Source organism: Episyrphus balteatus, chromosome 3 (assembly GCF_945859705.1).
Source record: "Episyrphus balteatus chromosome 3, idEpiBalt1.1, whole genome shotgun sequence".
Lineage (NCBI taxonomy): Eukaryota > Metazoa > Arthropoda > Insecta > Diptera > Syrphidae > Episyrphus > Episyrphus balteatus.
In genome coordinates, this window is record NC_079136.1 from 50,948,976 (window position 1) to 51,072,425 (window position 123,450).

The 123,450-nt window shown below is 30.1% G+C and overlaps 4 protein-coding genes across 5 annotated transcripts; 2 read left to right on the forward strand and 2 right to left on the reverse strand.

Annotated features, from left to right (window-relative positions):
- Window positions 1–26,853: 26,853 nt before the first annotated feature.
- LOC129916722 (casein kinase II subunit alpha) lies at window positions 26,854–39,493 on the reverse strand. Its single transcript, XM_055996829.1, has 2 exons — window positions 39,108–39,493; window positions 26,854–28,779 (listed from the first exon to the last, which is right to left on the reverse strand). Exon 2 carries the CDS (start codon window positions 28,500–28,502, stop codon window positions 27,471–27,473), a length of 1,032 nt encoding a protein of 343 aa, XP_055852804.1. The 5' UTR covers window positions 28,503–28,779; window positions 39,108–39,493; the 3' UTR covers window positions 26,854–27,470.
- A 6,653-nt stretch (window positions 39,494–46,146) lies between these two features.
- On the reverse strand, window positions 46,147–52,090 carry LOC129914990 (uncharacterized). Its single transcript, XM_055994445.1, has 7 exons — window positions 51,723–52,090; window positions 48,718–48,910; window positions 48,530–48,641; window positions 48,269–48,468; window positions 48,068–48,208; window positions 46,437–46,591; window positions 46,147–46,378 (listed from the first exon to the last, which is right to left on the reverse strand). Exons 1-7 carry the CDS (start codon window positions 52,088–52,090, stop codon window positions 46,147–46,149), a joined length of 1,401 nt encoding a protein of 466 aa, XP_055850420.1.
- An 8,838-nt stretch (window positions 52,091–60,928) lies between these two features.
- On the forward strand, window positions 60,929–65,555 carry LOC129914991 (homeobox protein engrailed-1a). The gene is made up of 3 exons (XM_055994446.1): window positions 60,929–61,178; window positions 64,823–65,065; window positions 65,125–65,555. The coding sequence occupies exons 1-3, from the start codon at window positions 60,929–60,931 to the stop codon at window positions 65,553–65,555; spliced, it is 924 nt and encodes a 307-aa protein (XP_055850421.1).
- Window positions 65,556–66,601: 1,046 nt separating this feature from the next.
- Window positions 66,602–119,836, forward strand: LOC129916702 (synaptic vesicle glycoprotein 2C-like). 2 transcript variants are annotated; one of them, XM_055996809.1, is made up of 11 exons: window positions 66,602–66,716; window positions 106,217–106,931; window positions 109,130–109,251; window positions 113,586–113,685; window positions 113,748–113,886; window positions 113,949–114,139; window positions 114,207–114,326; window positions 114,387–114,538; window positions 114,601–114,760; window positions 119,058–119,185; window positions 119,248–119,836. In XM_055996809.1, the coding sequence occupies exons 2-11, from the start codon at window positions 106,489–106,491 to the stop codon at window positions 119,301–119,303; spliced, it is 1,611 nt and encodes a 536-aa protein (XP_055852784.1). In that variant the 5' UTR covers window positions 66,602–66,716; window positions 106,217–106,488; the 3' UTR covers window positions 119,304–119,836. The 2 variants fall into 2 exon arrangements, with proteins under 2 accessions (XP_055852784.1, XP_055852783.1); XM_055996808.1 differs by lacking the exon at window positions 66,602–66,716 and adding an exon at window positions 91,771–92,360.
- The last annotated feature ends 3,614 nt before the right edge of the window (window positions 119,837–123,450 follow it).

Consider the following 123,450-nt stretch of genomic DNA (forward strand, 5'->3'; position numbering starts at 1 on the left):
GTGTTTGTTCCATTTTATGTGGTCTAGTTTTCTCTGTGGAAGAATAGAAGATGGTCCTTGAGCCAAATGTGTGGTAAAACTAAACAGTTTCATTAAACTCTTTAGCTGCTTTGTCTATTTCAGACGAAGAATCCTTTGACAGAACCGAAAACCCTTCTAGTATGTTTTCATGGATTGTAAATTTTTCTCCGAGGCCCATTACATAGAAAACGAGGAAAAGATTGAAAACAGCAACACGAAAATATTCTTTTTTGTTCTTTGAACCGAAGGGTTCGAATGATTCTTTTGTCGCTTCCCTATTCTCTTATGTTTAACGCCTATGTCAAGGACTTCAGCTATTTTTTCGAAAATGAGTCGTCTTCTGCCCGTTTAATTTTTAGTTGATCCCTTCAATTTTTTGCAAGCTCAATAGCTTAGACCAAGTCTAAACTCACTCTTTGAAACACCGACTTAATGGCAACGAGAGTTGGTAAACCATATTTATAACCTTTAAGCTAATCAAGAACTTAAAATCCATAGCGTTTTTTTTTCAGAGTGATTTTCTTCAACTTATTTATTCATGACTGGTTATACTGTACAATTTATCGATTCCAATGGGGGGGGGGGATATATCCCCCTGATCCCCCCCTATCTAAGCCACTGCTGTCTACTAGATTTTTGAACCCTACAATCAAAATATTGATCGACCACTTATATACATTAAAGGTCAAAAAATGTAACATCAACTGTTTTAAATAATAGGCCAGTGACAGATTTTTTTTAACAGTTTAAATTTTTTCATTAGAAAAAAAAAATGTTACCCATACGCCATAGTGACAACAGCAGGAAAATAAAACTCAAACAAAAATGTATTAATTCTATATTATCTTTGTAAATGAAAAACTTATGTTCACGATTTTGCTATTAAAAATCAAGTAATAAAAATCCAGTTTCTTTATGAATGATAGTGAATATCTACTGATTAAACTTAAATGGGTAAGCCAAAGATCTTCCTTGATCTATAAATCAAAAAAAAAAAAAAAAACATTCATGGAATACAGTACCTATCACATTTATAGTATTGTTATCCAATAGAAAATCCTTACTCCTACTACTCCGAATTCCCCTAGCAGAAGAAAGGATATTTTAATTACTCCATACTTCCAATAACTAACGACTTGTATTGTCAAATGTTTTTTAAGCAAGAAACTTCGAAACTATACGAATTATGTGAAAATATAATTTCTTAATTTATATAATGTTAATGATGGCAACCCTGATAAGTGTCACTTTTCGAAGGGACACTCTACTCTGCTTTTGGGTGTTGAAGGCTTGAGTGCTTTTGGAGGTCAGAATCTCACAAAAATATATAAGATCCATTTAAAAAAAAGAGCAAATCGCTTATAAAAATGCTAAAAAAAGGTATCGAGCCTTTTTGTCATTTTTGTCCCATCATCATTCTCATGATTGTCGTTCGTAGTCTGCCATTTTTTTGTGTTCATGTAACAAAGGATACCCAAAGTCTAAGGTTAAATCGTTTTAGATTAGCAAAAGGTATCATTTGATGGTCTCTGGATTTCACACGAAACAAAAAAAAAAAAAAAAAACACCAAAACCAAATTAAAAAAAGCTGCAACTTATGTTTAATTGTCATATCAATTGTCAGAGAATATAAGTGGTTTTAGTCTATTTCAAGAGCGCTTTGAGTCAAAGAAACTCAAAAAACCTAGTTCACAAAAGAGACTACCTCCTATATTATTATGATTGTTGAAGAAGGATGGTACAAGTATATATAAAATAATGTAGGTCAGGAGTTTTGTTTCTTTTGGGTTCCTTTGTTTCTTTCGTTTTCCTTGTTCAGAGAAGCTTTGATAAGTGCTCGGTTGGGTGGGAGTTTTATAAGCAGCCTAATGAAGAGACCTTTAGGTACATTTTAAATGCAATCAAATGCTTTTGATTAGTGCGATTGTTAAGTGCCCTCGATACAAAAGGGTTTTTTTTTTGCTTTTTGCCTAGAAGCGAGCTTAACGCATTTTAATATGGGATAGTGATTCAGTTTGCAGAGATTTTTCAAACCAACCCACTAACCAAGGACATGGCAAAATTGTGTTATTCGTAGATTAAAGTGCTTGCTTGAGTGATGATTTAATGAAAATTGCATTAAAATAAATGGAAAGGATATACCGAACGGGGTAATTCATTGATGAAATAAACTGTTTAAGTGAGTTGTGGGCAGAGCTTCTCACAATCGGTTTTGAAATTCAATCAAGTCTTCATGATTGCCTTTAATTAATGGAAATATTATCGCATCAATTATGGGAAATTTATGAATAACGATAATTATTATCTGTTATGTTTAAATAAATTCTTTGGTATTTTTGAACATAGTATACCTTCCCGTAAGAATGTATTAAGCGACGTTTTTAAAATTGTTCTGGAAACGAAAAAAAACGTCTCATTTATTTATTTATACGTGTATTTTATTGGAAGGAACAGATTTCGAAAGGGATTTTTAGAATACAAAACTTGACATCATTACAAAAACGAAATTTTAACCAGATAAGAAGTTTTAGTCGCTTAGTACATTTTTGCGGTCAAGACATTGGCGCTTGATACAATGTTAAATGGCGCTTAAAACATTGACATGGTCACAAAAAATAGAATCTTGAAAAAAAATTTTAATTTTTTCTGACAAACAATAAAATAAATATGGGAAGAAAACAGTAGCCTACTTCACAGAAAAGTAGAAAAATATCAAAGAATGGTTATCTTTGATTTTAATTTTTTTTTTATGAAGTAGACTTCTGTTTTTTGGAGTGGAGTTATAAGCGACAAAAATGGATCAAGTTCAAGTTGGACTAGTGTGCTAAGCGACAATTTCGGTTAAACTAAGAGACATCTAACAAAATTTTAGGATGAACGTTCTGGTGCTTACGACAGTAATATTTTTAAGTATGTCGCTAACAACATTTTTCGAGTGGGAAAACTTGGCGGTTGCTACAATTTTATTTTCTCCATAACTTCTTTTCCATACATGATAGGTCATAAATACCGAAAGATGTGGGGAAAACCGAATCGAAAGTCCATTTTACTCGATCACGTCAGGTTAGCTTGATACAATACATCAAAAAGTTTTGACATACCTACACCCTGAAAAGAAAATCTATTTTGAAATTATAAAGACAACCTGGCGTGATGGGTTGAAATGGACTTCAGATTCAATTTAAAAACATATATTTAACAAAGTCACTTTCCCATATTAGTTTTTTTTTTTTTTTTTTTTTGTGTTTGGCTGCTTTTTTTTTAACAGAAATTCTCTATGTATGTACCTAGTTTAATAAAATCAAAAACAATTAATTTTAAAGGTATGCATTTGAAAATTTTAGAAAATGGAGCATTTCGTCGGTTTAAACGGAAATAATTTAAAAAAAAAAAACTTATTTAACCAAAAATTTTAGGTTTTACAGCAACAAAATTTTATATTCCAACAATACACCTTTATGCTCATTTTTCGTAGCGTTTTTTCTTCAATTTTGATACCGACCTTACTGAACACAATACACGACTGGGTCACACGTATTTGCTGTTGCTCTTACGGAAAAAGTTGCTTTAAAACTGAAGCCTTTTATGCAAAAATTCTTCAAAGAATATTTTTTTTATTTATAATTTTATGAAAAGTTAAAAAAAAACCTTAAAAAATAATACATTTTTTGTAATTACAAGATGTCGTATAGTTACCCCTTCTATGTACCTATGTGTAGCAAAAAAATTTTAAAACATATATTATTTTGCAATAGAACTTTTTTTTTATCCAAAACTATTTTTTTTAATTTTTTTCTTAATATATTGACTTAAAAAAAGACATTTGTACTAAAATTTTCGTTAGAATTGGTTAGTTCTTTTATGCGAAAGTCAGAAATCAAGAAAACGGTTCTATTGTACAATGAATAACGTTTCAAAAAATATTTTTTATTTCAGAAGAAGGACCTTATTTTCCACCGTACACACATTACATACCTATATTTTTTTCAATCAAAATCGAATTTCCACGCTCCAGCTCGAGATTAATACAGACAGAATTGCGAGGCTCATTTTTTTAACATTCTCCATCATCATAATTTCATGTTTGATTAATAACTCGAGTTCGATTTTTCCTTACGAATCCTAGAAGTAAAAAAAGTTGAGCTGTGACCAATAAAAACAAATATTTATGGCAATATTTCATATATTTATTTGTATAGATTTATACAATATCTTTGTGAAACTTCAAACATTATGTTAATTAACAAACTAAAAAAAGTATTGCAAAAAATAATACTTAAATATTTATACCTATAAAAATATTATAGAATTTCATAGTTTATTGAAATAGAGAAAAATTGTGTTAGGCTTTGTTATTGGGTTATGTTGGGTCATTGAGTTTTTTAAAATGCAGAAAAACCAAGACCAAAATCAAAGGCTCACCGAAGAGTGAGAAACTTGTAACTACAGTGAATTTATTTTTTTATTTCAAACTCTTCACATAAATGTAAAAAAAAATTACATAGATTTTCATAACACCAACAGTAAAATTTATTGATTATTTAAACTGGACAACGAAAAATATGTCAACTTCATAATTTTTTTAAAAATAGACGGGATACTTTCTACGTTCAGGGGTGGGACAAATAGAAGCAATATTGAGGTAGGGTATTTGCTGAATCTCTTTTTTTGTCACGGGTGGGACACATGTGAATTATTGCTCTGGAAGGTTCAAATTTTTACATAAAAATATGACATTATTTTACTGGTTTACATTTTTTAAAACAATCTGAGAGTAAGTAACTGGTTTTCAGTTTAGTAACAAAATTAATGGATTAAAATAATCAAGTGTTATATGATTGTTATATGTAGGAATTATGTATGATATAGGTATGTATGGGAATTTCGGCACAACTTCGCGTGGCTTTCTTTTCCATTTCATGGTTTGTACTTTAAAAGTTATCAAGCGAATAAACCAGGGTAACTAATAAAAAATACGACAGACGAGACGTCCTTCGCCCTGTATATGCACTGGCCTATGGCATCTTATTAGGTATGTTTGCCATCTGTCCAGGCTTTTATGTCTCTCAAAAACTGCTAAGCAAAAAAATGTAGTACAAGCTGATATACAAACCTATTTAAAAATGTTCGTTGAATAGTACAGGTCAACTATTTGAGGCTCTACGATGAAGCAAAAACCCTACAAATTGAGAAATTTCTCTTCTAATCCGGTTTCTAAAAGATTTCTCCAGAGTCTAGAAAACCATCCCAATCCACTGATATGTAAAATAATCAGAAGACCATCACACCCCAGCTCGCAATAGCAAATAACTAAGGATCTACACGATAAACTCTTGAAAAATAACAATCGAATTATGATCTATGATATCCCCGTGATTTTTCAGGTGCGGACGTTTCCTGAGAGAAGCTGAACTTTCCAATGCAAAAACCTTTGTGAAAAAAGACTAGGCTAGAAATGCTTTTAAATCAATTTATTATTGTTATTTAAAATATAATGTTGTTAATTGATGAAACAAAGTTGTTGTATTTTTCAATTTGATAGGTCTTACTTTCCTGGTGGGGGAGAAGCCCAACAAAGGCACTTGAAAAGAGCTATTGTCAATTTTCAGAGCAAATCAATATTAAAATAACATTATTAAAAAATTTATTTTTGTTTTTATGTATGATAGGGCATGCCCTCTCCGCTTAGATACGAATAGCAGGAATTAGATTTGCTGCCCTTGTTGTACTTGGCACGGGTGTAGTCTGCTGGGAGATAACTGAAGCAATTGTAGAGCCTACAATTTGAACTTGACCTTGAACTTGAGCACCAACTTGAACTGCATTCAGAGCCTTAACAGCATCTAGATAGGAGATCCTAAGTACCCTAAGGATACCTACGAAGGTAGCTTTAATAGTATCACGAATAACTTTAATTGCCTCTGCTGTTTTATCTGCTTGAGAATTGATTGCCACAGCTTTCAAATTGTCACGGCATCTAATAGCAATAATTTGTGCAACTCTACGAATAATTACGACTAGCTTTTGAAGTTCTGGTTTAGCGCCATCTTTTGTAAGTTTCAAGGCTTCAACCAAAGCCTGAGACACTGCATTTCCTGCGTTCTTGAGGGATGTTCTAGATTCAGCAAGAGCTTTTTGTAGTGTTTCCTTTGCTACAGCAGGTTGGTCCTTTTCTAATTTTTCGGCAGCTTCAAATCCTCTCGATGCAATCTGCCTACCTTGAATGACCAATATAATGGCATTGTTATAACCAACTCGAAGAACAACTTCTGCACTAGTATCGGCATTAGCTTGTTGAACAACAACAACTAAACCCAAAACCAAAGCAGCGATATAAGTCGAGGAATGCATATTTCAAACGAGAATGGAAACAACTTCAAACTGATTAAGATGTGAACTGATGAATATTCCCAAATTGGTACTTCTTTTTATAGTCGAAAAACCTATTTGGTTTTTAGCCCAAATTTATCTTTTTCTTTACCTAACTTTATTGTTCTAAATCTAAAATCAACACACATGGACGCACTTTGCAAATAATCAGTGTGGCATGCAGCAGTTTTTATCAAACTTCAAACAAATTATAAAATTCAAATGGCTTCGTACTAAACTTAAGGTTTTATCAAATTTGTTTGTAACACTTTTGTGTGATTTTTTTTTTATTGAAGACAATTTAACTAAATTTAAAAATAGAACATTTTTGAATAGGTACAGAATTTTAACCGCAGTAAAATAATTTTTTGTAGAGTAAAGCTACCGAAAAATTTGAGGACATATATTCATAATACTTGAACTGCCACCATAGCTATGTAACATACACATACATATATCGAAAAGGGCTTAACTACGTAGAGGAGTTTTAGTTTAGAAAAGATGGGTTACTCAAGCTCGGAGTATTCAAAAATATTTATGATCTACTTAATGACTCTACAATGTACGTATCACAATGAAATGAAACTCATTTTTCGGGGTCTGAGATTGCTTAATAGGGTGTGTTACTTTTGATGGTCGCAAAAGAGTGCTCTAATTTTTAACCCTTTCGAACCCAAGCTATGAAAATTAATATTAAAAAATGTTTTTTTTTCAGTATAATCGTGTCAAAAACATCACAACTAAGAAATATGAATAGCAAAAAGTTATTTTTCAAAATAATAAATAGAAAAACTAATGTGTTACTCTCATGTTACATGTAAGTAACATGCACTGCCTGATAACCCAAAAAAAAGTCGGACAACTGAGAAAATAACCTTTCATGGAACAATAATGTATGCTACTTCTTCTAAGCCAAAAAACAAAACACTTTCTGGATTAACATTTTTTATATCTTTGTTTTTTCAAAACTATGACCATATATATAAAAAAAAAATTTAAATAAAAAAAAAATAAAAAATAATGTGAATTTCAGTCCCTTTTTCGATAAAAAAAAATGAAAGATATGATATTTAACTAAGTTTTTGTAATAATCCAGTAACTAGGCATTATTGTCGTGCAATTAAGCCATCGAAACCTAAAAAAATATTTAATGGAATGGGGCCCTTGGGCACACAAGAATTTGGGGCCCTTTTGGAAACTAAAATAAGTTGGCTAAAAGGCAATGGCTGGTTAAAAAAGGGTGCCAATATATAGTTCCATATAAAGAATGTAACTAGTGGCAGGGGGGTGCCAATTATACATACATTGGGTTTGGGGCATCAATCTATGTTACTGCAAATAATTGTACTCTTTATATACTGCCAATAATTATACCCCGTCGTATCCGTTATAAGTTTCAGTTTGAAAAATTAAAAAAAAGAGCTCAAACGGATTGATAGACTTGCTTAAAACTCGATACCTACAGACGATTTGTACGTGATTTCAAAGAGCAACTTTTTTTTTTTTTTGTTATTTTAATGTCTCCTTTTTATCTCCAATTTTCTCAAAAATGGCTAACGATTTTGCTTTGAAAAAAAAATAAAATGCACGACTGGGTCGCACGAACTTGCTCTTAGAGTTAAAGTTGCTTAAATTGTTAAGACTTTTTATATAGAAATTTGGAAAAAAAATAAAATTCGTTTTTTAAAAAAATTAAATAAAATCTGAAATCAAATTGCCCTCCAAAACAAGTATGCAGTTTTGATTGATATATTAACATGCATTTTTAGAAAAAAAAAATTTCAAAATCGTTAGAGCCGTTTTTTAAAAAACTAATTTTTTATAAATAATTTTTTAGAAAAAAAGTTCTAAAATAAAATTGGTATGCCATTTTGTAGAAATCTTTAATCAACATCTAAAAACAAAATTTCAAAAAAATTCAATGTCCCGTTTTCGAAAATTTGATTTTTCAAAAAAAAAATTTTCAAAATTTTTTTAAAAATCCAAAAATTATTTTTTTCAAAATTTTATTTAATTATATATTTTATTAAATTATATAAATGCTTTTTCACAAAAAGTTTCGTTGAAATCGAATAAGCGGTTTCGGAGATAATCCGATTTGAAAAAAACGGTTCTATGGCAGGTACCGTTAATAATGATTTTCCAAAAAAAAATTTTTCATTAAAAGGTAGACCTTAACTTAAAACTAACGTTTGAATTTTTTAAACAAAATCGTTGGAGCCGTTTTCGAGATATTTCAATTTTACTAAAATCGGTATATGACAAGTACCGTTAATTTTGGTCCAAAAAAATTAATTCCAAAAACCCCTCTGGAGAGTCGCCAAATAACGCTACATACCAAGTTTGACATTAATCGGTCCATCCGTTTAGGCTGTAGGTCCTTATACAGACAGACAGACAGACAGACAGACAGACAGACGGACTTCCGGGACCCACTTTTTTGGCATTCTCTACCATCGTAATGTCATGGAAAAATGTTATCTCAACTTTTTTTTTTGTACGAATGCATAACTTGATATATAGTACCTATATCGCAAGTAAAAAACTTGTAATGCTGCAGATAAGGCCGCACTTTTTGAATAAGAAAAATATTTTTTTGGACCCTTATTAACCTACTAATCATAGAAACGATTTCTTAATGTAAACTACTCAACCGATTTCAATGAAAACGGTTTATACTGATTTTAAAATTAAGAAATCTTTTATTTTTGGATTTTTAAAAAAAGTTAAACTTTTTTTTTTGAAAATCAATTTTTTTCAAAAAAAATTAGGATACTCCTCTATTGTTCTCATAGGTCATAGCCTAAAATAAGCTTTCAGTGGGAAAAAAGATATTTTTCTTGTTTTTTTTGAAAATATTATTGTCTTATTTTTTGAAAAATTGAATTTGGGTTTGTTCGTTTGGATTTAAAATTTTGTCCGCATAAACGCCACATAATTTGATTTCATTTTGAAAACATATATTTTCCGTATAGGTGTAGAAAAAACTTTTTTTAATTGTTTGGTTGCCATAAAATAACGACAAAAATATTTTGCGAAATTTGTGACAGAAATTTTCGTTCCTTTGGGCAAAAAAAAATCACGATCATCACCAAAAATTTTACATGTTTTCGTCAATAACTTTTAATAGAGAAACTTTACAAAAAAAAATGATTTAATAAAAAAATTTCAGAATACGTTCTTCTACAAAACAAGACAAAAAAATCCATGCTACGAAAAACAGAAGCCGAGAAAATCGCAAAAACGCATTTTTCAAAATGGCGGCCAAACCACACGTTTTTGAGACAAAAAAAAAATATATATTTTTATGTTCGTCTTAATGCTCCTCTTTATATTAAATATCAAATTCAAATCCTTTCCAAAAATTCTCACATGACCCATTTTCAGCTCCCGTAGGAGCTTATTGAACATAGTACTGCATACTTTATTTTTTTATTTTTTTTTTTTTTCAATATATCCCCAAAATATGGATTTAGAGACAAAAAACGGTTGTTGGAAATTGACCAATCTAAAATGTTTTCAAAGACTGAAGTTAAAAAAAAAAAACGTTTATTATCCCTAAACTCGTATTGCGGAGGTTAATATAAAAAACAAAATATGCAGTCTTTCTATTTTTAATAAGCCCTACAAAACCTGGTATGTAGATCCTTAGAATTTTTTTTTCAATAGCTTTGTGTGGATACAAGACAAAAATATAAAAATATTTTTAAGGTTTCAGATCAAAGATAATTTTATGACAGAATCTAAAAGGATTGAGTTTTTTTTAAATCAAACAATAAATTAGTGTCTATATTTATAAAAATGATAAGTAGAGTCAGTAAAAAAAAAAGTTTTATTGCAACTGAAAAATATTTGCATTCAATAAGAAATTTATATTGCAAATAAAAATATTTTGGTTTAAAAAAACATTATTGCAAGTAAAAAATTGTCTGAATTGAAAAAAAAAATCAATGCAATATGGTGTGCATTAAATATTTTTTTTTTTAATATTCGTCGAATTTCTTACAATTCTGACTATTTGACAATACATTCGCTATTTCAACTATAATATTGAACCTAATAGGCCAAAGTATAAATAGTCAAAATTTTAATAAATTCGACGAATATTAAAAAATATCTAATGCACACATTTTGGATTAAATTTATTTTTCAATGCAGAAAATTTTTATTTGCAGTACCAAATATTTTTTAATGTAAAATATTTTTATTTGCAATAAAAGTTTTGTTTTCAATGCAAATATTTTCCAATTGCAATAAAATTTTTTTTCATGAAAAATATTTTTAGTTGCAGTCAATATATTTTTTTATGCAAAAACTTTTTTCAATGCTTTTTTCAGTTGCAGCAAATATTTTTTTTAATTACTTTTTTTTTATTTTTTTTTTTTTAATTTCAAATGCATTTTTTTAAATTGATAAGCCATTTGACACACCCTATTGCATAAGGTGCTTCAAGCTTAAATTAAAAGGCCTTTAAATTGTTGAAATATCAGAAAAACTGAAATTTTTCGCTAAAATTTAATATAGTAAGACTCACTATACTTCTACAGTGATTACTGAGCTTGTTCTTTGAAGTGAAGTGTAAAAGTTGCAAATGATAATTGTGACATTCCTGTTTCAAATGGGAGTATGTAATTTGGTGAATTTATTTTTCAAACTGTTATATACAATACAATATAAATTTATATTTTACTAGTACTATAGTTAATAGTTTACAATTTTTCTAACAGAAAAATAAAGCAAGCAAAGTGAGGTTATCTAAATTTACTTTTTGAAAAACAAAAAAAATGTTACACATACACCACCGAATCCCCTTAAAATTTTTTTTTAATTTTTGTTCTGCTTTTTGCGAAAACCATAATTCAACTAAAGTAAATTAAAAAGACTGACTGTAAAATATTACGTGATGAATTTTATCATCCATAACCAAACTCTTGTTTCAGTCAAAGTAAGTTGTCAAGAAAAGAGAAAACGGTGGTTTCATCTAATTTGTAAAACACATATTTGAATTCTTGTTGAGTGTAGGTAGCCCAGACATAATTAGTCTGAAGCTAATAAAGATAAATCTTTTAAAAGTTTAATTTTTATGCATATGTATCTTTTTGCCCTTGACATGATTTTCAGTTTCCATTTAAAAATCATTATTCGCTGATTTTTTTTCTTGCATAAGAAATATTTTTCCATAGCCACGTTTATACGACTGTCAAGTGTAATCACGTGTGTTGTTAACAACAAAATTCATCTCTGACGATGGCTAACCCCTTCGCCATCTCCTCTATTACAATAACATATATGTACCTCTCTACCTTTCTAGACATACATATACTTACGAAGAGGAGGCCATCAATCCTTTTTCTGCATGTGAACACACATCCTATATGAGAGCGTGATTGAAACGTACAAACTCACTATCTGCCAGCCGTGCAACTGAATGTTACACATTTTTATGGGAAACGCGGGCCAGAGTTCCGCATTAAACCACATACATGGATTGGCTTGCCAGCTAACTACCTACCTACTGAGTAGCTTTTTTCCGCTCAAAATGCTTGCATGATTTTCCTGCAGATTGCTCATCTCTAAAGCAATGCAATCCCAAGCACGTATCTCTGACGGGACGTCGCACATTTTATTAAGTTCCTCTTTTATTTTTTTATCCTGATGATGGTTGGCGTTTCTTTCACCAACGCAAAGCAACGCTCCAGCTTCAGCTCTTCTGCCACTATATGCCATTCAACTATTCTTTGCGCTTCTTTTGTATTTTTAATCTAGCCATAGTACAGGGTGTATTATTATTCATTATTTTTAGTTGCTGGTTGATATGCAGGAATGTATTGAACGGAATACATTTTTGAGCTATTAAAATGGCATATTTGTTTTTTTAGTATACTCCCAAAAATCAGCCTCTGTAAAAAGCCTAGCTTCATCAATTGCGAAGCGGTTTTAACTCAAATATACAAATATATACAGGTTGTCCGGTTGAGAATGTATAAGCCTGAAATGAATAATAGCTACACTTATGACTGTTCTAAGAACAAATAGAAAAAAGTTCTATCGAAACCAGATTATAAAATATTTGCATTTTTTCATTCAGTATATTTTCAATTTCAACAACTAAAGTTTTCGTGATCCACAACCACGAGTGAATGAATTTTATCAATTTCTTTTTTATAATTTTCTACAGTAGCTAATATTACATATACTACATATACATAATTAAGGGTAATTCCATGAAAAAGTGGACACGTATTTTGAACAAACTATGCAGACTTTTCTTACTTTTTCCAATAGCAAATAACTATTTACTAACGGCAACTCCTTTTGCAAGTTGCAAGAATAAATTCTTTGTTATATTCGCTTATGGCTTGAAATTAAATTCAAGGATTATAAATTATCTTAATGCATTTTTAAAGCATAAGCTAGTCAACTACAGTAGAAAAATGTTTAAATTAATTATGAAAGTAATATAGTTATGCTTAATTCATAGACAGTATTTTCGTATCAATTTATATTAAATTGACAAAAATGAATTTATTTATGTATTAGAAATTTTTGGAAATGTAACGTAAGTTACCATGGAATTGCTCATAAGAATTTAAAAGTTTTCATAGCTGTTATGAGTACTGAGCTTTTTAGCCTTATAACGAATTCAATAGTCTAGTATTTTTAAATCGCGACTTTATATTGTTTCCAGGGGATAATGAAGTTGAGTTTTTCAATAATAAGACCGAATTTTCACTATATCCTTAACATTTTTTTAATTTTGTAAAAAATGTTATTGTTCTTTGCTTTTATAATGGCAACCTAATAAAATTATTGAGACTAAGCTCAAACAAATTGATGCAGAAAAGACAATGTGTAATCAAACCAAAAAAAAACAAACTTTTCTCAATTTGATTAAGCTATATTTTACGATGTGGACTTGGAATCCACAACTATTTCTGCATCATATGCAATAATTGTTTCTGGTTGTACCCTTTAATACTAATTCAAACATATTCAGACTGTACTAAAGCAATGAATATTAACTGAACAAACTAAAGCGCACTATTCCTGAACCCCTGTCAATAATATCTGGTAGGTACATCCTCAATGTGAAAAGTCTACAAGACCCTTGTAGACCATTTGATATGTTAATTTTTTTTTTATTTTGACTACCATATACAAATTTTATAAAAAGGTCAACTAGTTTCATTACCCGCAATTTATTTTAAGAATGTTACACATACGCCACAGTGACCGTTTATATATAAACTATTCAAAATTGATTCAAAATTTAATACTTTTGTAACAGGAAAGAAAACCAGTTGGGATAGGTATTGAAAACTGATTTTTTTTCTTTTTTGATAAAAAGAACTCTTAAAGTGTTTGAAAATTAAAGCCAAGTATTCTATCTTAAATGCTATTTTGAGGGCTACAGCGATTAAGTATAACAATTTTTACAATCATTACGTATGGTAATAAATAAAAAAATCACTTTAAGGTTTTAGTGACAGTGGCATTTCATTAAATTCTATGAAAACTTCTATGGAAAAAATTGGACAATTCCGGTATTGAAAAATGATTTAACTGCAAACTATTTAAGACAATTTCTACCGGAAACAACAGGCACATTATTGAATCGATCAGGTTTATTAATCTATACAATCATTTAGAATAACTGGTAAGTGAAGTGCCTGCACTCAGTATTAACCTGCATTCAAAAGGTTACAAAATAAATTTGAGATTGGTTGTTAAAATTGCAAAATACCCTGTACAATACCTTTTGCATCAGCCTGTTGGTTACATATTAAAATGAAAAATTTATCTCCACTCGCTCCAAAGATTAGACATAACAAAAACTAAAAATTATAAAAATAAAACAAAAAAAAAAACAAAACTCAAGGAAGCACCTATAAACCTACCTACGTAACGTATGCGGAAAGTGGCATGTTAGATGCTGCGTACTTAAGGTTGGATTTTTTTTTTCCATTAGTTAAAACTTATTATATCGTTCGTTTCATTAAAAGCCGCACTGGAGTGTACCCCAACGCTCGTGTATGAAATAATTATTATTGTAAGGGATGCGCCGTATAATATTGTGGCGCGGTCCTTTTTGGGGTGATATGATGTTACCCCATAACACAAAAAGGACTCTGGAGGGTGTTGCACTAACTAAAAATCTACTAAAATAAAAAAAGAACTCTGCATTAAGTTAAATCACGTAACTAGGGCAAACAACTTAATTTTTGATGCTGCAAATGAAGAGATGGGATTTTTTTTTCTTCCGCACTCCGCTACGCTACGCCAGCGTTTCATATTTACTTTCTGGTATAAAATTTATATGAAAGTTTTTTTGTAGGTACTAATTTTTAATTTTACTTTTTTTTCTACAGAACGGGCTGTGTTTGTTGGTTAACCATGGAATGGAACTAGAAGCTGCTGGGTGTCCATAAGAGCGGAACCATTATGCTGTTTTGTTTTTAATGGACTAATAATTGTGGAAACATATTTCAAGTCCTTGGGCTTGCATTAGGATGGTTTGTTATTGAGGGCGCGAAGTTCCTGAAAATATGGTAAAGAATCAGAGGGTGTAGGTTGTTCTCTAGGTTGATTCAATTTTTTAATCACTTTTTATTTTTTACCCCAAAGGTTTGTTTGTTAGTCGTGGACACTAACAAGTTTAATTCAATTTCAGATTACGGAAGTTTAAAATCACGAATAATAATAATTTTTCATTTCCCTAAGCTTGTTGTTTAATTTATTTCCACTTAATTGGAAAAAGAAAAAAAGAAAACTTTACGTGGATTCATCCAACATGCAAGGCGGAGCAGAATTCATCATGATGATTGGAGTGGAGATGACGGTATTTTTTTTTTTTTTTCAATTTATTTTCTTATTTGAGCAAAAAATAAAAATAAAAAAAGAAAAACTTTTTTTTTGTGGGATTAATATCTTCTGAGTTGAATGGAAGACTTAAGCCTCTTAACGTTTATTAAATACCTAAAGGGAAGTTGTTTCATGTGAGCGATAGTGTTAATAAATAATAATCCACACAGGATTAAATGTGAAACGGTTCAATGGGCATTTTTTAAAGGGGATGATATTTTTTTTTCGATTGTTCGAATATTACATGATATTGATTGGAGATTTCAGAATTAAACTTTCGTTGAATATAAAAGAGAGAAACTTTACTATGATATTACACATGGATTGCGACAAGTAGGAATTGGTTTAATGATAGTATTGAAGAAATGGTTTTATGTCATTATCTTATGAAAATAAGAAATGTTAAAATTATTTAAAAATGAACAAAATTAATAATAAATAGCGATGGATAGCATACAAAAAGAAAATAAAACAACCATAATTTTTCTATGTCTAATGAACTAGTAATTACTAGTTTTTTCAAGACACAAAATTTACAGATAAAATTAATTCTCTCCTTGAGCTTCTTCTTTATTACTCGTTAATATACTGAAAACCATTCAGTTCTATGTCTTTCATTTTTGATAAAATTAAACAATTAAAAATAATTATCTAAAACAAAGCTGATAAAAAAGCAGTTTTTCTATTTTTCAATTTAATGAATGTACTTATTCTTTAATTTTGTTTACAATAAAGGAGAGTGGGCATTTTGGCCCATTGGTGTAACACATTGAGACATACATCAAATGAAAGGTCTCGATGAGTGTACTATTTTTTTTGTATGGGCACAAGTCTGTATCTCGTGCAGGGAAAGCGCAGTGATGCCTTTTATGTCTAAAAATGTATGTAATAAAATTCAGAAAAGTATACATTTTGACTAGACGCTCGATTAACTTGGTTCAAAAAAATTACATAACTGTTTGGGAGATCAATTGGGCTATTCCATCACCAGTTTTCACCCATGACTTAATGCATTTTTCGGTTTTTAAAACACTTTTGTATGGGACGTGGCTCATACAAGTTTAGTTTAGAATTTTGTTTCTCATAATATACGTCAGATTTTCTTGAAAATGTTATATGACTTATGTATGTAAAAAAAAGCTGTTAGGGTCAAAATACTAAAAAGTTGTCCCTTTGGACAGTGAATTTTGAAAAAAAAAAATATGGACATTTTTATCAATAGGTATATTTTAGTTGAGATAGAATGGTTATACTTTAATCTATTATAAAATAAATGATATTTCTATATTTATGACAGTTTAAACAGAAAGTGATCAAAACCAAACAACTGCGTTACTTAACTGCAAATTTCATTTTTATTTGTAAAATCATATATGTAGGTAATTAAGCTCTCTGATATTCCTATTTGAAACTATAGGAACAACGTAAGTCTCCTATGAATTTAAATCACAGAAAAATTAATTTCAATTAAATATTCTTAATAGTTTATTACCAAAAATCAGCTTTAAAACTTTAAATACCACTGCGTTACCAAGATAAACCACAATGTTACTTTGATTTGTAAACAATTCGATCCAAAGGAGAATGGGCATTTTGGACGTTGAGCGGCCATCAATTAAATTAGTATCAAATGAAAGAATTATAACCTAGGAAAAACATTTACTATGGACGTTTCTAAACGAATGCAAGATAATGCAGTATTAGTATTGTTAATGCATTGTTCAATGTATGAAGGACAAATTGATTCATATTTTAATTTTTAACATAAAATATGATGCTTTGTCATTTTCCCTGAGTCTGAAGACATTAATCTTGAAAATACAACTCATAATATAATATTTTTAAGATAAACACTTCAAGATTTTGTTCGACAGTATTCAAACAATTCAAACTAACAAAAAATTGAGCAACGAAACTCTCAAAATTGGCTTGAAATTGTTGTTTTAAAATGTTTATAGTTTGGGTTCTAGTGGTTGGATATTCAAGATAAAGGTCTTCAGACTCAGGGAAAATGACAGAGTATCATATTTTGCACTTAAAATACACAATTTAGTTATAACATTGAGACAATCTACATAAAGTGTTAAATGCAAAAATGCATTTTATCCGTTGTTGAAGTACGTCACAAGGATAAAACTTCTGCACAATATTTGTAAACCTTAATTACATCAAAAAATAACAAATTCATTCCTGGCCGCGTAACGTCCACGTTCCATACAAACTTGCCCATTCTCCTTTGTAAAAGTAAATAATGTTAATTTTATTTTAAGTCAAAATAGTTTATCTACTAATTTGTACTTTTTCTTCAAGAAAAATGAAATTCAAAAAGAGGGACATTTTTTTAGGCACTAAATAGTATTTTGGCCTGTTATATCTTTTAAAAAGGCGTGTTTTTTTTTCTTTTTTAACATCCAATCCATTTTCCCTCCACAAATTGTTCCAAAAAGCTTTTTTTTTAATATTTTAGCGCCTCTTTGGCCTAAACTAAACTCTACTAACATTCTATTCTTATTTTTTGATTCAGCTGAATACATTTATAAATATACTAAATTATTTAAACACTGAGCCGCATATTTCAATATGATACTTGATACTTCCAAGACGTGAGCCTTGGTAAAATATATAATACATATATGACAGAAATGAGAAAGATAAGTGATATACATACATAATATCTGTTAATAATGAGGTACGTACCAGTGGCGTATCCAGAAAAAATTTTGGAGGGGGCTGGAAAATTTTTCAAAAATTTTTTAGAGGGTAAATGTGCGAAAAAATTTTCATTTTTTTTATTAATCTTTGATCGAGAGTTAAACGCTGTGCTGCGGTACTGAAATTGGTATACCTAGTTGCATTATAGTGCTCTCGACAGATTAGTACAACTGTTCCCTCCTTTCACATTCAGAGCACCTAGTGTTTTTTCAAAGTTCTTGTGTCCCAAACATTTTACACAAACAGCAAGGAGTTGAGTCATCCTTAAAAAAAAACTCTTTATTTCTTTCGAACTTTGTCATATGCTGAATCCAAAACTGTTTACAGATTAATTTATATCACGTCAAGAGTTTTTGGGCTATGCTTATCAATATTTTCGTTATATACGACCATGTTCCGCAATTCGAACGAAAGTAAATTCAAATCACTTTTCAATTTCACGTGAAATGAAATATCAATATTCTTCATTTTGATCGGTTTCGAAAACTTCGAAATTGCTTCTAACTGTCAAAGTGAAATTACTGCAATTCATTGGAAAAGGCCCCCAAATTCACGAACAGAAACATAGTGAATTGAATTCTAAATTGAATTGAAAATCTAAATGAGTGAAAAAATGCGGAACACCTATTTCACTTTCGGCAAGTGAATACGCAAAAAGTGAAATGCAGAACGTGAAAGTCACAAAAAATAATTTTAAATGAAATTCTTTTTGATGTTTAATCCGAAATATATATGCTTTTTCGTAATATGTTGCTCTTTAATCCAAATCGGAAGCGCAATACTGCAATTTTCTTAAAGAAACCTGTTGACCACTTAGATTTTGAGATATCAAAAATTTCTATTTCCAATATCTTTGAGAAAAATATTATTAAAAAAAATAGTAAATATTTGATCAAATACTGCGTTTTGAGATTGCATAAGAAGTTTTGCAAAAATTGTGATGTAATTGGAAGTCAAAATACTAAAAAAAATTATCTGAAAACCGAAAAAAAAAATTATCACAATCCTCATCGTCAGCTAAGGCTCTTACTCAAACAAACCCAAACAGCCATTTCAGAATTTGGAGGGGGCTCGAGCATCTGTGCTGCCTCTAAGTCTCTAAGATTTACGAACAAGTTTCTGTTAATCATGTACATTATGATGAACTCAGCTAAATAAAAATGATCTTGAAGGCTTTGGGGGGGCTTGAGCCCCCTGAGCCCCCCCCCCTCAATACGCCACTGGTACGTACTTAGCGACGGAATATACAATTTTCTCTGTTATTTTTTTTTTTTTTAATTTTGATTCAAAATTTTAACAAACAAACTTTAACAAATTAATTTTTTTTATTGAAAATCGAAACTGGGGACAAAAATGTAGTACCTAAATTCAGTTTGGGCCCAAATTGTCTTTACCTACTACCTACTAGTTTTGTTTATTTAATTTTAAAAGCGAATTTTAAATTTTTTTCAAATAAGCTACCTTTAAAAAATATTAAAACTTAAATTTAACAACTTGCTTCGACATGTTTGGAACACTGATTGGTAACTCTTAAAATTCCTTCGTAAACTTTTTTTACTCAAATCTTCATTTAGTTCCTTTTGATAATTTTTTAGCTCACTTTTTCTAGAATATTATTCTCTTCCTGCTGCTGCATTTAAACTTATTTTCACCCCTTTTTAATATCCAAACCAATCATTAACCAAAAGCTCACCTGTCGGAACTGTTATTATCGCTTGTTCCACCAAATACTTACCCAATCCTTATAGTCCAGTGCATTTATAATTTGACCCAGTAGTTTTTACCACCCCCAAATTTGCTCATTCGATAGAACATTGGCTGAATATCATTACCCTGATTTTTCGCACTCGCGAAATTCACCTTTCGGCCGCCATCTTGGATTCTAGTTTTTGTTGAATATCTCGATTTCTATTTATCCTACATAAAAGTTGTATATACAATAAACGTAGGCAATTAAATTTCGCGTCTTTTATGTTAAAAATATTCTGAATACTAAAACAGTTACAAGCCAAAAAAGTAAAAAAAAAAAAACAACAAAAAAAATTGCAGGTCCTGAATTTTCTCTTGTAACATAAATCTATAAAATACTCACTAATCATTAAAAATTCAATATTTGGTAAAAAAAAATTAAGAAAAAAGTAAAGATAAAAAACACAAACAAAAAGGAGCATTTTTTAACAAAAAAGAGGTTTAATAACTTTTGTATTTATAGCGGTACAAAAAAAGTTTAAAAGCAGAGTTGTAGAGAATTTCAAGGTAAATAATCTTCTCTCGGAAGGTTTTTTCATAATTTTGATAAAAAGTGCTCAAAATTGTCATTTTTTTCGTCTTGTTTTACTTTTTTGGATTGTATCTTTTTTAATATTCAGAATATCGAAAAAGAGTTCTTAACATAAATGACGCGAAATGTAATTGCCTACGTTTTTTGTATAAACAACTTTTATGTAGGATAAATGGAAATCGAGATATTCAACAAAAACTAGGATCCAAGATATTCAGCCAATGCTCTATCAAATGAGCAAAAAAAATTTGGGGGTAGTGCAAACTAGAGTTGGGCACTTTAGTTCATTTGAGTGATCGATCACTTTAGTTCAAATCACGCTACTGAACTAGTTCTGAACTAGTTCATTTTAGTTCAATTTATTTTAATCACTCTGGTTTTGTTAGAATTAAAAACCAAAATTAGTTTGTACAAACTGTATCCAAATTTATGTAAAATTGACGCATTCTACATAATTAAACAAATACAACCTAAAAATATTCTTAATTTCGTTCATATACTTGTCGAGCTTTCTGGTTCCTGACGAAAGTCTAGAAGAAGTACGTTTTGCTTTCATTAAATCGAAATCATAGTAATGCAAGGACCAAGATGCTACTTGTTTTTTTGTTCTTGCTCAGAAATAAGAGTAAGTGGTGCTTGAAGAAGAAACGCAGATAGATACTGGCGCAAGCGACCTTTTGTTTTACCGACATCTAAATCTTGAGGAAGAGCAGAAGAACTGATTTCGCTCAACAAAGAATTGGATGCAATTTAATATGCCTTTTGGTTTCTGCACCCCTTCTTTAAACGTCTGTCGGGTTAAAAGGGGCTGTCGTTATAAGAGAAGGAGACAAGGACCAAATTTGAAAATTCCCTTTACAGATGGGACTTCCTTTCACCCAAAAAATATATAAAAAAAAGGTTAATGTAAGATGAGCGCAAGCTGTTTGTTATGTCATATTACGACTGCTTTAGGTTGCTGTTTAGTTTGTTGAAACAAATCTTTTTCGCTATTCGCGAACTAAATTGAACTAAGTAAGTGAACTAAGTTCACTAGTTCACCAAGATGAACTAGTTCATTGAACTAGTTCGTTCGCGAACTACACAAGCCTAGTGCAAACTGCTGGGTCTCCCATATATGAACATTATAAATGCACTGGACTATTATTTATATCTTCTTTTCCAATTCCTAATACTTACAAAACTTTTTTACTTTCGATCTCTTCTTATGTATGCATGATTGCATAACTAAATATGTACTTACTTTTATAGTAATCTTATAGCACAGGAGAACACAATGAAGAGTGAGGTAAAGGTTATTACATTTCGCCTCCTAGCTCCTAACTAAATTACACCGCATTCTTTATAATAAAAGTCTAAAAACAAAAGTACGAATACACCGTAGTGAACCGAAAAATTCGAAAATAAACTTGGTTTTATTGACATACAGTGCTGCTAAAAACATTCCGGATTTTTTTGTGATTTTCATCAATTGAAATGTTATAATACAAAACTGGTACAAAATATTGTTTTAATATTTTTTCTAGGTCGTTAATATATTAGTTAAGCAATTTCAACAGAAAAAAATGATCTTTAATACATACAAAAAATTTAAAAATTTTAAAATGAAGTAAAGTCAGAATTTCAGCTGTGAAAAACTAACCGGATTTTTTAAAGTTAATTTTCAAAGTTAATATTTTGCTCAGTAACCTTTCTTTTTGAAGACTGCTTGGCACCAACGAGACTTGGACTAGGCCGAATAAAATAAAATAGAACTAGGAATATGCTCCCAGTCATTTTTCAAAGCTACAAGTACGTTAGTTGCTGAAATCTGCTTTTTCTTTTCCACCCGTCACTTAAAGATGGCCCACAAATTTTTAATCGGGTTCAAGTCGGCTAATTTTTACGGCTATTCTAAGCAAGGAGTATTGTCTGCCCCTAACTTCTGTTTAATGGGCTTTTAAGAATTTTTGGCATCATAACTTGCAGAAAGAGGCGACGTAAAGGCATTTATTTCTCCTTTAATGGAGCCATTATCGACTCCAACATCTCTCTATTTTGGAAATGATCCATAATTCCCTTGATTTTGTGAAACGGGCTAGAGCCTGCAGCTGAAAAACCCAAACCATCACTGATCCTCTGCTGTGCTTCACGATAGGGAGCATATTTTTTTGGTTTCAAACATGTCCATGTTTGAACCATTTCATAATCGGAATAAAACAAGCTAAATTTGCTTTTATCACTGAAAAGCATATTTTTGCGTTTTGTTATCGAGCAACTCAGATGTTTTTTTGAAAATACAACCATGATGAAGTATTTTTATTTTCAAATTTAAAGTGTTCCTTAAGATCCTTTCATTGCCTACCTTTTTAGACAATGCTTAGTATAAAGAAATGGTCTTTTTCCTAACCGAAAGACATAAAGACCAAATCTCTCAAATCCTTTCTAACTGTACTTGATGTTGAAAGCAGATTAAGCTCCGCACAAATCGTTTTAGAAGCCGCAAAAGGATTTTTTATCAAAAAACTCTGTATTCGCCTATCAGTTTTTAGGGATATTTTGTGATGGCATCCACCCAATTGATCTACTTCAACTAATTTTTCGCTTTTTTACTTTTTGATGATATCAAACTCACTTGACGTTTCAATTTTTAACATCCCAAAGGGATAATATTTTGTTTTATTTCGGCTTGAAAATGTTCTACAACTCAATAACGAATTTGATGACTATAATGCGTTTTTTTCCGTTATTCCATTAAATAATTTATACAATTCACAAAGCTAACAACTTTGTTTGTCACTGCAAACAAAAATTGTATTGAAATGACGCTTAAAACCGTTACCTAAACAACGGGAATCGAAATCCTTGAAAAATCCGGTTAGTTTTTCACAGCTGAAATTCTGACTCTACTTCATTTTAAAATTTTTTGTATGTATTAAAGATCCTTTTTTTCTGTTGAAATTGCTTAACTAATATATTAACGACCTAGAAAAAATATTAAAACAATATTTTATACCAGTTTTGTGTTATAACATTTCAATTGATGAAAATCACAAAAAAATCCGGAATGTTTTTAGCAGCACTGTACATATTTTGAATGGAATGTTTCTTCACTATAGATAATTCAGGTACGTACCCTTCTGCTGATGCTGGAGAGAACTATAGGAAGTGGTATATGTTTAAGTTGGTTTTATAGGTAGTTTCTTCAGTTTTTTTAATTAGCTTGCCAAATTTTAATATTACGGGTATTCAAAAGATTCTGTAAAAGGAATTTCGTTGAAATCAGTTGAGTAACTACTACAAGAACGTAGGAAAATGAACAAGAACCATTAATAAGATTTCAAAAATACTTTTTTCACTTCAAATATTTTATTCAAGATCATTAGAGCCATTTTTATGAAAAGTAGGTTTGTAGGAATGCTGGTGCGGTAATATACTATTAAAAAACTAGTGTGGCACGTATGTTAAGTCTGACATACGTGCCACACTAGTTTAGTTTTAGTTTTCTAATCTCAATACTACGACATGAGCATTTGCCAAATCTTTCGAATTTGTACTTCATAATAACGACCATAAACGTAAAATACATTCAATAAGATTTGTTACAGAAATTGATGTTTAATTCAAATTTTTTACCAACTTAACTCATTTCTTACAGCTGTATGACAGACAAAAGAAATTTAGGTTAATTTTTAAGTAAACGAACTCTTCTATGTAATAATTATTAAAAATTTAAATGCGTTTACCATTCTGCCACATACATTAATGTAAGCATTCAAATTTTCAATCACCCTTATCGTGAGTTTCACGTGAACAAGATTCCACTTGTTCACGTGAAAAATTGAATTTCTCTTTTCCCTAATTTGTGAGTTCCGGGCCAAAAGTTGTTCACGTTCGAATGTCTCCCAGTATTTTGAGGTAATTTGCGAGGTATTCTTCAAAAACGTCGAACAAATAAAAAGACCCGACGAGACAAAAAACTGAAAACCCTCAAAACATTCATTTCCTCTCTCAACTAACCATATAATTATAAATTTTCATTTATATTTAGATTTAAAAATTCCTCCAAACTCCTACTAAGAGTGAGTTAAGAACGCTTATGACAAAATCAAACTAAAAAAACTTCGAAAAGTTTTTTTTTGATTGACAAATTAGGTTAAATTTTTTTTTGACTGTCAAATCAAGCAAAAAACTGAAAACCGGTTTTTGTACTAACAACCGCCATCCCTAGCGGAAAATGTAAATTCCCTTCGGGCGAAACTCATGATAGCTTTTAAAATTCCGGGCGAACAAATATATTCCGGACGGAAAACATTCCACGTGAAACTCGCGATAGGGCTGAATATGTACCTTTCTTTTATGCACAAGAGAAATCACTGTGCAATATTCAAAGTTTCTTCGATAACGGGAAATCCTCAAGTTTTATCATTAACCAGCTATATTTAAAAACCTATAGCTTTTTTGAGATTAAGACTTGTTTCTTGTGAATAAATATATATAGAGTTTTAAAGCTCCTCGCAAACTAGAATGAGCACTACGGTGTCTCTTGATTTACCAGAAAATAAGTCTTAATTAGTAAGGAATTATCTTATAAAACGAAATACATACCTACGAAAAGACGAACATTATTTACTAACACCTATAAATATTTAAACAGAAATCGAAATGGATAAATCTAAAATATTTTGTATTTTTTTTAGTTTTTTTTATCATATTTTTCTTTTTATTTATTACACTATTTTTTTCTTGTTTATTTATTATCATCATCATAATATCTTTGCATACATTATATATGTATGTATAAATATATTTATGTATAGATATACATACATACATACAAAAATAATATTTAAAAAAAAAATCTTTTAAATTGGTTTATTTTGTTTTTGCTTATTTCTTTTATTGTTATTTATTAAATATTATTATTTTCCTATACGCAAAATGTGTACGATCTTCTTTTATACTTTGCATTTAGTTAATTGTTTATAATAATAATTGCCAACTTGTCTCTTCTTTTAATTTGTTTAAAAAAAAATAAAAAATAATAATAATAAATTTTTTAAATAATATGTATTTTTTTTTTTTGTTTTTTTTTTTTTTTTATTTATCATTACCTCAAAGGATGTGTCTAAACTTTGTTCAATCTTACTCATAAATGTATCATAAATCTTTATTTAATTTTTTTTTTAATTCTATTTCTATTTAAAAAATTGTTTTTTTTTTTTAATCTGTTCGTTATTCTTATTTTGTTAATATATTTATATGTATATATTTTTGTTTGTTTTATAAAACAGGGAACATTTGTTTGTTTTTTTTTTTCGTTTATTTTTTTTTTCTATGAAGAATTAAAATAAAAAATAAAGCATTTAATATGTTTTGAATGAAAAATATACCGTGTTTCATTCAATTTATAAAACCAATAACCATCTCCCTAATTCTCCTCTTTTTTATTTTTTTCGGAACTCTATTTGTCACTTATAAACTTTTTGAATATGATCCCGTTCTTAGAAAAAAAGCGACAAATAGGATCACACCCAAAAGTATACTACAAAAAAAGAGAAAAATTAAAAATCAAAAAAATAATGTAAATATGATTTAAAGTTAACATTTAAACTTAAGGAAATAAAAAAAAATATATATCTAAAATATGTATAGGTTGATATAAACAAGAAAAAAAAAGTTCACAATTTACTTTTTTTGTTTGTTTAATTTTATTTAAATGTATATAATTATTATCCTTTATATATATAGTTTAACAATTTATTTTTATTACAATGTTCTGTGTGTCCTTTTTTTTATTAAAATTCAGTTTTTTTCTTCTTTTCTCATTTTAATTAAATTTAGGGTCTTTTCGTTTTGTTGTTGGTTGGTTGGTTAAATTTTCTCAATTTAAAAAAAAAAATCCACTTTAGTTTGTTTTTAAAGATTTTTTATTCGTTTTTTTTTTTTAGTTTTCTTTTTTATTAATTATAATAACTGTTATAATTATAATAATAATATTAATAATGATGGGTCTCATATTTTTCTTTTTTGTTTATGTTTGTTTCTTATTTTCAATTGAATATGCTTGGTTTTTTTTTTTTTTTTTTAATTGTATATTGTTTTTTTGTTTTAACAATTGAAAAAGAAAGAATACAAATAATTAGAACTTAATTACAATAATTTTGTGATAGAAAAAAAATAAGGATGTGGATTTCTTCTCGGGGGCTGATGTGGAAGGTTTTCAAAGTTAAACAAAAAACAAAACAAAAAAATAAAAATGAGACGAGGCCAGAGTTCGATGAAAAGAAAACAATTTATAATAATTATTAATGATGTACCTATGTTTTTTTTTTTTGTTTCTCTCCCAATATATTTTGTTTTGTTGTTGTTGTTAAAAAATGACGTAATAAAGAAAATAAAAATATTTCTTAGAAAAAGTAAAAAATATATATACTTCTCTCTGTTAAATATTTATTATTCAGTTTTTGTTTTTCTTCTTTTCATTTGGACAAGAAAAAAGAAATAAATCTCAAGAAAATTATGGATTTTGTGAAAACAAAATAAACAACGAGAAAAAAGAACAAGAGAGAGAGAGAGAGAGAGAAAGAAAGAGAGAGAGAGGAAAATTGAGTCCTAATGGGAAAAACTAGAGGAGAAAATGTACAAATTTATTGTTTCTAGTTTTTATTTCTGTTGGTTTTTTTTTTTTAATTTTAATTTTATTTTTGTTTCTTATTAAAACTTTCAAATTTTAAGTTTTGTTTTTTTATTTTTGTTTCTTTGCCGTAAATAATAGTATTTATATATTTTATGTGTTTTTTTGTTTATTTTTTGTTTTCAATTTCCTTCGAAGCAGATTTTTGAAAAATTGAGAATGGATTCTTGTGGTGGAAGAGAGAAAGAAAGTAAGAGAGAGAGAGAGAGAGAGCAACTATTTTAGCTGTTGTTGTTGTTGTTTTTATTGAGATGTTGGTTGGTTGTGGTGGTAATAATGTGTGCTTTTTTGTTTAATTTTGTATTATATATTTGCGGTTGACTAACTGCTTTTTATAGCACTTATCAAACTTTCATCCATCATAGTTTCCCCCTCCTCCTCCTCCTCCTTATCAGCTGGTGGTGTTGTTGTTTGTTGTTTTTCTGGTTGTTCTAATACAACTGCTTCCTCATCTTTTTCTTCTTCTTCGTTTTTAATAATTATTGATTCCTCACCAACTACTACGACACTCTTCTGTTGTTGTTCCCCATCTTTTTTTTCTGATCTCTCCTATTGTTGGCTACTCGCTTTCGATGATGAATTATGCAAAGTCATTTGTCCATTTATAATTGGCAAAAAGTATGGATGTGCCATAGCTTCGCGAGCTGTCAGCCGCTCAACATGATCATAGCGCAGCAATTTATCGAGAAAATCCAAAGCTTCGGGCGATACCAAATGCTGATTGTCCGAATGCACAAATCGCTCCCATCGCTTGCGCGAATGCCTCTGCAATATATCGTGGAATCGCGGATCCAGCTCGATATTATATTTATCTAAATAGGCATACAGTTCTTCGGTGCCCAGCACCCTAGCTATACGCACTAGCTGATCATAATTATCGTGTCCATGGAAGAATGGCTCCTTACGGAATATCATCGATGCCAGCATACAGCCCAACGACCACATGTCCAGCGAATAGTCGTACATCTGATAATCCACCAATAGCTCTGGGCCTTTGAAATAACGTGAAGCCACACGGACATTGTACTCTTGTCCGGGATGATAGAATTCCGCCAAACCCCAATCGATTAGACGCAATTTGCGATTCTCATGATCAATCATAACATTGTGAGGCTTAACATCGCGATGCATAATGCCCATGCTGTGACAATAATCCAGCGCCTTGAGCAGCTCAAAGAGATAGTAACGTATCTCATAGTCGGTCAGAGTCTGGTACAGTTGCTTAAAGTCTGTATTGTTGACATGTTCAAAGATCAGAGCTGGCGTACGGGAGACGGGATCCTTGACAACGGCCAATAGAGTAATGATATTGGTGCCGCCACGTAAATTCTCTAGAATTTTAATTTCACGCTTGATTTTCTTCTTTTTGACAGGCTTGAGAATTTTCACGACGCATTTCTCGCTGTTTGTTATGTTAATTGCTTCGAAGACTTCACTGTATTTGCCACGTCCCAGTTTACGGACCAATTGATAGTCGTCCTGGTTGGCCCAGTCAACGACATAATTCTCATAGTCCCAGTATTCGTCCGGTTTGTGTGCATTTACGTCAGTGTAAACGCGTGCAGCGCTCGGTAATGTCATCGTTTCTAGTGAATCGAGACTGGTGCTTCGGCGGCGGTTGCGGTTGTTTCTGTTACTTAATGGGAGGAGGTTGTTTATGGTGGTGGTATTTGGTTGTTGGTTGGTGGTGCGACGCGCAGTGCTACTGGCAGTCAAAACACGTTTTTTTCTAGAGTTCGTGATGGAGCCGACGCCAAATTCTCCGTTACTATGTTGTGTAGTACTTAACTCGCTGTCTTCTCCACTGCTTTCAGATGCGTAGGCAAGCCAACCGTAATCGTGTTTCTTGTAAAAATCTCTGAAAATAAAACAAAAAGCTAAATTTAGTAACACAACTCAGCAGTATGTCGAATATTGTTTCGAAAATGAAGGGAAAAAACAATGCGAGACCTCATACAATCGTATGGAGGTTGCAATATTTCCATTCTGTTAGTGCTTGGTGTGCATTTTTCCAGTCAATGGATAAACAAATCGATGCTAATTGTTTTTTCTTTGTTTCATTAAGTCTGGCTTTTTTTTAAATCTTTGTGAGGGAGAATTTGTGTAATTTTCTTCTTCTTTTTTTTTTATTTTGTTATTTTACGATTTTGACCTGGAAGCAATCTGAGTGTAAGAGTTTGTTTTAACGTTGACAACACAACAATTAAGGCAAAGATAGCAACTATTAACGACGACAACGAAGTTGGACGATGATGACGATATGGAAGAAAAATGTAAACATTTGTTACTTGTGTTGCGGCGACGATGAAAAAATATTATATTGATCAATATTTTGGTTCTAAAATTATATTTTGTGTGCGAGTTGAAGCTACTTATTGTTAGACACACAGAAGATAGTGTAGAGAAGATACAAAACAACTAAATAAAATTAGCAAAGCAACAAAAGTAGAGGGATGAACAAAGTTTTTTTTTTTTTTGTGTGCAAACACGCGAGTTTCCTTTGCCTTAAATATAGTCATATTATAGTCATGTAGTGGATTATAATGCTTAAATGAACAACGCAGTTCACAATGGGAAAAAAAGCTTCCTGTTTAAATATCTCAGGCAAAAGTGATTGTCAGTTTTATTATGTTGGTTGGCTTCTTTTAAAAAAAAGAAGAGTCACTGAGGTGAACTTATGGATAATGAACTGACTGAATTTATTGCAACCTTGATAATGCACAAGGTTTCCATTTTCATTGTTTGCTATATGACAGAAGAAAGAAAAATCATTTCATTTAAAACCTAAATACTTTATAAATTCTACTTGCACTGATTATTATTTTTTTTTTTGTCTGCATTCTTTTCGATTATGCAGAAATAAAACAAGAAAATATCAATTTTTCGTTGCCAAGGTTCATGTTGGAAACCATGTTAACAAGTTCACATTCATTTTCGGCACATCATAATTTCTACTAACACATTTTTATTTATAATAAACCCGCACTTCAATTGATTAAGAATACCCTTAAAATATTATAAAAACACAGTGCGAGCGTTTGAGTAAGAAAAAAGAGAGGATTGACTTGGAGACACCGATGTACAGTGCTGCTAAAAACATTCCGGATTTTTTTTTGTCATTTTTATCAATGGAAATTTTATAACTCAAAAGTGGAACCAAATATTGTTTTAATATTTTTTCTATGTCGTTTATATATCAGTTACGCAATTTCAACAAAAAATAATGATCTTTAATACATAACGGAAAAATATTCTTTTCAGTGATAAAGGCAATTTTTACTTGTGTTATTCCGAGTGTAAAACATTCACATGTTTGAAACCAAAAAAATATACTCCCTACCATGAACACAGCGGAGGATCAGCGATGGTTTGGGTTTTGTTTTTTCAACTGCAGGCTCTGGCCGTACACCAAATCAACGGAATAATGGATCATTTAAAGAATAGAGAGATGTTGGAGTCGATAATGACTCCATAAAAGCAGAAAGAAACGTCTTTACATTGGCTCTTCCTGCTATTTATGATGCCAAAAATTCTTAAAAGCTCGTAAAACAGTAGTTTGGGGCAGACAATACTCCTGGCTTAGAAAAGCAGTAACAATTATTTGACTTGAACCCGATTGAAAATTTGTGGGCTATCTTTAAGTGACGAGCAGTGAAAAGAAAGCACACCTCAGAAACTAACGTACTTGTGGCTTTGAAAAATGACTGCGTGCATATTCCTGTCTATTTTATTTAATTTGGCCGACTCCATGTCTCGTTGGTGCCGAGCAGTCTTCAAAAACAAAGGTTACTGAACAAAATATTAATTTTGAACACTAACATTAAAAAATCCGGTTAGTTTTTCACAGCCGAAATTCTGCCTCTCATTAATTTTTCAATTTTTAAAATTTTTGTATGTATTAAAGATCATTATTTTCTGTTGGAATTCCTTAACTGATATATTTACGACCTAGAAAAAATATTAAAACTATATTTGGTTCCAGTTTAAGGTTTTAAAATTTCAATTGATGAAAATGACAAAAAAATCCGGAATGTTTCTAGCAGCACTGTATGTATAATCTATATTATATACTTCTGTAAATTGTAAAAGAAACGGGATCTGAGTCAAACAAGGAAACGTGGACAGTACAATTTTATTGGTGATAAACTGATAACTGAAGAAACGAAAGAAAACCAACCTGTGGTACAAATATGTAGAAGTGGTACAAAAATATAGATTTACGAAGATCCGAGGAAGCATACATTAATGTTAGAAGTATTGTCTCCCAAAAAATAAACCGATTCAGCTATCATGTTCATGAGATTTCTGTCAAAAAACTATATCATACGTTCCGGTACTTCCGCAAACTAAAAAGAAATATAGGCCTAAAAACTCCTAATTCAAACAAATGCAAGAACACCTGCCTCTGAAATCGAACAGTACAAAACCGGGAGGCGAATAAATAGTGTGAAAAAGTTACGTGTAAGATTTATATTGGTAACGTTGCTGCGTAACATTTTGCACAGTAAACAAAAACAACTCTCAAAACGGAAAAAGAAAAATTCGAGTTAAAGAACTGAAAATAAAAATTGTACATTTATTGTTAAAAAGCAAATTAGCTATCCTTCGTTGATGTTCTTTATTGCATTTTGATTTGTTGAATACTTTAATTTCATGAATTACTTTATAAATACATACTATTCGATGTTAAGTAGGTATACCTGGAGGTAACTTATATTTCATAGTCTAAATTTTCTTTATGAAGACACTGTCACCACAGCTGATAGCCTTCAGTTAGACCATGTTTGGTCCGTTGTGATACCACATCATGGATATCACAAGAAATTTTAAAACAAAACTACAGACAAATTTAAAAGCAAGTGAAAAACATTCAGAATTTAATCAAAGGCATCACTCTTCCTTAGGCCTCGCCTCCATTAGAAATATTTATTTCAGACAATATGTCAGGTATAATTTCTGAAATTCATATTTCTTTACCTAACATACAAAAGTAATTTTTGTCCAGTGTAATTGGGATGCCATCAAACGTTAAATTTTATTTCTCTATTTAATTCTTCCCAGATGACAAGAAATTAAGCACACTTCTAAGATTTTAGGTTAATCATAGTAAAAGGAGACCAAAATGTTTTTCAAAAATTAAAGCAAAAGGGGAAACAAAAAGGGGTTTCCCCATTTTAGAGGAAACCTTTAGGTTAAGTAAGATACTTAGTAGGTACCTAATTAACAAACTAATCACATTAAATTGCAATGAGTTTAAAAAATTGAAATAAATGGGGATTTTCCCGATTGAGAGCAAAAGTTCATGTTAAACAGACTTTTGGCCATCAAGCGCAATTTAAACCATTCGATAAAAAGAAAACATCGAGATACAGAAGTTCAACGAAATTCATGAAAATAAAGTTGAAAACTCAAACAAATTTGAGTAATTCAAAAATTCGACTTAAGGTAGTTCGAGTTACGGATGTTCGAACTATGGAAGTTCGATTGTACTTGAACATAATGCCCACCACAGCTCGATGTAATAAACATCAAACTTTTTGATCATTTTTGTTTAGCAGTTGTTGTCGTATGTTTTCAATAAAGTGAATAATGATAATTCATTTAAGCTTCAAATGCGTCATTAGTGTGTAAGATTATAAAAGTGAGTTAAAAAAAAAAAATTACTCATTACGCACATAGGAGTAAATGCCTGTAAAAAACGGAATTTTTCAGTGCCCAGCAGTGCACAGTGGACCGATCCATATACATATGCTAGACGTAAAAAATTCTTTCTCTCGGTTTAATATTTTTATTTGACACAAAATGTAATTTAAACACGACAGTTTGTAATAAAAACAATTTTCTACATCTTTATTTATTTCACGCGAAATCAGTCATTTCTCAAACTAGCTGATTTCCACTTTTTGTCAAAACTTGCAGAAAAAAGCTTATTTTATTTTTACCGACTTCCAAAAAGGAGGAGGTATTCAATTCGTCTGTATTTTTTTTTTTTTTTTTTTATGTTTGTTACCGCATAACTTTGGACTGAGTGAACCAATTTTGATAATTCTTTTTGTATTGGAAAGCTGGTGGCTGCAGTGTGGTCCCATTTTAATTTCGTTCACTTTAAGCCATAGGAACTATTTTAAAAACCATAAAAACCATGATCCATGGAAGTCGGTTTTGTTTTTTGCTAAAAATGATTATTAATCTGCTTGCAGATGTCGATATTTTCTTCTGAAATACTATATTTATCCAGAACATATTCAAAAATTTTAACTTTCCGGTTCTTCTTTTGATTCGAACGCCAAACGCCATAAAATTCCATACGTGAAATTCCAAATTCTAGTAGGATTCAAACCAAAAAAAAAAGGCGTTGCAAATTAGTGCGAAAGAAAAAAAACATATATTCTTTAACTAGACATGACACACTTTTCAAAAACATATAATTTTTAACGACACGTTGACATACTCATATTTAGATTGTATAAAACAAAAAACCATTTTTAACATTTTTCCCCACAAAATAAGTGATTCACTGAGAGTTCATTTCCAAGACAAGTAAACGGGACACAAGATATCAAACATGTAAAAATATTAGAGAACAAACCGACTAATACACCTGCCATTTGTTTTAACGTAATTCTCTTTCGATTCAAAAATATAAAAAAAATTTCATTTACTTTAAATTTCAAAAATTTTATTCAAGAAATATAACGAATTGAAAGTTTGAAGTGACAGAACTTGTTATTTAACTAACCAAATGTCAAGTGGATTGAAGTTCTAAGATCAGCTGGGTATTCTTATTGTTTACAACCGCATGAACAACGGTGAGTCGCAGTTGACTTTTTCACCACTGTGCAGTGGTTTGATTTTTATCGGAAACAAAATTCATAGTTTTTTTTTTGGAAAAATAAAAAAAAGGTTTTTTTTTGACAAAATATTTACTTACGTTGGGAACTCATGTTTTAACAGAAATAAAATTGCTTTATAAATCACCCTAAAATTATAGCCTCAAAATCATTATTAACCCTCCGTTGTCACCTGTAGGTCAATTAGACCCATAATTTTGATTGAAAATTCGATTTAAAAGGAAAAAATATTTTTACCATTTTTTTTTTGACATACATAATGTAGCTACATTTACTTTTAAGGAATCACTAAATTTCAATATTTTATTGAAATTTCGTGATTGCTTAAAAAGTCGCATATTTGTAGCACTAAAGGCCACCTATGAAAAAAAATATCAAAGAACTTTAGTTAACACAATAATAAATGCTAATTTTATTTATTTAAAATAAATTCATATCATGTTAACTTGCAAAAAAATAATGTTAAACTTTTGTAAATCTCAAACACACTAGTATCACCTTTTTGCTTAGTAAGAGAATACCTTGGTTCTTTAAAGAAGTACAAAAAAAGACGATTTTAAAATGAACGGTGGGTAAGTGTTTTTTAAAGTGTTACTAACTGTACGTACTATAAATTATAAACATTCCAACCAATAATGAAATTCGAGTATATATAGTATATGGTATTTGGAACCTGTTGTTTCTATTATATGATTTTTGAATGTATTTCGGTAAGGGCAAACTCATTTGGTTCTGCACCTTTTTTTGTGCTAATCCAAACACTATCCATCCAACTTGAAAGTACTTGGTGATAGGGTGTTGGTGGTAATTATTAAGGACCAGAAAAGAAAATCTCAACAAAAACATAATATTTAAAAATGAAGCCAAGTTCTTATAATTTGGAGACTCTTGCCAAAAATTTACTGAGATATAGACGATATCAATTTCTATGATTTTGTTTTCAATTTATGTTTGTCAATTTTCCATTTAAAGATCATGTTTTAAAACTTGCCAAGAAAAAAATTCAAAATATAATCTATTAAAATTTAAAACCAAATCTCAGAACTTGTAGCCTCCTCCTTTCTTGTGTGCGTGATTTAAGTCCATTTTTAAAAGTTTGTGTTTTTGTTGAGATTTTACAGCTTTTTTTTGTCATAGAGTTGGCAATATGAGTGGATACTCACACATCTTTTATAAAAGATCTCAAGTATTTGTTGCTTTTTAAGTCAGTTGCGTTATTATGAAATTTCACGGTTTTACGATGATTAGGTTCCTTGAAGTATTTTACATATTTCAAATTAAGTGAGTAGAAAATCTAACATTATAAAATATGTTCTTTGTATAAATTACCATTTTACAAAGTTACAAAATCTACGATAGTCGAAGTGATCTTTATTGTTTTATAATAATTCAGGGAAAAATTTAATATTTAACCATTATCGGAACTGCAGTTTGAAATAATTCAATGAAAATGGGCAGTTAGAAAGTCTTCTAAAAGGAAAATCTCAAATTTTCGATTATTTCTTTTCTATGCCTCACAAATCAGATATGTAGATCTGCAAAATTTCCAAAATATTGATGATCTGTCAGCGAGTGTGAGTCAGTTTCGGTTTTTCTGATTTTTGAAACCTTAAGCCTTAACTACATTGGCTCAAAAAGTGAAAAAGTACTAAAGTGAACATTTTCAAACGCATTTCTGTATAGTTTTTCGACCTGAAAAATTAAAACAAATGATGCAGAAAGCTTATTTTTTGGTCTAATAAACAATTTGTATACTCTTTTTCACAAAACAATTGCGTTAGCCAGAAAAAAAATATTTTCACTTTTGTACTTCTTCAAAAAGTGGTGTATGTAGTTAAGCCTTTATACTTATCTCAGATATTACTCATGATAAGTAACTGAAGTGGTAACTCTGGCCTATTTAAACAAATGTTACGAATTTGAAGTTTCTAGCTCCTTTGGTATAGAAGTTAGAGGGAGTAGAACAGAACATTTCCTGCATTGGATTTTGTAAATAAGTTTGTAGTGCAAAGTTGATAGAGAAATTGGCTGGGCACTAACGTGACCCTGGATGATGACTAAAAGTGCCTTCACAATATATCGCAAATTATAAACACATATCAAAATGTGACCCGAAAATAATTTATAATACTGGGTAATTCCACGAGAGCATATCGCTTACGCTTATCTACTTAAACACTGTCATAAATCAAAAAAACTGTTTTTTTTCAGGAAACGAGTTTTAAATTTAGTATCGATCAATTTTGGTGTGTAAAAGTTTCTAAATCAAAACTAGTGCTCCTTCTCCGTCAGTTTTTAAGGGAAAGAAATGATTTTCTGCAGGATTAAAGATTACTTTATTCCAATAACTTCTGCATTAATAACTCGAAATTCGTGATTTTTGAGCCAACAAATTTTTGGTGACAGTATTCAAGTAAATTAGCGATATAGGCATATTTTTGTATGTTTTCGCTCTTATTTATTTACCTATTCACTAAATTAGGCATTTTAATGCATCCAACACTTAGGGCCAGCTGTACAAACGTGGTTCAGCCTCGGATCAGGAATTTAACCCAACGATTTCGGCGGATTAGCTGCGGGTCAACTTTGGTTCAAGCATGGATGTGGCTATTTTTATATATGTGCACCTTGCACCAGTGCTATATCGGAACCTTACCACCGATTACAGAAGATAAAAGTTGCTGGACCACGGATTAAATATTTGTACAACTGGCCCTTAGTGTATTAATTTGTTTCATTGTATTAAAAGTATTCTTACTATTGTACTGTCTGAGAATATATTGAAATAAGATGTAACGGGTGTTACTTTACATAATTTAGTGAATATGTAGGTAAATAAATAAGAGCCAAAAACATACCAAAATATGTTTGTATGCTCTCTCATTACCCTTTTGTGGAGACAGAATATCAAAATTGATTCGACAGAATCTGTCATCCCATTTCGAAAGATTTGACATGCGTTCATAATTTGTGAAATTCGTTGAGGAACTTCAAGAAACTCCAAATCAAGGGGCACGGTAGTGCCCAGCCAAGTTCTTTAGCAACTTTGGCACTACACCCTTATTTACAGGAAACAACTCAGGCCATTTTCGGCCCCCCTCTAACTTCCACACCAAAGATGCTAGAAATTTCAAACTCACTACATTTATTGAGCTTGTCAAAACCAAGCTCCTCACAAAATTTCAATACGATGAGTAGTTTCTGAGATATAGGGCTTCAAAAATCGCAAAAACCGTAACTGACTGACTGACTGACTCACTCACTCACTCACTGACAGATCATCAAAATTATGGAGAACTTCCCGTTAACGTAGAAACTTGAAATTTTACACGGTGATAGGACTTGTGGTGTATACAAAGGGAAAAATCGAAAATTTGAGATTTTCAATTCAGGGGGCGTGGCATCCGCCCATTTCAGCTGAATTTTCGTCAAATATTATAGAGCACTTCTGACTATCGTAGAATCTTGAAATTTGGTAGAATTGTAGAGCTGGTAGTTCATACAAAGGAAAAAATTTAAAATTTGAGAATTTTAGCCAGGGGGCGTGGCAACTGCCCATTTTCACTGAATTTTCATCAAATATAGAGATTTTCAATTCTGCAGCCATACCTTGCAAAAAGTAGTGAAATCACAACAAAAAAATTACTGTTAAAAAAGTAGCCAAGTTCTCCTATGTTTAAATTATGCTGGCACAAAAGTACTGAGATGTAAAAGTGTACCAAGTTCTAAAGTTTGGGTTCAAATTCGTATCAATAAAATTTTGATTGTTTACTTGGCAATTTTTGAAATGACTTTAAAAATCGGTAATTAAAAGAAAAATTGTCAAGAAAACAATCAAAATTTTATTGATACGAATTTGAACCCAAACTTTAGAACTTGGTACACTTTTACATCTCAATACTTTTTGTGCCAGCATAATTTAAACATAGGAAAACTTGGCTCCTTTTTTAACAGTAATGTTTTTGTTGTGATACTAAATATATTGGTAGAACTGATATAAACCAGATTATACAGCAATCTTTAATAGAACAAGAAAGTCCCTCGTTCGAGAAGATCAAGTTTGTTATAAAAACACATTACAACAGTGTAAACCTAGCACAACAAAATCTGTCAACGCGTTGGCTTTCTGACATAAAAATGACGTCATAACCATACTCAAAAGTCTCATCAAGTGTGATCGTCCATAAAAAAAAAATACTGTCATGACAACAACATGTGGCAGTACCATATTTACTTTGATTGGCTATTTTGAAACCCTTGGATTAAATAAAAAATTGATTCTGCATTTTACAGTTTAAAGAAAAACTAGTAGGTATTAAATTATAAGATTTTGGACACTCATTCACAAGTCTATTATGCTGAAATGTGACGAAAAAGCTTAAACATTTGGCACACAGAAACATAATTTTGGAATCAAGTTATCTTAATAAAATTCTAAAAAGAAAACGCACTTATCTATCTTATCTGATCGAGCATTTTGACTTGTTACCGATGACTCATTACAAAAACAAAACGAAACATTATTCAAAATATTTATAATGGAATTTCAAGAATCCTGCAACAATGTTTCAATTTTTAGTTCAGTTTGACTTGATTCAACAAATTGAATCAAGTCATGTTCAGTAATCACTGGAGCTGAACAAAATAACACTTGTGCATGGATACGCACAACTGATCACCTGCTTTTGCTCATGATGAGCAAGTAAATGAAACGAATTTAAAAAAAAAATAAATTGGGTTTGGTCATTTAGGAAAAAAAAATCACAACACCCGATCGCATTTGTCATCAATTAAATAAAATACAAAAAAATGCAAAAAATAAAAAACATTGTCAACCCAGGAAGCAAAATCAACACCTTATCTATTTTCCATCATCATCATCCATTCAACAATGACATCCACAAACTAGAAAAAAAAAAACAACAACAACAATTATTAACAAAAAAAAACGTGGTGAAAGCGTTGAAGAGAGCTTAGAATTTGGAACCTCGGAAAATTCTTTTCTTTTGCGTTTTGGCCAGTCAAATACAAAAACTATCAACTAATCAATTTGAATAAATATGACACACAAGCAGAATCAAAAGCAGAAGAAAAGCACAGAGGCCACAGGGCCAACCAACGAAGACAATGATGACGACGAGGAGAGGCAAAGTGAAATTATTTGCTACTAAAACGCGGCACACGCAACCAACATTCAACAAAAAGAGAAGAAAAAAAAAATAAAACATAAATTTTCAAAAACTTCACGTCAATAAAAATGAAAAAATGGATTTTCTGTGGAACATTTACTGAAAATTTTTTAATTAATAAAATTTTTGGCAAAAATTTAACTAACCTTAGATTTGAAAACTTTTCAAAATGTGGTGGCGAGGAAGGCGGCGACGACAACGACGACGACGACGACAATTGTGGACGACTCCTCCTGTTTGTAGTTGTCGTCGATTCAATGCGGTGGTGATGATGACCGACCTCAGTTGAACACAAGCGATGAATTGGCTTAAAGCCTCTGTCAAATGTATTCGCCCAAAATAACGACGAAACTGTTTGAGGTTTATCCAAGAAATCACAGATTATCTTGGTGGTCGATGATGATAATGATTGAAATGATATCAAACCGCAATCAACTCGGCTTCCATTAATTCTTCTCGCTGGCCAGTTGCAAATGCGGATGAAGATGATTCTGGTGGCGAGTAGAATGGTGGCGATTGTGATGTTATTTCTTTCTTTTCACCTGCTGCTCTTTGGAGCTGCTCAAAGTCGTGATGATTTTGGAGTCGGTTTCGAAATTTCCGCTGCAGTGGCCGTATTTGTGTAGAAAAATAATGAAAATATTTTTCGAGTTAAAAAATATTTTCCAAAAAACTTCTTCGTTCGCCTCTCACACAGTCACACAGCAGCACGGAAGAACGAAAAAACTTTTTTTTGTCGAAATGTGGAAAGAAAAAAAAAAAAGAAAAGAAGAGTAGAATCGAGACGAGATGACAGGGCGATAGAGACAAATGTATATACTTGCGATTTTTTGTATGGGTTGTTCTCTTTCACACACAGTGTTGGAAAATGATGTTGTCGATCTATCTTGCTCGTTTTAACGAAACATTGAGTGAGAGGATATGATGAACGGATGACAATTCTGTCAATGGAAAGAAAGAGTTAGATAGTGATAGTGTTTTTAAAAATCGAACGAAGATAGAAGAAAAAATACCGGAGAAATTTTTCTTCATACGTTTTTTTTTTTTTTCTTTCTTTTCTGTCGTTGTGTCGTCTTCTCTCGTTTGTTCGTACAGGCGAGAGCGACTACGTTGAATTGAATGTGAGAAAAAAAAGAAGATAATCGCGTAAATTTTTTTTTTTTATTATTTTTTTTCTTATTCCTTCTGAAGTTTTCTTCTTCTTGCTCGTTTTTTTTTTCTTTTTTGATTTTTTTTCTTTTTTTTTTTTTCAATATAAAGCGACCGCAATGCGATTGAAGTTTTTTTTTTTTTTTTTATTTTTACTTTTTTTTATTCCTTTTCAGATAATTGGGTGTGTACTTTCTTTTTTACTTTTCACGGTTTAATTGATTTTGATTATAAAGAAAAGTTGAAGTTTTTTTTGTTTAATTTTTTTTTTTATATTACAGACTTCTTTTGATTTGAGAAAAAAAAATATAAAATCGCACGGAAGAAGCCAGGTTATGGAATCAAAGATGGCGATAACATTTTTATTCACGAATACAAATGCCGGTAGCGTGTACGCACGAATGAGATGGTTGTGTGTGTTTTGATTTGTGGGTGGGTTAGTGCTGGAATTTTTTTTTGTAAAGAATTTCAGTGTGAACGGTGGTTTATTTGTTAGGGCACGTCACAAATTGGGTGTGTTCGGTGATATAATTTTAACGATGATTATTTTTAAGGTGGTGTTTAGAATTTATTATGGTGGGATTACATTGATTTGCATTTGGAGAGAAAGAAGAAAAAATTAAATAATTCAATATAATAACCTGTTTTGAATTACAATTTGATATTTAAGAAATAATCTCAATTAAAGAAATAATCAGATTTCTCTTCAGCTGCGTACTAGGCTAATTATTGCTGGTTTTTTTTTCGAATATCAAATCGTATAAAACAACAATTTAATTTGAAATTTGAACTTTAATAATAGGTGTGTTTTTTTGTTTATCTATATAGATTTTGTGCAAAAAAACGACATCGGGATTTTTGAAATCCATGCAAACATTTGGCACCACTGTACATATACTTTGGCAGCTGTCTGTCAAAAATGTTGCTTTTGTTTTTTTTTTTTTTAACTCCGAAGTGGGAAGGCCATTACATCCATGTTGGATGCAAACAAAAATTTTCATATGGCCATCATTGTATATATATTTCCATAGTACTATCATGAAGTAAAACGATCTTAGGAACTCTAGTGGTGACTTGAAAAATCAGAATTTGTATGAAAAAAAACACACTGAGCGCCACCTCAAAAAAGTGGCGACATGAACTAATACTAAATTCGACTTCATGATAGTACTATAGAAATATATATACAATGATGGCCATGGCATCCATGTTGGATTCAAAAAATTTATTTTTCACAAAAAACCAAAAATTATCTGTATATTCTTAGCTACATTTTAAGACCATGACCATTAACATTAGTTGCGTCGTTCTTGTGTTATAAGCGTTTGAAGGTAGCCATATTGAATTTTTTTTCGATTTTTTAAAAATCAAATGTGAAAACATTTTTATTTTTATTTCTAATTTTTCGAAAAAACTTTGGTAATTTTATATACATATCTGTTCAACAATCTTATCAGGATCCATTTAAGACTTTTATCTGAAAAGTGCATTGCGTATATCTCGAGATATTAACATTTCAATGCAACCATGTCAAACAAATTTTTGATTATTTTTTTCTATGAGAGTTTTTTTCAAACCTCGTTTTCTCCGCTTTTTTTTTGTGTTAATATTTTCAGATATTTCTGTATGAACACAACAATTAAACTACCTTGGCACTACAGTTTTTATCGAGAGAAAGTAAAATCTGGATAATTATCTGGATTTTTCAAAAATGTATACAGATAAAGTTTTTGTTGTTTTTAACACGTAAATTGTTTTGATTTCAAAAATCTCGATGTCGTTTTTTTGCACAAAATCTATATAGATAAACAAAAAAACACACCTAATTTGCGAAATTATTTCATTTCGGCTGTAGTGAAAACAGGCTAGGCTATTTTGAACACAAATTATCTAAACTTCGAAGTCAAAATGCATACAAAACTCTGGCTATTATTTATAAACGTTGAGTTGTTTACCTTTGAACAATTGCTTGAATTTGGAAAATGTGTCAAAAATCATTTTTGTAGTCGATTCGACCTGTAGTTGTCTAATAGCTGTCAAACTTTGTGTATAAGTATCGATTGTCTTAACTTTGAATAGTGTGATATTTTTTTTTATTATAAAGCATGCATAGTTCCCACAATTTGAAAAAAAAAATTAAGCAACAAACAATATCCCTTCTATTAAGCTTTACAGGAGCTAAATTACCACCTGTAAGGCTTTATAGAAGCAAATTTGTTAGTCGGGTGTATAAGTAGACAAAAATCTAATAAATATCCCTGATAGTAGGTGTGTTTTTTTTGTTTATCTATATAGATTTTGTGCAAAAAAACGACTTCGCGATTTTTGAAATCCATGCAAACATTTGGCACCACTGTACATATACTTTGGCAGCTGTCTGTCAAAAATGTTGCTTTTGTTTTTTTTTTTTTTAATTTAACTCCGAAGTGGAAAGGCTATTACATCCATGTTGGATGCAAACAAAAATTTTCATGGCATCCATGTTGGATTCAAAAAAATTGTTTTTTCACAAAAAAACAAAAATTATCTGTATATTCTTAGATACATTTTAAGACCATGACCATTAACATTAGTTGCGTCGTTCTTGTGCTTTGTATATAAAATCTATAGTGCTATCATGAAGTGCAATTTTTTAGTTTGTTCGTTACCTGAGTGGTCGCAAGGGCGCTTAGATCGAATTAATAATGGGAGTAAGGAGATGAGATATACATTTCTGTTTGAAATTTGACATATTTTTTAGTTCGTTCGCTAGCTTACTTTTTGGGTGGCGCTGTTTTTTTTCATGATAGTACTATAGATTTTATATACAAAGTTCTTGTGTTATAAGCGTTTGAAGGTAGCCATATTGATTTTTTTTTTTCGATTTTTTAAAAATCAAATGTGAAAACTTTTTTATTTTTATTTCTAATTTTTCGAAAAAACTTTGGTAATTTTATATATATATCTGTTCAACAATCTTATCAGGATCCATTAAAGACTTTTATCTGAAAAGTGCATTGCGTATATCTCGAGATATTAACATTTCAATGCAACCATGTCAAACAAATTTTTGATTATTTTTTTCTATGAGAGTTTTTTTCAAACTTCGTTTTCTCCGCTTTTTTTTTTGTTAATAGGTGTGTTTTTTATTACAACCGGTCTTAACTAGACAAAAAAAACGCAGTCTGGGCTAAGCAATTTACATGTTAAATACAACAACACCTTAGCCCCTTGGGCTTAGTTGTTAAGCCCGGAGATTTCTCTGGGCTTAACTTTTTGAAGAGTTTTAAATCTGTGCTACCAAACTAATTTTTTCATAAATTGTTTAGAATTTGTTTAAAAACGTGAAAACTCATGTTTGGAAGGACAAAATGTATTAAAATAGTTTTGCTAGCATACATTTTTGTATCTCTTTGTAAAACATAAATGAAAAATACAAGAAAATGACGAAAGCGAAAAATATGACAACTCTAAATTTTTGTTGTGTCTGCTGTTTTCGGAACATTCAATATACAGTGCTGCCAAGATTTCAGATTAAGCCCCGAGGCGTACCTTGGCACTACTGTTTTTATCGAGAGAAAGTAAAATCTGGATAATTATCTGGATTTTTCAAAAATCTATACAGATAAAGTTTTTGTTGTTTTTAACACGTAAATTGTTTTGATTTCAAAAATCTCGATGTCGTTTTTTTGCACAAAATCTATATAGAAAAACAAAAAAACACGCCTAGTTTTAGAATTTATTTATATAAATGTTACAATTAATAATTGAAAAAAAAATTATGAAATTTTTTTTTTAAATAATACGAGAATGTGCATATTTTTATATGAACGATCAAAGTTGATACCTAGTGCTACCAAACATTAGGTATATGTGCTGCATGCTGCATGAAGTGAGTGGAAAAAGAGTTGGGCAATGGTTCAAAAAAAAAAAAACTTACAAAATGACGATTTTCCTGAAAAACGTTTATTTTTCAGTGGTCCAAACTCTAAAAACTTTTGTTATCCCATTGGCAAATAAAACACAGTACCTATTAGAATAAGTTCAGAAGACTTTAGTGTATAAATTATGAGTTTCACGCAGTAATTTGAAAGAAAAGTACAAAAGTTAAGGGTCAGTTGTACAAATATTTAATCCGTGGTGATTTTGTGAAATTTTGACTAAAATTGTGGACTAAAAATAAACACTTGTTTAACGTATATGCATTTTATTTTGCACTTTTTTGCATTTTGATGGAGGTGTGCGGTAGTTTATTCATGTGAGTAGATGATTAGAGTGGATCTAGTGCTGTAATCAACACATGGACTTCTGCTCGAGGAGATAGGAGTCTGTAGTTGTTGTATTAAATTTCTATCCCAAGTAACAATTTTGCTTGCAAAGTTTTTATCCTGCAGATGTGCAATGTTTTTAATGCATTAGAAAAAAACATTGCATTTCAATGTGAGGTTTACGTGGGATCGATTCCTGACCGGGGCCATGTGATGAAAATAAAAAATATGTGTTGTTTTTCAATTAAAATAATATTCTCATCATTTCAGAACAACAGAAAAAGCAGTGGAATTTCCAAAGAGGAAAAAATTAAAATAAATAAAATTAAATAAATTGTAGAAAATACAAAATAAAAAAAAATCAAAAGACAACAAAAATAATGAAATAAAATTCAATAAATTCTTTTTTTTTATGCATAAATTCAGCATCTTATAACAACTTCTATAAGGCCTTATTATAACATCCCATGCAAGTAATCTGGTTTGATCATTAGATAAACCCTCTGCAGGAAGACCTTCGTAAGGCCATTTTAAGCTGCTTGTCACAGGCTATTAGCTTGTGGATTACCTGTGAAGAAAAGTCCTATGCAATTTCGGTAAAATGCGCCAAAATGATTTGTATAAGACCTGTCCTTCTTCTAATGCAAGCCAAAAAATAGCTTGCATTGACCCTTATGAAAGCTAAATTGTTACTTGTGATACTCATGAGTAAATTATCACCTCCAATGGAACGCGGATTTTATTGTAAATTCTTAGTGCCTGGCTACACAGTGATTTTTCAATCGATTGAAAAATCAAATGCGGTGATGGCTACACACTATTGTGCCCAATCACGTTCCACTTTTACATTTTCTAGGAACAAACGTCAAAAAGAGGAAAAATTTAGCAATGGAACTCTCCCTACTAACAATTTTGCTTCTATAATGCTTTACAGAAGCAACAATTGCATCTGTAAAGCTTTATAGAACCAAAATTGTTTGTCGGGTCTGTACTACCCTCAGAAAATTCAGTTCCCTTCGTGAGCATCTTCCCCCTTCACTCCTCATCCCTCTTGCCTACAAACTCGATTGAAAAATCACCGTATAGCCAGGCACTTAATCAGCCCTATCGTGAGTTTAAAGCCATAACTACAATGACCTAAAAAGTGAAAAAGTGGGAAATTTACAAAAGTAAAAAATTTTTATTTCTTTTTAGCGCTATTTGTTTTTGGAAAAAACTACACAAATTGTTTTTTAAGCCAAAAAATAAGCTTTTTGCATTATTATTTTAAATTTTGTGGTCTAAATAAACTGTCACAAAATGAGTTTGAAAATTTTCACTTTTTGACTTTTTGCAGTTTTGTCATGTTGGGTTATCTCCCCGTATTTTTTCAGGTAATACCGTCCCTCATCTAACGAAGTGAAGTAACTCCCAAATTGTCGTTTTTGAGATTTTGGCTTTTATGACATTAATAGATCCCCTGAAAATGTCTAGAACGTGCCAAAATTTTAGGTACAAACAAAAACTGCTCTCTTGTAAAATATTAAAAAAGTAGATACGTCAGTTCGTGAGAAGAGGGACGATATGCGCAGTTAATCCTACTTTTCGCAAAAAGTGGCTGTTGTAGTTGCTTCTTTAATAAGCGACAATATAGCGGACTTTTTTAAATATCTACCTAATCGATCGGTGAAAAAGAACCGTCTTTATTTCAATAAAAAATACACGTTTCTTATTTTACTATCCGCCAAATTCTAGTTGGCATTGAAAAAAAAAACAAGCTATAAAATATATATTTTTTATTAATTTCATCTTATGAATTTATATTTTTCTGGTCAACATGGTCCCTTAAATCTCGTTTTTTTATTCGCATTGCCATTTTCTTTCGTTCATCTGCAATAATTTCCATTTGACAGCTGCGGTAAATTTTATTGCAGTCACCATTACCTAATCCAACAACAGCTGCCTTCAAACTTTGCAAAATGGGATTAGTGGTTGTTGAATTTGCTGACACCATCTTGGACGAGAACCAGCTGATTCCCAAACTAAAAATGAAATGTAACGTAACGTTATAATTACGTAAATGTAACACAATTTTAAAACCTCCACATGGGTATCCAAATTTTTTGACCGTTTTTCTGTTGACGAGCAAATTTATTGATTTCACACAATGAATGATACTGACATCGTCCATCATCTTTTGGCATTATTAAAACTGCATCAATTGAATGCAAAACACGACGGGATAGTTCATTCATCTTAAAATAAAATAAAATTAAATTAAATAAAAAAAAATTATATAAAATAAAACAAAATAGTAAAATAAAGTAAAATAAAATAAAATAAAATAAAATAAAATAAAATAAAATAAAATAAAATAAAATAAGATAAAATAAAATAAAATAAAACAAAATAAAATAAAATAAAATAAAATAAAATAAAATAAAATAAAATAAAATAAAATTAAAATAAATAAAAAAAAAATAAAATAAAATAAAATAATATCAAACAGTGGCGTACGTTGAGTCGCCGGGACCCCGGGGTAAGACTAAATTTTGGGGCCCCTTTGATATTAGGGGGCCCCTTAGTTACAAAAAAAATTACGTATACGCCATACGTTTTTTTTTTTTGTATGGCTTATTTATTTTTAGGTTTATTTTAATGTTTTAATATGTTCGTAATGTACTTTGCTATACTTACTTAAAATGTCTCTCATAAAAGCATAAAAGTAGTAAGCACTTGCACTAGGGGCCCCCAAAATTAAATATTTAGATACCCCTAAAATAAAAATTTTTTAGCTAAGAATTGATAGTTCTTGGGGCCTCTGTTCTGAAGTAATAAATACATATTTTATTTTCAACATCGCACATATTTTTTTTTTTATTTTGGGGCCTCTGAAAAATTATTTTTAGAGCCCCAAAATTAAGTGCTTAGAGGCCCCTTTAATATAATATAATTTTTTTGGAGCCAAGAATTAATAGGTATTGGGGCCTTTGTTCTGAAGTAATATTCGGAATGCCACCAATAACGTAATGTTTTTATTTTGGGCCCTGATGTATTTATGTTGGGGCCCCTGATTTTATATTTAATTTTCCATTTGATTGTTTTGAACCACTTTTGAGGATCCTCAAATAATATTTTTGTATTATTTGTGGTGGCAAAGATTTTTCAAGTAATATTTTTTGGGGCCCTAAGATAAAATTATAATTTTTCTTTTAAATAAGCAGTTTATTTTTTTGGGGCCCCTGGGGTAAACTTTTTTTTAAATCAATATACATATATTGTGTGGCTACCAATGCATTATACATTACACTAAATGACATAATTTGTCTCCCTGGTTACTTCGTAACTCAATTTATGCTAACAGTTTTCTTCTCTGCATTGTCTCCAGTGGGGGCTCTGGGGTAGGTCGGGGGCCCCGGGGCAACGCCCCGCTTGCCCCAAGGGAGTGTACGCCCCTGATATCAAATAAAATAAAAAAAAATAAAATAAAATAAAATTAAATAAAAAAAAATAAAATAAAATAAAATAAAATAAAATAAAATAAATAAAATAAATAAAATAAATAAAATAAATAAAATCAAATAAAATAAAATCAAATAAAATAAAATAAAATAAAATAAAATAAAATAAAATAAAATAAAATAAAATAAAATAAAATAAAATAAAATAAAATAAAATATGGTTTGGTAGGGTTGCTGGAGGACAAAATAAAGACATCTTATCTTACAAACCATTTGCATTCTTTGATTTTCTGGGGAACTTCTTTTGCGTCTTCGAATCTCTTCTGTAGCTTCATTGTTTGGATTCATCATATTGACATTTTCTGTAGCTTCCATTGGCATCATCATCATGCTACTGGTATCTTCTTTATTCTTGAGTCAGAGAAAGAATCTCTTATTAATAACTTTTTCAAATTCAAACCAATTAATTACCATTGTTATGCACATCAAAACTTGAAGAATAAACATTCCAAAGGACAAAAACGCCAGCGTTGTGAGGGCTATATCCAAGATATCTTTCAGACCAATTTCTTTGCTGATTGTTTTTATAGGTTGCGCCTGAACCTGATGAGTTTGGCCGCCGCCGTAGCCGTGCTCGTAGCTATTTTCTTGTCCACTTGGGGGATAGTAGCCTAAAAAAAATTATCCTAAATTTAAGAAAGAGTTCTCAGAAACGACCAAAAGTATTTTAACCATTTTTACTGCCAGCAGTGGGTAAAGCTGGTTGAATGAGTTGTACATTGTTGGTAGCATCGAAGGGTAGATGATGACGTGGTGGTGGTAGGACATTTGGATAGTTGGGAACCTGGAATTAAGATCTTTTATATTGCAAAGTTTTTCAAAAGCTTGATTGCGTTCTTTTTATGCTCTCTATAACTTACAGGGTCAACTGCTGCCCCTCCACTATAAGCATATCCGGTAATATCACCTTCATCAAAGTCCTCTTCATCTTCATCTTCACTTTCAATGCTTTTTCTATTAGGGTTAGTTCCCTGCTGTAAAGGCTTGAAATCGGCGACTGGGTTATTGGTATTGTCTGTTAACTGACGTTGAATGTCCTCCAGGGTCGTTGTTCTTTAAATAGAAACAAATCGAGTTTAAACTCAAATAAATAACAAATGTTATTAAATGAAAATTAAAAATGAGTCGAACCAAAGCCATGGTACTGACAATGTATGAATGTACCTCGAAATAAGTCAAAGATAAAAGAACATTATAATCAAAACATTATCTGAAATCGGGTTTTTAAATTTTAAAATCGTAAAAAAGTGGTGTTAAATAAAAATTACCTACTTTTGAATATATAGGAAAAAAAATATCGGGTTGTGATAGTCAATATTTTCCCCGATTACTTCCAATATAGAACTTCAGGCTTTATGGTAAGTTAAGGATTCGCATTAAGAGGGTAGGGAATTCAAAAATAGTGGGTATCAAAAAGTCTGTCTATCCGTCAGTCGGACTGTGTGTCTGAGTATCTGAAGAAGTAGCCCAAGCCACTTGATATTCGATTTTCAATGGTTTTTAGAGTTTAGAGTTTTTTTTCAAACGATTTGAATGACAAACTTTCTCCTTTTGTACAGAAACCTTCTATAAATCTTACCTAGCATACCTACTAAAATTTAAAAAAGTAAAAAAAAAAAATCAAAATTTTATTTTGAAAAATCAAATTTTAGGAAACGGACCAATGAATTTGTTTGAAAAAATGTTTTCGTTTTATTAATATTTATTTTTTTAAATTACCTATATTGTTATTTTTTGAAAATGTAATGTAAAAAATAAACTATTTTTTAATTTCTTCTTCCAAAAAGTTGTTACACAAAAAAAAAAAAATATTTTCAGGCTTCTTTTGGAAAACAAAAACAGTTTATTATTTTGCAGTTTTAAAAACAAGTTTTATATACATTTTAAAGTTTTTGTTAAATTTTTTATACAATTAAGTTAAAAATATTCATTAATATTTAAATGAACTGTAAAATCAACTCATCCGACAGACAGATACAGTCTCTTAACCATTTGTAGCCCCATGTGAAAAAAATCTGTTACAAACCAACAAAGATCAAACAAAAGCTGTAAAAACTAAATTTTTCTTCTTTTGAAGCTTATAACATATTTTTTACATTATTGCTTTATCCAAATAGGAGGTACACAACGGCGTATAAAGGGAGGGGGGGAGGGTCATGACCCCTCCCAAGAACTCAAAACTACAAAAAATTGTTGTGTGCTACTAAATTCTTTTGAGTACGATGATTTTCAAAATGTCGAAGTTTTAGAACAAGAACGAAATTAAAAAGTGAACAAATTTTTTAGTATTCAACCAACTATTTTCCCATCTGGGGATGTGGTCTTATTTTTAGCGAACGCTACTCTGGATTAGGATTATTTCAATTCGTTCGATAATATAAGGCATTGATAGGATACAAATTAAGCTGTGTTGTATAGTTTTGTATCGATTTAAAATCCAAATAATTTTTTAATTTTTACTAAACCGAGCAAGCTTAGGTCACTTAAAATAACCTTCGAAAATCAATTTAAGAAAACCTAATTACCTAAATATAACCCTCGTCTTAAAAGAAAAAAAAAAAATTCGCGTTCAATTTTAAAACAAAATTTAAAAAAAATTGTATTTTCAAATGCAATTTTTTTTCAAAACCTTGCGATGCGTTTGCTTGGGGTTAAGAAGACAATTAATTTGAAAGTTACCAGTGTTATTAAATTAAAAAGATTTTTATTTTAACTTGTAAAATAATTCTGGACTACCGGAAAACAATGTAAAGTTGTTTAAATGCAAATTATTCAATCGAAGTACTTTCACATTACACGGTTTATAATTTTTGGTGCATGGGCTAATTCACCTAAAAGGTCACCAATATCAATAGATACATTACACTACTGTATTTTAAGGACAGGATGGTCTTAATTGGTGAAGACTTAAGACTTGACAAAAGCAGACGAATCACACAACGTTTTTGTTTGGTTATTCTTAGAACTCTTCGGAACTGTTCGATTTGAAATGCAAAACGAACAAATTATAATATTTTTAATTCAAATAGCACATTTTAAAGTTTATGCCTACTATCAAAACTTAAAAAAAAATTTGGCATCACCTTATCCTAAAAGTAGCGCTTGAATTCGTTTATCAAAATAGTTAGAGTTGTTTTCGAGAAAATTACAATGCCGCGAAACTGTCATATGGGAAGTTTCCTTTTTTAGTTAACTTAAAAATTACGAAAATGCGTATTTATCACTCGAATACTAGTCACGTTAATTTGGTATAGGTTTAAAAAAAAATTTCCAGAATGATTTAAATAGAATTGGAACAAAATTCAAGGATGGGACTTTTATTAAAGTTCCCGCAGTCAATATTTGAAAACCTTTCACTATCCTGGATCATTTTCTATTGCTACGACATTGTAGATCGTAGCCTTTGGCCCTTTGCATTCAACAAATTTAAGAAGACATTTTAAATTCAAGGTCCTATGCATTCAGAAACAACTGTTCAATATCACAATGCAGCTTCAATAAAATGATGAAAACCCGATGATCTCCCAACTCAGAACCTCAGAAATAATTATGATTAGAAATTTGTTGTTTTTGAAAACTCAAATGGTTTTTTGCTATAAGAAAAGCTATATGGGTTTCCACTCTATTTTAACTGTTGTTGTAGTGAACATACGGACACGGACACCTTTTGAGAAAATGGTCTATTACTTATCTTAGAGTAGGTTATAGTAGATTTATTTTTCGTAAAGTAAAATAGTCTCAAAAAGGTTCTTAAAAAACCCTGTTTTTGTCGAACAATGTTTTAACCTTTAAGATTTTGTTCCAAATTTTTCCTCTTTTCCACTGTACACTGTACTTAAGCTTTAACATTTTCCCTTTTACTCACTTATCCAACCAACTGCGATAACTAGCCGAACCAGGATCTTCAAGCATTTCATTCTGAATATATTTCCCTTGACGATGATGGTTACTCTTATTCGAACTTATTGTATCATCCGTTGAATTACTTGATGGTGACCCAATTCGTCTTTCTATCGGCTGAACATTATCCAATGGAAACTCCGTTAAGATTTGTTTGGCCAAAAAGTTTGACGCCAAATATTCATTCATCATTTTCCGATGAAAGCCCATTGTTGAAAAAGCTGTTGTAAAATTACAACTCGTATTATCTGGTTTATAAAATTCCTCTCGAGTAATATTCGATGATCCTTTCAAAAAGGATTCAAGCTGTTGAGCCAGTAAATTTGCTGGCATAAACTTTTCATTTAATATATCATTCACATCGAATTGAAATGAGTCTATTGAACTTTGAACGAAATTATATTTGCAGGATATTGCTGCGATACAAAAATATACTAGTCGATAAAAGAAATTAGACAACATCGTGTCTGCGCGTGAAGAAATTTCAATTTAAACTGCGAGGGCTTGAATCACAAGAATCATGGTGACAAGATCTTCGTGTTTGTTTTTTTAATGGTCTGGTGCATATTTGTGCAACTCATGAAAGAATCACAAAATCACTGGAGGAATTAATTTGGTAGAGTGACAATGTATGGTTTAGTTGAAATGGTCTATTTGCTTGAAGCAAAGTTCTTTTGCGGTATCATCTTCCCATTGTATAAAGTAAACAACAATTTATGAACCTTCTTATTAGGAAATGTTCTAGTTTGTAAATAAATTTATTAAAGTCTATTCAAAGATTTTTCATTTAACTACTTCTTCTTTACTTTTCACACTTCTTTTACCTTAGACTTACAGGTAAATTAAACATTACATTGATAAACTTGTTTGTAGAAATAAAAAGATTCCTCAAAGAATGATTGGACAAACAAAACGAAATCCAGAATTAACTGAACGAGCCACGAAGATGCCATCTAAAGACTCACGTGTGCGTCATTCCATAAAGACAAAAAACTGAGCTCATTATTTGATTAATGGATAGTTTAACGTTTTGACACTCTTACGCTAAACGAATCATTAAATGGTCAAAAGGTGCGAAGTTTCTTTAGCTAACTTTGGAAGATTTGATATGACTAAATTATGTCCAAATTTTGGATTAATTATTCCATTAATTGCAATATCTTCAGAATTTTTAATTTTATTTTTCAAGGAAAAAATTTTCAGCCGAAACTTCTGAATAATTGTTACCCACAAACTTTTACTCACCGATTAACTAGAATTTAAATCATTTCAAAAATGTTAAAAAGGGTTAAAGAATAACGAAAATTATTATGAAAATTATTAATTAATTTGGTCTTTTCTACATTGTATTTAAAGTTTAATGGTTTGATTACTTTTGTATTTTTAAATCTAAAAAAAAGTAAGATGCACGACTAGGTCGCATCTACTTGCTTTTATGTTAAAAGTTTCTTGGAATATTGAATTATTATTATTGAAAATAACAAAACGATTTTTAAACAAATTTGTTTAAGAACTTTAAAAAAACTTAAAAAATAATATAAAATTTCGTTTCAAAAATATGTCTTAAAATAGCTTTGATCTCCCAAACAAAAAAAAACCTCAAAAACAAAAATCAAAAAAACTAAATTTGTTTAATTTTGACCATAATTTATTTGAAATTTTTTTTCTTAATTTTGACTTAGAATTATTTAAACTTTTTTTACAACATTTGAATTAAAATCGATCATGTTATTATTAACGAGCAAGCCAATCATAAAAAAATGGTTTTATGGCAAGTAGGTACCTACAGTAAAAAATCACCTTATAATTAATACTTTTTTTCAAATTCAAAAATATGTTATATGGCAAGTACCGTTAATTTTGGTCCTTAAAAATTTAATTCCTTTTATATCAAATTACCCAAAACCCTAAATTACTTTTTTTCAAAAAAAATTTTAAATAATTAACAACTGGTGCACCAACTCTAAAACACATAAAAAATGTTACAAATTTGTTAAAAAGAAATAAAACTACCAATTTGTGATTGTGAATTGTATTTGGTGCTATAAGAGACACAGCGTCAAACCTTTGATATAAAATGTTCAAAATTGTAAGACGAATTAAATATTTTATCTCTCTCACACTTTTTCCTAAACAGGGTGTCCAACAGTCACGACCCCAAACAAAAACCATGGATGCCTGAGGTCATTTTAAGTCGAAGAACTTAAGAGGTAATTTTCTCGTTTTCGTCCCGTTTTCGAGTTATGACGGTTTTTATAATCTTTATTTTCTTTTCCTTTAACGGGCTTTATATTTGCCAAAATACGTCTGATTTGAAAGATTTTTTTTACAACTAATCAAAAATTTATTACAGTTTAAGTTTGCTTCAAAACTTTTTTTCCTGCAAAAAACCGTTTTACCGAACTTTTTGCATCAAACCCAATTTTCTTTGTTTTTTAAGTTGTTTTTTTTTCACTTTCATATCATTTTATTAAAAAAAAAAAACACGTAAATGAGTATTAATTTTGATCACTTATTATTAAAGTCCACTTTATTTTCTTAAAAAAATAAGTTTTTTTTTATTAAAAAGACTACTTAAAGTAATTAAAAAAAAAAATAAACAAACAGAGTGAATTTAAAAAAAAATAATTGTTTAATACAAAATTAAATTGAATGAATTAAAAACCTTTTCTGAGCTATTCTGGCTATAAGAAAAGAACAAATAAATAAAGTTCAGAAAAAGTTTTAATTCATTTAAGTTAATTTTGTATTAAAAAATTATTTTTTTTTAATTCACTCAGTTTATCTATTTTTTTTAATTACTTTCAGTAGTCTTTTTAATGAAAAAAAAAGTTATTTTTTTTAAGAAAATAAACTGGGCTTTATAAATAAGTGAACAAAATTAATATACTCATTTACGTGTTTTTTTTTTAAATAAAATGATATGAAAGTGAAAAAAAAACAGCTTAAAAAAGGAACAAAATTGGGTTTGATGCAAAATTGCGGAGAAATCCGCAAAAAAAAAGAGTTTTCGAACAAACTTAAACTGTATGAAATTCTTGATTGGTTGTAAGAAAAATCTTTCAAATCAGACGTATTTTGGCAAAGATAAAGCCAGTCAAGTGAAAGGAGAGCAAAAATTATAAAAACCGTCATAACTCGAAAACGGGACGAAAACGAGAAAATTACCTCTTAAGTTTTTCGACTTAAAATGACCTCAGGCATCCATGGTTTTTGTTTGAGGCGGTGACTGTGGGACACCCTGTATAATGTACCATACGAGTTCTTTTATCTATAGTAATTTCTATCAAAACAAAATTTCTAAAAAATAAGTTTAAAATTCGGTTTTCGAAAAGTTGATTTTCTACGAAAAAAAAAAATAAGTTAGTTAAAATTTAAAATTTTTGTAATTTTAAAAACAAGTTTTATATTTTGTTAAATTTCTTATAAAAATACTAGCCGACCGGCAGACTTCGTTCCGCATTTTTTAGTATCTATTTCCAATTTTTTGCTTTTTAATGTGTTAACCTTTTCCAATAAAAAAAAAAATCGGGCTACAACTTAAAATTGTATAAAGTATTAAAAAAAGCAAAAAAAGCTATTATAATTTTAATTGGAATGTGTACGAAGTTTCATTAATATTATGATTAAGGTATAACCACATAAATCATCAGCGGAAAGCAAAATGGTGCTATGTCCTTAACAGATCCTATGGAGTTACAATAATTTTGCTTTCCCAGGCGATATGTATGTTGTATGCATGCCACTGTTTTTTTCTGTTATTAGCAAGGGTTTTTTGCGTCAAATAGTAAAAAAATGTTTTTAAAAACAAAATCTTATGTATCTCGAACTCCTTTCAATGACTTGCAATCGCTACTAAAATTTGATATTTTTTTGGCTATTTAGGAAATTCAAAAATTAGCTATCTTTTTTTTGTAAATTGTAAAAAAACCAACTTAATTCTATGCATACGTCTAAATATTAAAATATTTTCTTAAAAAAATTAAATCATTTTAAATTAATGCTGAAATCGTATTAATAATTGGTAGTTGAAACAACTTAAACAAATTTTAAGTTTCAGTTTATCATACCAGTTTTCAACTGTGAGATAGCTTAGTGGTAAACAATTTTATTTGAGGAAATAACATTTTAAAGAGTTAAATCATGTCTGTTTTTATTAGCCTTGAATATGAGCTCTTTGAACCCCAAATATTGTATTTGCTCATAACTTAACAGCAGCGCCACGTACCAGGTATAACTATAAAACAAAACCTGTCTCGAATGAACCTTATCAAACGCAAAAAATTTCATAAAAGTCTATACAACCGTTCGGACTCCAAATATGGAATCAAACTATAACTTGACAACAGCGTCCAGTCTTTCGATTTCCAAATATGGAATATTTGCCTATAATTTAACAACAGCGCCACCTAACGCATACAATTTTAATTTACAAAACATGGATGAACCTTATCACATAAACGAACTTTCACAAAAATCTGTCAAGTCTTTCGGACTCCAAATATGAAATTTGTCTATACATACTTCGGCAACAGCGCCACCTACCGGGTCCAATTTATGAAACAAAACATGTTTCGAATGAATTTTATCAGACACAAAAAATTTCACAAAAACCTGTCCAGTAGTTCGTTCAAAATATGCAATTTTCTTAAAACTTGACAACAGTGCCAACTACTGGGTCCAATCATAAAATAAAACTTGTCTCGAATGAACCTTGTCATAACACAAAATTTAACAAAAATCTGTCCAATCATTCGACCTAACCTAAATGGAATTTACCTATAACTTGAAAACAGCGCCACCTACCGGATCAAATTATAAAACCAAACCTGTAACGGATAGACCTTATCACATACATTTCACACAGAATTTCAGAAAAATCTGTCTAGTCGTTTAGAAGGAGTAGGGTCACAAACAAACGCACAGGAGAAATATATATAATAGATACAAACCATAACTCTGATTGCTGACACCTTGCATAATGGTGTCATACACATACTTTTGTTGATCGTTTAACTTCGGCACATATTTTTAATTTATTCAACGTAATTTTATTGCCTTTCGCGTAGTATTTCTGATCAAGAACATCTTGGTCTGCACGATTTGGAACAACCAATCCTAACTGTGCCAATGCCTTACTTGCAATAATCAAACACGTATCCTCAATGAAGATCAGAGATTGAGAGATTCGTCAGAAGACGAATAATTATTTGTTTCACTCAAAGTCAGACTTTTTTAATTATTTTGAAAGCTTTACAAATCAAGCTTAGTAAAATTTTTTAAAAAGATAGAGTGTTTTTTTACTCGTACAAATTGACAGCTATGTAAAGATGAGAGAAAAGGTATTATTTTTTTTGATACAAACCATCTACATATTTATTCCTTTCAAACAAAAAAAAAATTACCAAAATCGAACCAGCCAAACGCGAGTTTATATAAGATTTGCTTGACTGCTTACTTTTAGGTTTGGACAAATGTTAGAAAAGTTTTCATCATATTATCTCTTACATGTCAATGTCATACACCCATAAATGAATAACGAATCAATATCACCTTTGATAATTTTATTTCTTACAAAAAGCTGTATCATTCTCGACCCTCACAACTATACGCAGTAGTTTCTGAAATTATCTTAATAGGGTCATTATGGATCATCACTTATCATCCATTTCAATGGAATAGTAGAGAGGGTAGAAGGATAGAGTAACAATAATAGATTGTGCTACCTTTGGAAATTGAATCATTTTCAGGACCACCTTAACACGCAATTGTTTGGTCTTCGGTCATAGTCCTGCTGTGTTCGCCTTGCATGTTACAATGTCCGACCAAGTGGTAGATCTCTCAAGTAGCTATTACACCTTTTAAGCAAAGCAATGTTCTTTTCAAAACCAAAAACGAATTTATATCTTCTCTATCCTTCACGACGAGGACTACTATATGGAATGGAGGGGGTGTTATTTTTGACAGTTTGTTATATGGAATAAACACCTAAAATGTGGGATGTTCTCATTCTCATCTCGTGATGTCTGACAGAGGATAATATGATTATTTATCATAACGAGTTTGTAAAAGGATTTTTATATCCGATTCCATGATTTCTGGTGCTGCATCATGTTTTTATTTTTCGTCTTTCCTCCTGTCGACACCTTTTTTATAGAAAATATTTAGTTGAGGGGGTGTTGATGATGGTACTGGCTGAATGGTTATGGTTATGATGTGTAAAATGATTCTTAAAAGCACTGGGAATTTTCCAGGTGTTACTTGTTTAAATGCACATATATGGCTACCAGCATTATAAATGTAGTAAGTAATATTCATAATCTATGTATGATTTGGTGGTATTGTTAAGTTACTGGTTTAAGAGGGTTTATGGCAAATATGATGAATGCTATTAAATAACAGATCAAATGTGGTGAAGGCTTTTAGATGAAAATCCACTCACCCGCTTTTTGATGTGATTCTAAGTTAATGTTGTTTTTAGATCTTTTTTGTTTGTTGTTTTTTTTTTTTTTATTTGAATCTAAATGGATTTTGTCAGACGCATTCTTAAAGTTAAGCGTGATTTTTGTAAAAGTTGCTTGCAATAGTAAAATCGTAAAATTTATAAGATTTGCAAAAAATCGTAATTAAATGTTTATTCTTAAGGGATCACTTCTGCAATATCTTTAATGGCGATGCAGAAACCAATCGCGCCTAAATAAACCAATGCAAATATTTTTGAAAAAAAAAAAAAATTATTAGCAGCACTTATATGCAAAATTTAGTATAGATGGTATATGAAAGAGGAAAAATGAATTTCCCACAAGCAAATTGGGGGAAATTGGGTGGGTGGGCGAAAAAGTGAAGTGGGTGTCAAAAATCGTGTTTTTTTATGATTTCTGCCAAAAGTTGACCTCTTATCGAAAAAAATTAAACGCAAAAGTTGTAGATAGTAAAAATTTCTACACATTTTCTTCAGACCATTTTCTTATGATAATCTCAATAATACTGAGAAAAGTTCAAAAATAGGTTTTTTCGTTTTTTTTTGTTTTTATCTTTTACAAAAATAGTTAGATTTTGACAAAACCTGGTTGAAAACTAATTTGTTATGTTTTTTTTTTACTTATTTTTAAATGTTTTTGAGCAAAAAGTTAATTTTAGGATTTTTGACGAATTTAATTTGAAAAAAAAAAAAAATACCGAACTTTTTTTAGATTTTTGAAAACTTTGGAATGCAGTTATTTAGACAATAACCATTTATTTTAGATGATGTAGAAAAACTATACTTTTGTTTTAGAAAATATTGAGAAAAAAATGAAAAAAACAAAAAAACGATTTTTAAGATCGATTTTTTCGTAAATTACAGTAATATTGGTGAGAAATATATTTTCATTGAAACCAAATTATAATTTTCTAATGGGGTTTGACCTTTTTAGTTTGAATCAGCATTAGAATGGCAAAGTTTTTGAGTAATCGAATTTTGAACTTCAAAAACAGTATTTTTGTGATGTTTTGGCACGTAGAATTTTTTACTATCTACAACTTTTGCATCTAACTTTTTCGCCCACCCACCTCCTTTCCCCCAATTTGTTTGTGGGCAATTTATTTTTCCCCTTTCATATATCATTTATCCTAGATTTTCCCACCACCCTTGTGCTAATTTTTTCAACTTTTGTCATCTGAAAATCCAATTGGCAGGCACTGGTCTAAAAGGCAAATTGCATCATTCAACTTTGACGATGGAGGCCAAAAATCCCGCTTCCCCAACCTCGGCGGAGTGAAGGAAATCATATTTAGACTGAAGTTCGATCTCTTTAAAGCAGCAGCACCCACTCATTTGCTGAATCTGGCTGGAGGAAAGTACCTAATGTCCGCAGAATTGAACCTTCATTGTCTGTCTAATATTTATTCAATAATCATTTTTATCAAAAAAACAAAACCGACTTCCATGATTCAAAACGGGGTTTTATGGTTTTTTTAATAGTTCCTATGGCTCTAACTGAACGAAATTGAAATGGGACCCAACTGCAGCCACTAGCTTTCCAATACAAAAAGAATTATCAAAATTGATTGACTCTGTGGAAAGTTATGCGGTAACAAACATAAAAAAAAAAAAAAAAAAAAAAAAAATACAGACGAATTGAATACCTCCTCCTTTTTGGAAGTCGGTAAAAAGATCGAGACCCTCTGAATTGCACTAACCGCAAAGGCTTCAATCTCCTTAAGCGTGTTGTAATTTAGGCCAGGAAATAAGACCACCATTGAACCAATTTTCACATTATGGGAACTGTACGTGGTGTACAGGTAACTTACCTAGAAAAACGAGGTGCTGCATCTTAGATGCCTTTGGTTTTGTTTAGCTCACAACAGTAATGCTCCAGCCCGAAAAGTTTTTCTTACTCAACTTGGCACGAAACTGAATAGGAATGCCAAACAGCCGGCTGGAGAAGCTTGTTGGTAGAGACCCAAATCCACTGATATGGATTGTAAGCAGTGACGTAAATTTTTTGTGTTCTTAAATAAGTAAGTACATATACTAAAATATAATTTGAATTCGCGATTTCACAAAATAGTAAGTATGTTAATCACTCATAAAAAAAACTTCCAAAAAGAATCTTCAAGTTAGCTGTTTTTTGGCAGTAAGTTTCCATTTTCAGTAACCAATAAACCTTAGATCACGATTTGTTTTATTTATTTATTAGCATCTCCTTAAATATTTTAAAATATATATGGAAGCTAATAAATGGTTAAACTCCAAGAATTCCATTTAATCAATCAAATAAAGAGCAATCATCGAACTCGTATTTAACTCGCATTTAACACAACAAACAACAATAATGGCTTAGCTTGAATTGTTACGCGCATGATAATAATTCCACCCCATATTTAACTGTGGGCCAAAGGGATGCTGATGATGCTGAAACAGCCATTTTTTGGTGTACATTTCATCCGAACCATGACAACGTGTGTTCTTTTTCTTACCTTTGGCCTAGAATTAGTACCTGCTCTCGCATCTTTCCAAGGGTTGCAGCCGAGGCAAACACCTCACACCATAGTGTTAATTCGAAGGCGGAGCTTCTTCATCTGGTAATCTGGATTTATTTGAAGCTGCTTGAGGCTATACAAGCATTCGGAATTGGATTCATAATTAAGTGGTCATTCGACAAGTAACGTCCGGTGCGGTCTTTAAAAATGGAGATAAATCGGAGATTAAGCCATATCGAGGATAATTTCCTGTCGTCGGATGAAAGTTGTGATTCAGAGCAAATAATTTGTGACGATGTGACAGAGACTATGGTGATAAAGAGTGAAAAAAGTGTTCGACAAAGTTCATTTAGTATTGACAGTATTCTTGGAGTGGATAAAAAGACAACAAAAGATGATGTCCAACAACCTTTAAAGCCTTCTGCCCGATTGTCACCTGCATCTACAAGTGGAACTTGTAAGTTTTTTCTGTTCACTTAAAGACGTCGTCATTGCAAAAAGATTACCCTATCAATTAACACAATGGTTAAATGCTTGTTTTGTTCCATAATAATTGTATGTTTGCCAACTTATATTTCCATAAATTCGCACATTTGAAATTGTCAACGAAGAAATTGTGGAGACAGAGACCCGTGTATTATTTGTTAAGTTAAAACACGATTGTTCTTAAGTTAAGACATGCATAGGCATTTAGAGCCTTTAAAACGGATTTCTATTTGATTGGCAAATTTAACAAGCGGAAAATACTTTTTTTTTTTTCAATTAGCACATAATTTGCATGAACATTGAGAATATATTGGCTTTAAAAAAAATTTGCATTTGAAAAAAAAAAAATCCAACATTGTCTCTAGCAGTTCCTATTCCTATACCAAAAAAGATTCTTTTTATTAAAAAACAAATATTTTCAATTTAAATATGAATAAATATTTTTAAGGTCGAAGCTTAACACACCAATTTTTTAGTCCTTCCGTACTCATAAATGTTTAAGAACTATCAAATGTAATTATTTAATAAATTCGTGTCTGTTTAGGTACTTAACAAATTTGGTAAAACTTAAATATTTAGATATTTTTTTCCAAAACTATTATTTTTGCCAAAAATTATGGAAAAATTAAAATGTCGACATACGTAATAGGACATAGGTACGTAATCCTTGGTACCATAATTGTCGACTTATCATTTTAAGCGAAAAAAAAATGAGTGCTTTTTTTACGTCATATGTATGTTTACAATTTTTCTTATTTTCTGAAACATTAATTTTTGACATTCATGCAATTTTTAACTTTCTTTTCTTTTAGTTATTGTAATAGAAATTTAAGACACAATTATCCTCCTTGTGGGGAATCACAAATCATCACAAGCTTTTGTGACAATTCTTGTGATTTTTGATCTAATTTGAAAGAGATCACAAGAACTTACAAATGTAATTAATTGAAAATCTCGACATAAAAAAACTTACACTCGGTTACTGTAAAATAATTTAACTTTATTTTTATATACATTAGGGTGGGTCAAGAAAATGGAAATTTGTTTTTTTGATTTGGTACTTCAAAAACTCGATTGCTAGACACCTCTAGAATATACTCACCAAATATGAGCTCTTTATCTTAATGGGAAGGTCCTCCGCTTTTCAATTTTCCATTTTTACATCAAGCTTCTAATAAAAAAAATATATTTTTTTTATTAATTGAATTTTTAGCCAATATTTTACATATTCTTGTAGAAAATTGAACGCTCTACAAAAAAGGTTAAATACACTTTTTTGAATTATCTAACCGTTTAGTAGATATTTGAGGTCAAAAAATCGAGAAAATCTTTAAAAATTCGTTTTTTGTTCTTAATTTTGTAACAAATTGAAAAATTATAATAAATCAAACGCGCATGACATATTCTTATAGAAAACAGATTGCTCCACAAAAAAGGTCTTATTAACTTCTTTTATTAATCTAACCATTTGAAAGATATTCGAGGTCAAAGTTAAACAAAAATATAAAAACTTTTTTTACTTTTCGAAATTTTCTAATTCACTGAAAAGTCATTATTATTAAATAAGTAAGATGGATTATTGTAGGGGCTTAAATGTTCTACAAAAAAGTCCTTGGCATCAAATTGGTTGCTTTAACCGTTTAGAAGATATTCGCATCCGAGTCGCAATACATATTTTTTCAAAAATATGACACAAAAAAATGTGTTTATCATTAAAATATGCACTAAAAACCTAAATATGCATTTTTATGCATTTAAAGCAAAATATGCAAAAAAATATGCACTAACAAATAAATACCATTTTAAAGGAAATTACTTGATTCGAAAAACTGTCTTATTCCAATGCTTCTATTATTGCGGGAAAAAAATATGTTTTCGCATAAAAATCCTTGCTGGTTATCACTCATCTCAATAACAGTTAAATTATCTTTGAAAAAAAAAACACAATACCTCTTGCTATTCATGTCAAATTTAGTCATTGTACCATAGCATTTAATGGGTTAATGATAATTTAAATATCATACCGATTTATACGAGGATACATTAAAAAAGACTATGATTATCCCTATGATTGTCTTTTTGCTTAGAACTTTGTCTTTTTGGATCTTTCAATAAAATGTATGAATAACTTGCGTTTATGTATAGCATTTAAAGGTTGAAAACACCCACTAAAAACTCCACTTTTGAGGCAAAGTTATAGAAAGTTATATTGACAAAATTTTAAGCTTTTTTGCAATTATCATATGGTTGAATCATCATATTTAGAAGTAACACGGGGAAAAAATCTGAACAGGAATTGGCGAGTCAGTCGCCTTACAGGATTGTGTATTCGATAGCCAATTTTCTGAGAAGGACTTTTTAGTTACTAAGTTACCAAAACTATAGTAAAAATTTTAATTTATATTTTGTGTATTTGTATTTATTTTGTGTTAAATTTTTATTTATTTATTTTTTGTTTCTGCAATTCAAAAAAAAAAAAAAACAACAGGATTTTAAGAAGTTGAAGAAATAAAATTTTGAATTCTTATTATTTGTAAGGCTTTTGTTTTTCGGTTTATTTATTAAAAACGGGAGGAAGATTTGTGTTTATTTAATAAGTTATTGCAAGTGTTATATAATATCGATTTGGGTGTGTTGGCATCTAGGTTTACGTTGTAACTCACATTATTTGCACGTTTTCCCGTGCACTGTGGTGTATACGCGATTTTTTTTATTTTTTTGTATATTTAAGGATTCGTGTGACAGAGTGGGGAAAGAGAAGATGGTTGGCTTATTATGGAATTTTGAAATACAAATTAAAAAAAAATTGTTTTAACATACCGAGGGCTAGAAATGAAATACTGTATGGGTGTGCAGAAAGGCTTTTCAAAATTCAATAAACGATACAAAAAGAAGTTGTTAAATGTCTTTGATTCCTGAATTTACGAAAAAAAAAATCAATTTTTGACAATTCATAGCCCTTGCAAAAAAAAATTTTGCTCAAATTTAACCGATTAATTTTTAACCTGTATAATATACAGTGTATATACATATTTTAGAAAGCAAACTTTTAATTAAAAAAAGAAGTACACTTGCTTCCTTGAAGTCCCAATTGGATTGAAATTTTACTTCAAGTTTCTATATTTTCTGCTTTGGGTTGAAATCGTTTAAAAGTTTTTTCTCAACATAATTAGAAATAACTACAAAATACCTCGTTGGATTTTGAAATACAGAATTAAAATATTAATCATTTCATCAGTTCCAAGTAAACTCGATATCAAATTGGACAAAGTGTGTAAAAAAAATATTTAAGAATTTCTCGGGTAACAAAATCCAAGTCAAAAACTTCTAAAATCGGTTAAAAATTGACAATCCTGAAATTTTTGCTATTTTTTTTTTATTGCCCCGAAATCCAGATTAAGGGGTGCGAAAAGCCTTTCAAAAAGCCTTTGGATGTTAAATGGAGTGATTGATCAAAACAATAGTCAGATGGGTTAAATCCCCTTGAAATTACACGAAATAAGGCCAAATTCCAAGCTCGCAATCATTTACTTTTTGCAATCGCAATATGTACCTAATTAAATTTGTACAAAATTTTTAGAAGAATAACAAAATAAATATTTTTTCTTATTTCAGCTACAAGAAGCAATGTCCTTTCTACCAAAACAGATCTCCTTCTCGGTGATCTACCTGATTATGAAGAACTTTATGAAAGAAAACTCTCTCAATCGCAAGTTCATCCTCTAACACATGTATTACATGATTATCCTTCGGCACATCCCTCAACAGTTTTATACAGCAATTGGATTGGAATACCTTCGAAAGTAATGCCACATCAATCTCATTTTCATTCTGCAAATTACATTTTAGGATTACAAGGTAACATTTTCCTCTATAATTGTAAAATTTTTACTAATAAGACTTTTTTTTTTGTACAGTCCCTAAACCAAGTGGAAAACGCTTTCGAAAACCCGGTGTAGACCGTAAACCACGACAAGCTTACAGTGCCAAACAACTTGAACGTCTTGAAAATGAATTCAAACAAGATAAATACCTTAGTGTGAGTAAGAGAATGGAATTGTCAAAGAATCTTAGTTTGACGGAAGTTCAAATTAAAACTTGGTTCCAAAATCGTCGAACTAAATGGAAAAAACAATTGACATCGAGGCTAAAAATTGCCCAAAGACAAGGTATCTATGGAAGTCATCTTTATCTTACACCAGCCGGACTAGCAGCAGCTGCTGGTGCTTCGGTAACATCACCACCACCTGCTTTATTGCCACACTATTATACTGCGCCATTTTGCATTGTAAGCAATAATGGTGTTGTACAAGGAAATAATTCAACGTCTCAATCAAGTGCCAATTAAATATGCAAATATTTGTATTTTTATTGAATTTAAGTTATAACTAGGTTTAGATTTATTTATGTACATAAAATAAATTAAGAATTGTGATAAACTTAAAAAAAGTTTAGCATTTGTTATACATTTTATAAGAAAATTGAAAAATTGGACATTTTTGAAAATGGGTCTTATCACGTTAACCGCAGTGTAAACTATCAAAAAAGAGAGTTCATGTGTTTGGCACATAATTTGCCAAAAATGAACCTTGCTCCCACTCTCCCTCCGCTACAAGAAAAAACGTCATGCTGTACAATCAAATAGTTGGTAGTGCCAATCCAATTAACGGTCATCTAGGGATGCTGTTATTTAAGTTTTGATTTTTTTTTGCACACATGAGACATGATCTTTTCGTGTCACTCACCAAACCGCTTTTGTAAATTATTTTGTATCTCTATTTTTTAGTGACAAAATGATCATCAATACTATCAATTCACTTTAAATAATTGTAGTGCAAAATGCATAACAAAAAAAAATTTCATCAAATTGATCGAAAGCAATAAATCAATTAAATCAATAGAAATATAAATTTATATAAAGTGAAATATTTTTTTAAAAATTGAAAGAACGTGCTAGTTAATTCAAATTCCTGTTTTGTCCATTTTGGTATACCATTCGTACATTAGATGAGCAAGTGTCGTGTGTTTTTGTTGCGTGTGTCTATGAGTTTATGCGATTTGTTTTGGCAACATTTTTTCTTCTAATTTTTTTTGGTTGCTAAAAAAATTGAAAAAAAAAAAATTGTTTTCTTGCAAATAAAAAGTGCGACGACAACATCGTCGGTGGTGGTGATGCACTTGATCTTGAAACAATTACGTCGGTCCTTAAAATAAAAACGTGCTACGCTATAGAAAATAAAAAAAAAAAGATTAAACGATGTCTTGCAACATGCATTCGACCCTGAAAGTGTGTTTCTATGTAGAATGAAGAGATTTTTCAACTGATTGTTTGTAGCGAATTGTTTTTTTTTTTTTTTTTTGTAAAAACTTATTTATAATTTTAAGATAAAATAAAATTAAACTGTGTTAAATATAGTTGACAAAAAAATTAACTTAAAATTTTGTGTGAATGAAAGTTTCTATCGATTCAGAACCCGGTGACCTTATCCAAACCAAAAAAAAACCTGATGTAAGTTTAATATCATAAAAGTCTTAAAATATTGATAAAATGAGAAATGCATATTTTGGCATATCACCGCCATTTTTTTTTTTTTAATTTTTTTAACTATTTCATGTTTTTTTTTTCTATCGAGTTTCAAGTCAAGCTTCAACTTAAATCAAATTCTTAGTTATAAATCTTTAGATTTTTCTTCTTCAAATATAATGATTTTCATAACAAAAAGAGACACCTTGGCATTGATGGTAATGAAACCCACGAGGATCCATTTTAATCCGCGATGATTTGAAAACCTGCAACGTTAATTTCTTTCTTTATTGGGCTAAACTTATAAAGCGAATTGATCAATTTTAGGACATTTTTTTTTCATTTTGTCAATATAAAAGACAAGTAAAAACTTCGATTTTTTTTAAAGAAAAAAAAGCAGGGTTGTAAAAAAACATTTTATTATTAATGCATTTGCTCTCCATTAAAAATTAAAAAAAAAAAATATTTATTCCAAATAAAAAAAAATTCCATTGAAAAAAAAAATGTTTATTGTTACTGAAAAATATTTGCATTAAAAAAATTTTTTTTATTGCAACTGAAAAATATTTGCATTGAAAAAAAAAAAAATATATTTATTCCAACAAAAATATTCTGCATTGGAAAAATATTAAATGCAAAATATTTTTTTTTTTAATATTCGTAGAATTTCTTTAAATTTTGACTATTTGACCATATCGTCCCGTTTCTGCGTGAACCACGTATCTACAAAGCAAATTTTGTTCAGTTCTTAAAAGAAATATACATTTTTCTTGAAATTAAAAATATGAATTAAACAAAAGGAAATCAAGTTATGTTTAAGACATATTGATTGAGTTGTTTCTAAACTAAAACCCTTGTATCTATTATTTCTGTAAGTTTTAGAGCAATGTTTAATTGAAAAAAAAAAACAAATCTTTAAAAAAATGTACTTACGAGGTTCAAGCAGAAACGGGACGATATATAAGCTATTTAAACTATAACATTGAATCTAATGTATGGTCAAATATTCAAAATTGTATGAAATTCGAAATTTATTTAAAATAAAAATTTTATTTTCAATGCAAATTTTTTTCATTTGCAATAAAATTTGCAAATATTTTCTTTTTAATACAAAGTTTTTGTATTTCCAATACATATTTTTTTTAAATTTCAAATGCATTTTTTTAATTGATATTTTTACAACCCTGTTCCTAAGTACAATTTAGTTCTTTACAAACATCAAAAACTTGAATCGAAAGATGTGCTAGAGTCTCACTTATGCAAAATCTTACAAACATTGATTGAATAAGATTAATTTTAGGCTGCTATTTTCGGGGTGTTCCGTCCGGGTTTGTCTAGTTATGGTATTAATTGTGTTGGGTTGGGGTGGAGAACTGGCATTTAGCCAAGTGCTTTTCATTTTAATGCTTACCAAATTCAGAACAAGTTTGCTGAAATCAGATTCTGAGCATCCATCTGCCGAATCGCTCTGTATGCTTTAAACAGATCAGTTTCGCCTTTCCATACTTTGTAATATCATGAGACACATCTGTACCTTCTTTCCGGTGACGCAAAGTTCAATCATTCCTGATTCTTATCAGCATAGCATAAAGATGTATGCTAATTGAATTTTATAATTGTCTTACCAAAAACAAATATGAACTATTGAGTCATAGCAAATTGAAAAATGGGTAAAATAGGTGTATATATTAAAAATTTACCATAAACCTACTCTCTGTATGGTTTTCCGCTAGTCCAAAATTATTTTAAAATTAACAATGAAAAAAAATGTCAGTTTTCATTAATTTTCATTTTCTTAAAAGTCAACATTTTGAAAATCATCTTTAATGTTTAACATCATAATTTACTATTTAAATTTAAAGTTCTTGACCCCGTGACCCCCCTCGCTGTATAGGCTGTATATCTGAAAAGATTAATAAATCAATATCAATCTTCAAGAGGAGATAACTAATTCTTGCTTTCATAATGTTCAGCGGGAACTAATGTTAAGAAATGTTTTTCTTTTTTAGATTTATTATTTCAAGAATTGCATATCAAATATCAAATTGTATATCGAATCAAATAGATTTAAACAAATAAATTAAACGATAAATTGTCTTCCACTTTTAAACAAATCAATTTTTGTTTGCGATGTTGTTTTTGTTATGTTATCAACTCGTAAGAACATTTTTAAACTAGAGATAACAATCAAACATGATAAAACTATCTTTAAGAGCTAGAACTGCGAACACAACATTTTTGAAAAGTCTTGTTCGGTTGTCTATCGTTTGTCTACGCGAGTTAACTAAAAATTATGTCGTTGTCCACCTTATAATAACAAATATTGAAAAATCTTTTTTGTCGGAACTTTGATTTGAGTAGGTATATTTATTTGTTTTGATAATTCTAACACTTTACCGCGATAATGTGAATTACTGTTTGTAAACCTTAATGTAGTTCAAAAAAAGGTTATTATAATTGTTGCGTGTCGTTTCATAAATGTTAGGGTGTTTCTTATATGGTCGAAAAAAAAAAATTGTTTTCGATTTTTTAATGGGACACCCCTACATTAGGTTCTACCATATAAGCATACAGCATAGTATATGGTATTTTTTCCCAATTTTAATATTAACATTTAGGGGTCGCTACAATTCACTAAAGATTTACCTAGGTAAAACAATGATTAATTTCAACAAAATTTTGTTTAATGATTTATCTTCTTCTTCTTCTTCTTCTCCATTATCGACGATAGTCATGATCTCGGATGGGGTCACAACTCTCCCAATCTACTGCTTCACACTACGGCTCCGCATGTGGGTTGACCTCAGGAAACGTCGGCAGGCTTCTCGATTTTGAATTGTTCCATGTCTAAGGCCAACTGAATGCAGTTGTCGTTGCATTTGTCTTCTCCATGAGTTCTTAGGCCTGCCTCTTCTTCGCGATTGCGTTGGAACGTCGTATGCGATCGCCTTTTGAACTGGGTTCTCAGGGTTTCTTCTTTGTACATGACAGTACCAGCTTAAACGGTCATGCTGTATTTTATCCAAGACGGTATTTTTGACGTGAAGACTTCCTCGGATTTTCTTGCTTCTTATTCGATCAAGCTTTGTTACTCCTGCTGTCATACGAAGCATCTTCATCTCTGCTGCTGTCAGTTTACTCTCATACGTTTTGTACATTGTCCAACATTGTGAACCGTATGTAAGTGCTGAGGCAGAGTTTTCGAGCCACTTCATCCACCCTACACTTATTCGGTGGTTGATGTCGTCATCACAAGAAGCTTGATTGTTGATCATAGATCCAAGGTATTTGAACTTTTCGCACTTGGGAAGTATTGTGCCATTCAGGTAAATGTCCGGAATAGGGCCGTCTGGGTCAGAAAATGGACAAATGTTTAATGATTTATAGTAGGGAAAAAAATACAAAGTACGCTGAAGACCCGACTTTTCAATCTTCTAATAAACAGTCAGTTAACTGTCTGAAGAATAAAGATATAAGGCTCATAAGCAATCAGATAAAAACATTGAATTTTCCAATTAAGAAAGATCACTCAGGTTGCTTTTCTACAGAATAACAAACAAAAAAAAATTCAAAAATATTCAAAATTAAACGTCATTTTTATTCCCCTGTATTTTTATCAAAATTTCTTTGATTCTGATTACAAAGGAGATGGCACATTTTTGGGCCCAGTGTGTTCACTAACGAAATGGGTACCAAATGAAAGGTGACGGTAAGCACATTACGTGGGTAAAATATTTTCAAATTCGTTAGTGGGATTTCGGAGATATTTGAGTTTGAAGTTTCGGATTTCAAATCAAGATTTCAGCTATTTTTTTGAACAATTAATCGTAGAATGCGTAGAAAGGACTTTTTAGATTGGAAATTAGTTAATCTTTCTTTTTCTAGTACATCATTTTTCTATAGGAGTTATACTTTCAGAGTAACAGAACCGCAAAGTGTCTCATTCTCAGTAATTCCGCACTTAACTCTAAGGGTTGTTTAAAATATTTAAAATATCAAAAAACACACAATTTTCGGTAGTGTAACTCTGAAATAATAACTCCTAGAGAAAAATGATGTACTAGAAAAAGAAAGATTAACTAATTTCCAATCTAAAAAGTCTTTTCTAGTTTTCTGTCCGACCAGTCGTTCTCGAGATATTGAGACATATGCGTTTTTCAAAATGGCGGTCGCCCCAAAAGACCAAACAATACGCAATCTGAGATTTTTACTTGGGATAAACCCCTCTTCAATACTGCATTCAAACTTAGCTGACGTCATAGCTTTTTCCAGATTTTTCCCCATTGACTGAACAATAGTTTCTATTCTTATTATTTAATAGGCATATTTCAGCGCGTTTTTGTGTATTTTGCTTATTATAAGGTTTTTGTATGTTTTAAAGAACTATTTTATATATAGAATTAAAGGTAACACATTAAGCTATTGAAAAATTGCAAAAAAAAGTGCATGTCACCACTGAATATTTTGATATTTCGATGTGCCAAATGCCTCGCTTAAAAAAATCACCTTTTGAGAAGTAAATACCTAATATGTATTATTTTTTTAATAAAGAAAAAAACTTTTGATACAGATTTATAGACAAGAGAAATACCTTTCATTTGATACCAATATTATTTCTGTACACCCATTATTACGCATTCTACGATTAATTGTTCGAAAAATTAGCTGAAATCTTGATTGTGAAATCCGAAACTTCAAACTCAAATATCTCCAAAACCCCACTAACGAATTTGAAAATATTTTACCCACGTAATGTGCTTACCGTCACCTTTCATTTGATACCAATTTCGTTAGTGAACACACTGGGCCCAAGCTCCATAGAAAAATGTGCCATCTCCTTTAAAATTTTCTGAGAAAAAAACCAAGATTTGCCGTTTTTTCAAAACATTGAATTGTGGTAGCGACCCCTAGAACTTGTTTAAATTGGACCAAACTTTACCCAATTTATATTTTAGGCAGGAAGAACAAAATTAAAAGGTGTCCCATTAAAATTTCGAAAATTTATTTTTAACAAGCACCCTAATAAATATGCTTCTAGATTTTAATGAAATCATTGTTTTATACCCTTTTAACAAAGGTTTAATGTTTCTTACCTAATAATGAACTGATAGATTGAATGTTGCCATGTTAAAATGATGGGGCTAAGTCAAATAAAAGTTTTTACTTACAAAATATGTTAAATTTAATTAGACGTTTATCAAAAATAAAAAATCTAATTAAAAAAAACTGTATGGGAACTGTATAATGATTTTCGAAAAAAAAAAATACATTTTTCATAAAAAAGATTTTGATTTGTTATTTTAAGTTTTGAAAAAAATATATTTACCCTTTTGATTGGAGTGTCCTCAAAAATGCTACATACTAAGTTTGAAGTGAACCGACCAATCCGCTTATGCTGCAACTCCTTTTGTAAACGTACAGACAGTCAAACGTAATTTCGGGACAAAACTTTAAAAGTTTATGATACCTTAAATTCTTCACTTTATTTAGTAAGTTGAATGCCTTCGATTGGTATCATAAATCCATAGACTTACATAGATACCCATTACTCTCTTGTCTAAATTGGCATTTTTGACGCCAGACTCTCTTAATGATAAGAAAGGGAAAACAATTATGATGATATTGAATTTCGATAGAGTCCAGCCTCTCCTGCTTTAGTTCGAATCTTAACAGACTCTTAGGTATTTGATATGGAGACACTGTGGCGTATACTTATTTTTTTTTATTTTAATTAATTTTATGGCAATTTAATGCTCATACGAGTTTGTTACATCCAAATATTGTAAAACCAATTTTCACGAAATTTCTAATCTTTTAAACATTTACGCGTAGCTATGCCAGCTTGTTAAATATTCCAAAAACTTTCATCTACATAGCTCAAGTGTAATAGGCCTGAAAATCAGAATCACATATACGACTGACCCAGTCGTGCATTTAATTCCCAATTGAATATGTAAAATAATTTATCATAATAATTATGAGTCAACAAAAATTAGAATTTCAATAAACTGATCCTTTCAACAGGTGATGCTGTGACGCATCTGATGCGAAATAAAAATCATTCATTAAAACAGATGACAACAATTGCATGAAACATAATTTTCATTAGATCTACTCAATTAACATTGAAAAATATAATTCATAGTCTGCTCGCCGCTGCACTAAGAAATCGACAAGTTTATGGCCTTAAATAGACCAAAAAAAACGTAGGCGTATTTAGTTGATTATCTCTATGTCAAATTGGTATTTAACGTGCCAACACTTTTGTCCAATCTTTTTCCCGTTTACTAACAACAATGTTTCGAAATATGTTTGTAATTTTCATTTCCTTGTTGAATACCTTCTAAATGGCATTCAAAAAAAATTGCAAATTTATCTGTGCACATTAATACTTTTTGTAAATCCAACAAAAATAATGCAAGGGACCCATTTTAAAGAAAGTTGCACATGAATTAAAAAAATTGTTTGCACCTTTTCACTTTCACTTCGGATGGAAGTTCCTAGTTATTAATATCCGGCATAAACCCATTAATGATCTTTAAAAGGCTTGAAATTTCAACTTTCCACAAATAAAAATTAAAAATCTTAAATATTTAAAAAAAAAACCTTCCAAATCCGCCACTTTTCACCTGCTTGTGTATCAAAAATCATATCCTTCTTTGTGATTGAGTCAGTTTTGTCGTGAAGCAGCTACTCAACAGATAATCTTATTAATTAAGATCCATAAGACACATGCTGCACAGAAATATTTTTTTTTCTCTTAAAGTTGTTCAATTAAAATGAAACAACAACAACAAATATGTTTGGCAAGTTGCCCTTAGCGGTGAAATGTTTTTAGTTTCTGTCAGGAGGAGTGTTGTTTTCAGACTTTTTCTTATATGAATTTTTATGCTCGAAAGTCATGTGTTTCACCGCGTCCGAGTGGTTGTATTCTTAAAGCCCATAAGATCAGAAGATGCATGTGTCTCGTGCAATGCTAGACGATTAGACCTTGAATCGGTAGCAAGGCTGTTTCAAAGAAATAGAAATGACAGGGCATTATGAAGAATTATTATGAACTTGGAAGAAATTTAAGTGTTTTTTTTTTTCGTTGGTTTATTTATATTTTAAAAAATTAATTTTTGTAGTTTGTTTGGGTTTTGGTTTTTGCGAAAAATAAGTAGAAATTAATTTTTATTTATTTTCATTTTTGGATCCTAATCTACATATAACGTATTCTAAGGAAATGTTGTGGCAAATAAGAAGAAATAATAAACAAGTAATTAACAAAAGTAAATAAGTGAAAATTGAAACAAATTTTTGTTTTATTTGAATATAAATATATAGCTTGCAAATTAAAAAATGGTTCTTAAAATAATATTGTGCTTAAATATGACTAAAATTATAGAAGTTTTGAGATGGTGGCATAATACATAATAATAGTAAAAGTATAAACTATTTTTGATATGCACAAAACGTGGATGGAAATGTTCAAACTTAACGATTTTGGTGCAGGGTCGACGTCCACAGGCCAAAAGTCCATAATGGTTCACTTGTGTGGGTCATAGCTCCATAAATCAATTATTAACTTACAACCCACCCAAGTGGGTCAAAAGTTCACATAAAATTCCTGTGGACTTTTGGCCCATCGATTAAAAATTTATAACCAGGAAAGCAAAAATTCATTATGCGGCTGAATTCTCATATTCTAATTTTTTTTCGCAATATCTTCAAAACATTTATAAAAAAAGTGATCAAATATCTTTTAAATTCAAGTGAATTTTTGAAAATTACTTTAATAAGTATTCAAAACTGGAACAATCGTCAATTTTCGAAAGTTTCTTCATTAAATGTTCAATTGGTGTCATGAAATCAGTCCAAGTGAAATAAGACCAACTTTTAAAAATTGGTTTTACTTCAATTTTTAACATTTATAAATATACAATTATTATTCATAAGCTTTTTAAAACATTTGAATAAATATTAAATATTAAATGAAAAAATCCCGTTTTGGCAATTGTATGATAATACACCAAAGATGTTTATGTTATAACTCAGTAAACGCGAAGCGGAAAAAAATTTTGCCCACGGGAGAATCAATTTTGAGGTGTGAAAATAAAAATTCCACTATGGACTTTTGGCCCGTGGACTTATGACCCTGCACCAACGATTTTTATACTAAAAGAATTTACAATTTATTATGCATATAGCCCAATGTGTCAAACTACTAAATACATTTTTGTTTGTTTGAAATAATTCAATTGCCTTTTTTTCGAACAAAATTGCTTTTATTAAAATTGTTTAAAATGCAACCAAATAACGTTCGACTCTTGAATCTTCTTTTAATTTGTTTTAAAATTTATCAAAAAACTTATGTTAAAATATATTTTCTCAAAAAAAAAAAAAATTAAATAAATAAGAAATAAAAACAAACAAACAAAAAACGTCATCTCATCGGATATCCACTTTCCAAGGGCACAAATAGAAATTCACCAAGTGTGAGTCGCACTCAGCCTTTTGTTCTTTAATTTATCAGATGAAGTTGGTTGTGATTTCCTAATGTACACAGGGCCGTCTTTAACTATCCTGGGGCCCTTGGGCACACAAGAATTTGGGGCCCTTTTGGAAAGTAAAATAAGTACAATAGTTGGCTAAAAGGCAATGGTTGGTTAAAAAGGGGTGCCAATATATCGTTCCATATAAAGTACCTAGTGTCTTTATTATTGGCAGGGGGTGCCAATAATACGTGCATTGAGACATCAATCGTTGCCACTGCCAATAATTGTAATTTTTATACTGCCAATAATTATACCCTGTATCCGTTATAAGTTTTGAAGAATTGGAAAAAAAGAGCTTAAACGGATTGATAGATTTGCTAAAAACTCGGTACAGACGATTTGTAGGGTCAATGTGGGTAAATGTAAACAATTTCATGTCTTTTTTTTCTTTTGACTTTAGATTTAAATATGTTTTCACGGAACAACTTAACAGGTATCTTCAAATGCAAATATGAAATGATGGAAATTCTTCTTTATAAATATAAACAAATATTTCTCCAATTACTGTCAAATATGGCATGTTTACAAATACCCCACCAAGTTTGTGTTTTTTTACAAATTCGGGGTAAATGTAAACGGTGGTTTAAAATTTAGAATTTCCTCTTTATCATATGGATAACGACTTGAAAAACGTTCAAGAAGGTATTTGACAAAAACTTTTTCAAATTCCAATAAAAGTTTTTGTTTTCTTCCTTTGATTCTTTATATAGACACCCAATATGCATCCTGGGATGCTCTGAACCTCATATTTTTTTTTACGTCAAAGACCGATTTTGCAACATCATACACTGAAAATGATGGTGTTGGTTACTTTTAAATGTGACTCCGCGGCACTTTAGCAATAGTAATTGACTAAAAATACTTTATTTTATTAAAAATAATAATTTCAGCAAAAATATATGTTTATATTTACCCCCAGAATACGTTGTTTACATTTACCCATTATGAAAAATATTCTGGGGTAATAGTAAACACATGCAAATCGACATAAATGTCCTGTATTTTAAAACTTGTTTGTTTCACATAGAATCTACATCAAAATTAAAAACTAAAACGTATTTGAAAATTATACTGACTTCATTGAATCTGCAAAAATATTTGATTTTTCTGAAAGACTAACGACTTGTTTGGCACTTTAAAAAATTATCTTTTACGGAAAATACGCTCGTCGAATGAATTCTCTTTTGACAGCAATGAACTTTACATATAAGTTAAAAGATACATGCGTCCGCAATTTGTATTTATGTATGCATCAAAGAGATTTAACTGAAGCTTGTTATGAGCCATGTTTTTATTTACCCCTGTTTACATTTACCCACATTGACCCTACGTGATTTCCAAGAGCCGTTTTTTTATTTTATTTTAATGTCTACTTTTTAACGGATATCTCCAATATAAATTTTTCGAGATATGGCAATTTTCTCAAAAACGGATAACGATTTTGATTAAAAAAAAAAAACATGTAATGCTGCAAATAAGGCCGCAGTTTTGTAATAAGAAAAATATTTTTTCATTAACGGTACCTACTTGCCATAGATCCGATTTCTTAACGTTATCGACACAACCGATTTTAATGAAATTTTTGACATAAAAAGGCTTATATATTAAAATTAAGAAAACTTTTAGTAAAAATTACTTTTATATAAACTCCTGCTCAAAATTAATGCACACTTTTTTCTTCTTAAGTTATACCTCTGTATTTTATTTAAAATGCCTTTAAAATTCTTTGGTGCATTTTTTTGTGATTGCATATTGTTTAGCAAGTTGAAAATATGCTAAACTGCAACAGTATTACCAACAAAAAAAAAAGATAAACCAATTTTAGCAATTTAAGGTCAGAAAACTGATATTGAAATAATTTTAGTTTTTTAAGAAAACAAATTTCAAAGAATGCAAGGAAGTGACAGTTTTTTCCAATAATTTTATTCATTACTTGGTATTGTCTCCTCTAGCGCATATGACAACTTGGAGTCATTTGTTCATTCCATGAATTAACTTTTGAAGGTTTTGATGTAACTTTTCCTTCACTGCAGTTTTCAGTTCATCAAGACAGCTTGGAGGTGCATTTCGGTCGAGAATACATCTCTTCAACATTTCCTAGACTTGTTCTATTGAATTTAAGTCCGAATTTCTGTGTGGTCAATCCAAAGCTGGCATATTAAAATCTTGAAGAAATTCCCAAACCACTCTAGCATGCATTATCGTGCATCAGACTAAACTGTGGACCAAATCTAGTGGTGATTGGAACCGCATGCTGTTTGAGGATATCAGTCAAGTACCTTTTGGTACTTAACGTAGGTCTAGCAGAGCTCACTTACTCCGAACGTGTTGTAAACCAGGTTTTACTGCATGAAAATTTATGACTCTTCTCTAAAAGGTTAGCGGGATGACAGACAATTCAGCAAATCTCTCCCAAAATCTTCCCCACAAACATTATATTCGATACCTTAAATTTAAGATTACTCCTGTCTCATTTGAGAAAATAACCATGATACTGTGACATAAAGTAATAACAGGACTTTTCTGTAAAAAAATTTGATATGCGATAAATTTGAGCAGGAGTGTATAAAAAAGTTTAAAGTTATTGAATGAATTTTATGTGAATCTTCAAATACGAGAGCAATTCGCAATTCAAATTAAAAAATGTTTTGGGGTGCCAACCATTGTACCATGGCGTTTTCCATTGAACCAAAACATTGATGTACGTACCTTCGACGAGCCGACAATAGTTTTTTCTTAAGCGTTTTCCAACGGAAAAAGCATTGATGTTTTTTTCCGGCGAATTTATTCTTTTTTTGTTTTTTATTACGAATTACACATATTCTTATACTGATTTTAGCACGCGCTACAAATTTGACAGTTTTGCATTCGTTGTTTTTATTAATAAATAATAAATAATTATAATGTCTTATTTTTTGGAAAATTGAATTTGGGTTTGGTCGTTTGGATTTAAAATTTTGTCCGCATACAACGCCACATAATTTGTTTTCATTTTGAAAACATAATATTTTCCGTATAGGTGTAGAAAAAACTAAAATTTTTTGGTAGATGGTCTGCCCGACAAAAATGTTTTGAGAGAAATTTTCGTTGCTTCGGGGCCCCCCTGAGAATTGGGGCCCTGGGCACGGGCCCCGTGTGCCCTTATGGTAAAGACGGCATTGAATGTACATATGTACAATGTACATATGTAATAAATGTGTCAAATTCTATATCGTACATAATTCATATAACCATCAACTGGTGAAGTGCAATCCTTTGGCTTATACATTTTCAGTTTAAAGTCAAGTCTCTGATCGAATAGAAGTAAATCAAACAAGTTGTTCAATAATCCGTGCCTACTACGGAGAAGACTACCAACACACACGCATGACATGCCAACCAACAACACCAACCAACGATCGTGTGTGTTTCCTTATTCTTCCCTCCCTCTCTTCTCCTGAGTCTTAACAAGATCTTTCAATAAAGAGGACGTGCAGTCCAATTAATAACAAAACAATGTGTTGTGTTTTATTTATTATTATCAAAATATTATACAGTCCACTAAAGCTACTAATAGATTATTGTACACGGTCCTTCGTAGCCCAATATTGAGCTATGCACCTCTAAAAGTACATTTATTAGTAGATGTAAATGCAGTGCCGTTATTAAAAAAAAAAAACATTTCGAATTGAAAAATAAAACAACAACCACCATCGGTGGTGGTTATTTGTTTGTCCTAGTGCAAGTGAAAAAGAAAAATGAATAAAAAATAGAAAAACAAACACAAAACATTCTCTCGAGTGCAAAAAAAGGGAATTCGAACAGAAAAACCATACCTAGTAAAAAAAAATATCTGCTCACGTTGTGCGTGTGGGGGAGATTATTTTGGTGACAACTCAGCTGGGCGCAATACGCATTGTAGATGAAGATTATCAAAGTTTTCTATTCCAATTTTCCAATACGATGACAACGAACAAATGCTTGGATTTCATGGTTCATGGATGTCGAAGTAAATGATGAGAAAAAAGGAAAAATCAAGAAGCTGATCTAGCATGTTTCAACAAGACAGAATCCAGTTATGATATTTCCTTTGAATACATTTCACATACATTCATATGTGAAGAACAAATGTAAGTAATATCTGTCATGACTCAAATAAAAAAAAAAAAAAATACTTTCAAATAACAATATACTTAACATTCCACATATCTAACTACACACAAACATGTTTTAAATTCGCTAACACAATTGCAAGTTTATTGGTTTTATTTTATCAAACATCATTCATAACAAACAAAAATAAACATTATTTTCTAACAAACATACATACCTACCTACATGAAATCAGTTTCCTATGAACACATTTGATAATATTATATTTTATCGATATGTAAGTTTTTATTACAAAATGCTAAATGAATCATTGTGATCGTATCCCTCTCCATTTTCATGTATCCAAATTCGTGAATAGTAATTACAATTTCTGGTAGTTAATAAACATATTACACAGCCACAAAATAAAAAAATACATACAGACAAATAATTTTCATAATGTGTCTCATTTCTCATATTCAATTCGATCATAAAAACAAGAGCAAAAACCAAAAACAATTTTCATTCATCTCCCACATCAGACAGTAGTAGGTAGTTTTCAAATTTATTTTTTAGTTTTCTGAAGCAAAAAAAAAGGCAAAAGTGACCAGCTTTCTGCTACCTGTTTGTTATGAATATCATTTGAATACCTAGCTGAAATTCAAAATATTTATAACTGCACGCAAATGATGCATGTAGGAGTAGGTACATATGTACCTATTTACATGAGCAATAATCTTCTTCAGGAATTACGATTGTATATTTTGTCATTTGTTGCGCGACTTAAGGTTTGTTGTTGTTATACTGATGGTCTGTTTTGGTGCAGATGTTGGAATAAAAAAATCCCGTTAGGTCATCTTCATTTCAATTTTTATGTGTAGGACTGTAGAAGGTATAGCAAGAATTTCGTTTTCGTCAGTCATTTAGGGTTACGTTGTTTGTGTCGCGTGTCAATACACATTACCCTTTTTGTTGTTGTTCTTTGAGATATAGAATTGTTTTAATGGCGCAGGAAGCTTTGTGATCCATCCATCCATCACAGGCTAGTCGCACAGGATCGTTAGGATTTCATTTTTGGTGAAGACAAATTTCATCAAGTTAAAATAAAAAAAAAACAAAATACCTACATTTTCACCTATGCATATAAATTCCCACATATAGATAAATTTAAAATACATCAAGACTTATAAAAAGATGAAAATACAAGAAATAAGTAAGAAATTCATTTGGCAATAGGTACCTACACACATAAAGCAGATACCTGATGCATTAATAGGTCATTCCTCTCGAAAGTTTATGTCTATCAAAATCAATTATTTTACTTTGCAATATTACACATCCACGTATAATTTCAGGATCATTTCATGTCAAGCCAATAATAAATAAATACCTACATGCGCACCTAAAAACATATGTGTTTACATAACAAACCTTGCATTTATGTAATGTACCTAAATCATATTTCCGTTTCATATATCCGCATGCGTGCATGAGATTAAAATTTGTATTATAAACACTGAACCAATTTCTGCGTTCAAATAATTAACAACCATGACAGATTTTTCCAATAAGATTTCCAATAAGGAAAAGCAAAGATTTTAAAATTCGATTATACATTCAAAATATAATTGAACCTCAAAACTGACAACACAAGTGACATCGGTCCATGGTGTCGCGGTCACGTACACATGCATCGACCACCGAAATGTATAATTATATGTAGGTAGATGGTAGTGTATTTTGGATTTTGCACTATATAGGTACGCAAATGATCTTTTTGCTTGACCATCTATCCTATCTTTTTCTATTTATTTTTTATGCGACCAAGTTGTGCAGCTGTTAGAAAAGAAAACCCCGTAAGTTCATCTTCATAGCCCTTTTTTTTTATGTGTGTAGCAAGAATTTTGTTTTCGTCAGTCATTTAGAGATACATTATTTGTGTCGCGTGTCACTACACATTTCCCTTTTTGTTGTTGTTCGTTCGAATGGAGAATTGTTTTTATGCCGCAGGTAGCTTTGCGATCCATCCCATCCAGCGCAGGCGAGGCGCACAGGATTGTTAGGATTTCTTTTTTTTTGAAGTCTAGATAATGTTGTTTTCTATTAGGTACCTATAATCTCGCGCCGTTTAAGTGTCTGATATTTGTAGGTATTGCTTTTTTTTTTTTTTTTTTTTCTTTCTTTTGGGTGGTTATACTTCCAAGTTTTTATTTGTGATGACTAATGGTTCTGATGGGTATCTCTGATTCTGGGTCCCTGTGCCTATAAAACAATGCTAAATTTAATTATGATTGAGCGGACGCATGATTGTAAAAGGAGACAGTCGAGACGTACATAAAGAAATGGAAATTCGTTTTGTAGAAGGTACGTTACGGACCTATCTTAGATCTACCTACTGATCTTATAAAAAAAAAAAAAAAAAACATGATAAACGAAAGTATGTGTTAAGATTCGTGTACCTACAATTGTACATACACATATTACTTTGCATATGCTCATACATGCACATATAGTGCATGTAGTATACATAGGTACCTATACAGGATGAAATTGAAATAAAAAGAACAAGAAGCCAAATTTCATCAAGTAGAATTTCTTTTTGGTGTAAGCTTGTGCACTCGGAAGGGAGAAAAAAAAAAAAAATACCTACATAAAAAAAAAAAAAAAAAAACAAACCAAAAATACCTAGCTACCTAACTCTACAGAAAATTTGCATAGCTTAAATTGCTTGTTAGAAATCAAAAGATATATCAACCACCGAACTTTTTGTATGCAGGTTCCGAGACCTACATGGTGATAGTTATGTACACTTTTAATCTTCGAAAATATCAAAATCTATTTGCATCGATTTGTTGTTGCGGAATACATATATCGTGCAGGGTGCAGCTTTTAAAAAAGAAAACCCCGTTAGGTCCTCTTCATGTTAATAGTCCTTTTGTGCGTAGTAAAGAACTTCGCTTTCCATGATCAAGAAAGTATACCTACCTACATTTTTGGTCACGTAGGTTCACAGTTGGTTCCTTTAACCCTTTTTATTTATTGTTTGAGATTGGGGATTTGTGTTTTGCAGGGCAGGTAGGTTGGTGTTCTTGTGCAAAATTCTTTTATGAGGGAATCATAATCGTAGATCGCTGAGACAATTAGGATCTTAGAGTTTTATTTTTCGCGCTGCTTTTGTTTCCAAAAAATGTAGGTAGTCCTTTTGCGAAGGGAATCTGAGGTTAAGATTTGCCTGGGTTGAATTGAATTGTTTTGTTTTCTCAAGGTGCTGGTAGGATAATTATCTACCTACTTGTTGTGAGACCTTTTCACAAGTCACAAAGTCAATTTGGGTAACTTTTCTAATCCTCATAGCTCAGAATGAGAATAATGGAAAACAAAGTAATAGCGCTTTTCATTTTATAGGAAAAGCATTTAATATTTGTCATTTAAGGATCTTAACATTTATGCAATACCTACATATTTATTTTGTCCGTTTATTGTTATATATACAAAACGTAGGCGTTTATATAATTATAAGAAAAATCATACAAACTATGAAAAAGAGTCAGTGCAAGCTGAGTTATAGAATATACAAATACAAAGCATTTTTTCTAAAAAAAAAAAAAAAAAAAAAAAACAAAAACAAAAAAAAAAAACACAAATAATACACTTTTAAAACATATTAATTCATGATGAGCGACTAAATAAATAATATAACAATGCAAAATAATATAGGCCAATTTACGTTAAGGTAACAAAACATACATATTAAACCAACAAAACAAAATACAGGTGCATTTAAAGTTTACTTCCATCCAAACTTACATTTCACTCTTTTGTTTCATTTGTTTTCTAAGAATTTCATGTGTTAATTTGTCTATCAGGGATTTTATTTGACTTTATACTTTTGTCCTTTTCTCAGTCGATTTGAGTGTACGTTCGCAGGATGAATCGTTTGTTCTTGAGACAAAATTCATCCCAGCGTACATTCTTCCGGTAAGCAGTTACCCACAAATCGTAACCTATTCACATTTACAACTTGAGACAAATTACCTCACAATATTTTGAGTTGTCTTTGCAAATATTACACAAATAATAGGTTAGGTACATCGAATTGTACGTCGAGCTTTAAGCTACATATAGAGTTAATGACAACTGCCATATTTCACCATTTAAAACCGTTTCTTGACCTAACTAAAGGTTTGTTCCACACTTATGCACTTAAACACAATTGAACTCAATTCAATTAATTTTTCATTTGAAAAAACTCACATTTTTGTAAAAAAAAGACGAAGATTTGAAACATAATAACATAATAACATGAGGATTTGCCAGCATAGTGTGAAAACACTCATTCTTGAAGGAAATTTGCTGCCCTTGAAAGGTAAACTTTCGATATTTCATATTGAGTGTGCGTTTTTACAAAATGCACATTCTTCCGAAAAAAAAAAAAAAAAAAAAAAAAAAAAAAATTGTTACCTACAAGGGTGAATTTAACATTTTGAGTGTGCGTTCTTACAAAACGCACATTCTAGCAGACAAGTTGTTACAAAGGATAACCTTTTATTTCTTATATTTTCACTTGGAGTGTACGTTCCCAGGGTGAATCATTTGTTCATGAGACAAAATTCATCCCAGCGTATATTCCTTCAGAAAAGCAGATCGCCTACATAGGGTGTCCTTTTCTCAATTCCATTTTGAGTGTACGTTCTTACAAAACGTACATTCTTACAAAAAGCAGATCGCCTACCTAGGGTGTCCTTTTCACAATTCAATTTTGAGTGTGCGTTCGCAAGATGAATCATTTGTTCAGGAGACAAAATTCATCCCGGCGTACATTCTAACATGAAACCAAGATGAAGCATTTGTTAAAGACACTAAATTCAAACCAAAAACATCAGTTGATATCAAATGTTCAACAATACAAAACACTTCAAACACGTGTGTACATAATAAAAAAAAATCAGTATCCATTAAAACTGCTCAAGAAAATGCAGCTACATCAGATCGATCGCATTCATTAAAAAAGGTTAAGCAATTGAAAAATAATAAATTGATAAAACCAAAAGTTTTTCATTCACACCTATGCAAAAACCTGTTCAATTGGTTATTTTCAAATCACACAAATTAACTTACAAATTAAATCATTGGAAGCAGAGTCATAAAGCAAACTCAATAAACAAAATTCAACAAACTAAGCAAAATCAAGTCATAGAAAATTTCAAAGAGTATCATGCAGAACAAAAATGCTAGTACATTTACATTTACATTTTACATCTATGTATGTATTTACTAACTTAAACTGTGTTATTTATGGGTTTATTGTGCAAGAGAAACATTTTTGAAAAAAAAAATTAAATTTGAAAAAAAAAAAAAAAAAAAATTAGGTACCTGTACATATACAAAATAGGGTACACAAGGTTGGTGTTCGGGGTTTGACTTTGGTGTTTTGGGTTGACTTTGGGTTGGGTAACCTTTTGACGTTGGGTTGGACTAAGAGTGTGCGTCCTTACAACGCGCACATTCTTGCAGAAAAGGATCTACCTACAATGGGTAACCTTTTGACTTTGGGTTGGACTAAGAGTGTGCGTCCTTACAACGCGCACATTCTTGCAGAAAAGGATCTAACTATAATGGGTAACCTTTTGACTTTGGGTTGGACTAAGAGTGTGCGTCCTTACAACGCGCACATTCTTGCAGAAAAGGATCTACCTACAATGGGTAACCTTTTGACATTTCAGAAAAGGACCTACCTACAATGGGTAACCTTTTGACATTACAGAAAAGGACCTACCTACAATTGGTAACCTTTTGACATTCCAGAAAAGGATCTACCTACAATGGGTAACCTTTTGACATTGCAGAAAAGGATCTACCTACAATGGGTAACCTTTTGACATTCCAGAAAAGGACCTACCTACAATGGGTAACCTTTTGACGTTCAAGAAAAGGACCTACCTACAATGGGTAACCTTTTGACATTGCAGAAAAGGATCTACCTACAATGGGTAACCTTTTGACATTGCAGAAAAGGACCTACCTACAATGGGTAACCTTTTGACGATCAAGAAAAGGACCTACATACAATGGGTAACCTTTTGACATTGCAGAAAAGGATCTACCTACAATGGGTAACCTTTTGACATTCCAGAAAAGGACCTACCTACAATGGGTAACCTTTTGACATTGCAGAAAAGGACCTACCTACAATGGGTAACCTTTTGACATTGCAGAAAAGGATCTACCTACAATGGGTAACCTTTTGACATTGCAGAAAAGGACCTACCTACAATGGGTAACCTTTTGACGATCAAGAAAAGGACCTACCTACAATGGGTAACCTTTTGACATTGCAGAAAAGGATCTACCTACAATGGGTAACCTTTTGACATTCCAGAAAAGGACCTACCTACAATGGGTAACCTTTTGACATTGCAGAAAAGGACCTACCTACAATGGGTAACCTTTTGACATTCCAGAAAAGGATCTACCTACAATGGGTAACCTTTTGACATTGCAGAAAAGGACCTACCTACAATGGGTAACCTTTTGACGATCAAGAAAAGGACCTACCTACAATGGGTAACCTTTTGACATTGCAGAAAAGGATCTACCTACAATGGGTAACCTTTGACATTCCAGAAAAGGACCTACCTACAATGGGTAACCTTTTGACATTGCAGAAAAGGACCTACCTACAATGGGTAACCTTTTGACATTCCAGAAAAGGATCTACCTACAATGGGTAACCTTTTGACATTCCAGAAAAGGATCTACCTACAATGGGTAACCTTTTGACATTCCAGAAAAGGACCTACCTACAATGGGTAACCTTTTGACATTGCAGAAAAGGACCTACCTACAATGGGTAACCTTTTGACATTCCAGAAAAGGACCTACCTACAATGGGTAACCTTTTGACATTGCAGAAAAGGATCTACCTACAATGGGTAACCTTTTGACATTCCAGAAAAGGACCTACCTACAATGGGTAACCTTTTGACATTGCAGAAAAGGATCTACCTACAATGGGTAACCTTTTGACAATTAATTAGAAGTATGAGCCCACAAGAGGCGCACGATATAAAACACAATATAAAAAAATCAAAACATACACATTTCAAACATACATTTATAAATTATATTCCTTCAAGTAGGAAGCATGACTAAATATTTTCTTCTTTATTTTCTTTTCTTTCCGAGCTTTTCCAACACAGAGAAATGGCTAAGAAAGCCATATGAGACACGACACAGCTTTTTCAATTCTCTTGATTCTGTAGAATCAAAGTGGGCAGGGACATCTGTTCATAGGCAGATCAAACCCACAACACAAGGCACACAATGCAGTATATCAATAGCAGCAATATTTCGTCATATATTAGTATTTTAACGAGGATAACAACCAAAGCAGCAGCAAGAACTGCAAGAACGACAGCACAGCACCAACTTGTGATTCATCAAACCATCAACAGAATACACCAACAAGTTTCAGTAGCTTTTCAATTTTAACCACAAGAATTCAGCAGTATCTACAAGTCTTACAACAATCATCACCAAAAATTTGCAAAATAAAACGGATCAAGTTTTTCCACACACAAAGTAGAAAAATTTTCATCAAAAAGTTAAGCACACACTGAAAACACACCAAGAAATCTCCAGATATCTATTTGGCAATAATAGCAGATATGACACAACCGTATAAACAGCTTTCACAACAACAAAACTGGCCTTGGACATTTTCAAGTTTCAAAACTCTGGTTCATTAAATACACCACTACGATATTCTCCCGACTCTCAAATCAAGTCTCCAAGGCATCTAACAGGCTTTCAGTCTGGAGATTCATTTAAACAACGATCTCCTCTGTCACTATAGTCACTTCTTTACATAATACCCGAATCGACTTGGTTTTTTCCATTGGCATTGACAAACACTCAGGGGCGCCAATGGTTTTCCCAATGTCCTTGAGCAAATGCTATTCGGAAGGAGCCCCAAAGCAGAACTTAACTTCAAGCAAAATAACAATCAGAAGATATTAAACCGAAGGTTTAAAGTGGGCAGGATGTTCAATAATCCGTGCCTACTACGGAGAAGACTACCAACACACACGCATGACATGCCAACCAACAACACCAACCAACGATCGTGTGTGTTTCCTTATTCTTCCCTCCCTCTCTTCTCCTGAGTCTTAACAAGATCTTTCAATAAAGAGGACGTGCAGTCCAATTAATAACAAAACAATGTGTTGTGTTTTATTTATTATTATCAAAATATTATACAGTCCACTAAAGCTACTAATAGATTATTGTACACAAGTTGTGAACAATATTCAAAGTTTTGCTTTTGTTATTTATGAAAGTATGTATGTATGTATGTATGTAGGTATTTGTTTTGTTTAAAATAAAAAAGTTTAGTCTGAAAACAAACATGACCAAAGATATTTAATTACATTTCTTGACAATAAGTCACAGCAGATTTGTTTATGTTCTCAAAAAGTTCGCAGTTTTTCATTTAGATCTGAAATAATAAAGCTTTCAGTATACAAAAAAAAAACTAATTTCAATTTCTTAAATTGATTTCTAAAAAACTATTGTGCAAGTACAACTTTAAAATGATATTTTTACTTTAACTTTAAAACTACTGGTTTTATCAAAAGGGGAGAAAATAATCATTTAGGTCCAATTTATTCACACTCCATTAAATTTAAAGTCGCCATTAAAAAAGGGAAATTTTAAAATTTGTATGCGATTTGACAGTTTTATAATTTTTAATGGAGCCTTTAAAAATAATGGAGAGTGAATAAATTGGGCCTTAGTAAGATAAGTTTATTTGGAAAAATGTTATTTATTTATTTAAAGAAATTCGTTGAAAACATAGACAAAAGTGTATTTTCATAAATCGTCTGATATCTGCTCAACAAATCAACATTCAGTTTAAGAACATGATAACTTCACTTCTTAACGAAATGACCAAGATAAATAAATCGACGAATTCTCTAATATTAGCCTTTGAATTCAAACTACAACAGTTACAAATCAGCTACAAAAACTTCCATTTCCTTTTTAATGACTTGTTCGAGATAAGTTTATCTCAAGCCTACCCGAAGCTGCAAAATATTTTTTTTTAATTGTCAGCTCTTGGAAAAGTCTTGAATTTAGTTTATAATTTCTTCTAAGTGCAACGTATACTGTATGGAGCATGCTTCCTGAACTTTGGGGGCTTGTATTTTCCCGATACAAACTCTCGAATTTCGTTAACTCCTAAGATTTTCCTTCATTGTTTGAAAAATTTTATCTGGAGTTCTTAAGGGGGGAAATCCCTCTGGACGACAGCTTTTTCAATAATTTTTTTTGCACGGCGCGGAAAATAAAATGCACGACTGGGGCCGCACGTATTTGCTCTTATGATAATAGTAGCTTTTATGTCAAAGATTTAAAAAAAAAATATTTTGAATTAGTTAAAATTTGATTTTTTTAAGAAATTTCATAAGAAATGCAAAAATACGAAATTATTTTTTTTTAGTTTTTCTTACGCCATATTTTTGTTACTCGTGTTTTTTTGGACAAAAACAAAAAACGCAATTAGCTACATATATTAAAATCACTTAAAGCATTATGTATGTCAAATTTAGTCTAGAAAATTGTAATAACTCATTAACGGTGTACGGGAAGAGCCGACATCAAAGATTAAAAAAAATGTAAAGTCATATTTCCATTATCCGTATTTTTTGAGAAAAACTAAAAATGCAGTTACGTTAGATTTACGTATAACATTACTTGTGTAAAATTTAATCGAAATCGTTAGAGTCATTTACGAGAAAATTGCAATAACTCCATTAAGATGTACGGGAAGAGCCCACATTCGCGATTTAAAAAAGAGTTAATGTCATATTTTCACTATCCGCATTTTTTGAGAAAAACTAAAAACGCAGTTAGGTTAGAACTACAAACAGCATTACGTAATATAAATTTAATCAAAATCGTTAGAGCCGTTTTCGAGAAAGTTGCAATAACTCCAAAACTTTGTATGGGAGGTATACGTTTAAAGCGAGATATTAAAAAACAAAAAAAACCAACCTTGGAAATTACAAAAAAATCATCTGTACCAAATTTCAAGAAAATCCCTCAATCCGTTTAGGCTGCAGCTTCATGTACAGCTTTTTGTGACGACGCACCGACGCACAGACCGAGGGACGTCATGACGAAAACCACTTTTTCGGACTTCTCCATCATCGTAATGTTAGTTTTGATTAAAACCTCGAATTTTTTTTTTTTATACGAAACCAATACTTGCCCTATTGAGCAAGTAAAAAAGCGTTTCGAGGCAAAAGTCTTTACAGTTTTCGTTTTCGTACTGTGGTAGGTTCGTAGGGCATGGGTTTCGGGACTATTTAGGGGTTTTTGAGGCTTCATTTAAGGCTTAGACCACTGAAAATAGCTTCTTCGGTTGATAAATGAATTTATTAGGCAAAAAAAAATTTAAGCAAAAATAAAAATTCTAGAGGGATTTCCCTCGCAGATGTGCGATAAGTAGGATCCTATTAGCACTCTTATAATTTTAATTGTTTCAGGATTAGAAATGTGCTCGTGCACTCTTGATATTACATAAAATTTAATACGTCATCGATAACACTAGATGACGCTAGTTACTCGTATACAAAATAAAAATTTTATGTTTATACTATAATAATAATAGTAATTATAAAATATCTACACTCCTGCTCAAATTTAACGCACATCGTATTTGTTTTACAGAAAAGTCTTATTATTACTTAATGTCACAGTATCATGGTTATTTTCTCAAATGAGATAGGAGTGATCTTAAATTGAAGGTATGCAATAAAATGTTTTTAGGGAAGATTTGGAGAGATATTCGCTGAAGTCTTCTGTCAACCCGCGAACCTTTTAGAGAAGTTTAATGAATTTGCATGAAGTAAAATCTGCTAAACAACACGTACGGAGTAAGCGAGCTCTCCTAGACATACGTTAAGTACCAAAAGATACTTGACTGATATTCCCGAACAGCATCCGGTTCCAATCACCCCTAGATTTGGTCAACAGTTTAGTCTGATGCATGATAATGCATGCTAGAGCGCTTTGAGAATATCTTCAAGATTTCAATATGCCGACTTTGGATTGACCACACAGAAATCCAGATTTGAATTCAATAGAACATGTCTTGGAAATATTGAAAAGATGCATTCGCGACCGAAATCCACCTCCAAGCAGTCTTGATCAATTAAAAACTACAGTGAAAGAAGTGTTACAACAAAACCTTTAAAAGTTAATTAGTGGAATGAACAGACGGCTCCAGGTTGTCAAATACGTTAGAGGAGACAATACCAAGTATTGCATAAAATTATTGGAAAGAACTGTCACTTGCTTCCTTTAAAAAAAATTTTTTTCTTAAAAAACAAAAATTATTTTAATATTAGTTTTCTGACCTAAAATTGCTAAATTTGGTTCATCTTTTTTTTGATTGATAATACTGTTGCAGTTTAGCATTTTTTTGACTTACTAAAAAAAAAGCAAACACAAAAAAATACAACAAAGAATTTCAAAGCCATTTTGAATAAAATACAGGGGTTAAACTAAAGAAGAAAAAAGTGTGCGTTAATTTTGAGCAGGAGTGTATTTTCTATACAAATTTTCGTTAGAAATAAATAACTAACAAACAAATTTGAAATTAAAAAGGGAAACAAAAATCATGAGATGAATTCATGAACTTTAAAATTCAAATAAAATATAGCAATAATCAACTCATTGTCATGGTTTTCTGTTCTATAACTAATTTTACCAACCCATAAGTCACTTCCGCAATGATATCATTTAAATTAATTGAGTTTGCATAATAATTTACTATAATTATATATTTTATCAAAATTTTTATATCGAAATTGTTTTTAAAATTTCTAATAGAAATTGTTTTTGTTTAAAAAAAACACTCGTTTCTCGTTGTCATTTGTTTTGTTACAAAATTTTCCTCGATTCTCTTTTTTTTTGTTCTCTCTCGCAAATATTCAATGTCAGTGTTGTTGATGATGATGACAAATAATTAAAAAAGAAAAGTCAGTACAACCAACCCTCTTATCTTAGGCTAATGGCGCTGTTATTTAGTTTTATTTTGTGTTTTTTTTTTTTTTTTTTCATTGACAAAAATATATCCCAAAACACAGACGAATTTAACAATTGTTGATAGTTTTCTTAGCCAAATTTTAGTTTTTGTCTCTTCTGTTTTAAAAAATGTATTTTTATTTTTAACGAAAAATTCGATGTCTGATGAAAGTTTGTCGCATTCGCAATAATTTAATTTGTTTTTGTATATGCAAACTAAACAAATTTCCTTCTGGGAATTTCCTAATACACACAAATACTTTTGCACATTGGTACATTATTTTTTTTTGTTCTTTAAGGTGCAGGTGTAGTTTTAGAATACTGTTAAGTATGCACTGCAGTGTCGGTTAAACTTTTGAATAAAACGGACGGAAACGGAAAAACCGAACTGTTTGGCTATTAGGGGTGGAAAATTTTATTTATTCTTTAATTTTGTTCTTTTCTATTTAATTCAACAATCAAAAGAAATCTTTTGAAAGAATTCCTATGCAAATTAAGGTGTTACAATCTTTCAAAATAATTGTGTAATAGGATCGGTTTTTTGAAATAAATAAAATTATTATGTAATTTTGACACTTTTGCCCTTGAAATTTCAAAAAATAAATTCTTGTGAGAAAAAAGTTATTAAATTGTTCTAAGGAAAAAGGAATATTCACTTTATATTTCTTAAAACAAAGTAAATTTTTCAAAAGTAATTGAATAATGTTTTTGACAGTTTTTGTGAATTTTTAAAAATTTTTCTTGAGGTTCGTGTCATGACTTAAACGGTGAAGGCATCTTAATCTTAAAAACAAATTTATCATAAATGACGATTAAGTGTAGTGAATACGAATGTGCAACTGGTGAAGAAATTACCTAAAACTAAAAATACATCGCAATAGATCCTGTTGAATCCTTTTTTACTACATATAAATAAATTACAAGTTTGGTAAGTTTGATACTTTTAAAAGTTATTTTTAGGTATCGACTTATTTGTACACGCAAATGTATGTAGGTATTTCAAATCATTATGATGATTTGATTATTATCATCGGAATAGTGAAATAATTGAATTCAAGGACATTGGAAATGGTTGATTTTAATAAAAGATAAACTATTCACTTAGTTTGACTCTTATAATATTAAAAAGGTTACAAACGTCATCAATTAGTTACTTGACCATTGCATTGAGTTGTGGAATTATTTCATTTTGAAGTAAGATATATTCCAAAAAGGCTTAAAGTGAGTATCTTTGTTATTTTTATTTTAATAACTTAGCCAGTGGGTGACAATTATTGGCTACAATTTCTTTAATTGTACTCATAGACTTGGTTCCAAATGAAATAACTCACTTTTCTCAAAAAAAGCTCTAACGGTTTTGATTAAAATTTTTGAGTGTGATGTCACACAAAAAGTTCGTACTTTTAAAGATATTTGTATCCAAATCCCAATTCCCCCTGATTTTAATAGTTTTTTGTATGACCAGTATGCATTGGGATTTGGATACGAATATATTCTAAATGTTATTATCTTATGTTTTGTTTTACTTCTTTAAATCCATTAAAAACGCATTTTTTCATATTTCTGTATAATCTATACATATATTTCAAGGACCTTTTTGCCTTATCATCAGGATCTGGTTTATAATAAAAAACATTCGTTAAAATACAATTGTTTACAATCCAATAACAGATTTGCACTATTAGGTACATACCGATAATATTTAGAATTAATGATTTAAATCGTATCTATTTCCTTTCTTGATGATGAGACAAAAAGGTCCTCAAAATATATAGTAGACTATACAAAAATATAAAATAAATGCGTATTAATTCAAAGAAGTAAAACAAAAAGTAAAATAAATAATAAAATTATAAAAAAAATCCAGTAATACAAAAAATGAAATGTATTTTCTAAACAGTTAATGCAATCGATTTAATACCAAGGCATTTTTTGTAGAAAATATAGTAGAAATAATAATAATGACTTTTCAGTGAAATAGAAATTTTTGAAAAAAAAAAAATGAAAAATAAAAAATGTTTTTATAATTTTTTTTTTAACATGGACCTCGTATATCTTTCAAATGGTTAGATTAATGAAAAAAGTAAGCAACACCTTTTTCGTAGAACAATCTGTTTCCAACAAGATCATGTATTGCATTTTTGATCAGATCATTATAATTTTTCAATTTGTTACAAAATTTAGAAAAAAAAAAAACGAATTTTTAAAGTTTTATCAAACTTTGGACCTCGAATATCTTTTAAACAATAACGAAAAAAGTGTACAAGGTCTTTTTTGTTCAGAATTTAATTTCCTACAAGAATATGTAAAGAAATTTTCTAAAAAATCGCTTTATAATTTTTTTTTTTTTGAGATTGATGTAAAACTGCGAAGCCGAGGCTTTTCCATTAATACTAAACTGATATTAAGTGAGTATGTTCTACAGGTGTCTAGAAATCCTTTATTTGGAGTATAAAATATAAAAAATGAAATTTAATTTTTTTGACCCACCCTAATTGAAAAAATCAACAATCATATTTTTTTCAAAAAACGTTTAAGATTTAAAAGCGCAACTTTTTTTAAACGGCTTGAAAATGGATTCGTACGAAATAATTCATTACTTCAGTTTAACATTAAATACTGTAACTGTGTTAAAAAAAAACTTTGATTTCTTTTTTGGAACCTGAAAATTTCAGTATGTATTTATTAAATTATGAAAGATTGATACTAGGTACATGCGTACACGATGCTCTTTTTAACAGTAATACAAGAAAAGGAAAGAAATTTGAAAGTAATATCATTCTGTCTTTTTCTATCGATTGATCATTATGCTTCAAATTAAAAACAGCTAGAGGTTTAAATACAAAACTTGGATTTACCTTAAATTCGGAAACATTATTGTGTTTTTTTAATCTAATTATTTTAAGATTCTTATAATGAGTTTGTTTTTCAATTTTCAAATTAAAATGCATAATTGTTTTATTTACGTACCAAAATGCATAACCATTACATATTTTATGTCGACTTCTTCTATTGGAAATATGCATAGTTTACCACACATTTCAGTAAAATAAGAATAGTTATAAGGTCAAACAACATAGTTAATTGTTAATTGTGAATGACTAGGAATTGGTAACGATTTCTTAACCATTCAACAAAAAATACTCAAAAAGATCTAATAAAAAAAAATATATATATCGGTACACTGTGGCGTATACGTATTTTTTTTAAATTAATTATATATCCTATTCTTTACATCATTAAACAACAACATTGAATATAAATTGTTTTTACAGTTCAATTAACTGAATGTTTATTTATAGACATAAATATATATCAACAATTCTTGCTGTTCCTTTTCGCACGAGCAATACCTATTGCCAAAAGTTAAGAAACTTAAGAAAATAAAAAAAAAAGAAATAAAACAAAATAAAATTAATTGTTTTTCTGAGCACATTCGTGAGCAAGGTGCATTACATTGTTATTTGTCAAGTTTAATGTCATTTTATTGCTGTTCAAATAATGTTTTTGGTTTTGTTTAAAACGTCTACGAAAACAATTTGTAATTTCTGATGACTTCTGCAAAAATCACTCTATATTCTCTTATTTGAATGCTTAAGTTTAATGTTACTCGTAAATGATGTAGAAATGTTTAAATATTAATTTATCATTCTAAACAACTTGAACTTTGACCTTTTTGTCATCTTTTACTATATATTTACTTACTCTTGGCTTTTAATTCCATACATTACGATCGAAACTTCTTTTCGAATATCTAGTAACCCTTCCCTTTTCTGTCGTTTTTGCCATTTTTATTACGTCTAGCTGCACCCATTATTTTGTTCATTCTCTTTGTTTTTTTTTTTTTTGTATCTTCGTAATCCACGACCTACAAATCTGATATTGAATTTAGTAGTTTTTTGTTTCGAAGGAAACTCTAATCGATATCTTGTAGCTGTAGAACTCCGGATATCGAAAGAATTATAACTTTCAACACCCTCTCTTGGTGTTTTGCGTGTGTGAATTTTTATGTGAACTTATTTAGGTACGATACAAGCCTCGTGTTTTACGTTTGTTTTCTATCAGGTTCGTTCATAGGATTTGATTAAAGGGGGATCACAAGAAAATATAACTCATAATTGTTTCAATTAAAATACTATAAAAAAAACGTAATTATTGAAAACAATAATTTATTTGCAGTTATGAGTTTTTTTTCCAAGTTCACTAAAATAACAATAAACTATCAATAAAATATCATTTCATCATTAGAGAAATTTTCCATAGCATTCCTTCCCATGGCTACGTTTCTGTTACTCAGTTAAGTTTTTCTTTGTACTCGAATCCTATCATGTCAATTCTCTTTCCTTTATTTGTTTATTCTCCTTTTGCTTTTCTTTATACCTACAAACATTTACACATACATACTTAGTAGATTAAGTAAAACAATCGAAAAAAAAAAATTAATTATGATTCAGCAACAGGTGGTTTTGAGTAAATAGTAAACAATTAGATTTGTTGGCTTTGCAAGAAAATACAAATACAAAAAAAAAAAGAAATACAAGGAAAAAAAGAGGAATACATAGCTTCAAGAACATAAACTACATAGGTATATTACTGAAACGTAAAATATCCTTTAGTGGTTTGTTGATGTTCTCTATAGAAAAATTCCATAACAACTCTGTGTTTTTATGCGCCCTTTTAATGTAAGGAGATTAACGAATGGAATTGATTTAAATAGTTGTCCTTTGACAACTATTTAAAAGTCATTATTATTAAATTAGTAAGATGGATTATTGTAGGGGCTTAAATGTTCTACAAAAAAGTCCTTGGCCTCAAATTGGTTGCTGTAACCGTTTAGAAGATATTCGCATCCAAACCAATGTCCACTGATTTCAATAGTTTTCTTATGGTCCCTATGCATTGCGACTTGGATGCAATGCATATCTTCTAAATGCAATGCATATCTGCAATGAATATCTTCTAAACGGTTAAAACAACCAATTTGAGGCCAAGGACTTTCTTGTAGAACATTTAAGCCCCTACAATAATCCATCTTACTAATTTAATAATAATGACTTTTTAGTGAATTAGAAAATTTTGAAAAGTAAAAAAAGTTTTTATATTTTTGTTTAACTTTGACCTCGAATATCTTTCAAATGGTTAGATTAATAAAAAAAGTTAATAAGACCTTTTTTGTGGAGCAATCTGTTTCCTACAAGAATATGTCATGCGAGTTTGATTATTATAATTTTTCAATTTACTACAAAATTAAGAACAAAAAACAAATTTTGTAGAGCGTTCAATTTTCTACAAGAATATGTAAAAAAAATTGGCTAAAAAGTCAATTAATAAAAGAATTATTTTTTTTTGGTAGAAGCTTGATGTAAATAAATGGAAAATTGAAAAGCGGAGGACCTTCCCATTAAGATAAAGAGCTCATATTTACTGAGTATATTCTAGAGGTGTCTAGCAATCGAGTTTTCGAAGTACCAAATCAAAAAAAAAAAAAGAATTTCCATTTTTTTGACCCACCCTAATATATATATATATGATATATTGCATTTCATAAAAAATAGAAAGTCTAAAATTAAAAAAAATTAACATTTGTTTAAATGTTACGCTTGTAATTGAATTTTCTTTTAAACAAACATAATTTATACATGTTGCCAGTAACTTAACTTACTTAAACAAGTTCATATGAATCTACTATATAAAGTAATGCAATAGTAAAAAAAATTTTCGTTTTTTTTGGAAACGGCTTAAAATATTCATATACAGTAGATCAAAAAAATAAAAGGATCTTTTTTACTGATTTTCGATAGACTGTGTATCTCTCTGAAAACTGATTGTATAATGATAAAATAGAAAGCTGGTAAAAGTTGCATTATTCTAGTTATTATAATCTGAAATATTTATTTTTTTTTTTTTAAGGCAGAATCGTGCAAGCATTAGAAATATCCCAAAAAATTCTTACTAGATGGATCAAAGAAAAATGAAAAATTTTCAAAATAAGGAAAAATATCCAAAACTGGTAGGAATGTTTTTCTTCAGAATAATATATTTTTTTTTAAATCTTTTAATTGATGATTGATGATGACTAATATCGGAGTTTTAAAAAAAAATTGTAGACAAGTCAATCAAAAAGAAATTGGAAGCTAAAAAATAGTTTTTTTTTTAATAATAGCTGTGTTTTGTTATAAACAAAATGATCTGATCTGGATCACGAGGAAAATAAAACATAAAATGATTATTATTTTATCAGAAAAAAAAAATCAAAAATAAAAACAAAATATATTTTGAATTTTTTGTTTTTGGGATATTTCTATTTCTTGTATAATATTGGATTTCTTGTATGATGAAGATGATATGTGTGGATCAGAATCAAAACCCATTATATCCACTTTTCAAAAAAAAAATGACTTAGGTATGAGGTTTTGTTTCTATTATTCAAATACATACGTTGCGCCCAAGTTTAAGTCTCTAACTACATTTTTTGGAGTAGAAATCAGACCACAAAGTTAGAGGTTAATTTCAAAACCCATTTTATCCACTTGAGTTTTTGTTTCAAAACCCATTATATCCAAACAATTTTATTCGAATCAAAATCCATTATATCCATTCAAAATATTATTTCTAAAATAAATTTGAAATTCAAAAACCATTTTATCCATGGGATGAGATTAGATGGGAATATACGAAAATTTATACGGATTTTTGAAAAAAAAAATTTCGGCATTTAGGTTTAAATTTATTTGTTCAAGAAAGTAGGCGTAGTTAAAAAAAAGGAAATAAAGTTTTCTCGTTTTTAATTGAGTTTTTTTGAATGCCATATTTTCTTATTTTGGCCTGAAATTCAGAGGTGATTTTCAAAATCCATTCTATCCATATTTGTTTTGGGTATAACTCTAAAACTAAAACCCTCAGATCACGATTTCTGGACTTGAACTGTAGGGAATCCTAATTGAATCAATCCTGCATTTAAAAAAGTACTAAAAAATGTTTCGTTTACGAGATACAAGTTTTTCTCGATTTACTCGAAATAAAAAAAAGTGGATAAAATGGGTTTTGATTCTGATCCACACATATATCATACGAACACAAATATTTGTTGCTCCTTTAATTTTTCAGTCTTACCTACCTTTTTAAAAATTTATAAAAAAATATTTTTAATTAAATTTTACAAGAAATTTAAAACAAACCTTAAAAATTGTATTAGATTATATCAATAAAAATGGTTTCGAACTTAAAAATATTTTATATTAAAAAAAATTTTGTTGAAAACAAAAATTTTCTGCATTGAAAAAAAAGTGTGTGCATTAAATTTTTTTTAGTATTCGTCGATTTTCTTACAATTCTTGCTATTTGATCATCAGATATTTCAACTATAATATTGAACCTAATTTATGTCCAAATATTCAAAATTGTAAGAAATTCCACTAATATTAAAAAAAAATATATTTAATGCACACATTTTGCATAGATTTTTTTCCAATGCAAAACATTTTTTATTTGCAATAACATTTTTTTAACTCACAAAATTTTTAGTTTTTTTTTAATGAGGTAAACATTTTTTTTAGTTGCAATAAATATTTTTTTGATGTAATTTTTTTTATTTGCAAAGCAAACGCATTAAAAAAATGTTTCTTACAATCCTGGTTGCAAATAAAATTTTATTTTTGAACCGTTATTAACGGTATCTATCAAAGAACTGTTTTCTTGATTTTTTACTTTGTCGTTAATTTATTGCTCATGACATGATCAACCGATTTGAAAGAAAATTCGAAATTCTGTCGTTTTCAAAAATATCACCGTTTTTATGATTTTAACTTTAAAAAAAAAATAATGATAATATTGAAATTCGTATGGTTTCTTAATCAGAGGCTTTGAAAACAAAACTGGTCTATTTATCATTAATAACATTGTGCAGGCAGTTTTAAAAACATATTTATAAGGGGATATAATAACACGTTAAAAGTATGTAGGTATATTCAATTATTAGGCTGCAAGTTTTTCTTTTACTATCAATTAAAAACTTTAGAAAAAAAAACTTCCAAAGGAATTCACTATAAGACAATCGATTCAAATATTAACTTGCAGCATTTTTAAAAATTAATTAAACAAGTTTAACCTTCAATCAATGGCGCGTAAAACTTGTGTGTGTTCGTGTACACATGCTTTTCTTATTAGACATTACCCGTTCAGGAAGAATAAACTTGACCTCTTTCTTTATAGTAGATATATGTATTATATAAGTTTGTGTCTCTGTCTATGTAGATAAATATGTTAAACTCACTTGTTTGCTTATTCTCAGACAAATATGAATAACGATAATGAACTTGGCGTTTTTCCTAGTATTCAAATTAAACAAAATAACAAAAAAAAAAAAACAAGAAGAATAAAGAAAATCACCCACAAATCGATAAAAGGAACCTTTACATCGCATCCACACGTAACTTTAAAAAAAAACCCGCATCCACCCGTATATTTTTTACTACAAGCACACGACCATGATCGCTGATACGATACACCTAATGACGAACATCAGATACATGGTTGTCTCCTGGACTGGTGGTCAATCCCCCCAATATGCCCCAACTCAGGACAGGACTCCACAGGGGCGTACGTTGAGTTGTCGGGGCCCCGGGGCAAGATTACATTTTTGGGGAACCTTTGATATAGAAAATAAGAACAAATAAAAAAGGACGTATACCTACGCCCACTTATTTTTTTTGGGGCCCCTGATGTACCTATCATTTGTTGGGCGCTAAAATTATGTAAGTAATATTTTTTGGGGCCCCAAAATAATATGTAATTTTTCTTTCAAAAAAGCAATTTTTTTTTTGGGACCCCTAAGGTAATACTTTTTTTTAGATGAAATATTATGTGACTGGCTACCAATTCACTGAAAAATATAATTTGTCTCTCTTGTGTCCGAAGTGATTCATGTCAAGTATCTTATCTTTTTGCTTCGATACTTTTATAACCAGTTGCCTTCTTCCTTTTTGGCATTATTATTTTTATAAAAGACTGAACTAGAGGGTAAGGATAAGGTGCTCGACTGACAGTCAGGTTCCATTTCCGGCATTAATTATTAAAAAAAAAAATTTTTTTATATTTTTTTTACCTACCTTTTTTTATTTTTCTTCAAAATAACAAAAATTAAAAAAAAAACTGACTTAATGCATTTTTTTGCAATAATAAATCATATAAAATGATAATACAGGCGTTTCGTTCAAAAAAAAAAAATGGTCATTATATTTGTGACCGCACTTTGTATGGGAGGGTACCCACTGTGCATTGTCTCCTTACGGGGCCCTGGCGTGTTGGGGGCCCCGGGGCACCGCCCCACTTGCCCCAATGGTGTGTACGCCCCTGGGACTCCACCATTATACATTCTTATAATTATTATTTTCTTTCTTATTCCTTATATGCTCCTTTATTTCCGTTGACACTATGACACGATGACGGTCACTGGTCAGTCAGAGAATTGAGAATAAAAAAGGAAACAAAAAAAGAAAATACATAAAAACACCTAAAGAAGGACAACAAAATAAAAAAAAAAAAAAAACCAAAAGGACATTGATAGTGATAGTGAAAAATTCTATCCTGTAGAGCTATGAAAATGTCCTGTATTTTTCTACTCTCTGTTTTCGCTAGAGAGGACTTTGTGGCTAGCCTGCAACAGCTAGTATCTGGCATATCCTGGCAACGCAGTCTCGGTCAAATGATTGAACTGTAAGCAGCGTGTGTTTTGTTCGGCGCGGAAGGACCTTCAGAGAAAAAATAAATATATTTAAAGGATATTCAAATATTTTTGTTGTTGTTTTGGTGTCAATATTTCTGTAGAAAGGGGAATGGAATTCGTCAATTAATTATAAAAAAATATAGAAAAAAGTTGAAAGAAAGTTATTAAACATAGTTTCTGGTTTGTTAAGGACTTTTTTTTACTTAATTTATGTTCAAATGGTCGTGTGTTTTTTTTTTAGATATTTTCTTCCTGCATAAGAGAGTTCATATGATGTGGAGATATGTGTGTGTGTATGTGAATAAGCAATTAATTTAATTGATATATAAAAAAAAGGAGAGTACCTACTCCGACACGTTTTCAACTCTGATGGATTATAATGTACGAGTATGTCTTTTGTCGAGACATCATACAAAGTGCCATATGTATGTGATTAAATATTTACATTATCTATTAATTGATTGAAGCAACGAATCATCCAAAAAATCACCTTTGTCTCCGAATGGATAAAGCAGTTAGATAATTCTTATATAAAGAATTAACCTTTTTTGGTGATGATGTGATTCCGTGAAAAAATAGATAGGTAAACGCAAATTAATAAAAATAAAAAAACCTTGAGATGTGAGACCGTTGTTGGTTATGTAAATTTAATTAAAAGTTTGCTTCTAATTAATAATTTTTATAGTGAACAAATATTTGGAATAAAAAAAAATGATAAAATCAAATCGGTATAATTTTATGGAAAAACTTACAAAAATTAAGGAGAATTTTTTCATTGAGTGTAAGTACGTTAAAGAATCAAAATAATTGGATTTTTGCTACGCTATACATTTTGAATTTGAATTTTAGTAACTACAAACAAACAAAGTAGAAATATTAACTACAGGACTCTTCTTAAAAACAGAATTTTTGAACCTACATAAATAAAATTTAGAAATAGGATTAGGTGTAAAAATAATAAGAAATTGTACGTTTTTCGACTCAAACTGAAAATGACATAAAATAATTGTATAATTTATCAGTTGATTACGAAACCGAAATCGGTTTTTATGTACAACAGTAAATGTCAAAACTGAAACTGTTTATGGGTTCCTAAAATTTGGCATCATTGTTTATTTTGTTTGTCAATTCACTAAAGCTGGTTTAATTTTATTCATAACTAAATAGTTCAAGATTTTAACACGTAATCAGACTTAATTCAGTTTTTTTTTGGTATTTAAAATTTAATTTACCTATTTATCTATTTACTAATTTTGTGTACCTACATCCTTTGTTTTCCGATTCGTTAAAAAATCAGCACTTTTGAAAAAATAAACAGACAATATACTTTTTTCAGGTATACAGATTTTATAGATTTTTCACGTTCTTTTAGCCATTTTGGTGAGTCCAATAAATCGTACAAAAAAAAAGATGATGATACATGAACTGCTGGTAATTATCTTGTTTTGAAAATTGCTCAATTTTCCAGAAAAATATAGAACTTTTTTCGGACATTTCAAAACTCAATAAACAATCCATCCAAAGCTATCCGCTCGAACTCTATCCACCATAACCTAATCATTGTTCTTTAGCTGTCTTTTTTGCCATATCTGATATATATTATAATACATCTCTTTTTCTATCCAAAATCTGCTGCTTTGTGTGAATTTTTGTACGAATTTTTTTTCCAAAAAATACATAAAATTGTTCTTAGGCCCAATTTATTGACTCTCCATTAAACTTAAATCGCCATTAAAAAAGGGAATTTTAAAATTAAAAAATAAATTCGTTTAATTCAGTCTCTTTTAATTACTTTTTTGAAGTTTGGCATCATTAACTAATTGATCATTAAATTTAAAAGTCGTTTTAGTTAAAACACCAAATTCGACCTTTTAAGAGGGATTTTTAGAGCAAATGGAGGTTTTAGACAGGGTTTCTATTTATTCACTCTCCATTAGCGTCAAATGTCATTTCATTTATTATTTTATTAAAAAAAGTTTCAGTGTCAATTGACAATTAAAAATAAATAAAATATGCATAAATATGGAAATATTGAGATGGTGAAAAAGTGTTCAATCAATATTATAAGACCAACGTTTGGTAATTGTAATTGGTAAAAGTACCTACCCCAAATTATTCTAAAACTTTATTTTAAATTTTGTGATGTGATTTTAATGGAGCTAAAGCTGTTCAATAGGGTAAATCTTCTATTCGTGATATTGTATATCGTAACACCGTCTGTGGGTTTTTGCCTGGCGTTTTAGCTGCAAAATACTTTAGACCATCATTTTTGAGTTTTTATATTGTTTATCCTTCAAATCTTCAAATTTAAATATATTTTATTTGACAAAAATGTAGCTTTTGACAGTTTAATTTTTCAAAAAATAAAAAAATCCCTGGGATATTTTTAATGGAGTTTTAAACTTAAAGTTTCCATTAAAAGTAAAGACTTTAACTAAAGCAGAGTGAATTAAATCAATTTTTAATGATGGAAACTTAAAGACGTCAATAGATTAACAAAGCTTTTAACTTAAACGACAAATTTAAAAATTTAATGGAGGCTCAATAAATTGGCCCTTAGAGTTAAAGTTGCTTTAATTTTAAAAATTATATATTTAAATTTGGTAAATGTACATATTAATATATATAAATATAAAAAAAACATTAAATTCTTTTTCAAATGAGAAAAAAACCACACCTTTAATTAATTGTACCTCCAAAAAGTGATGCAATTTTCTTTATTTTTTATTTATGCCTTTAAAGAAAAACAAATTTCAAAATCTGTTTCTTGAAAAATTATTTTTTTATAAACAGTTTAAAAAATTCTAAGCTTAAGTATGTATAGCTGCGTTCCTTTGGAAATATTTATCTACTTTTTAGTACTTAAAACTACTTTGATCTACTTTGCTATACTGAAAAAGTAGTTCAAAGCAGCTTTAAGTACTAAAAAGTAGAAAAATATTTCCAAAGGAACGCAGCTTATGTATGAGATTTCTAGCAATTTTTCAGGTATAGATTTATTAATCAACAACCAAAAATAAATCGAAATGTCTAAAATTTGACTTAAAAATAAATCAATTTTGTTTTTTTTTTTTTTTTTAAACATTAAAAAAAAAAACAATTTTTTTTGTTATATATATTTTGTATAAACATTCTTTGCAGTTGAATCAGTATGCACATCTGCAGGGGTACGTTAAAAAATTATAAAGGTACTGTTAACAATAATTTTTGGCAAAAAACTTCTTTCATAATAAACATTATTTAAAAAATTAAATTTTTTTAACATAAATCGTAGAAGCCTTTTGTGAGAAAAATACACTTTTCTAAAATTAAAAACAAAAATAAACTACGCGCATCAAAATATTTTGGGTTTTTTTTTAGTGAGAAAGAACACTTTTGAAACGTCACTATTGCACGACATGGAGAAGTTATATACATTTTTTCGAACTGCATACAAATGTTTTACATACTATGAGAATCAAAATTTAAACAAAATTAAGTAGGTAGGAATATTTTTATACATACTTAAAGAGCTTGCTTTTATTTGTCTTGAATTTTCATACAAATTAAAGTTTTGCAAGAGTGAGGTGCCTAAGTAAAGTATGAAAAATAATTGTGCAACTTGTGATAATGGAATCAAATTTAAAGCATTGTTATAGTAATATATACACTGAGGGAAAAAACGCTATGCAAAATTTAATAATGATCAACTTTAAATCATTCCGAAAAATAGTTGAATCAACACGTGTGGTTTTCGTTGATTTTAAATTGTTTTTTCCCTGAGTGTAACCATCATTTTAAGATATTGGACCACTTATTATTTTATCTGGAGAGATGTATATGATCCTTATAATAATTACAAATTTTTAACACAAACACTGTTTCTTGTGCATCGTTATAAACGCCTTTAAAGTAATGAGCCCAACTGTTATTCCATGATAAAACACATTATTTGGACTAAGGTCATCATAACAATCCAGTAGTATTGAATTTATTTCAAACAGTTCACAAAACAAAAACAATTTTTTTAACGTTTTCTTCTTCTTCTTTCTTTGAAAAGTTTATATGTAAAAAGATTTTTTTAACGGCTCTAACATTTTTATAAATTTTTTGTTACTCAAGAAATTATTAGTTAAAATAATTGCATTTAAAAAGATATTTTACATTTTACATTTAAAAAGAAATTTTTCTAATTCAAAAACATTATATTACTTTTTAAGTTTTTGTTAAATTTTTTTGTTAATAAAATAAAGTTACAAATTTCTTTGAAAGACACATTTTTAAAAGGGAAGGATAGGAGAAGAGACGTGATGGTTTTTCAAAGTGACACATTAAGTTATGTCGTTTTCCTTCACTTCATTTGGAAGTACACTAAATTTGTACTCCCAAATAAATTGGTACTCTAATTGTAGTGAAGGAATAGGACATTAGTTTTTAATTTTCCGGATTTGGATCCATTTTCTTAAATATTGTTACTTTGAGTTTGTGAAATATTTACCATTACCTATAACTTCTTCTTGTTACTTGTGTAATAAAACGAATAAAGATTTATGTATGTTGCCAAAGATTTCTGGTAACTTTTAACCCAATTCTCATGGCTATTTAAGTATTTTCGAAAAAATTATCCTTCATGACCTTATAATCGGCCAACCTTCAATTAATTTAGATTAACAAGTTATTTTTACATCAAAACTAAAATGGAATTTCATCAACTAGCGCTTGCAAATTACCTCCAAAGTCCAAACTACACTCTATCCAATATATCCACACCCTAGCGAGGCAAAAAAGAGACGAGTAACTTTTCTAAAAATAAACTTTTATAGGTCTTGTGAGAGTATAAAAATGAGTGAAATGATTATCCCTCGGGTCCTCGTGTTGGGGCTCTTTTACTACTTTTACTGTTGACACACCTAATTGGCTGAATAATTTATTTTCGAAATGATGATGAGTTAGACTAGAGACTAGACTTTTGTTGTTTCTTTTCTTTTGTTGGTTTGGAATAATAATAAAATGACCTTACGTAATTTGAAATATACTTATCAAAACATATGTTTTTAAATTTATATTTGTTTTTGTTTCAGATTGCTCAACGATAGGTATAAGCTCATAACTGAGCGACACATTGCCATTCATTCATCGGAGAGAGCACTCAACTCTAAGAGCACAAAGGTCAAGGACATTCGAACAAAAACTTTTCATTACAAAAAAAGAAGCGGTAACAGCGGTAAAGTTGTTCCACAGGGAACCTAAATTTATCCCGAAAGGAAGAGAAGTCTTTGTCGAGTCAGCACGGAGTCAAAAATACTTAACCATAAACTCTGTCAGTGCGGACGCATAAATTTACCGCTACGAAATGGGTAAGGAACGCGGTGAGATCCTCGGCAAAGCAAACTGCTTGAGAGGATGTGTTTCGGGGCTTGATTTTATGGACGATACCGTTACCGATTATGAACAAGCCCTGCTCCATACCGGTTTTGGAAAGTTCCATTATAATTTGCTCGCGTTATGTGGGCTAATCTATATGAATACGGCGATTGGTGTGACAATTATATCGTTCGTCCTTCCGGTAGCTACCTGTGATTTTCAAATGACGTCATCAGATAAAGGATGGCTAACAGCATCGCCGATGTTAGGCATGTTAGTTGGTTCATATTTCTGGGGCTGTTTGGCCGATACAAAAGGACGAAAGAAGGTGCTGATTGCAACTTTATTGGGCGACGCCCTATGCGGGCTGATATCGTCTTTTTCGCAGCATTTTTTGTTTTTCTTATTAGTGCGACTGTTAAATGGATTCAAGTAAGTTAATATTATTTGTTTACTAATTTAATTTTAAGAAAAAATATGAAAAACAAGTCAAAGAAATTGATGGGTGTCCTAGTTCAGACTCAGCTAGAATTGTTTTTTGTTATTTCTTGCATTATTTGCAAGGTAAACGTATTTGGGGTTGGACTTAAAAACACAGTCAGTTGTAATGCATTACGCGATCTTTAGAAAAGAACCCTTAAACTGCACCCTTTTAAATAAAAAGCTACGCATGCATATGAGGGCGTTATTCATACACTCAGAGACAAAAATTGTTAATATCGGGATAACTATTTAAAATAGTTAAAAATGTTTTTGTGACTAGGTATTTTAATAATCAAGTATTCTTTAAACTATTTTTTCTCTGGTTTAGTTGCTTTTAAGAAAACTTCGCGTTTTTAAGAAAAACTCAGCCGACGATACTTACGGCCATATTATTCACTAGTTTAAAAAATACATCTGGATGTAAAGAAATTGAAATATCAAAAATAAATCCAAATCCATAATATTCAATATCACATAGACAAAAAAATAGTCATTTTGAACTATTTTTTAACTATTTTCATAGTTAAAATCGGGATAACTATTTTGGATTTGGAATTATTTTTGACATTTGGGGCATTTCACGTGAAACCAGCAGCGAAAAATGTGGTAGGTCTTCAAATTTGTTCATATTTGGTATATGTATTCCTCAATCGATTTAAAAAATACATCTGGAAGGATTTTGAATTTTAAGCCCTGATAGCGGAGTTATGGGCTTCTAAAGTTTTGAAAAACTCTGGGAAGAGTTTATTTGAAAAATTTATATAAATTAAACGAAGGGGTAACAAAATTATTTTAATGATGGATTATATGCAAAATTGGACGTGCTTTTCAAATATGAAATCTAAACCGGAAATAGATTTATTTTTTCGACAGAAAACCGGAAGTTGGCACTTCAAATCCAAATTTAAGAAACTTCGACCATTTTGATATTTTTTTAAATAGTCTTAAAATAAAGCTTATACAATTTAAAAACTACATGCCAAATTTCAGAGTGGGATCTCAAGCCGTTTAGAAGATACATAGGTTTTAGTGAGGGGTCTTCGTGCATGTAAAACCGGAAGTACCCAGTTTTCTCTGCTCCGACCCAGCAGTTTGTACCACCCCCAAATTTTTTTTGCCCATTCGATAGAGCATTGGCTGAATATCATTATCCTGATTTTTCACACTCGCGAAATTCACCTTTCAGCCGCCATCTTGGATTTTAGTTTTTGTTGAATATCTCGATTTCTATTTATCCTACATAAAAGTTGTGTATGCAAGAAACGTAGGAAATTAAATTTCGCGTCTTTTATGTTAAGAGAACTTTTTCGATATTCTTAATATTAAAAAAGTTGCAAGCCAAAAAAGAAAAAAAAACGAAAAAAATGACAAGTTTAAAGTTTTGAGCACTTTTTATCAAAATTATGAAAAAAGGTCCTGAATTTTCTCTTGCAACATAAATCTCTAAAATACTTACTAATCATTTAAAATTCAATATTTGGTAAAAAAAAATTAAGAAAAATGTAAAAATAAAAACACAAACAAAAAAGAGCATTTTTTAACAAAAAAAGTTTAATAACGTTTGTGTTTATAGCGTTACACAAAAAAAAAATGTATAGCAGAGTTGTAGAGAATTTTAAGGTGAATAATCTTTTCTCGGAAAGTTTTTTCATAATTTTGATAAAAAGTGCTCAAAACTTTAAAATTGTCATTTTTTTCGTTTTTTTTTTTCTTTTTTGGCTTGCAACTTTTTTAATATTAAGAATATCGAAAAAGTTTTCTTAACATAAAAGACGCGAAATTTAATTTCCTACGTTTTTTGCATACACAACTTTTATGTAGGATAAATAGAAATCGAGATATTCAACAAAAACTAAAATCCAAGATGGCGGCTGAAAGGTGAATTTCGCGAGTGCGAAAAATCAGGATAATGATATTCAGCCAATGCTCTACTAACAATTTTGCTTCTATAATGCTTTACAGAAGCAACAACTGCATCTGTTAAGCTTTATAGAACCAAAATTATTTGTCGGGCTATCTAGTTAACTTAAACAGTATATAAATAATCATAACATTAAAGTGTACGAATTTCGGACCCTTGCATTTTCAATTTTCTTTATTACATCAATGATAGTAAAAAATTAATAAACATATTTTTTTACTTTCAGCGTTGCTGGTGCAATGGGAATCTGTTTTCCCTATTTGGGTGAATTTCAACCAACAAAATATCGTGAAAAGATCCTCTGCTGGATGGAAATGTTTTGGACAATTGGAATAATCGTTCTACCACGTAAGGAATTTATTTATTTACCCTTGTTTATGTTTATTTTTTTCATTTTACTGAAATTTAAGTAGATAAATAGATCGAGCAGGTTCACGTTCCAAAAAAAAAAAAAACATACATATTCACATACATAGTTAGCGTCAAAGCCTGTCAACTCCAATTAGAGGTGTGCGTCTATTTGTTGTAGGTATATGTTGTGTCTTGTGCCTATATAACGATGATGATAGCTCAATCAAAATGTGTTAAAAATTATTTTGAAATGGAAATTACCATCAATCCATTAGCGATTAAGTGTTGTTGGCATTGGTGTTCATAAGATGGTCTTCTATATATTTTTTTTTATTGGGCTTAAGTATTATTATGAGGAAAATAAATTTAATCCTCGAATACTGATGGAATGGATGTTTATGTACTTATTTTGTAAACAATTCTTTTTTAAAAATGAAATTCAGTTAATTTTGGTTGGGTAAACATTCAGTTAAATAGGGTGATTGCCATGATACTTCAAGGCAATTTGACATTTATTAGAACACAAAAAAAACAACATATACAGAGAAGCTGCTTAAACTGTTTAGAATAGGTATTAGATCCGTGGAAAATTCCGCGATTAAACGATGATTTCTCTCAGGAGGCTCTTCATCAGTTAGAAGGCAAAAACGAGGAAACACGGTTTGTATAACATCTTCGCACTAAAAGTTTAAAAAAATTAATACATTTTCGGGTCTGTTTTAGACTCAAATTTTTCAAAATTTTGTTCCTGTTAAAATCCATTCCTTCTGAGATCTTTTATTTGAAAAGTAGTTATGTAGTTTGAGTAAAAAAAAATATTTTTTTTAAATCACATTTTAATGTGTTGTAAATACAGTGAATTGCCAAACTTCAAAATAGCACCCTATATTTTTTTTTGAAAATAAATTGTTGACAAGTAAGTGTAAATTTATGATAAAATGAATCAATAAATAATAAAATACATACGTTTTGGACTATTTACACTTGTTACAATTTCATCAAGACTAAAACCAACTACGATATTAGTATAAACACATGGAACGAATATTATGTAGTATAGGTTGTATGTAAAGGGTTTGAATTTCAAGGTATTTAAACTGACAATGAAAATAGAAGTAGAACGAACCAAAAACTCAATTAACACATTAGATACTATAAGAGAGCAACCAGCTATTGGTTGTTGATTGATTAAATATGTTAATCGAAAACAAGATTGGATAATTGAGTTGTTAGGACTGTCAGAGGTAAATTCGTATTAACACGATAATTTTATGCTGTGGATATTTGGTTAAATGTTTAACACTTCGTGTTGATCAATAATATACTCGTATAAATTTATTAAATCGAGATGGAATGGTAAATGTACTTTTGTAAATTAAATATGTATATCTAAAAGTGCATTAGGTTAAACATTTTTTTATAATTTGGGTGCACTTAAGGGGATTTAGAGAACAGGAAAATTAAAAACAGTTTAAAATGCGGATACTGATGCACATTAGTTTTGATCTGAATCTTAAAATGGGAAAGCAAAACTTAAGCGGATATCGCATCGCACATTCTCGTAGTACGACTAAAGCCAAAATAAATTGTTGACAAGTCGCACGTATGTACTTACTCCCAATTTTAAAGTAGCTTAGAATGTTAAAGCCTTGAATGTAAAAAATTCATAAAGAATAATTTTAATTGAATTTCAAAAGAAATTTTAATTTTTAATCATTGTTAATCGTCGGCACAAAGCCAAAACCGCGAATCTGCATTTTTTGACATTTTCACTTTAAAGCGTCATTTACCTTGTTATCGGTCCCTCTATTCAATGCGTCGACCCCTATCCTCTATCTGTTGCCTAGAAGCCAAAAATATCAATTTTCGTTACTCGAGTTTCCATAAGATTGCATGTGTTTCCAAAAGCAATTGAAGCAATTTTTCTCAAAACTACAATTTTGCAGATTCGTGGTTTTGGCGTTGTGCCCACGTACCTAATGATCACAAACCAAAGTCTCTAAATTTTAAACAACTGCTTCTTTAAGAGCATCAAGAACCTGATCGTGAATTTTATTTCATTATGAGATTCATGATGTATTAAAAACTGTCCATTTTTGTATTTTGAGTGAATGAAAATTTTTGATCGGGAGGATGTCAATTAAATATCAAAAATTCGGACAAAACCACTGGGAACTGGGCTTTTTAAAAGAAAATTTAAAAGTAAATAGGTAGCACTAGTTTTAAATAGGTAAGAAAAAAATTTTTTTTTTGATCTTTTTGAGCTGTTTTGACCTCCAGCAAACAAGTATGCCACTTATTTTTTTTTTTTTTAAGAATTTTTTTATTAGGTAAATAGTTAAAAAAAAATTGTTTCGAGAAACTATAATTTCTTGAAAACTTTGACTGTTATAACAAAAAAACTTATCGCCGCCGTTTGCATTTTTCATACAGTTCAAAATGACAACGAATTTTTGCAAACCAACATTTTGAATTTTGCATTTTTTTATTTAGATAGCTCACTTTTGTTCAAGCTACAACATTGGGGTTTGCATTAAAAAAATGGTTTTGAAGATCTAGAATTACCGACTTTACTTTGAATTACTGTTTTTTAATAGAAATCAATCCATGTTTGCATTATTTCGTTATATAGCAAAAGCCTCTTTAGTTTCTTTATCAAGGTTTTTAAGTTTAACTCTACCTACATATGTATATTTTGATAAAAAATTTTAACAAACTGTCATTTCTACAATGAATCTCGGAACGTTAGGGTGGAGCGATTTTATTTTAGTTTTTATTTTCGAATTGGCATAGCAATAAAAAGTTACGCTATTTATAAACGAACAAAACTGTATACCTAAAATTTTCAAATTAATTTCATTTTGAGGTGCCCCAAGCCCTCTGAATGCTTAAAAAGGGGACTTTTTGACCTTTAAATTAAATGGGAAAATTCATATTTCACTAATGGCGTTTTCGATTGGCAGTCCGGAAGCGTCCGGAATCATTCTGAAAAAATTTTATTCACACAAAACTGTCAGTTTTGTACGAATAAAACGCTTTCAGAATGATTCCGGACGCTTCCGGACTGCCAATCGAAAACGCCATAAGTGTGAAACATCAAAAATATAAGTTGCTTGACTTTTTAATATATTTTTTTAGAAAAAAGTCTTACGAAAAGTATGAACATCGAAATTTAAGAATTCTAGATTTTCAACTAACCGCACCTTTGTTAAGATTTTTGATTGAAATCTCAATTAAAAGTGAAGTAAAACATATTTTTTACCCACTTCCACTTTTTTATGTTTGTTACCTCATAACTTTGGACTAAGTGAACCAAAAATGATAATTCTTTTTGTATTGGAAAGCTGGTGGCTGCAATGTGGTCCATAGCCATAGGAACTCTTAGAAAACTCCATAAAACTCAGTTTTGATCCATGGAAGTCGGTTTTGTTTTTTGATAAAAAAGATTATTAGATGATTCAAACTCAGTTAAATATGAATTTAAAAGAAAATCTATACGTAACTTTTTTTTCCCCCATTTAATTTAAAGGTCAAAAAGTTCCCTTTTAAAGCGTTTAGAGGGCTTATGACACCTCAAAATGAAATTATTTAAAATTTTTAAGGTATACAGTTTTGTTCGTTTAAAAATAGCGTAACATTTTATTACTATGCCAATTCGAAAATAAAAAACGAAAATAAAATCACTCCACCCTACTGAACGTGCTTTGTAAAAAATGGCACAGATTACGGAAGCAATTTTAGCACCTAATTCAAAGATTGGATCTCAACGAGTCAAAGGACCTCTTCGATTCAGCGCACCCTAATAACCCTGGATGGGTTAGGTCGTGTCAAATTTACAAAAGTAATTTTGTTTGTAGAACTTTTTTTGAAAATTTGAATAATGTTTTATTTTTGAAAAATTATGTTCAGAAAAAACTCAGTTGAAGTCCAAAGTGGTCCGATATCTCAAGATTACTTTTATATTGAGCACTACCAACCATATGAAATCATGCTTTTATAACAAAATTCAGGATTAATTCTTAAAAGCTTTGCTAGTTTTTGAAAAATTGAAGAAAAAAAAATGTAGACTCTGTTGCATCTGAGTTAAATCCGAATATTCCGACTTGAGTAAAAATTAAGATTTGGTTGCAAACCAAAATATTTTAAAATTTTTGAAATATCTTCTCTTATTTTATTAGTTTTTTTGTACTTTTATAACCTAATCATAGAATTAAAACAGATCTCATTATTTGGCTTAAGTAATAGGTATTTACTTAAAAAATAAAAAAAAAAAAGTTAAATATTTGGAACAACATATCTAATTGTGTAATAACTTTTTTTTATTTTTCTAGTAATTGCATGGGGTATCATTCCTCTGGAAATAAAATTTGAATCTGAAGATTTCACTTTTCATAGTTGGAATCTGTTTGTGGCTGTTTGTGCTCTTCCAAGGTAATATTCCTATCGTTAATTTCCTGTTCTTCTTTTTACAAACTTTGTTAATTTTCTTGCAGTCTTTTTCTTGGTTTATGGCTCTTTGCATTTCCTGAAAGTCCTAAATTCCTTTTAGAAGTTGGAGAACCTGAAAAAGCCTTAGACGTTCTTAGACATATGTACGAGAAAAATACTGGAGAACCCCAAGAGAACTTTCCGGTAAGAAAAAAACACGTCTTTTTCTATAATGTATTATGATATTAATATTGGATTGTTTAAAGTTTACCAGTTTGGTAGGTGGTAAGATATTACCTACCGATAGTGTCAGTGTCCGCAGACTTAAATTGAGACGGCCCAAAGAGCTAAGACTCCTTATTGGAGAAATATGGACGCAGACAAAAACACTTTGCACAAAACCATTTCTACGGACAACAATTCTTACTTGTTTGATACAATTTGGACTGACATCGAGGTGAGTTAAAAGAAAATTAAATTAAGCTTTAAAAGTAGTGAAAATAACCCTTCTTTACTCATAAAAGCTATTATACTCTAATGGTATGGTTCCCTGAGTTATTTCAACGGTTTGCTGATTTTGAAGAACTTAATCCAGGAGCACCAACATCAGTCTGTGATGTCTCCTCAGTTTATACCATAAACGGGTAATTCTATTGAAGAAATATCACGAAGTTTAAAAAAACTGAGAATTGTAATAATTTTAGAACAACGATAGTAGCTGATCTTGGTGAGAACTGTGATTCAACTCTGCAACAAGGAGTATATCGAAATACTGTGATTATTGGGCTGGCATGTATACCGACTAGCTTTTGGCTTCCTTTATGTGTTCATCGTTTAGGAATAAAATTCTTTTTGGGTTTGTTTGTTTCTGAATTCGTAATTCTTCAAATTTGTAATGAGTAAAATTTTATATTTTAGTATTTGGGCTAGTGGCTGCTGCAGCTGTAACCATTGGCTTATATTTTGTGCAGAATGCTATTCAAAATCTAGTACTCTCTTGTATTTTCGAAGCTCTAACATCACTCAGTATCAGCACAGTTTATTGTGTCATGGTTGATTTATTTCCAACGAATTTAAGGTGAGACATTGTTAAAATTATTTTAAAGAAGAATGTCCAAAATTGGTATAATAGTATTATGGTGAAGGGCGAGAAGAAAACTATTTTGTATTAACTGTTCCTTCTTGCGGTATACTCTTTTTTAAGCATACCCAAAAAGTCGACTGGTATTGTATAAATAGGATCATGAAAAAAAACTTATAGCAGCCCACAAAACAGAAGAAATGAAGAAAACGGTTCTACGACAGGTACAAAAGTTCAAAAAATATTCCTCAATTTCGAAGTACGAAAGTGCGTCGTAAAATGCATTTCAGAGCTTTTCGTCAAGCTAAAAAAGATATTGGTGTCAAATTAAAAAGAATAACATCATTCCAAACTCCGAGTATTTCCTAATGCATTCTGTTTTAAATAAGAAGTGGTGAAAGCAAGGGTTTTCATTACTTATGAAATTTTCATAAGTCTTGTCTTTTTGTGTGGTGTTCGAAGAGTTAAGGAATTTTATTTTATTTACAGTTTCCTAATGCATTCTGTTTTAAGTTAGAAGTGGTGAAAGCAAGGGTTTGGTCCTTTATTTATCGAGCTAAATAACGAATTTAGAATGAAAATTAAAGTAATGACGCCATCTTTTAAAAACAAAAATTCTACTGAGCAAAAAGTTTTGCCAGCAGTCATCGTGAAATAAAATAAAATTATTGAAGTCTATTCAGACCCTTAAGAAACTTGAAAGAAAACCCATTTTTCTATTTTTGGTTTCTTGTACTTGTTTTCCTTCAAAAAAGTTTTCTTATAATATTTTTCACAATGTGAAATTATTATCATAAGGCACAAAAACATAATTTTTATATTTAAAGTAGATTCAGTCAATGGGGGAATTTAGTCTGCAAAAAGTAAAATATCCTGGTTTTTTTCCAAAACAATACTTCGAATTTTTAATCCAAATCATAATTACGATAATGGAGAAATCCTAAAAAAAGTGGGTTTCGTCATGCCCATAAAAAAATTTCGAAGCATTGCATTTTTCTTGATAACGAATCTAACGTCATAATTTACTCAAAATGCAATAAAACTGCATTTTTATTTTTCCTCAAAAATTCAAATAATGCGTACCTATATATTATAAAAGCAACTGCATGCATTCATACAAAAATTTTGTTTAAAGGAAAAAAGCGATTTAATAATAAAAGGTAATCGTAATGGTAAGATTTTTCAAAGTTGAACAAATTTGTTAAAAATGCTGAAAATATTTCTTAAAGTTAAAATTAAATAAAAAATTTAATGCACTACTGGGGTCGCACGTATCTTATCTTAAAGCTTTTTTTAAAAAAATGAGGCAAAATTAAAATTAGATTTAATTAAACCATTTCCTATTATGTAAAAAAGTACATAAAATCTGTTCTTATAATTAATAAAACATTGTTTTTAAAGGTTTTGATCACGAAACGAAGTATGCCATCTGATTTCTTGTATGAAAAGGAATTTTGAGAAAAAAAAATTTGAAAATCGTTAGAGCCGTTTTTTAAAAAAATATTTTTTTATATACATATAAAAAATTTCTTGCATTAAAAAAATAGTTGGTATGCCATTTTTAAGAAAAAATTAATTTACAATTAAAAACAAAATTTCCAAACATTTCAAATACCCGTTTTCAAAAAATTGATTTTTGAAAAAAAAAAAAAAAATTGAAATATTTTTTAAAAATCCAAAAATGTGTTTTTTAAAAATTTTCTAACATTTTAATATTACTGTTAATTAAACGCTTTTGTATAAACATTTTTGTTGAAATCGAGTTAGTCTTGAAGGAAATATTTTCAAATCAAGAAAAACGGTAACCTTCCAAAAAATATTTTTAATAAATCAAAAGTTAAGTCTTGTTATTATTTGGCATAATTTGAAAAATTTGAATGGGAGGAACACTTTCTAAGTGAGATATAAAAAAACAAAAAAAAAAAAAAATACTTTCAGAATTCTATAAAAATCATCTGTACCAAATTTGAAGAAAATCCGTCCGTACAGACGCACAGACGCATGGACGGAATTGCGAGACCCACTTTTTCGGAATTCTCCATCATCGTTATATTGGTTTTGATTAAAACCTCTAATTTTTTTCGACACGAAACCAATACTTGCCCTATAGAGGAAGTAAAAATATTATGTTGAAAATAATATAGGTTTATTGGTATTTCTAGCTAAAAAATGTGGGCAATTCAGATTTGAGATCAAAGCATCATGATCCTTAAGAACAATATATATTTTAGTCTCTTGTTAACCAACATTATCTATTGTATTTTGCAATATTCAAAATAAAGAGATGAGAAAAGCGAATATTGTAAAAAAAATAAAAACAAAAAAATAGGTACTTATGGAGCTTTAAAAAATGAAATTAAGACTTAATCATTATAAAAAACTTATTTTAATATTTTAATACTTGTTTTAAATCATAACACTGGTTTACAAGGGTTTTGTTGCCGAAACAAAAATATACCTTTCCAAAGGTTTTCGGTGTGCTGAAAACAACCAATCAGCTCCCGTTTTTGAGATATTACCGTTAGAAAATGCAAAAAAATGTTTTTTTTTCAGTTCTTCGGACCTTATTCTTTTGTATAAGGAAAATCGTTTGAGCATATTTAGTAACGGTTTCTATAAGAACTGTTTTCCATTTTCGATACCTGTTTAAATCTTTTCAATATCTTTTGTATTGCCCGAGATATCATAAAATGAAGTAAGTAGCTTTGGCTTTATACATCATAAATGAGATAATGACGTTTTAAAGTTTATAAAAATACCAAACAACTGAGGATATCTCGGGCAGTAAAAAAGATATCGGAAAGATTTAAACAGATTTAAAAAGGTGGAAAATAGTTCTTTTAAAAACCGTTACTAAATATGCTCAAACAATTTTTCTTATATAAAAGAATAAGGTCCGAAGTACTGCATGTTCTAACGGTAATATTTAAAAAACGGGAACTGATTAGTTTTTTTTGACTTCGGATTCGACTTCAGCACACCGAAAACCTTCAGAAAAGTATATTTTTGTTTCCGCAGCAAAAAAAAAGTTTAATTTTGTTAACCAGTGTAATCATTAATCCTTTGGATGTTCAAACGTGCGAATTATTAAAACACTGACCTAACTTCAAGAACCTTGCCTTTTTGAAGGTTTTAAGTTTTATTTCGAGAATGTTACTATCTTTTTTCCAATACAGATAATTCCTAAAGTACAAAAGCTCTTTAATCTTTAAAAAAATAAATTGCACGACTGGAGTCGCACGTAATTGCTCTTAGAGTTAAAGTTGCTTATATTTTTAAGACTTTTTATATAGAAATTTGGAAAAAAAAATAAAATTCGTTTAAAAAAAAAAAAATAAAATAAAATCTGAAATTAAATAGCCCTCCAAAACAAGTATGCAGTTTTGATTGATATATTAACATCCATTTTTAGAAAAAAAATTTTCAAAATCGTTAGAGCCGTTTTTTAAAAAACTAATATTTTATAAATAATTTTTTGGAAAAAAAGTTTTAAAATAAAATTGGTATGCCATTTTGTAGAAACTACTAATCAACATCTAATAACAAAATTTCAAAAAAATTCAATGTCCCGTTTTCGAAAATTTGATTTTTCAAAAAAAAATTTTAAAAATTTTTTTTAAAATCCAAAAATTATTTTTTGCAAAATTTTGTTTTTTTCTTGTATTTAAATTATATAAATGTTTCTTCACAAAAAGTTTCGTTGAAATCTAATAAGCACTTTCGGAGATAATTTGATTAAAAAAAAACGGTTCTATGGCAGGTACCGTTAATAATGATTTTCAAAAAAAAATTTTTTCATTTAAAGATAGACCTTAACGTAAAACTAACATTTGAATTTTTTAAACAAAATCGTTAGAGCCATTTTCGAGATATTTCAATTTTACTGAAATCGGTATATGACAAGTACCGTTATTTTTGGTCCAAAAAAATTAATTCCAAAAACCCCTCTGGAGAGTCGCAAAATAATGCTACATACCAAGTTTGACATTAATCAGTCCATCCGTTTAGGCTGTAGCTCCTTACACAGACAGACAGACAGACTGACAGACGGACTTCCGGGACCCACTTTTTTGGCATTGTCTACCATCGTAATGTCATGGAAAAATGTTATCTCAACTTTTTTTTTTGTACGAATGCATAACTTGATATATAGTACCTATATCGCAAGTAAAAAGTACTAATAATGTAGATAGCAAAAAATTTAACGATTTTAAGCGGTTACTTTTTTATTATCAGATTTTATTAATTTCCAAAAACTGAATATTTATTTATTTTTTTAAATTTAATCCTCCAGAGTAATGGCAGCAGCATTATCAATGACATTTGGCCGCGGTGGAGCCCTGTTGGGAAATCTTCTTTTTGGATTCCTGATTGACTTCAATTGTGTGATACCAATAGTCTTATTTGCTTTTATGTTAGCTGGTAAATATAAGAATTTTTTTTTAATTTATCCTTTTAATAAATTTTGTTTTTTTAATTTTCAGTAAGTGGTTTACTGTGCATTCTCCTACCGAGTACGGGGAATGAAGCCTTAGCATAAGACTTTATTATAATTTTAAGCAAAACTATATTATTATCTAATTAAACTTAACCATTAATAAATATTTATTTATGATAAAACAAAAACTAAAATAATTTACTATATAAGTTAATGTTAACGAAAATTGATAAAAAAAAAACAAATAAAAATAAAAAAAAAGGAATGCATTAAGAAAAGACGTAGAAAAAAAGAAAAAACGGTTGTTTATTTATTGTTGTTTATAAAAAAAGAAGCAAATGTAAAATTGTAGATAAAAATTAAATAATCTTTCAAATAGTATTGCTAAAAAAAAACGTACCTTGAAATAAATGAAATAATATACATAAATATACATCATATATTGTTGTTATTTTTTTTTTATATTTCTTATTGTTTATTCATGTAAGTCTTGATGATATTGATTATGTAAAGAAAAATGTATTTTTTTCTAGTTTCTACCTAAGTATTATTTGGTAGTGATCTTGTTTATGAGGTAAAAATTATTATTTGTATAATTTTTGCAAACGAAGTAAATTTTATATTTTCCACATTTTTATTCTGTATTTTTGTTTTGTTTCTTTTTGTTTTGTAGAAAGAAAGAAAAGCAATTAATATTAAGTGTTATTATAAAAATACAAAATAAAAAGAATGTTATTTAAATTTGTATAAAGCATTGGAATGAATGTTTTGTATTCGTATATAATACAAATAAAATGATCTGTAGATAAATTATTTTATATTTTTGTTCTTATTTTTTCTGATTCCATAAGTAGTCGAGCCATGCTTCATGAACTATTTAATTAAATCAATGGTTATAAAGTATCTATCGGGAAAATTAAGCACTCTCTGATCGAATTAACAAAGGACGTGAGACATGACTATTTTTGGACCCAGTGAATACATAAATTAGACAAGTATTAAATGAAATCTTCTATACGCGTGCTTAAATATTTTCAAAATTGATTTTGGATATTTCCAGACATATGATTCTGAAGTCTTTAACTCGCAAAAAAAAAATGGGTCAACAAGCATAATTGCTCTTTAGAAAGACGGGACTTAGAGTGTAGAGACTTGAGAGTAGGTTAAACTTTTCTTGTCATCTTGTCATCTTAGTATAGTATCTTAGTATATTTATATCTAATTCAGTTTAAAGAACTTATTTTTTAGATTTTTTTATTTCCAAATTCAATGGTCTTCTTCTTCTTTGTCGAAGCTTGGTAGTTTCTTCATCTAGCCCGTTTTGAAGTTAGAAGTGATGAACACGAGTTTTTTTCTTAAGTCCTTGCTTTTGTAGTCGACGATTAAAAAGTGTTTGTGTCATTAAATCAGAAGTAAAAAATAAACACCTTCCTGAAAAACAAGTTTTTACTGCTACTGCTGAATAGTTTCTTGGAGACGTTACAAAATGTTCCCAAAATAATTGAAAATACGGGGAAGATTAGCAAAAATTGTGGGGAAAACCTCAAAATTGAAAAGAAGAAGTTATTACCTGTAATTCGACACCAATATTGAATTCTACTTTTTGTCTTTTAATTGTTGAATATATATATATATGCATTATTAACTTCAATTGACCTCACTACTCTCTGAATACATTCATTAGTACTAATAACACTGACTTACAAGTTGTTACAGTTACATACATATATACAAATTTTAACCTCAATTCTTTTATATTAAACGCTTTAACTCACTTTTTTTTATCCTAGTTGTCAAAGTGATCAGTCGTTTTATTTTAACATGAATATTTATTTTTCGATTAGTATAGAAAGCGAATTTGTAAAACTTTAAAAAATCCATGTTTTGCGATTATTTAAAGTTCGTTGTTACTGAATTTTAACATTTAGTTTTTTTCATAAAATTTTTTAGGGTATTTTAATGGAAAATCTACATATTTTTCAGCTAAATTGGCTTATTTTTCGAATTATATCAAAAATGTTGAAAAGTGAACACTGTGTATTATCTCTGAAACGTATTAAGGAATTAAGTCGAATCTAGTGTTTTTACCATATTTAAGCTCTATTTTTTTTTTTTTTTTGTTATGTGGGAAACTAATGTTCACTGTTAAGATGTTCGATTATAACAGTAGTTTTGGACTCTCACCAACCAAAACCACATATTCTCACGGGACTATTCATCGTGAGCCGCCTTATTTCTCGCTGCGGATTTATTGCTCTTGCGGGGGCGAGTTCCCCAGACATTATCAATAATGAAAGAACACGTGATCTGAATAGTTGCCTTTCTAAAAGGTATATTCAATAAGTTAACAGGGTGAAGTGAGGATTGATTTTTTTTTAAATATTGATGTTATAAATGAAAAAAGGGTGCAGGGAAATAATTCCACGGGAATCTGCTCCACATGGGAATTTATTCCACTTCAAGTGGGAATCTATTACACTTTTTGAAGTGGAATAAATTCTCACCGTGGAAGGGAATTTACTACACCAATTTTTTTGTGGAATTATTACCCACCAAAACTGTAGAAAATAGATTGATTTCTGAATATTTTAAGAACTATTTGAATTCATATTAAGCAATATTTTTATGTATAAATGGAAATAGAAGGTTTAGTTTTACCAAAATATTTTTTTTTATAAAACGACGTTGTATTCTTTTTCAAAACAAACGATTATAGAGTTTTTAATTCAATTGAAGTTGCTTGGACGGAATTCTTAATTATGTAACTACATCTTGTGGATATACCTAAGCAATTATATGGACAATGATGCTATGAAATAACGCCAAGTAAAATAAGGCCAACATTAGAAGCGAAACGGAAAAAAATTTGTTGACATGAGAATCTACTCAAATTTCACAACCGAAACGCGAAGCGGAAAAAAATTTTGACCACGGGAGAATCAATTTTGAGGTGTGAAAATAAAAATTCGCGCGAATTTTTATTTTCACACCTCAAAATTGATTCTCCCGTCTTCAAAATTTTTTTCCGCTTCGCGTTTCGGTTGTGAAATTTGAGTAGATTCTCATGTCAACAAATTTTTTCCGCTTCGCTTTCAACCAATTATTACAAGAGGGGTTGATATGTTTTTGATCATTAAGTTATCATTATTTGTCCGCTTTGTTTGTAAGATATTTCTTCAAATCACGCGAACTAAAAACTATGAGACTTGAAAGAAATCTTTTAAAAAAATCCCCACGGCTCTCACCCCCCCCCCCCAGATGCCGCACGCGCTGGGGTCAATTTTCACCGAGTATGAAGTCATTTGCGGATGATTATCGTATCGGCACTTTTTAGTGTTTTTTGAAGGTAAAAACAAATTCAAAAGAATTAAATAAGTAAAGTGAATTGTGATACCAATATCAAAGGAAGGTCAAAGATTGGGACTGCTTCTTCCTCTTTTACGTAAATTATTGTTTTGCTATGTCTTACTTTGATTTGAAACATAAAAAATCAAAGTCGACTTTAGACTACCTACTTATTAGCGACACTGCTGTTTTTTTAAGTTTTTGATCAGTTTTTGTATGAAGAACATGTAAGTAGTTAATATGTAACAGTTGACACGATCCAAGACATAGCTTTGTTTCTGAAACTTACAATAGAAATATATTATATTTCCCAGATCGAATTGGAAGGACTCTACTATTTTGTATGCCATGAAAATGGTTTATAAACTGAAGGTACTATCCATTTCCGCAAAAACGCAGCTTTTTTCCAGATGGCACATACAATACAAACATAAAGTAAAATCATTCTCCAAAATGACAAGAAATAAATCACCAAAATTGAAGGTGAAGTTATTTCTCAATTAAAAGTGTAATAAATTCTCACTCGGGGCGGGAATTTATTCCACTTCAAAAAGTGGAACAGATTCCCACATAAGGTGGAATAAATTCCCATGTGGAGCAGATTCCCGTGGAATTATTTCCCTGCACCGAAAAATGGTGCAAAACCGACTTACAAGCAATTCTGATGTTATAATTTGCCTAATTAAAAGTGGCCAAGGCTACTTCAAGTCTTAAAAATCTTTCAAGTCTAAGTACCTATTAAAATCTTCAAATATGTATTTTAAATGCAAATTTTCAAAGAAATATTTTTAGAACAGTTTTCAAGTACAGACAAGCTGTAATAATTCGAGAGGAAAAAAATTGAACGCAAGTAAGTAGAATCATTGGGGCACCTAACACTCCTTTCCTGTTGTTTTCCACACAT

Excerpts from the sequence above, each read along its gene's own strand:
- LOC129914991 (XM_055994446.1), top strand. The coding sequence starts at position 60,929 with ATGGAGATAAATCGGAGATTAAGCCATATCGAGGATAATTTCCTGTCG. Across the intron at positions 61,179-64,822 it reads TGCATCTACAAGTGGAACTT|CTACAAGAAGCAATGTCCTT; the intron begins GTAAGTTTTTTC and ends TTCTTATTTCAG. Across the intron at positions 65,066-65,124 it reads TTACATTTTAGGATTACAAG|TCCCTAAACCAAGTGGAAAA; the intron begins GTAACATTTTCC and ends TTTTTTGTACAG.
- LOC129914990 (XM_055994445.1), bottom strand. The coding sequence starts at position 52,090 with ATGCCAGCAAATTTACTGGCTCAACAGCTTGAATCCTTTTTGAAAGGA. Across the intron at positions 46,592-48,067 it reads AAAATCAAAGAATGCAAATG|ATGAATGAACTATCCCGTCG; the intron begins GTTTGTAAGATA and ends TTTTATTTTAAG. Across the intron at positions 46,379-46,436 it reads ATTTGGATACCCATGTGGAG|TTTGGGAATCAGCTGGTTCT; the intron begins GTTTTAAAATTG and ends TTTCATTTTTAG.
- LOC129916722 (XM_055996829.1), bottom strand. The coding sequence starts at position 28,502 with ATGACATTACCGAGCGCTGCACGCGTTTACACTGACGTAAATGCACAC.
- LOC129916702 (XM_055996809.1), top strand. The coding sequence starts at position 106,489 with ATGGGTAAGGAACGCGGTGAGATCCTCGGCAAAGCAAACTGCTTGAGA. Across the intron at positions 114,140-114,206 it reads CAATTTGGACTGACATCGAG|CTATTATACTCTAATGGTAT; the intron begins GTGAGTTAAAAG and ends TACTCATAAAAG. Across the intron at positions 114,761-119,057 it reads TTATTTCCAACGAATTTAAG|AGTAATGGCAGCAGCATTAT; the intron begins GTGAGACATTGT and ends TTAATCCTCCAG.